This window comes from Melanotaenia boesemani, chromosome 17, assembly GCF_017639745.1.
Source record: "Melanotaenia boesemani isolate fMelBoe1 chromosome 17, fMelBoe1.pri, whole genome shotgun sequence".
Taxonomy (NCBI): domain Eukaryota; kingdom Metazoa; phylum Chordata; class Actinopteri; order Atheriniformes; family Melanotaeniidae; genus Melanotaenia; species Melanotaenia boesemani.
The window spans coordinates 34,485,283-34,596,584 of NC_055698.1; the positions used below are offsets into that span (position 1 = coordinate 34,485,283).

Genomic DNA, 111,302 nt, shown 5'->3' on the forward strand with positions numbered 1-111,302 from the left:
TAAAACTTGGATTTTCTGCACTGCTTTTCTTTAGTTTGAAATAAAGTTTAAAAAAAAAAAAAATCACGGTTCTGATGAATTGGTGGGCGATCAAAATGATCAATAAATGTGTTGGACGATATCGTTATCTGTGTATTGTCAGAGGTGACCGAGTCTTTTCTGTAGTTGTAGCTGGAGGCGACCAAGTCATTATTGTAGTTGTAGCTGGAGGTGACCGAGTCTTTTTGTAGTTGTAGCTGGAGGTGACTGAGACTTTTTTGTAGTTGTAGCTGGAGGTGACTGAGACTTTTTTGTAGTTGTAGCTGGAGGTGACCGAGTCATTATTGTAGTTGTAGCTGGAGGTGACCAAGTCATTATTGTAGTTGTAGCTGGAGGTGACCGGGACTTTTTTGTAGTTGTAGCTGGAGGTGACTGAGACTTTTTTGTAGTTGTAGCTGGAGGTGACCAAGTCATTATTGTAGTTGTAGCTGGAGGTGACCGAGTCTTTTTGTAGTTGTAGCTGGAGGTGACCAAGTCATTATTGTAGTTGTAGCTGGAGGTGACCGAGTCTTTTTGTAGTTGTAGCTGGAGGTGACCAAGTCATTATTGTAGTTGTAGCTGGAGGTGACCGAGTCTTTTTGTAGTTGTAGCTGGAGGTGACCAAGTCATTATTGTAGTTGTAGCTGGAGGTGACCGAGTCTTTTTGTAGTTGTAGCTGGAGGTGACCAAGTCATTATTGTAGTTGTAGCTGGAGGTGACCGAGTCTTTTCTGTAGTTGTAGATGGAGGTGACCGAGTCTTTTTGTAGTTGTAGCTGGAGGTGACTGAGACTTTTTTGTAGTTGTAGCTGGAGGTGACTGAGACTTTTTTGTAGTTGTAGCTGGAGGTGACCAAGTCATTATTGTAGTTGTAGCTGGAGGTGACTGAGAACTTTTTTGTAGTTGTAGCTGGAGGTGACCGAGTCTTTTCTGTAGTTGTAGCTGGAGGTGACCGAGCCTTTTCTGTAGTTGTAGATGGAGGTGACCGAGTCTTTTCTGTAGTTGTAGCTGGAGGTGACCGAGCCTTTTCTGTAGTTGTAGCTGGAGGTGACCGAGCCTTTTCTGTAGTTGTAGATGGAGGTGACCGAGCCTTTTCTGTAGTTGTAGATGGAGGTGACCGAGCCTTTTCTGTAGTTGTAGCTGGAGGTGACCGAGCCTTTTCTGTAGTTGTAGCTGGAGGTGACCGAGCCTTTTCTGTAGTTGTAGATGGAGGTGACCGAGCCTTTTCTGTAGTTGTAGCTGGAGGTGACCGAGTCTTTTCTGTAGTTGTAGCTGGAGGTGACCGAGCCTTTTCTGTAGTTGTAGCTGGAGGTGACCGAGCCTTTTCTGTAGTTGTAGATGGAGGTGACCAAGTCTTTTTTGTAGTTGTAGCTGGAGGTGACCGAGTCTTTTTTGTAGTTGTAGCTGGAGGTGACCGAGCCTTCTTTGTAGTTGTAGCTGGAGGTGACCGAGTCTTTTTTGTAGTTGTAGCTGGAGGTGACCGAGACTTTTTTGTAGTTGTAGCTGGAGGTGACCGAGCCTTTTTTGTAGTTGTAGCTGGAGGTGACCGAGACTTTTTTGTAGTTGTAGCTGGAGGTGACCGAGACTTTTTTGTAGTTGTAGCTGGAGGTGACCGAGACTTTTTTGTAGTTGTAGCTGGAGGTGACCGAGACTTTTTTGTAGTTGTAGCTGGAGGTGACTGAGACTTTTCAGTAGCTGGACCCAGACTGTGGAACCAGTTTCCTCCACGTATTCAGGAGGCCTTTTCACCTGCCTTTTTTTAATCATTGCCTTTTTCTTTTTTTCTTTTGCTTTTATTCTGTTGAAGGTCTTTGGTCAACTGTGTTGTTTTAAAAGTGAAGTTAGAAGTTAGAGATCATAGCGATGGGCGGTTAATGGAATTTTAATCTTAATTAAAGCTGCAAGCAGGGATGAAGGCCCTCGCACCTCTGGCGCCACTCCGGCCTATTGCACCGCCACATCAGCCGGTAACCTCCCTGCTACAGCTCCATTGATCTCGCTCCCGCAGCCGTATGCCCATTCTTCCAGAGGTTGTCTGCATAACGGGGTGATTTTCCTCATGAGAGGATCAAATTGCACCTCAGTCTGACCAGTAATGACTAACAAAGCATTAATGACCATGTTTCTTACCAACTGCTGAATTCTCATTAACCGGAGCATGATTTTATACAGAGGAAAATTCCACGTGGCCACTAGGTGGTGCTATACTCGTTTTTCATGTAGAACCATGTTCAGGTTGGAACTCTAATGAAAACAGGAAAATATTAGCTCAATTGGTCAACTGACAGCAGGGTTAGAGCCACTTCCTGTTTCATGGCAAATGATTTAACCATCACAGGAAGCCATTTTAATCATGATGATGCAAGAAGTCAGTCATATTTTCAACCATGAGTTCATGAAGAATGATATTAATGAGTTTGAATTGATTTTATAGGTATTAAAGGGTTAAAATGGTGAGACTTCCTGTTCCCAGGGGGCGGGGCTATGGCGTTGACAACATCAGGACATGAAGAGGCTTTTTTGTTTGTCCTGGCATGTTATATAAATATGCCACATTTTATCATGTCGTTCAAAGCAGTGGTTGGAGCTGATAGATTAAAAATTTATAGGGGGCGCTATAGAGCCATATTACCAGCATATGTCTATTTGAATTAGTTCCAGGCCTGACGACTGTCCTCCCTGCCGAGGTTGGTGGAGATGAGGAGCACATTGAGTCAGTTACAAGTACTTCCTGTTTCATGGTGGCGGACGCCATTCGCCATGGTTTTGCTTGAGGAAGGAACTTGAGGTTTTTTTTCTGTAATATCATGAAAGGGTTTGACCTGATCTAAAGCACTGTAGATTGTGTGAAGTTCATTCCTGGGACGAGGGACCCCGGTGTCTGGAAAAAGGCACTTCCTGTTTCAAGTGGGCGGGGCTTAGGCCAAGACCTGAAGTAGTTACATGTATCTGTTCATTAGCAGACCCTGATTAATCACTGTAAGTGTCATATTGATTGAATGAAAATTGAGGGATTTATACAGATTAATGATGTCACGGCGTATTATCCAACTTTGTCATGGCGCCACGGTCTCGCCATACAGAGTTGAGCAATGTCCAGATGACAACATCAGGACTTGTAGATGTGGTCGGTATGGAACTGAAGTGAAACGTGCAGTTTGGTGCAGAATGAGTGTTGTATGTCAGAAATAATGGATTCCGTGCTTGATGGCGAAACATCAAAACTTGATGAGGCGCCACCGCTGAATGCCACCTCCTATTAGAAAATTTTTAATAACATTTGACCACACATGCCTCTGGAGTGTTCAGACTGAGTTTGAGGTAAATACCATAAAATCTGTAGGAGTAGTTTGTTTAAATGCAGGGCAAAGAAACATGCAAAAATGACCCCAAAAATGACACTTTTTTCAAAATGGCCGACTTCCTGTTGAAGTTATCATATAGGTCCAAGAGGCTTTTTTGTACATCCTTCCAAGTTCTATCAATATACTGGATTTCAGCCATATCGCTCAATGTAGTGGGCAGATATGAGCAATTAAATATTTGTAGGGGGCGCTATAGAGCAATATTGTAATTTTTCCAGCATATGTCAATGTGGCTGAGTTCTTGGCCGGTCCACACTTGTCCCTGCCGAGTTTGGTGGAGATCAACGTTACAATGGGTCAGTTACAAGTACTTCCTGTTTGATGGCGTCGGACCACTATTCGCCATGGTTACGTTTGGCGAAGGAACGTGAGATTTTTATTGTGGTATCATGAAAGGGTTTGACCTGTTGTGAAGTACTTTCAAGTGTGTAAGTTTCATTCCTGAGAAGAAGGATCCCTGCGTCTGAAAAAAAGCACTTCCTGTTGAAAGTGGGCGGGGCTTATGGCTAGACCGGAATTGGTGAAATGGATCTGTTCAGGCCAGACCCTGATTAGTCCCTGCAAGTCTGATGAGGATCAGGTGAAAATTGAGGGATTTATAGTGATTTATGATGTCATGGCGTCTTATCAAAGATCTGAAGATGTATTCAGGATGGGACTGGCATCATACATGGCCATTTTCGTTCAGATATATTGTTTTATGTGAAAGTTATATCACTTTCATTTTTCACGGCGAGACATCAAACTTTGAGGCCCCGCCCCCTCCATGCCCTTTCTCCTATTAGAAAACTTTCAATAACTTTTAAAGACACATGCCTTCTGAACATCCTGAGCTTTTTTGGGAGCGGTACGATGAAATCTCTAGGAGGAGATAGATTTTGAACGATTACAGTAAAACGCCAAAATGGTCGACTTCCTGTTGGTTTTAGGCCGTTGCTCCAAGAGGATTTTTTGTTCGCCCGAGCATTTAGAATATGTGTAGCGAATTTCATAAAGATTGATGACGTGCGGTGGTGGGGCATCATAAATAGGGGGCGCTCTTGTTCAATTTTGCCCGAACAGTCCAGAGCACCCCAAAATACGTAGATTTACACATTCCCTTGGGGGGTACGCAAAATTTGGTGAGTTTTTGAGCATGTTCAGGTCCCCTCAAATGCAATTTACTTTTAAGAAGAATAGGGAAAAAACGGAGCAATTACAACAGGCCTTCGCACCGCCGTCGGTGCTCGGGCCTAATTACGCGTTAGAGCCGGATAAAAATCTCACGCTACATTTCTACAGTCATTTAGCAGACGCTTTTATCCAAAACATTTCATTGACACGGATTGCAACTTGAAAACAAAATGTCTCCAGACTCATTTTTTCCAGATCACACCAGGCAGAACATAGCTGCTGGTCTGAGACCAACTAGAGCTACTAGGACCTGGAGGAAAGATGCTGGTCTGGATTACTCTTATGATAGGGTAATAATTGTGTTAAATAACTGAGATTATCATTTTTGCCATAACTGAGCAGCCCTACATGACACCTGAATTATAACAGAGACGAACTTGACCCAGAACCAAAGGAAGGAGCATGGTGGACATACAGAACCAAAGGAAGGAGCATGGTGGACATACAGAACCAAAGGAAGGAGCATGGTGGACATACCACCAACTGTCCTGGGCCATACTTTGCCGAACAAGACCATACTGACCCCTACCATAGCTAGCCGTCCCTTACCAATCCGAATTGTCTAAGCTGTCTTATGTGGAGCTGTACAGTGCCGAGCCAGATCATACCAACACCTCCCAAGACGCTGCCGAACCAGACTTTGCTGAGCTGTCCCGTATGAAGTCGGACCGTACAGTGTCGAGTCTAACCCATGTCTCTCATGTGGACAGTAAAAACTTTGAGACCTTAGTTGAGTTCAGAAATCATTTTATTGGTGTTACACTTATAACATTTTCAGTAATATGATCCGGTTTCTCTGCTCAGAACCGGTGTGGAGAACCCGGTAACGATATGAGTCCTTCAGTTCTTGTGGTTCTCGCCTGCTTCTGTATCGACTCATGGACTCTGTGTGCTTCCGACCCATCTCCTGGTCTGTGTGGTCCAGATCAGACCACCAGGGTCTATCTAGCATTGGACTTCATCACACATGGACCAGTCTGAGCGGTCCTCAGCTGATTGGTCCATTTGTCCGCCCAATTGACCGGACTTCTCCATCTCTGTCCTGTTGGCCCATGTCAAGCCCGTTCTAAGTCTTTGTACTTTTTCCGAAAGACAGATACCTGATCTTTGAACAGGACCGGGTCCAGGCGGAACTGGGAGTGGACCAGTGGCATGTAGCCAAACCAGTTGGCGAAGGTGTTGACACAGTCCTGTCTCTGACTGAAGTGCTCTGGGTTAGCCCAGGGGATGCTCTTTGTAACCTGAAAGGGGTGGGACAGGACAGTATAAGGGTGAGACTACTTATGGGGGGTGGTTGTGTAGTTACAAGGTGTTAGCTACCTGTGGGGGGGGGGGGGGGGGGGGGGGGGTATATCCATCAAGAGTCACGGTAGTCAAAAGCAGAAGTACAAAGAGAGTCAGGAAAAACTGATCCAGTTTTATGGCCCCTCCCTCTCTATTTCTGTTTTTCTCTGTTACAGTAACCAGGTAATAACTAACCTGTTAGAACTAATAGACATCTATGACCTTAAATTCTACACTCTGTCCACTCATGGCCCATTTAAGAAACACCACCAGTTCTTCTGTCCTGCCATACTGAAGGTCATCTAACACTACCAGACACCAGCTCAGTCCACTCATGGCTCTGGAATCCCGTCCTAATCCTTTAAGGAGTTCCTACCTGCATACGTGTATGTGTGTGTGTGGGGGTCTTACCTGTGGGGCGGGCAGCTCCTTGTACTGCTTCCTTTGAGCCACTTTGATTGGTGGCAGGTGAGTAACAGCAGAGACCAGAAAGTTCATCAGGATGTCCTCACAGTTAGAAGTCTGGTCCACCAGCGTCCGCAGAGACTGGGGTAGGAAGTTGGAGAACAGGTGGTGGTAATACCTGGAAACACACACAATTCGTTGCAGTTTGTCCAGATTCAGACACATTTTCAGTGAAGTACCACAGGATTCTATTCTGGGATCCTCACTGTTTTATATTAATGATGTGGGACAAAATTAAAAATGCATTCATTCATTTATACGCAGATGACATGACTTTTTCTTGCTATGCTGCACACAGAGATTCCTCCGGATTCTCTGAATCTTCTGATCACATCATACACTGTAGATGGTGAGAGCTTCAAGAACGTTTTTCTGAAATTGTTCCACAACCTTTAGACCCAGTTTGTGTCAGATTGGTGAACCTCTGTCCATCTTTAGATGTAAGAGACTCCAGGTGTTTCATGAAATGGTTGTAAGAGAATAAATAAAATTACATGATAGTTTTTGTTTTATTTCCTCATCAGTGTGTTCTTTGTTTTAGACAAACAGATGTTGCTTGCGCAGGTGTTCCTTAGGTGTTTTTACCTGTGGTAGAAGGCAGCTCCTGTCAGGACGATGGAGTAGTCGTTGGTCCATTTGGAGGTGTAGCCCCAGGTGTGCTTCAGCGGGTCCCAGAAGTGGCTGCGGGGGGGGTATCCAACGATCCGGTCAGGGAAGCTCCTCCACACCAGAAAGGCAAAGTTCACCTGAGAACAGAGGGAACATTTTCCTCCACTGCTGGTTTGTGTGTGTGTTCGCATCATGTTGGTACCTCACACACCTCACTGGTGAGCAAGACCGTGTCCTCGTCCAGGCTCAGCACTGCTTCTGTTTCTATGGCAACGTGAGGCAGGAACCGGCTGGTGGTCTGAGAGAAAGACATGTTGGTTCTGGTTCTGATGAGGCTTTGTGGACAGGTCAGAATGAAAAGTTCTCACCTTCCTTCTGCCGTCTGTCACGGTGAGGGGGACAGGCATGGGGGGCCATTTGCTCCGAGTAGGGGGTGGCTTCTCGCTGTTCCACAGAATGATGATCTGGAAGTGGAGGAGGAGGACAGGGTGACTGCAGATCCATCAGACTGATCAGAAACCTCAATCAGTCCATCATCATACAGAGGTTGTATCTGCTGAAACCTTCAAGACCCCCAGGGAAGAACCTTCAGCCTGAAACAGTTCATTCACATCTTAAACTTGAGGACACGCCATCAAAACCAGATGCTGCAGGAAAATGGACCAGCTGGTGGTGTGAATAAATCTGAGCTCAGGTTCCTTCACCTACCTGCTCTGGTTTTAGACCACCAGAACAAATCATTCTGGTCTCGTTTTGTCTTCAGAGGACGTGGAATGAAAAATAATTTGTTCCATCAGCAACATGAAGTCAAAGTTCAGAAAACACGCTACAGGTGTGTAACAGTAGGTGTGCATCGAATAGTTCCAGCTTTTATGGATCTTCATTATGATTGGTCCTTTTACCTGCGAACAATACTTTGACTTGGAGACCACCTGAAGCAGCTTCATGATTGGCTGTGACTGGGAGACCAATGGGGAGACGGCATGGATGATGGCGGTGAACTCCTGACCTGGACTGACTCCTGAAAACAGAAGAAACGGATTATTTTCCATGACAATGTTTAAGGTGATAAATCTGAGAGGTAGAGACCCAGATCCAGACCTTGATCCAGGTCCAGATTAAGAGGTAACTGGTAGAAATGTTTTAGTGTTTTAGAACCAGGTCATATAAAGTTGTTCATTTAGAGAGGTAAAAGACGCTGATGCTGTAGGTGAAGTAGATCATGTGAGACCAGGCAGCTCAAAACTTCATGCAATTGTATTTTTTGCCAGTCTAATCTAAAAATTCTTGAAAGTAGGTTGTTAGGACAGAGTCGTCATGGGAAAACCAAACAACACGTCAACCCCCTCCGCCTCATCTAAGGCCAAGAGACAGAAACCAGGATTCACCTGGAGCTATTCCACCACCGGGGAACGACTCAACGGATATTCTGATCTCTATAGATAAGAAACTCAGTAGTTTTGATGCGCATTTGAGCCTGGTAGAAATTCTCCACAAGGAGTTCCAGGCGCTTTGTGAATCATTAGAATTCAGCCAGAAGCAGGTGGAAACTCTGGCTGTAGAAAATGCTGGTCTCAGAGAGTCGGTAAAATCCCTCACCAAGGTCTTGACCTGTCTCTCGGAGGAAAATAAGAAGATGAAGGAAACGGTGATCGATCTGCAGGATCGAACATGAGAGAGAACCTGGTATTTGCAGGGATTCCAGAGCAGACGGAGGAGGACCCCGAGACCACGGTGAAAAACTTCATCAAAACCACCTGAAGCTCCCAGAGGAAACGGTGAAAAACATCTCCTTTCACAGAGTCCATCGGCTCGGCGGGAGGAAACCCGGGTTCAGCAGACCAAGACCCATTGTAGTGAAGTTCGTCAGCTTCAAACAGAAGGAGCAGGTGAAGAACCAGGGCCACGAACTGAAGGGAACCAACTTTGGAGTAAACGACCAATATCCGAGAGAGATTCTGGACCGACGGAGAGTCCTGTTTCCCATCAGGAGGAAATTTATCGCTGAAGGTGCTCGCGCTGTCATCGCGGTGGATAAATTATTTATTAATGGACAGCTGTACCGCGACCTGGACATCACTCCGTGGCTCTACTGACTTGGTATGTGCTTTAATTTTCCTGTTTTCTCACAAGAAAATGTTATATCCATAAAACCACCATAAAAGATAATTTAGTTAACAATAAATCCACTGCCCGTCTCCACTACACTGTTCTCAGCACAGATGAGTTTTTAAATTACTTTTTTTCATTTGGCACTGTCGCTCTTTTCACTCTTTACACTTCTTCTCTCCGACCCTTTAACGGTTAACGGTAACACTTGTCATTGTATTAATACGAACCTTGGTCACTCAGATAATAAATTAATTGTGGGGGGTGACTTTAACATTATATTGGACAAACACAAAACCACAGGAAGTCATGGAGTCTGGTCCTTATATCTACAAAAACAACGACATGCCAGAAACTTCAGCGTGTGTTCTTTGGGAAGCAGGAAAAGCAGTAATGAGGGAAAATAATTTCCTTTTCTTCTCATAAGAAAAAGAAGGAAACTTTGAGAATCTCAGAGTTAAATCCTTAGAGGAGCTTACCATGTCTCCCCAGAAGAACACACTGAACCATATAAGGAAAGCTGAACCTGAACTTAATCAAATAATATAAAAAGATGCAATTCTTGGTGCAAAGACTTCACTTGGAGAACTTTTGAGCATGGCAACAAATCTGGAAGGTTCCTGGCTAATCAGTTAAAAACAAACAAGGAGAAAACAACCATCTCCTCTGTCAGAGATCCAGAAGGAAACATCAGCCACGACCCTAACAAGATAAATAACACTTTCAAAGAATTCTATTAAACATTATGTGGTAGGACAAGTTTGCTACCTTGTCCCCTCTTCTTCATTAATTGCACCTCCCAGGTGTAATCGATCAGCGCTGACTGTGGGGGCGGAGCGAATGCCAGTATATTTGACAGGAGCTCACAAGTCAGTGTGCATTTCCTCATTATAGGTGGCTCTGATAGACCTCATGGTGAAGGTTATTGAGCATTTCAGCTGAATATGAGTATGGCACCGTTTTGCTTCCCTGTCAAGTTTTGGTGTTGTTGGGGAAATTTCATATTATTCCCTTTATTATATTGTGTCTACTGATCACTCTCAGGGTAAACAGATTGTTTAAGTTCTTGGTAATTGAGTTTAATACTGAGTAGCCTGTTGATATCGTAAAAGTGGATGCGTTCTTTAGAACAGTTCGCTCTGACCTGTGTGACTTATCTGATACCAGCCAGATGCTCCAGGATGACCCAGCAGGGCATCCTGTCTTAATGTCACTGGGGTTGTTTATGTGCGTCAATAAATTTCAAAAACTCATTAGGTTTGCTGAAGTGTCTAATCCTGTGTGAGGAACAGACAATCTCTTTGTTTGTATTTCATGATGTGTTGTGACTGATCATTCTGCTTAAAAGATGCTGCATGTATGTTTCTTATCAGATTCTCTTCAGATCTCTGTGCTGTCAGACCTCTGAACAGTGTCTCGAATTGCAATTCTATTCTTTATATTTTAATCCTGTGTTCAATAAACTTGTAATCATTTTTCACTTCAGAACAGACTCCTCATCCTTGACAGAGTAACTTTTTGCCTCAACAGTGTCCTTGGACATTTACGCTAGCTTTAATCTTTTTGTAGTTGCTTGCTGCTACAGGTTGCCTTCATCTACAGCAGGGGGCTTCACCAGCTGTGGGTCAGTCGCTGAGCTATTCGGTGGCTGATGAAGCTGAGGACATGGGTTTGTAGAGGCTGTCTTTCTATTCTATTCTATTCTATTCTACAGTCATTTAGCAGACGCTTTTATCCAAAGCGACTTACATTTGAGAGGAAGAACAACACAAGCATGAATTCAAACAAGATGGATGTCATAATTAAGCGGTAGTCAGACTGCTGGAGTCCAGGTGGACCAGGTGCTGTCATGTAGTGCTAGAAGCAGTGCTAATTATTATTTTTTTGTTTAAGTTTTTTGTAGTTTTTTTATGTCATTTTGTTTAAATACAATATCACGATTTCATCCTACAATATCATCTTGGGTATAAGTGCAGCAGCTTATTCAGTACTTGGTTGAACCAAAGAGCTGGACAAATCTTTCTAACTCATTCTGAGTAGAAGAGTTAAGCTAAGTGTGGAAATGCTCCTTAAACAACTGAGTCTTTAGCTTGCTTTTAAAAGTGGATAAGGACTCTGCGGATCGGACGGAGTTTGGTAGATGCTTCCACCACCGGGGAACAACAGAGGAGAAGAGTCTAGCTACTGATGTGGCGCCACCTTGTGGTGGGAGCACTAGACGTCTTTCACTGGCAGAGCGTAACTGTGGAGAGGGAGTGTAGCTCTGGATTAAGGAGTGGAGGTAGACCGGAGCCGTTTGGGTTATTGTTTTGTAAGCCAGAAGCAGAGCTTTGAATCTGATGCGCTGCAACTGGAAGCCAGTGGAGAGCGATTAGCAGCGAAGTGACATGAGGTCTTTTGGGCTGGTTGAAGACCAGACGTGCTGCTGCGTTCTGGATCATCTGCAGAGGTTTAACTGAGCATGCAGGCAGGCCAGCCAGTAAGGAGTTGCAGTAGTCAATGCGTGAAAGGACCAGAGCCTGGACCAGGAGCTGGGTCGTGTGTTCAGTCAGGTAGGGTCTGATCCTCCTGATGTTGTAGAGAGCAAATCGGCAAGACCGGGAAACCGAGGCAACATGGTCCTTTAAGGTCAGCTGGTTGTCTACCATGACACCAACATTCCTGGTAGAAGACGTAGGCATAAGGGTGATGGAGTCAAGCTGCACACTTATCTGTGGCGGTAAGGAAGGATTGGCTGGAAAGACAATAAGCTCGGTCTTGGACAGATTTAGCTGAAGGTGGCGATCCTTCATCCATGCAGAGATATCAGCAACATGCTGATATTCACATTGAGACGTTGTGTCGTCAGGTGGGAAAGAAAGGAAAAGCTGAGTGTCATCTGCATAGCAGTGGTAGGAGAAACCACGAAAGCTAATGATGCACCGAGTGAGGAGGTGTATAGTGAAAAGAGAAGAGGACCAAGCACCGAGCCCTGAGGCACCCCTGTTGTCAGCCCATGTGATCTGGACATGCCCCCTCGCCAAGATACTTTGAAGGATCTTCCTGTGAGGTAGGACATGAACCACGAGAGGACAGATCCTTCATATTCATTTGCCTTCATCGCCAATGACGCTGGCTTACCTTCGTGCTTGATATGTGGTGAGAAGATAGCGAACAACAAAAAATGTAACGTTGAAAGACACTTCCAAAATAAGCACTCTGCATTTGCCGAAAAATACCCAACCGAAGATGAGCGAAAGAGAGCAATTTCGGAACTGCTACGAAAAGCTGAAGAGAGCAAACTATCTTTCAAGAAGTGGATTACCTCTCCACAGTCAACTAGCACAGCTAGTTTTGTGGCAGCTCTGGAGATCGTAAAGAGGGGGAAGCCGTTCACAGACGGGGAATATATGAAAGATTCATTCATAAAAATATCAGAGCATCTATTCTCTGATTTTAAAAACAAGCAGGAAATAGTTCGGAATATTAAAGAAATGCCTCTCTCCGCAAAGACCGTCAGGGACAGGACCATTAGAATGGCAGAAAACGTCACCAGTAAGCAAATTAAGGACATCAGTTTAGCTCAAGCATTTTCAATTGCTTGTGATGAGTCAAGTGACGTAAACGATGTTGAGCAAACAGCACTGTTATGCAGATATGTCAGCTCTGATGGGCTGCAGGAAGAACTGATTGAACTCATACCACTAAAGAGCCAAACACGGGGGCAGGACATTTGTGAAGCTGTTGTGAGTTGTCTAGAAGCGAAAGGAATAAAGACCACTCACCTGCTGTCAGTGTCTACTGATGGGGCACCCAGTATGAGAGGAGCACAGAAGGGCTTTGTGAATTTACTTCAAAAGTCACTGGATCGAGAGCTCATGACGTTTCACTGCATCCTCCACCAAGAAGCACTGTGCGCACAAACTTTCCCCCCTGAATGTATGGAAGTTATGAACCTCGTTATCAAGATAGTGAACAAAATAATTGTGAACAGGTTAAGCCACCGTCAGTTTTGTCCATTGTTAGAAGAAGTCGAAAACGAATATTCAGATCTCCTGCTGCACAACAGAGTCCGGTGGCTGTCCAGGGGAGAGGTGCTGAAACACTTCGCTGCCTGTCTGGAGCATGTGAAAACCTTCTTGGAAAGCAAAGGCCTCAGCTATCCTGAACTGGAAGACTACAGTTGGCTGGGAAAGTTTTACTTTATGGTAGACATGACAAGCCACTTGAACACGCTGAATAAAAATCTCCAAGGAAAGGGAAGCACGGCCCTGCAGATGCTGGAGGATATTTTAGCGTTTGAGCGCAAGATGACGGTGTTTGCAAGAGATGCGCAAAAGGGTACGCTCTTTCACTTCCCCTCCCTAAGAGAGTTCAAAGAAGCGAACAATCAAATAGATTGTGATTATTTTTACCGTGCCACCATTGCAATGCAAGCTGCATTTGGAGAAAGATTCAGTGATTTCAGAAAGGAGAAACCTACTCTTTCTTTCCCTGTCACACCGCTGGACATCGACCCATCCCTTCTGAACACGGCTGCATTCACCGGAGTAAGTAAGCCTGATCTAGAAATTGAACTGGCTGACATAGCGAATAAAGATATGTGGGTAAATAAGTTCAAATCACTGACGGCGGAGCTCGAAGAAATCGCCTGTCAGAAGGCTGTTCACGCTAAAGAGCACAAATGGAGTGATATGGAAAAACTCCCACACCCCGACAAACTTGTTTTTGAAACATGGAGTGCCATTCCTGACACGTATATTAACATGAAAAGATATGCCTTTGGAGTCCTGTCCATCTTTGGCTCAACATACTTGTGCGAGCAAGTTTTTTCAAGCATGAACTTCATAAAGTCCAAATACCGCTCCCGCCTCACAGATGAGAGCCTCCAGTCCTGTTTAAAGATTAAAGTCACATCTTACAGCCCTGACATAGGGAAGATCTGCAGCGAACTTCAGACACAGAAGTCACATTAACATGCAAGAACAATAGCATTTAAAAAGCTCATTTTTCCCCAAAAAACATACAAACATTTATTTCAGACTCTGATCAGATTATGTAGTTTTTTTTGTATGTTCAGATGCTTAGTTGATTGCAGGCTGAGCAAAAAACCCAAAGAGGACCAGAAAACACTGACATAGGCTTGTCAAAGATGCTCCTAATTTTATTTTTAAAGCTGCTATGCTGCAGCTAAATGTTTTATTTATATTAAAGTGGGGTAGTTTTTATTTTACTTTTACACAAATATAGGTAGGGCTTAAATAGGCCTACAGTTCACAGTTAATTCATTTCTAAGTATGCCTACAAATGCACACTGCACTTCTGTTGTTATATTCAGTGGTTGTAACAGGTAAAATAAATATAAGATGAAAAATTTTAAAAGTTTACAAGCTCTGTTATTTTTTCCGGCTCCCAATGATTTTTTTTGGTACAAGAGGGGGCAAAATGGCTCTTTTGATAATAAAGGTTGCAGACCCCTGGTCTAGATGATGTCAAGAATTGGTTAGCCCAAAATCTTTTAAAATAGAGCAAGGGAAAGACTGAGGTCATGTTGTTTGGAAATGCCCTCTTTGACCTGGGACCCCTCCAAAATTATGTTCGTCCCAAAGTCACCAGCCTTGGCATCACCATGGACGACAATTTTAAACTTGACAAGCAAGTCAATGACGCTTTAAAATCAGGTTTTCATCACCGAAAAGCGACATTTTATCTTTGAATCTTGTTGCAGAGGTTGTGCTTTTATTTCTCCTGGTCTGGACTACTGCAACGCTCTTTATTCAGGCATCGGTAATAATGCGCTTTCTTGTTTGGAGTTAGTCCAGGACTCCGCAGCATGACTTTTCACCAGGGCCAGGAAATACGACCACATCACCCTTCATGTAGCTTCTTGTGCTGGCTGCCTGTACATTTCAGAATGGATTTTCAGATCTTATTGTTTGCATTTAAAGCTTTAAATGAACTGGCCTCCAGTACATTACCGACTGCCTCCATATTTACACTCCAGCACCGCTCTGAAGTCCGAGGGCCAGTAGTCGGTCTACGACTCTGTAGTTGGTCCCAGCTCAAGGTACCTAAGACAAGACGTGAAACTAGAAGGGACAGGGTTCTCTGTAGATGGTCCAGACTCTGGAGCTGCCCCTCCAGCTCCAATCTGCCCCACAGTGGAGTCTGAAGACCCACTTTTATTCTCTGGCTTTTAACACCGCCTGAGTTGTGTGGTCCTCTGTGTCTTTTTATTTATTTATATTTGTTTCTTTATTTATTTTATTTCATTTTTTACTTTTTCATTGTTTGTAATTTGAAAAATCTTTTTATTTTACTTATTTTATCTTTTTATTTTATTTATATATATATATATTATATATTTATTTTGACTCAGTATTGTTGATTATCATTGATTGTTGATGTGCAGCACTTTGGAGGCTTTTCTTTGTTTTTAAAATGTGCTTTATAAAGAAAGTGGATTGGACTGGATGTTAGTTTGTGATTAATCCATGTATGTTAGTTGGTAATAACGGTTTTCATGTATTTCCATTGATTTCTTGTTATCAATTTATTTAATATTTAATTGTATTTTACTTCCTTATTTCTTTGATTTTCTTTATATATTTTTTAATATATATTTTTCCATTTCTGCATGTATTCTGCCTTCACTAAAATGTTTTTTAATTTTAAGTTGAGCTTTATATAAGTAGCCACCTAGTGGACATTTTTTGTAACTGCAGGTGTAGAATCATTGGGAGCTTGACAGTAATGTCAGCTGAGCACACGGTGTCTAAAGCTGCTTCTTGCAACTCTTGTGTTTTGGACATTATTTGTCCTTGTATTATTTAGTCAGAAATGACTTATTTTTTTCTTTTTTAAGAACTTTTGAGTTTTGTAATTACCTTGTGTGTAGATTTTATTTTACCATGCTACCTTGTGGGTAAACTGGTGTGTAACTCATCGTATAGTGTTTTTTTTATTAGAAATTACATATGTCATGCATTTGCTAATGCATATTTTTATTTCTGTTTTGTGTTGCTTGGGGGGAGGGGGGGGGGGGGTGCCTACCTAATCCCAGGTAGTAGAAAGGGAAGTGAGCCAGGTGGGTTGAGTATTCAGGAAGGACCAGAAGACCTCCTGGAAGGGAGTTCCACATGAACCTGTTTCTGGAGATGTGGGAGAAAACACGGTCCTTGATGATCTGAGGAGACACAGACATGACACGTCACAAGTGCACTTCCTGTTAAACACCAGCAGGTGTCGACCTCAGACATGTTGGCCCCTCCCTCCTGCTGGCTCCGCCTCTCTGCTGCTCCAAGGAGAAGAACCTAGAGAAATCTCACCTCCAGGGTGGTGAGGACAATCTTGTCCACTGAAGAGAAGTAGGCATCCCACAACATCTGGGTCCTCTGTCTGAGGGCCAGAACCCGCCCATTTCCCATCGCTCTGACAGTAGATGGAACCTGGAACCAGAACCAGGATGAGGATTAGAACCACGATATATGACTCTATGAGAGGTGCCTGTTAAAGCCAAAGGTGATGACTGAAGAGAGAACATGATAAGAACATAATGAGAATGTGGCGAGAACTTAAGAAGATGGTGACAATGTGGTAATAATAATAATAATACATTTTATTTAAAAGGTGCCTTTCAAAACACCCAAGGACACTGTACTGAAGAATGTTAAAACGGTTAAAAACAAGTAGAAAATAGAACAGAGGACATTAAGCTGGTGACTGTCTGAACAAGTGTGTTTTAAGTTGTGATTTGAAGAGTGGAAGAGAGTTTATGCTACGGATATCAGGGGAAGAGAGTCTATGGTACAGATATCAGGGGGAAGAGAGGCTGTAGGAGCCTTTTGTAGTTCCTATAACCTTTTCAGGAATCCGGCCGTTTTTTTGCCCATTTGAACATATAGGAACTAGGGGGAAAAGCCCTCAGTTCCTAGAACCATTTTAGCTCCTACTCTGAGGCAGGGTCTTTTCGGGGCATGCGATAAATGGACCGACGAGGAGGTCAAAGCTCTTCTGACTGTCTGCGCCACAGAGGATATTCAGAGAAATTTTAAAGGTTCGCAGCGGAATATAAAATATTCGTGACAATCCGTTTTCAGTCAGAGAACGCGGGGATTTATCAAAACGTAAAGCAGCGCATGTAGAAAAATCACACACAACTACAAATACATTAAGGACCACAACAACTGGAGTGGGATGAACTGGAAAACAAGAAAACTTGGCACCTTGGACCACCCTCCTGCCTACTCAGACAACACCGCAGCAAACAACCCCTGCATGTGGCTTCTGGAGGCGATCGTCCGCAGTGAAAACATCTTCAGAGTTTGAAGGTTAGTAAACAGGACATGAAGCATTAAAGCTTCTGTATAAACCTCAGAGTTGTTCTCAGGTACCACCCACATAGCTGAGCTGATCTACTTCACCTGTTTCCATCTTTTTTGTAAAAATATGGTTCTGATCCACGTTTACTTCATCAGAGACGGAACCTGAACACCACCCTGGATGCTCCTGCTTCCTTTAAATGGAAAAGGGGGAACTGATGGAGCCACACAGACCTGATTGTAACGGCAGACTCAGTCATTTCAATGGAACCTAAACTTAATTTTTTTGTTCCAGTTTAAATGACTGCTGTTAACTTGTGCACTCTTGGACATTTTACACTCCTGAGAATTTTACACTATATATTGTAATGAAAGGTTGGCTTTATTAGCATCCTTCTTGTTTATAACTTGTTTTTTTATTCTAAAATGTTTATCTATTCAGCAGCTACCAGAGCCAGCGTCAACCACCAGCCAGCTGCCAGGTAAAAACATCCTATTGCAGTGTACAGGCATCTTGTTGAGTTCCTATATGAGAATTAAAAGTATTTTATAATAGTTGCTGTGTGTTAAGTATCTGTCTCCACCCTATTTTTCCATGAAATGTGAAAAGGGCCGACACTCTTCTGGCTGCTGTGCAGGACCAGCTGTTAGATGCTGAACAGCAGAAGAAAAGCGATGCAGCTTCAACATCCTGAAGTCTTCCAGGAACAGAGCGAGCGGCTGGACGGGCGGAGGTGAAGCCAGCAGAGATCTGTGATGGAGGCTCTCTGGGTGTGTTGGACAGATCTGATCAGATAAGATCTTCATATACACACATGTAAATAGTTCTTTCTGCACGGCTGTGTTCACTATAAAAAAATAAACTTTGTAAAGAGTCTGAAGTTTTCAGTTTTTGTCAGATGTGGTTTGGCCACATCTCTGAAATGTTAGCTAATAAAATATTAAGTAGTTATTAACCATTAATAGCTATGAAATATTAAATAATCCATCTTTACTCACTACATTTTAAGTCTTATCCTGGGGTGTGTGTTACATTACAGTTATACTTTTAAAATGCACCATATCACAGGATGAAGTTCACCATGTTTAACGAAGGTCCAGCATCAAATACTTGTGGACAGAAAGTCCACACCTGTAAACATTTCACCCCCCCTTCCTACATTTTTACCTTCATATACTAATAATTCTGTGTGACTATGTCCTCATAATTCTAGACCATAAGTCAGTCAGAACCAGCCCTCCAGTGACGGATTCCTCCACCTTCTACTGATGATTCCATGAAGCACGCAAAGCTTAAAGCAGATGATGAGATCTTTATACTGAACACATGATGCATTTTCAATGGAACGTTTTCTCTTTAAATGTGTACATCATGTATACATGTATGTTCCGTCTGTTGAACTTCCAGAACATGATGCTTCTTATGAAGAGGTGTGTAGTGATTAGTTGGAAGGCAGGAGGTAAAGCATCTGGCTGCTGTTCTCCATCTCCTTCAGTATCTGCAGCAGGTGGTTGTGTCCATCTTCTCCAGTGCAGCTTCAGGCGACGACAGATGGACTGAAATGTCTTCCTGGACAAACAGAAATTCTCTATCTACTGCTCATCGGTAAAACTAGGAACAACCTTTTCCCACCATCACCAGATTTGCTCCGGACCAGCCGGACGGTGAGGAGTGTTGTTCAGTGAGCTGCAGCAACGTCTGAAACAGAACACGAGTTACAATAAACCCGCCATCTGAAATATTTACTTATTGTAACCTGCTCACCGCAGACAGTAGAAAACCGTCTGACATGTTTACTCATAAGTCACGTATATAATCAGTGCATGTTCAATTAGTTAAACTTACACGACTCCTCTGTCTGCAGCGTATCGCCTGCCGCTGGATTCTTCATCTCCTGACTTTAGGTGCCTTCCAGCCTCGATGTGAGATGCCTGATTTTATTGTCCATCAGTAGCATCTCGTCAAGCAGAGCATCAACATGGCGATCTCTTCATTCTCCATATTAGCTTGGTGGTGTTGTTTTGTGCTTTCCTTATTTTCGCAGGTTTTGTTTTGTTGTTGTGTGGCGCTAAAGTCTCACTCCTGTGCGAATGCAACATGAAACAGTTCCTCTGGGAAAGGTGGTTCCTAGAACTAGGACAGTTCTTGAAACTGCATTCTTAGAACCTCTCAGTCCCAATGCGCTTATTGGTTCCAGAAATGGGGAGCAGAGCAGCTGAATGCTAAGCTCCCCATGGTGACGAGGCGGGCAGGGGGGACAAGAAGCTGGAGAGAGGAGGAGGAGCCAACAGACAGGAGTAGCAATGTGCAGGAGATCAGATATATATGGAGGGGCCAGATTGTGGAGTGCTTTGAATGTAATGAGGAGAATTTTGAAGTTAATTCTTTGTTTTATGGGGAGCCAGTGAAGTTGTTGCAAGTTGGGGGTGATGTGGTGAGTAATAAGGGTCTGTGTAATGATTGGTGTTGCAGAGTTTTGGAGAAGCTGCAGTTTCTGGAGGAATTTGTTGGGGAGACCAAAGAGAAGTGAGTTGCAGTGGTCAATCCGGGAGGTAACAAGATGTGCACGAGGATAGCTGTGGTGTCGGGGGGGAGAGAGGGATGGAATGTAATGAGAATGTGGTTAGAACGTAATGAGAATGCAGTTAGAATGCAATGAGAATGCGGTTAGAATGCAATGAGAATGCGGTTAGAATGCAATGAGAATGTGGTTAGAATGCAATGAGAATGCGGTTAGAATGCAATGAGAATGCGGTTAGAATGCAATGAGAATGTGGTTAGAGCGAAATGAGAATGTGGTTAGAATGTAATGAGAATGCGGTTAGAATGAAATGAGAAGGCGGTTAGAATGCAATGAGAATGTGGTTAGAGCGTAATGAGAATGTGACTAGAACATGTTGAGAATGTGGTTAGAACATATTGAGAATGTGGTTAGAACGTAATGAGAATGTGGTTGGAACGTAATGAGAATGTGGTTAGAACATAATGAGAATGTGGTTAGAACGTAATGTGAATGTGATTAGAACATGTTGAGAATGTGGTTAAAACATATTGAGAATGTGGTTAGAATGTAATGAGAATATGGTTAGAATGTAATGAGAATGTGGTTAGAATGTAATGAGAATGTGGTTAGAATGTAATGAGAATGTGGTTAGAATGTAATCAGAATATGGTTAGAATGTAATCAGAATATGGTTAGAATGTAATCAGAATATGGTTAGAATGTAATGAGAATGTGGTTAGAATGTAATGAGAATGTGGTTAGAATGTAATCAGAATGTGATTAGAACGTATTGAGAATGTGGTTAGAACGTAATGTGAATGTGATTAGAACAGGTTGAGAATGTGGTTAGAACATGTTGAGAATGTGGTTAGAACATATTGAGAATGTGGTTAGAACGTAATGAGAATGTGGTTAGAACGTAATGAGAATGTGGTTAGAACATAATGAGAATGTGGTTAGAACGTAATGTGAATGTGATTAGAACATGTTGAGAATGTGGTTAGAACATGTTGAGAATGTGGTTAAAACATATCGAGAATGCGGTTAGAATGCAATGAGAATGTGGTTAGAATGCAATGAGAATGTGGTTAAAATGTAATGAGAATGTGGTTAGAATGCAATGAGAATGTGGTTAGAATGTAATCAGAATAAGGTTAGAATGTAATGAGAATGTGGTTAGAATGCAATGAGAATGTGGTTAGAAAGTAATCAGAATATGGTTAGAATGTAATGAGAATGGGGTTAGAATGCAATGAGAATGTGGTTAGAATGTAATGAGAATGTGATTAGAACGTATTGAGAATGTGGTTAGAACGTAATGAGAATGTGATTAGAACATGTTGAGAATGTGGTTAGAACATGTTGAGAATGTGGTTAGAACGTAATGAGAATGTGGTTAGAACGTAATGAGAATGTGGTTAGAACATAATGAGAATGTGGTTAGAACGTAATGTGAATGTGATTAGAACATGTTGAGAATGTGGTTAAAACATATTGAGAATATGGTTAGAATGTAATGAGAATGTGGTAGAATGTAATCAGAACATGGTTAGAATGTAATGAGAATGTGGTTAGAATGCAATGAGAATGTGGTTAGAATGTAATCAGAATATGGTTAGAATGTAATCAGAATATGGTTAGAACGTACTCAGAATATGGTTAGAATGTAATGAGAATGTGATTAGAACATGTTGAGAATGTGATTAGAACATGTTGAGAATGTGGTTAGACCATATTGAGAATGTGTTTAGAACATAATGAGAATGTGAATAGAACATGTTGAGAATGTGTTTAGAACATGTTGAGAATGTGTTTATAAAGTAATGAGAATGTGGTTAGAACATATTGAGAATGTGGTTAGAATGTAATTAGAATGTGGTTAGAATGTAATGAGAATGTGGTTAGAATGTAATGAGAATGTGATTAGAATGTAATGAGAATGTGATTAGAACATGTTGAGAATGTGTTTAGAACATGTTGAGAATGTGGTTAAAACATATTGAGAATGTGGTTAGAATGCAATGAGAATGTGGTTAGAATGTAATGAGAATGGGGTTAGAACATGTTGAGAATGTGGTTAAAACATATTGAGAATGTGGTTAGAATGCAATGAGAATGTGGTTAGAATGTAATGAGAATGTGGTTAGAATGTAATCAGAATATGGTTATAATGTAATCAGAATGTGATTAGAACGTATTGAGAATGTGGTTAGAACGTAATGAGAATGTGATTAGAACATGTTGAGAATGTGGTTAGAATGTAACCAGAATATGGTTAGAATGTAATGAGAATGTGGTTAGAATGCAATGAGAATGTGGTTACAATGTAATCAGAATATGGTTATAATGTAATCAGAATGTGATTAGAACGTATTGAGAATGTGGTTAGAACGTAATGAGAATGTGATTAGAACATGTTGAGAATGTGGTAAGAACATATTGAGAATGTGGTTAGAACGTAATGAGAATGTGGTTAGAACGTAATGAGAATGTGGTTAGAACATAATGAGAATGTGGTTAGAACGTAATGTGAATGTGATTAGAACATGTTGAGAATGTGGTTAGAATGCAATGAGAATATGGTTAGAATGTAATCAGAATATGGTTAGAATATAATGAGAATATGGTTAGAATGTAATGAGAATGTGGTTAGAATGTAATCAGAACATGGTTAGAATGTAATGAGAATGTGGTTAGAATGCAATGAGAATGTGGTTAGAATGTAATCAGAATATGGTTAGAATGTAATCAGAATATGGTTAGAACGTACTCAGAATATGGTTAGAATGTAATGAGAATGTGATTAGAACATGTTGAGAATGTGGTTAGACCATATTGAGAATGTGTTTAGAACGTAATGAAAATGTGAGTAGAACATATCGAGAATGTGGTGAGAACATAATGAGAATGTGAATAGAACATGTTGAGAATGTGTTTAGAATGTAATGAGAATGTATTAAAAACGTAATGAGAATGTGGTTAGAACGTAATGAAAATGTGATTAGAACATGTTGAGAATGTGTTTAGAATGTAATTAGAATGTGATTAGAAAATATAGAGAATGTGGTTAGAACATAATGAGAATGTGATTAGAACATATTGAGAATGTGTTTAGAACATGTTGAGAATGTGTTTAGAACGTAATGAGAATGTGGTTAGAACATATTGAGAATGTGATTAGAACGTAATGAGAATGTGATTAGAACATGTTGAGACTGTGTTTAGAACGTAATGAGAATGTGGTTAGAACGTAATGAGAATGTGGTTAGAACGTAATGAGAATGTGATTAGAACATGTTGAGAATGTGGTTAGAACATATTGAGAATGTGGTTAGAACGTAATGAGAACGTGGTTAGAACGTAATGAGAATGTGATTAGAACGTAATGAGAATGTGGTTAGAACGTAATGAGAATGTGGTTAGAACATAATGAGAATGTGGTTAGAACGTAATGTGAATGTGATTAGAACATGTTGAGAATGTGGTTAAAACATATTGAGAATGTGGTTAGAATGTAATGAGAATGTGGTTAGAATGTAATCAGAATATGATTAGAATGTAATGAGAATATGGTTAGAATGTAATCAGAACATGGTTAGAATGTAATCAGAATATGGTTAGAATGTAATGGGAATATGGTTAGAATGTAATGAGAATATGGTTAGAATGTAATGAGAATGTGGTTAGAATGTAATCAGAACATGGTTAGAATGTAATGAGAATGTGGTTAGAATGCAATGAGAATGTGGTTAGAATGTAATCAGAATATGGTTAGAATGTAAACAGAATATGGTTAGAACGTACTCAGAATATGGTTAGAATGTAATGAGATTGTGATTAGAACATGTTGAGAATGTGATTAGAACATGTTGAGAATGTGGTTAGACCATATTGAGAATGTGTTTAGAACGTAATGAAAATGTGATTAGAACATATCGAGAATGTGGTTAGAACATAATGAGAATGTTAATAGAACATGTTGAGAATGTGTTTAGAACATGTTGAGAATGTGTTTAGAACGTAATGAGAATGTGGTTAGAACATGTTGAGAATGCGGTTAGAACATATTGAGAATGTGGTTAGAATGTGGTTAGAATGTAATGAGCATGTGGTTAGAATGTAATGAGAATATGGTTAGAATGTAATCAGAATATGCTTAGAATGTAATCAGAATGTGATTAGAACATGTTGAGAATGTGATTAGAACATGTTGAGAATGTGTTTAGAACGTAATGAGAATGTGGTTAGAACATATTGAGAATGTGTTTAGAACGTAATGAGAATGTGATTAGAACATATCGAGAATGTGGTTAGAACATAATGAGAATGTGATTAGAACATGTTGAGAATGTGTTTAGAACATGTTGAGAATGTGCTTAGAACGTAATGAGAATGTAGTTAGAATGTAATGAAAATGTGGTTAGACCATATTGAGAATGTGTTTAGAACGTAATGAGAATGTGATTAGAACATATCGAGAATGTGGTTAGAACATAATGAGAATGTGATTAGAACATGTTGAGAATGTGTTTAGAACATGTTGAGAATGTGTTTAGAACGTAATGAGAATGTGGTTAGAACATGTTGAGAATGCGGTTAGAACATATTGAGAATGTCGTTAGAATGTAATGAGAATGTGGTTAGAACGTAATGAGAATGTGATTAGAACATGTTGAGAATGTGTTTAGAACGTAATGAGAATGTGATTAGAACATGTTGAGAATGTGTTTAGAATGTAATGAGAATGTGATCAGAACATGTTGAGAATGTGTTTAGAACTTAATGAGAATGTGATTAGAACATATTTAGAATGTGGTTAGAACATAATGAGAATGTGATTAGAACATGTTGAGAATGTGTTTAGAACGTAATGAGAATGTGATTAGAACATGTTGAGAATGTGTTTAGAACGTAATGAGAATGTGATTAGAACATGTTGAGAATGTGTTTAGAACATAATGAGAATGTGATTAGAACATATTTAGAATGTGGTTAGAACATAATGAGAATGTGATTAGAACATGTTGAGAATGTGTTTAGAACGTAATGAGAATGTGATTAGAACATGTTGAGAATGTGTTTAGAACGTAATGAGAATGTGATTAGAACATGTTGAGAATGTGTTTAGAACATAATGAGAATGTGATTAGAACATATTTAGAATGTGGTTAGAACATAATGAGAATGTGATTAGAACATGTTTAGAATGTGGTTAGAACGTAATGAGAATGTGGTCAGAACATATTGAGAATGTGTTTAGAACTTAATGAGAATGTGATTAGAACATGTTGAGAATGTGTTTAGAACGTAATGAGAATGTGGTTAGAACATGTTGAGAATGCGGTTAGAACATATTGAGAATGTGGTTAGAATGTAATGAGAATGTGGTTAGAATGTAATCAGAATATGGTTAGAATGTACTCAGAATATGGTTAGAATGTAATGAGAATGTGATTAGAACATGTTGAGAATGTGATTAGAACATGTTGAGAATGTGATTAGAACATGTTGATAATGTGGTTAGACCATATTGAGAATGTGGTTAGAACATAATGAGAATGTGAATAGAACATGTTGAGAATGTGATTAGAACATGTTGAGAATGTGTTTAGAACGTAATGAGAATGTGATTAGAACATATTTAGAATGTGGTTAGAACGTAATGAGAATGTGGTGTTTGTGTTACCTGGAGTAATAATCTCTCATCTCCCTCAATCACTGCCTGGTTCCACTGGATGACATCGGAAAACGGGAGTTCCCATCCGTTACTCAGCAACACTGGGATACACGCAGCCTGCAAACACACACACACACACATCTGTATGAGGTGCAGCTTCTACGTCCATGAACATCTGCTTTTGACGTTGGTATCAGCACCTGATCCCGTTGTTTGCAGGATTGCTGTTGGGAAGCTGGAGTGTGGAATTATTTCTGTCTTTAGATGTTTGGAAATCTGACCCCCGTTATCTGATCTCTGAACTCTGATCCCTCACCTCTGACCCCTGACCTCTCACCCCCTGACCTCTGATGTCAGACCTCTGATCCTTGATCGCTGACCACTGACCTCTGACCTACCCCTGCATGTTGACCTCAGGTGAATATTTCCAGTTATTTTACTGAAGTATAACTTCTATGTATTATAAGAGGTAAGTGTTGACAATGAATAAATATAATTGGTTAAAAAGGTTGGTTGAAATAAAGAAAACCATCTACATAAAGTGATCTAATGCATAAACGAGTAGGAAAAGATAGATTCTCCCTGAAGAACCTTTAGCACTACACTTCTCGTGCTCCTCTGTGAGGAACTGGCCAATCACTGAGATCCAAAGCCTCAGGTAATCAAGCCTTGTATTCATTTCCTGTCAGCTACGTCCTGATGGATAAAATGGTGTATGGCTACATTGTGCTAAGCTAACCCTGAACTGATTAAGATCCATAGGGTAAGAAACCTAAATATTCCCCCAAACAGAATTTCATTGATTATTATTGTCATGTTTACATCTTGTAGTGTGATCAGCTGACTGCCACTAACCAGGCCTGACATGCAACGAGAGACCCACCCATTGACTCAACGGCGAGTGAAACTCTGTGAGACCTGATAGGTTACCTGTAAAAAGAGGTGATGATTGACAGGCTGCTAAATAGCTGTAATAGCTGCCCAATGCTGTGCTATGATGCAAACGTTGCCAATCTGAGCCTAGCTACTTCCATGGCATAGGTAAATGCTGCTTCATGCACAACCTTGTTTTTGCAAAAATAGATTTGTTTCCAGTTGAGTTTACCAAAGATGCTATTTTTCCAAATCAATGTTTACAAAAAAGTAGTGTCTATTTGTTCATTGTGTATCTCTTGTCGTGGTGATATAAGGGGCCTTGGAGCAATGTTATTGGTGCAAGGAGGGGTGATAAAGCATGCTGAGCCTTTTTAGGACCTCTAAATCACGGCGAAGGACTGTAACTCATACCATATTTGTTGTTTTAGCACAATTTGTTGCTCCTTGTTTTATTTATAGCGTAAATTCATTACTAATTAGAGCAGTAATATCACTGAATACTTGAAACGGTCACTGTTGAAATGACTGCGTCAGGATATATTGTATTTATACTTCACTGCTATAAACACCTCAGATTAGACATTTGATATACTTTTGTTGTACAACTGAATCTTTTTGAGAATCTGATTTGAACCAATTGATATAAAGCGGACTGTTATTGACTGGAGAGAATGCACGAGATAGACAGAATATGAGTGTAATGAGCTTTTGGATTTCCTCGGGCCAGCCCATAGGTCCGTTTTTTTCCCCCAGGCTTTTACAACTGATGTTGATGAATCAGGAGTCACACCCGACCCGGAGGTAAAGCACTACCAACTGGATCTGCATTGGATCCTGAAACCCCAAAAGATTTCCAGTGTGAACTGCGTGGCGAGCCAACGGAACCACGAGCATGAGTGTGTATGCACAACCCCCCACCCCCCTACAGATACTGGAACTTATTCAAACACGACACAGGTTCAAACAAAAAGTGTCCAAACGAGCAATAAGACTGATCTGGGAAGTGGGTCTTTCTTTTTTTAATTTCTTTATCGTTTATTGTCCAACCAAAGCGTTAATTTGTGTGTCACTGTATTATTCTTATTGAAACAACTGACCACAACAAACTCCACTCGTCTATTAATATTGAGATCGAACCACCAGCTCGTAAAGATTCAGCATCTTCTGTTACTGGTCCAGTCACTATCACAGATCACTAATGGCCTGTCAAGGTGGATTTCTACTCGCGCGGCATCTGCATGTGGTCAGTCATGACGTAGCTGTCGCATGGCATCTGCACATGATCGGTTACGGCGTGCACTCTAAGAAAAGTCAGTAAAAATACGGGAGAATGTATCGTAAATATTTGACGAAATATTCCGTAATTACGTTTTAAAGGAGCTTGTTCTGTATTCCTCCACACTGTCTTCTTCTTGTGTGTCATTGGCGGACAACAAACAACATTGTAACAGTGTATTATTGCCACTAACCTGTAAGGACTGTCGATCAGAACAGGTAGGTCACAAAAAATATTGGAAAAAGAAAAAAAACAAACAAAAACTAGAAAAATGCTGTTGTGCAATAACAAAGAACACTGTAAGATTGAAAACATATGTACTCGCACCAGTGGCAACTTACTTAACCATCAGCCTACTAGGCAGAAACTGAAAGGTCTCTGACGTCGAGAAGCTAATACATTTTGGTATTATTACAATAGCACAAGTTGAATTCAAAAGTGTGAAAGTGCTCTAAAGCAGTTTAAGTGGTTTAAAATACTTTGCAGAGATATTATTAAGCTGGAGTCAAAAGTAGAAATATAGCATTTTACTGTGCTAAAATGGTGGAATGTCCAATAAATTACTGTTAAAAAAAACTGCTAATAAATTCCAATATTTCTCTTTTTTTCAAATTCTAACAATTTGACATTTTTTATTAAGCTTCAATCCCCTTTGATTCTGCAGCAAGGGAACTCTGCCAATTGCAGCACACAGCTGAGTGCAACAAGTTAATTCAGCTTGCAGCCGTTTAAATGATATCAACAGCAATAAGTGTCAGCAGGAGAAAAGTATCTAACTTGTAGGATTTGAACCTAAATCATAAGGGTTTGTTTGGACCAAAGAACATCTTTAAGTGCGCACGTGCAGCCAGAAACAGTGGCAACTGAATGCAGAATTACAGTAAAAGTTGTGTTTTGCTGGACACTGCTCAATGGTGCATCCTGCTGAAGCTGTTTTCAGCTCATTATGCATAAGACTGTCCAATTGATGGGCCGAAATCTGTATTGTCCAATCCGCATTTTACCTGAAGGGCTATTGTCCAATCAGAGAACCCACAAATTCACGCTGCATCGAGAAGATACAAATTCGCTGCACATCTTGGGACCAAGAACACAGAAACTGCGGACGACACAGACAAACCCGAAAGAATTTCACTAGTTGTGACTACACTTGTCAGCTGTGAAAGTGCCTTCAAGTCCACCAATGCTTTGCGGTGTGATGTCAATGTTCACGAGCTCTGTTTCATTTAGCATCTTGAGACCTCTGTGGTAAAATATCTAGCTAATCTAAAGACACTGAGCATATTATTTGTTGACTTAAAGGTTTTCTGTAGAAGACTACTATTAAGTTTGGGACAAGTGTTGACATATTACTGCCTTCAATATCTGGTGCTGATTTACGCTAAGATCTCTTTTCTTTGACAGCTTTGTTGAACATTTCATGTGCTGCCAATTAGCCACGTCTGCCAGTTAACAAGATCGCTCCTTTGGCTAAGTGACACAACAGTGGCTAATTACTGAAAACCGTGATCGGTGTTGTTTGTTGGTTTTAAGCAACGGTTTGTTGGCAATGTAGTGAGGCAGCTTGAAGCCTCTATGTTCTATTTGAATTACGTGTGGTCCTTTTTAACTGTTATTAGGTTGTTCAGATAGTATCCTTGTATTTCATAATGAATGTTTGTAATATTTGTGAATATAAATCTGTGACATTGTCTGAATACTTAAAGCACAGCAGATCCCACAGACATGTCAATAATGTATATTTCTCTTGTGGCCACCAAGACTTTGGTAAAAAGTTTCCCTCTTTCAGCCGCTTTGTTGTACTTATGGCAAGAATTCACAGAGATCAAAGAACTAGAGAAATTACTAACCGGAGCATTTCTGTGCAGTTAAAAAATTTAGTTTTTGTTTAAAAGAGTATCCAAATATAAAAGGGCTTGTGTCTCACTTGAGTAGCCACTTAGAAGAAGGGCTAACAGTAAATTGTCCTTTTAATGCAAGTCCCAAGACTTTTAATGTTAAGTCATCCTTCACGTCTCATATTTCCCTAACCCTACCCCTAGGTATCATAGGGGGTGGAGTCCGACCCAAATAACCCATCTTTGTGAAGTGACAGGGCAGTCTGTACCCAGAGAAGATTTTAGGCTGCTGCAGATAACTTGTTTTCAGGTGAGAGAGCCATTTTAGCAGAAGATGAACAAGAGGGAATTAATGTAGAACATCAAGGACCTGGAAATAATGAAGTGAATGATACATACACAAATAATTTAGCTCTCTTTTACTTGTGCTTGCAGGCAAAATATTTAGTTCCAGCCTCCACCGGTTACTCCATCCACTAAAGCATATGCCAAAATGGAGCAAGTGAAAAACTTAGTTGAAAAAGCTATGCCAACACTCAGAAATGATATGATGGATTCACTTATGGCTAGACTGGAGGTGATTGGGGTAAGCTGTGTTGATGACCTAAAACTTGTCAAGACAGAAGATGTTGAGGGAGTTCTCCCACCTATCCAGTGCAGACGAATGGTCCAAGCCTTCAGTGCGGGTAAGTTGCTGTCAAGTTTGATCAATGCAAAAACAAAAGGATTAGTGGTTATCAGTTTTTGCACACTCTGCACAAATAGTGCTTTTGGTATAGTCATTATTTCGTTTAAGGATCCTTTACTGTGGGTCGATAAGGAAGAATTTGCCATTAGAGCTTATAGCTAAAAAATAGATTCGATTAGATTAGATTAGGTTTTATTACCTCACAGTGGAGAAATTCACTTGTTACAGCATCTCTTGTTATAGAATAATGCCCACAATTGTTAACAAAATAAAACAGCAATCACAATAGCTTGGCAGAGGTCTGCACTCTAGTTATCAAAGTAATTAGAAATGTCTTGTAAACCTTTGAAAAAGGTATTGTTTCATTCATACTGAGTTGTCAATTATTCAAATAAAGTTCAATGTTCAGACATTTAATTATCCAATCAGCTGTGATATATATATATATATATATATATATATATATATATATATATATATATATATATATATATATATATTTCACACCATTTGTCAACGCATATTAGAAGTTTTGAATACGATTTAAATATTATTGACCCTAACCCAACTTTAGTGAAGTGACATAACAATGTAGATGTTGACAATTAAATTGATCCCTTTTTGGTAGTTAAACCTCAAGTGCAGAGCACAGACTATTTAACTGTGTTGATAAATTCTATACCAATTATATCTGTTCAGTGAGGACAGTCGTATATCCCCTCACTTTTCTTGTCTTGAAATATGTATTGTGGTAGCCTTTTGACACATGTTTTGGTTTAACATTTTGGATCAAGAACCTAAAGCTTATAGAATCTGAATTCATGTCTTCATAGTGATAATAGTCACGTCTGGCAAATGTAGGAAATAAAACCCACCAACTTTCCTCTTCACTTAGTTTGTGTGTTACGTTTCTAAATATTGTTTGTTCTGTTAATGTTCTGCTCTGTATGTTATTCAGATTCCCAAATTGTGTTTGGCCCTCCCTCTGCTTAACGGGATAAAGACTATTCTCCAGTATCGCCTCTTCCATCTGGTTCCAAAGAGTGTGCCCCCTCGTGTAAAGCATATGTGGTACCATAGCACAAAATGCCACCAAACCTTACAGCTGCATGACGTGAAAAGACCAAAACCTAAAGACAGGCAGGAATTGGTGCGTATCATTATTGATAATGTTCTTGAAAAGGAGCAGGGGAGGCCTAGAAGAGCCAAGCTAAGGCTCATTGCTAAGCAGATTGTTGAGAAATACCTGTGCTCGTTCCAGGACACAGCTCTAGATGGAACCATAGTAGTTGGAACAGGATATGACTCCATTTTTATTCAGCTTGAAAACCGACTTGACAATCTAAGGAGACCATTAACCATCTCTTTATGGGAGAGACCATCAAAAAGACCAGCAGAGGATGAGGTGACAGCAAGGACAAAATCCTCGCAGTCAGACAGTTATGGATGTGTGCAGTGGCAGCCTGATATTGGGAACTCAATGGAGCTAGAAACCAAGCAAGAAGAACTAAAAACCGCCTTCAAATCTGGTCAACTTCAGGAGTCTGATGTCCAAAAATTGATGGCTGACACATATTCCCTCCAGCATGCAGATATAAACAATGACAGCTCTGTAAACAGGTTGTTGGAGGAATGGCCCTTTCTCTTTAAGGCAGTCTTCCTTTTTAATCACACATGCACTCTTCTTGGCTTTCCAGTACATTTCAAACAGGCAGATGAATAGTCCAGGAAAGAAAAGACAATTTGAGACTTCTTCAATTCAAAGGGGATGACAAATGAAGGTGCTGACCATTTGGAGCTGATCTCTGGAATTGCAAAATACTTTGGGGGAATCTGCTGATCAAATGTTCCTCCATAATGAGGTATGTATATATATATATATATATATATATATATATATATATATATATATATATATATATATATATATATATAAATTGTCCCCTCGCCCTCCGTGGGCAGTCTCTCGTCCATCTAAGCTCGGGTCCTCTACCAGAGACCTGGGAGCTTGAGGGTTCTGTGCAGTATCTTTGCTGTTCCTAGGACTGCAGTCTTCTGGACCGAGATGCTGTAGCCACTCTTCCAGTTTGGGGGTTACTGCCCCGAGTGCTCCGATGACCACGGGCACCACTGTTGCCTTCACTTTCCAGACCTTCTCAAGTTCTTCTTTTAGACCTTGGTATTTCTCCAGTTCCTCATGTTCCTTTTTCCTGATGTTGCAATCGCTTGGTATTGCGATGTCAACCACAACGGCTTTCCTCTGCTGTGTGTCCATCACCAAATTTGTCCGGGCTGGTTATCTATTACCATTTTTTTGGTCTGGATCTGGAAGTCCCACAGGATTTTAGCTTGGTTATTCTCTACCACCTTCGGAGGGTGTTTCCCATCTTGACCCTCGGGGCTTCCAGTCTGTACTCCGCACAGATGTTCCTGTACACTATACCAGCCACTTGGTTATGACGCTCCTTGTAAGCTTTCCCTGCCAGCATCTTACACCCTGCAGTTATGTGCTTGGATTGTCTCAGGGGCCTCTTTGCACAGTCTACACCTGGGGGTCTTGTCTTGTTTGGTAGATCTGGGCCTCTATTGCTCTGGTGCTCAAGGTCTGCTCCTGTGCAGCTATGATCAGTGCCTCTGTGCTGTCTTTCAGTCCAGCCCTTCTAGGCCATTGGTAGGATTTCTCAATATCAGCCACTTCAATTATCTGTTGGTGGTACAACCCATGGAGGGGCTTCATCCGTTCAGGCCATCTCCCTGATGTATTTAAGGATGTTGGATGTTTCGTCCTGGATAGTGGTTCTGACCCTCACTAGTCCTCTGTCTCCTTCCTTGTGCTTAGTGTACAGTCTCAGGGTGCTGGATTTGGGGTGGAACCCTCCATGCATGGTCAGGAACTTTCATGTTTTCACATCTGTGGTCTGAATCTCTTCCTTTGGCCAGCTTATTATTCCCGCAGGGTATCTGATGACCGGCAGGGCATAGCTATTAATTGCTCGGACCTTGTTCTTGCCATAAAGCTGAATGCTGCGTTTTTAACCGTTTTATTTATATGTTTTGTAAGTGGACTTGTTCCCATGTTCTGATACAGGTGATTCCTGTGTCTGAAGGGGAATGAGGTTTCAAAGTTGCCATGGATGGAGAGACTGTAAATGACCACATCAACTCCCCCATTGTGGCGCTGAGCTATGCCTTTTGTTTGTTTTATGTTTTCAACATTAAATATCAAAAGGAGATGTTTCTCATGCTGGAATTCATTCAAAGGTGAGAAGAGCTTTGTTTATGCTGTGAAATATTGTGGTCAGGTTTCTGGTTCCAATGTTTATGCCCCAGCAGTTGCTGCAAAGCAGATTGAGCTCTCCACCAGAGACTGATGAAAGATGAGAAACATTAAATGCAGTGCAGACATTAAATGATTCAGCTTCCTTCAAAAGTTGGAGTCTCCTGTCTTTCTTCTAGATGCTTCTGTGTTACATTTCCAGTCCAGTCTGTTGTTCAGCTGAACTCTAAGGTACTTGTAATCATCCACTATCTCTTCTACCAGCATGTAAACAGTATGTTCTTTATTCCTGTTTCTCCTGAAGTTAACAATTATCTCTTTTGTTTGTCTTCATTATGAGGTGAGTGTTCACAACATCTCACAAACTGACTGATCAGTTATCTTTACTCAGCATCTCTTCAGTCATCAGAGTATTTCTGCAGATGACAGGTCTCAGATTTGTATTGGAAGTCTGAGGTGTACAGTGTGGAGAGAAATGGTGAGAGTGAGGTCCCTTGTGGTGCTTCAGTGCTGCTGACCACCATCTCAGACACACAACCTTTCAGTCTTTACAAATACTGGTGTGCTTGTTGATACACTGCTTAAGATTGTATTAGCATCAAAGGAGGAGGAATTGCAGTGCTCACGGTCAAGGAGACGATCTGCACGAGGGACTTATTCTTCCATATTATTCGTCAAGAGATTTTTACCTGTGTTATTCTGATAGAGGTTTCAATCATACCTGGTACCTCTGCAGACACAACTTATGACATCATCAGTGCTATTATCAATATGCTACAAACACAACATCCTAACCAGTTCATTGCAATACCTGGAGACTTTAACAGTGTCTCTCTCTCTGCAACATTACCCGTGTTCCAACAGTTTGTCAGCTGCTTCACCAGAGAAAATAAGTGGCTTGACATATTTTATCCAAATAATAGGAATAAACCTGGTTCTTCTCACCTCCGCCTACAACCCCATTGATCAGCAGCAAGCCATCATCACTTTTAAACTTGGTCAAATGAAGGTGAAGATGCTCTGAGAAGATGTTTTGAAGCACTTTGTGCTACACATTGTATGAAAAGTGCTATATAAATACTGAATGATTGATTGATTTAATAGATACTTTTTCCTTTAAATATTGTCTTGATTGTGGGTTGTCTTTAAGAAATAATGTCAACTATTGTATATATAACAATGAACAGATTTCAGAATGATCTGACTGCTGCTATCTGGAGCTTGCTATATTGCTAGCATATTCGAGAATGGAAGTAGTAAAATATATCAATAGTTTTTTTAAATATTGGAACCCTATGATTGAAACCCAGGACATTCTGCATTAGTAAATGGTACATCACTCACATTGTTTATGTGGAAGTTCCTTTGGAGGAGGTGTACAAGTCTGTCAAAACAGTTACAAAACAGGTGCAGTTCAGACAATGACTCAAGTATTTACTGCACTTTTAGTTAACTCTGTTAACCTATTTTTCAGTTGTTATATTGACACATCTACAGCATTGTCAAATCACCACAGTCTCCAAATGTAATCTGACTCCAAAATTCTCATTACTTTTAGCTGTCGCGATCTCCAACTCTACATGTGTGTAAATAACAAAATGTGATTCGGGTTAGCAGTCGTCATGAAGTGTCCATGTTCTGTTACTAATATAAATAATGCATTCTTTTTATTTATAGAGTCTTTCTGGGGATCAATCCTGAAAGAGGAACAAAAGCAGTGAAAAACGGGAGAAAGAGGCAGCATGTTCCAGCAAGACTGTAGACGTTCCTCTCTGAATTGAATGACTTAGAAAATCAGTGGAAACTTTAAGGACATAAATTATGTTTGAATTGTTTTTGTGATTAGTAGAATGAGTTGATATTTATTTGTTTTTTCCTTTCCTTGACCTCTTAAGTGGGAAAACACTTTTGCTTTTGTAATGTTTGAAGTGTTGTGGTTGGAAACTCTTTTCATCATTTGTTTGTAAAATACATTGTTTTTCCATGATTTTGTGGCCTGTCCCTTGTAGTGGACTTTTGGGTTTCTGTTGTAAAGAACGTAATTATGGAATGTCATGATACTGTTTATTTTTATGTGGCTACAATGTAATACTTTTTATTGATTGATTTATTAATTTTATGTTTTTGTTGTTGGTGTTTGTTGTTATTGTTTTGTTGTTTGTGAATTTTGTAATTAATTAAAAGGATGCATGACTTTTAGGTTTCAGACTTATGTCCTGCACAGGAGAGAGAAATGAATTGCGGGGTCACTGGACTCCAGAGAAAACATGAATAATAATAAATAATTACAAAATATATTTTACTGAGACATCTGTATGGCCCTCATTTGTTCTTAAAGCTAGACTTTTCTTACAACTAAAGGAAGTGTCTGTATATAAACGGTAGCATTTGCTATATAGGTACAGATTTCCCAGTTATTTGATTAACGGCAGTGTCCGTACAGTACCAGTACAGTTTACTGGTAATTTTCTGCCAGCAACTTCTCTGTTTTTCTTTGGATCTTTTTCTTAGAGTGTAGCTAATGCTGGTGAGTTTGCTCTCCACTCGAGCGTAGGGGGGAATGTGACGTTTTGTTTCATGTTGCAGTTTCTCCTCCTAACCTGAAGGTGGCAGAAGGGGTGGTATCCGCCAGTAAACTCACTAAGTCGGCGTTCTTTTGATGGTTCACTTCAGTTCGGTGGTATTTCCTGTTTTAAAACAACAAAGGCGTCCAGTATGGGTCAATGTCTTTATTAGCTTGTGGAAGAAAATGAAGAAATAATTTGATCAGTCTCTCATCAACTCGATCCACTAGTTATTGTTTTTAAAAACGGTGGTTACCACACACACAGATTGAATGAGAAGATCCAGATATCTGGCAACACGTGATCCCAAACTGACCAATCACAAGGGAGTACCTCTGCGTAACCGTCTGCGTAGCAGGGGTGCACGTCAGGTCCGGAAGAGGTGCGCATCGAGCCTCTGTGGAGCTACGCCGAGCCTACGGTGGCGATGCAGATGCTGTGTGAGCATAAATCCAACTTTACTCTGTTGTAACACTGTAAGACTCGGGCTCTTAAAATCACCAACCAAGTTCGTAACCTGGGAGTGTTGATAGACTCAGACCTGACTTTCAGCAGCCACATCAAAGCTTCACTGAGAAGCTTTTTACCATCAACAGGATTAAAAGTTTAGTCTCCCAGAAAGACCAAGAGAAACTCATCCATGCATTCATCTCCAGAAGGCTGGATTACTGTACTGGTCTTAAACAGTACTTCCCAGTAAGACCAGTTAACATCTGCAGCTCATCCAGATGCTGCTGCTGGAGTTTTAACCAGAACTATGAGATCTGAACACATCACACCAGTTTTAACATCTTTACACTGGTTTCTAGAATGGTTTAGGTCCTGAATCCATCTGATACGTTCAGAGAATATAAACCCAGCAGAGCTCTGAGATCCAAAGACTCTGGTCAACTGGTCCAGACCAGAGTCCAAACCAGAGTCCAGAGTAAACCTGGAGCAGCATGTAGCAGTTCTGCTGCAGTGGAGATGAAACTTTAAATCCAGTTGAACGTTTCAGTTGTAATCGTCTCTGCAGGAAATCTGCTGCTGACCTTTAATTGATTTTAATGTCGTTCATGGTTTTATTGTGATTTTTGCTGTTTGTTGCTGCTTCTACTACTTCTCAGTGCTTTCTTTGCTCCATCTGTAATGCTGTTAATGTTTTAGGTAAAGCACTTTGAATTCTCCTGTAGATGAAATGTCATGTAGAAATAAATTGCCGGGCCTAATGGAGGGTTACATCTGAGTCTAACTTCTGACCGTTGACCTCTGAGTCTGGGTTTTTGCTTCAGTTATTGTATTTCTGTCCTAGTTTGCTCCTATTCTCTGCCATCTTTGAATTTGGTTTCCTGTTTTATTTTGTAGAGTCCTCCTCCTGCATGTTGTTCCCTCATTCATCAATCGTTTGTAGAAACTGTAAATTCCATCCCAAATGATATGAAGAATGGTTGTAAGAACAAGGAAAATCCAGATTTATCAGCTGTGTGTAGTCTGTTAGTTGGTCAGTAACCAGCTGATGATAAATGCCACATGTTCTCGGTCACCTGATCGTACCCATTTATGGTAATTTCCATCCTCATTTAACCCGATACAACAATCTCGCCGTCTAAGTGCCAATATATTTCTACTGTCATTCATAATGAAAACAATCCAGCAGGTACCCTCCTTTAAATACCTCTGGGTCGCGTTTGACCCGCTTTTGTCTTGGAAGGGTCACATTGAAATGATCTGTAAAAAAAATAAAATATATTTTTCCTCCACTTTTTCTGCGGTTTTATGAATCAGCTGTCATGTCTGTCCTGCAGTACTGGAATTCTACCTGGCCTGAAGTTTACCTCAACTCCACTTATTTATGGAGCATTTTAACCCATTAGTTGAACAAAGTCCTGCTAAAGTAAAATAAAGTGCAAAGTTAAAACAAACCACAGCAGTAGCACTGCAGACTTATCATATTTATATTTATTTTCTATTTGTTTATCACCATTTTTGTTGTTAGTGGTAAATGGGTGTGCACAGCCTGGGATGCATGGACGACTGCATTTCACTGCTTGTGACAAACAACTTGAAGACAAGAGTCTCTTGTTAGAGCGAAGGCCAGATCATAACAATGGTTCTCCAGGCGGGTTTTAAAACTGGACCGTGATGAGACGTCTAACCTGGAGCAACGACTGCTCGATCCCCTTGAGCTTCCGTCGAGACCTCGACACCTCTAAAATCAGCTGATCTGTGGCACCGGGCTGGGAAAAGCAGCTCAGAGGGGTTAAGCGGGGTCAGACCATTAAAGGATTGAAAAACAAATAAAAGAATCTTAAAATGAACTTTAAAATGCAGGCAGCCAGTGAAGCGATGTTAACAGGCGTAACGTGACGAAGACGAATGGCAGCATTTTGGACGAGTTGGAGGCAAGAGAGATGATTGGCTGTCTCCAAGATAAGGTGTGTTACAGTAATCCAGCCAGGATGTGATGAAGGCAGGAAATAATAATAATCATTTTTATTTAAAGCGCCTTTCAGGAAACCCAAGGTCGCTTTACAAAATCAACAAATCAAAGTAAAACAAAGCAGTCTAGGTCCAATAAAACAAAACCAAAAAAAGGGTTAAAGGTTGAAGGCGGTTTTTAAAAGGGATGTAAAGAAAGTGATGGAGTCAACATTACAGGGGTGAAGAGGAAGGGACTCCTAGACTTAAATTGTGGTGGCCCAAGGACCTGAACTGTAAGTATAACACTCATACATTTTTTATATACGAGCATCTTGGAGATGGGCCTGAAGTTAGCCAGTACCGTGCAGTCAGGGTCAGATTTTTGAAGCCGGGGTTGTCCAACTGCCTGTTCAAAAGTCACCAGACTGCTGTTAATAATGGCCACGACCACCTGAGATGGAGTGGGAACGATGTCTTTATAAAGATGAGGAGGAATGGCATCAAGAGGAGAGCCAGATGCCTGATTCTGCTGGACGACCTCATCTAAGGATGAGCCACCAGCTCAAACCTTCCAAGGACGACCAAGCAAGAAGAGAGAGTTGACGGGTTCGAAGGTGAAGGAGTGAAGGTGGCCCCAATATTTGCCACCTTATTACTGAGGAAATACAGAGAAGTATTACACCTTTCAGAGGAGGCATCCTGCAGTCTCTCCAAGCTGATCAGGCCCTCATTAAACCAGGACTCACGTTTGGCTCTGGTCTTCAAAGTCCTTATCGGACCGCAGGGTCCAGAATGTTGCTACAGGAGGAATGAAACCAGAAGGTGAACTCCTCCACATCAGATAGGGAGGTGGCCGAGGGAACCAGGAACTGGTTAGAACAACGGAAGACAGGCTGGCAGTGGAGGGGTTAAAAATCCGCCTTGGGGGGATGCGAGATTTTACTGCTGCACCAGAGTCATAAATCGTAAATGGCCTGTACTTATATAGCGCTTTTATCCAAAGCGCTTTACATATACGTCACATTCACACACTGATGGCGGAAGCTACCATGCACGGCGCTCAACCATGACCCATCAGGAGCAATTAGGGGTTCAGTGTCTTGCTCAGGGACACCTCGACATGAGCTCTCTGGGCCGGGCTCGAACCGGCAACCCCTGGGCTGCAGGACGACCACTCTACCCACTGAGCCAAGCCCCCCCGCCCCCGAGTCCAGCATCAAACTCTGTCACGTGTGGTCTGAAATAGCGATGTTACAGATCTCTGTGTTAGATACAGACCAACCAAACAAAAGAATGAGTGTGTCTTTGTTCGGCTTCAGACATACAGTGTACGAAATGAAAAGAATCAATATTCTCTAAAAGGTCCTTCAGTGGAGCCTTATCAAGACAACACACATGAATACTGAATCACCTACAATAAGGACCCGGTCATGAGGCATAATTCCAGACAAGAAACCAGAGAAGTCATTCAGAAAGTTGTTGTGGTATTTAGGAGGTCTGTAGATGACCAGGCCAGATCCACCCACCATGAGGTCAGTTTAAAGCTGGAGTATGAGGATAACACCCAGTGCTGCTTGCAGTTGAAATCGTTTGTAAAAACACACCTTTCCTCTTTCACGCCCAGACATCCACGGAAAGCTAAAAAAAGAAAATTCAGCCGGCAAAAGTTCCACAAAAGTGCTGCAGTGGTGCAAAAACCAAAGACATGGTCATCAGTGCTAGAAGAGAGCCCAACATTCCCTGCCCTCCCTTACCAGCAGTAAATGGTGTAACGATCAGTAGAGTTTCTACATTCAAACTTCTGTGAGTTCAAATATCCTCTGATCTTACCTGGGATGCACATGTAAGGTACATGCTCTCCAAAACTCGCCCCAGACTCTACTACCTGAGTGTGGCCAGGCACGCTGGACTCCCACCTGAAGTCCTCAAACAGATCTACCTGAGCTTCATCAGACCTGTTCTGGAGCAAGCCAGCCCAGTGTGGGGAGGACTGACCAAAGGTCTGTCTGATGAACTGGAACATGTGCAAAAAAGATGCTGTAAGATCGTTGGCATCCCAGCCTCCTCCCGTCCAACACTAAGTGAGAGACGGGATGAGGCCTCACTGCGCACTCTCATCAACATCCTAAAGGGCGGTTCCTCTCCTCTACGCACCTTCATCACTCAGGCTCCCTCCACTGGATATGAGTTGAGACACCAAAGACAATTTTTAGCAAATATGAGCAAAACTAGGAAACATGAACTGTCTTTTATTCATCCAGCTCTTAGATTGTTTTACAGTTGACTTTTTGTCATGCTCTGTGGTACAGAGCCCGGTTTTCCCAGCTACCCTGAAGGCATCTTTCCCGCACTCTGGCTTAATTGCTGATGCGCTCCACCTGCGCTGAGCGCTTTATATACCTGCCAGTTTCATCTCTTAGTCGCCAGATCGTCTTGGTTTATCGCTGTACGTTTCCAGCCCTGATTTCTCTGCCTGTCTGTTGTTGACCCCGTCACCTGGATTTGGATTCTGCCTCTGCCTGCCCCCTGTCTGGTACTCTGCTAGTCTTTGTTTGGATCTCCTGGCTCTCGGACCTCTGGAATTTATTATTGGATTTAGATAACGGATCACGGACTATCTCCCTCACCCCCCCACGAGGATTCTCTGACCCACGATGTCATCCTGGTCGGCAGTCCGACCTGTGGGACATTATCCAGCTTCTAACCTCTTTTTGCTCAGCAGCTTCTCCCACTCCACGCAGCGGATTCCCCCCGGGATTCCCTCGGCTCAGATCCTGAGACAATCCTCCCTCACCCGCTGGACCTCATGCTGCTGGTACGTCAGCCACACTATTACGCACTGTCACCTGCTGCTCCCTGCCATCTAACACCTGTCTCCTATACCCACAGAAGCCAGACCTTAGAAGACCGGGATTGCACATTCTATCCATTGTACACCAATAAATGTTTGTAACCCATCCCTGGGATTCTGAGTCATCTTCTGAGTCCAAACCTGTCAGCCCCCTGACACTTTTATACAAATTTGTGATTTTAGTGTTCTATATAGTCTGTTTTCTTGTTTTTTTTGTTTTTTGTTATTTGTTTTTTTTGATGTTGTGATTGACACAATTCAGGTTTCACATGTTGTCTCCTGCCAGGTCAGTTTTAATAAACCTAACTCTTAACACTCGCCAGGAGATGCCCATGTCTGTTACGCAGAGAAAATCCAGACCACTGGAGGTGAGGAAATACTGCATAATAAAAGTTTTGTTTGCCAGGGATCTAGCGTCCACCAGGCCAAACTTGAAACAGACACAGACTGTTGGCCTAGGGAGGAAGGTGTCGGGGTAAACGTCCTCAGGTTCCCGAGATTCACCCCACACTGGTTAGGCCGACGAGAGCAGTCTCAGTGAGGCCGAGGATCCCCATCAGAGGCAACGACATGAGTGATGCAGGTATCAGGTGGATCCAGAAGACTCCGGGAAAGAAAAAAATTCAAATCCCAATTAGGAAAGGACAAAGAGTGGGCCAAGAAAGCCTTCAGCTTTACCAGGCAGCCACCACGCTTGTGGTGATGTTTCTGCCATGGGAGGAAGGCCGATGCCCTAAACAGGTGAGCAAGAATGCCGGATAGCAGCGGGAGCAATGTTTTCCGGGCATTAAAGCCAGGCAAAAATATATCTCGTATACTATTTGCAGATCCAGAAGAAACTGCAGATCATACACCTGCAGAGACTCCGATTCCAGAGGGCCGAAGCACAAAAACAGAGAAAGCACCACAGGGAGAGCAACAGATGGCAAGCCACACAGGCCGGAGCCATCTTGCTGAAAACTATTCAAATGCAGCAGTTTACTACAACAACAAATAAAAATATGCTCCAATGCCACAGGACCACATTTATATTCACTCTATGAAACATGCAACAGCTAAAGCCAGCCAAGAATATAACATCTGATCCAAACCATGTGCTGAGCACAGAATCCAAGATTCTACCATCTAGAATAAGATACCGGGTTCCAAAGATCAATAAAGACTGAGAAAATCAGTCAATTTTAAAACTAAACTCAGAAATTTGAGGAATCCTATGTGATTTCGGCCTGTATCTGCTGATGAGGGATGAGTCCAGGTTTTTCTTTTTCAGTAGTGGCTTGATGACGGCTGTTTTTAGGGTCTGAGGGAAGACGCCTGATAGCAGAGACGTGTTTACAACCTGGAAGATATCTAAGGCCATGCATCCTGAAACATTCTTAAAGGTCCCGTATTATGCAAAATTCATGTTTCTAAAGGTTTTCTAAGAGTCATATGTGTCCTCATAGCCTGTACGAGGCCCAAAACTGAGAGAATTCTGTCACCTTTCTCACATGCTTGCTCCACTTTTTAGCAAATGTGTGCTCAAACAGGTGAGTCTGAGATCTTTCCTTTTGTGACCTCACGAAGGGAAATAACCACTCTGGATACTCCGGATGTTGTCACTGACCCACCCCCACAGCTAGCTGAGCCTGCCCTCTAGAATCACAGAGTGGGCACCAGCGAAAGCCGGATCCTCCCCCAGAGAGGGGCGTGGCCAGGCTCCCCTCATGAACATTTAAAGGTTCAGACACAGAAACAGCCCGTTCTCTGTAGATTTCACTAGAGCCACATTTGGAATGGCTGAGATTAATGACCAAGGCTGAATTTGGGACAATAAACTTTGAAGACAATGTTGCTGGACCTTTGACACTCATATGAAATTGTTGAAAAAACTGTATAATATGGGACCTTACAAAACCTGGTTGGCAGGGCATCAATATGCAAAATATTGGTAGGCAATATTGCATACATATGCACTGGTATGTCATATGCAAAAAGGGCGAATCTACTGCTTTTTGGGGACCCAGACCACATTAGACCAGGTCATGCTGAAAGAACTACCTCTTAGGATGTTCAAATCTGGACTGAATTATTCTACAGAGCATGAAGCTTTATTAACACACTGTGTTTTTATATGTGAAACCTTTATTCAATCTTTGTATTGAATCTTTGTATGCACACATTACACACAGTTGATGCATGACTCCCTCAGTTTCAAGCCATTGGTTGTGGTTCCTGCTCCTTGTTTAGTCACGTTCTCGTCCCTTGTATTTCTTAGTCTGCCTCTTAGTTTTGGCTTTGTGCCTTTTCTAGACTAGAGTTTCTAGTCCTGCCTCTACATCCTCTAGTTATAAGTTCAAGTTTGTCATTATCGACACACCCTGACAGTTTTGGTTTGATCTGGATTCTCCTCACGTCATCCTGCTCTTCTGGTCTCATCCAGTCCTCCCTTGTCTGAAGCCTTCACGGGTCTGCCTCTTATTTTCCAGGTTTTCCTAATGAAACCACCAGAGAGTAGAAGCAGCTGTGATGGAGCCATCAAACGTTTCCTGGCCTGCTGGGAATAAAGGATGCCAGTGTGAATCAACCACAGGCTGCATCGTGGACAAATCAAGACTCCCAGAGTGAAAATCCAAGGCCTCCAATCTGAGAAGCAGCCTGTGGTTGGAGGCTCCGTGAGGAGAGTTTAAACATGTTTTCTGCCTCGAGGAGGGTCATCTGGAAGCCTCGGAGCCAGGAGCTGCTTCGGGTTTGTTTACTCTGGAGATGAAGAACAGGAGGCTGTTTGTGAGTGTGCATGTATACGTGCACGCGTATGCATGTGTGTGTGTTTGAAAGCTGGCGTTGGGCTCAGACCAGCGTGGTAACTGGCAGCTTCTTTGTGGGCTGTCTGGAACCAAAAATAACAAAAGTACACAACAAGGAAAAGGAGCAGTGTGTGATTGGTGTGTGTGGTGTGTGTAGTGTGTGTCCGTTGTGTGTCCAGTCAGTGGGGCAGCGTTGCAATCCAGTGGGATATTCCAGAAATTTTATTCACAAATACTCCACTATGTTTGTGCAGCTGAGACATTCTGTGTAGCAAAATCAGACCTTCAAACTGGTTTCTCATTGGCTGCCTGTAGCGCACGCGTATGTGTACAATTCACTAAAGGATATAAAGAAGTTGGAGTTGTTTGGTCGTAGCAATGTTCGGTGTTCGGTGGTAGCTTCTGTAGTGTTTCAATGGACCTGTGTTTAGTGTTTAATAGTAGCTAAGTTCAATTTTTGGGTGGAGCTACGTTCAGTATTTGATGGAGCTGCATTTATTGTTTAATAGTAGCTATATTAGTGTTTGGTTGGAGCTACGTTTAGTGTTTGGGTGGAGCTTTATATTGAGTGTTCATGCGCAGTTTTGTTAGTGTTTGAGTGGAGCTATGTTCAATGTTTGGGTGATACAGCGTTCAGTGTTTCGTCGTAGTTACATTCAGTGTTTGGTCATAGTTATGTTCAATGTGTGGTCGTAGCTAGGTGGAGCTACATTCAGTGTTTGGGTGGAGCTACGTTCAGCGTGTTCACCTGCAGAGACTCCAGGAAGCGGAAGGATCCCAGGCGGCGACCTCGAGGCACCAGACAGAAAGTGGAGTTGTGGAGCAGCTCCTGGTAATCAAACCTGAGAAAGACAGAAAGAGTTGAACGTTCATTTTGGGTTCGTTTGATTTTGTCTCATTGATTCAAAATGAAGGAGCAGAACACAGAAAACTATCTGAGACGTTCAGAGAAGATCAAAGTAGTTTAACCCTAACCCGATGATGAGTTGTAACCTGGTAAGTGTGTGCTGTCAACAATAAATGCTCTCTCTCCTCATTGACTCAATATGTCTATCTCTGTTTTTCGCTCTGCAGGAAAGTTTCCTAAGAACCAAAAAAGTCTTGGCGCCTCCTTCTGTCCACTGTCAGTGCTGGAACCTGGACTTTAACAGAATATAACGTAACACAAGTTAGAGTTTTGAGATTATGCCCAGTAATATGGGGGCAGGGCTTACCAAAATTATAGAGAACATTTCTGGTCAAGAATTCTAACTCAGTGTAAAGAGACCACTGAGTGTCACACAGAGACCCAAGTGTTCAACAGAGACCACGAGTGTCCAACAGAGAACACTTAGTGTCCAACAAAGACCACAGAGTATCCAACAGAAATCACGAAGTGTCCCAGAGTAACCACGAGTGTCCCACAGAGACGACCAAGTGTCCAGCAGAGACCACCGAGTGTCCAACATAGACCACTGAGTGTCCCATGGTAACATCGCGTGTCCTACAGAGATGCCCAAGTGTCACAGAAAGACCATGAGTATCCCACAGAGATCATTGAGTGTCCAACAAAGACCACTGAGTATCCAACAGAGACCACTGAGTGTCTAGCAGAGACCATGGCTGTCCAATAGAGACCACTTATTGTCGCACATAGACCACTGAGTGTTCCACAGAGATTAAAGTGTCCCTCAGACACCACCGAGTGTCCCACAGGGACCCGAGTGTCCAATAGAAACCACTGAGTGTCCAACAAAGACCACCGTGTGTCCAACAAAGACCACTGAGTATCCAACAGAGACCACTGAGTGTTCCCCCCTTTTCTGTAGGGAATCAGACAAGATTGTAGATGTCAAAGCCATTAGTAGAAGTTCTGTGTTCCAGGTAAAAGCAGGTGTGTTAACATTTCTGACTTCTCGGCTACGTAGCAGTAGCAGTCAAAAATTATGATCATCTAGACCTTTCTAGAGATTTAATCTAACTGTAATTTCAGTTTCATATTGCTGATCTACAGGACTGTTTTCTGAACAAAGTTGTTTCACAGCGACCAATCAGCAGCAAGCAGATTCACCATCAGCTGAGCAGGAAAAACCCGGATGTTTGAAGTCGACCCACAGCAGCATTTATTCTCTTCGTGTTCTGATGTCACCTACTTCCTGATTCCTGGTCACTGGTCCAGATTTCTCCAGTTTTGTGTTATTGGGTTAAACTTTTTGATGGAAACAAATCAGAACAAACCAGTTCTTCCACATAAATGGATGGACTCATGAAGACGAGCTTCCATATAAACGGATGAATTGGGAAAGTCTGCATTCCTGAACTCTGCTAAACTCACCACACCACTGTGCACACTGTCATCATGCACACAAATAACCTGACCACAGAGCAGTGTGTCATTACACAACCCCTCCTCTGGGTGGGAACGTGCATCTGTGCATACATGTATGTGTGCTGCTTTTCTTTGTCTTTATCTCTCATTATTTACTGAGAAACAGAAGGATTAAACTCTTATCTGAGTGGCTACGACCCTCCATCAGCTAAACCTCTGATACTGTCACTTAAGCGTCAACTACACATGCATGTGCGTACACGCACACACACAGACACACACACACAGAGCAACAGCTGGAACATTACCAGATAAAGCGGTAAAAAGAGGATTATTATCTCCACCATATTAAATAAACTGAGACAGAAAGATTTCATTTAGATCTTGAACTTTCAGGTGGATTCTGCAGAAATCGTCTCATGTTTCCTTCATGGTTCCTAAATGGTTTCTTCATATTTCCTACATGGTTTCTTCATATTTCCTACATGGTTCCTTCATGGTTCCTAAATGGTTCCTTTGTTTCCTTGCCAACATCCTTGCAGACATCCTTACAGATATCTGACGTCCTCGCCAACGTCCTGAGACATATGACACCAGCGTCTTTGCAAACATCCTTGCAGATGTCGGATGTTCTTGCCAATGTCCTTGCAGATGTCTTCACGGGTGTCTGTCGTCGTCGTCACAGACATCCTTGTAGAGATCACTGAAGATATCCTTATAGATGTCTGGCGTCCTCACCAGTGTCCTCGCAGACATCTGACATCCTCACCAACATCCTTGCAGATGTCGGATGCTCTCACCAACGTCCTTGCAGACACAGCTTTAGGTCTGACTCAAATATTCCCTGGATGGAGGCTCCATCTGCTGCAGGATCACAGGTTTTTTCTGAATCCTATCTTACTGCTGTGTTGGTAAATCTTCTAAGAACTCTGATGACACCTGTAACCTGAGCTCACACCTCCAACCCCATCCAACCTGTACATCCAACTTTCTTCCTGCTCCCAAGCTGAAATCTTATGCCTGATTATAACGTTTTTCTGTTTTCTCTCAGGTATGTTGGATGTTTCAGGAAATTTAGGATAAATTGAGCCGTGATTCCCTCATCCATCTCATTCTCTCTGGACTGTCACCATCAAACCTGTTTCCTCACATTTCCGGGTCTCTGACAAGAGCATGATGCTGGTTTCATGCCGGCCTGGAAATTTTAGAGCAGTTAATCCGTTAATTTAGCCTGTCCAAGTTTCCTCAGATTACCTGAGATATTCCGGGATAAAGGAGGACAAGGCCTATAAGGAGGAGGTCAGAGTGGGTTGAGCAGGGTTTTCACCCTCTGCAGATTCCCTGACATTGTTCAATCTGGCACAAACACGGACCACCACATGAGATTATCCGAGCTGTTTATGGAATGTTGGGAATCTCAGTCAGCTAATTTTATTCATGTTCAGAAACCTGAAGATGTTCTAAAAACTGCAAACCGGTCCAGTTCTGATAGAGAAAGCTGAGGGATGAAGGTGATGCAAGATGGAGATGGGAGAGTAGGAGGAGGATGAGGAGGAGAAAGAGGAGGAAGGTCTTTTCTTATTACTGGAATCATCCTACCATCTGAACGTGGTCGGTTCCTACAGAACATCAGCAGAGACATGTTCCTTTCTTCAGTGTAATATTATCCTGAGAACTAATTCTTATCATTTATAACCAGGATAAAAATAACTGTTTATTTATTTGTTTTTTACTGTGTCCTGTCCAGCATCATGACAGCAGGATGATGGTCTGGCTGCTGAGTTGTGCTGAACTAATTTACTCTGCCAGAGGAGACTTTTGGATCCGGAAATGGGGGTTTTCACGTTGGATGGTGTGTATTTGAAAAGCAGTTAAAATTGATAAAATTGAGGGGTGGCTCTGGTGGCAACTCCTTCCAGGAAGACTGCCCAAAGAGCCCCGCCCACCATATACCACACAGCTCGCCCCCAAAGTCTTGTGTGTGTGTTTTTGTAGTGTCATTGTTTTTATGCAAAGATGACTAAATGTGATTAAAACGGAGGAGCAAGCATCCCAGGATGCAGGGAAAGCAGCCACTGAGGCCTCCTCCATCAGCAATGTGCACGCTCCCCACAGCAAAGAGGGAGGGGTGTGAGGAGTGGCACGACTGGGGAAAAGGGAACCTCCCCCAGGAAGATGAGCCTGGGGGAGATAATAATAATAATAATAATAATAATAATGATGTACACATGTATATAAACACACATACACATGTACAAACACTCATATATATACATTCACCTTTCCAAACATACATCTAATGATCACCCATGCATCCCGCATTCAGACCCATGCAGTATAGTACAAGGGCACCATCCCTCCCCAGCCCACTCAGGCCATTCTCCACCTACCTAACAACCTCCCACCCCACTCCCACCACTCCCTCCTCCCACCCAACAACCCTACCCAACCACCCCAATCAGTCATCCGCCCTACACCCTCATCCATCCAATGCCTCCACCCAGACATTTCCATCCCACATCCCCAACCTACCCCCTCCCTACCCAAACCCCATCCATAGGCCCCCAAAGAACCTACCTGACACCAAGCTGCACAGACTCTGCAGCATGCCTAAATCAGCCCATCCACCTTAACCCCCAGCACAGTCCGCTCTTCGACAGCTCATCCAGCCAATCCACCCTTCCGTCCATCTATCCATCCACACTTCCTTCCTTTCCAGATATAAAGTGGTTGGACACGGAAAACTGTCCACGCTCACAGAGCCTGGAATGCATTACCAGAGATGCTTCCATAGATTGTAGCGTTTATCATTTTCCCTGGAGTTCACCAGGAGAGCAGGAAGCTGAGTATGGATCAATCATGCTGACGTCTGCAGAGCCGAACACAATTAGAGGCCATGATGGAGTTGTGTAATGTACACAGTAAGTGTGCAAGGCAGGCTGGACGAGTGAAGAATGTGGAAAATATTCCTCCTGCTTCCTCTTTATCTCCACCGTCTGAAAGCTTCAGGTCGAATTCTTCCTCCATAGCTGCTCAGTTAGAAGGTCTGGAGGATGAGATGTCTGTGTCATCACTGTGGGACAGAAACTCTGGAGCTAGCAGCCAGAACCAGAAACCATCTTACTGTTGCTGCTTTGTGGTGAAAAGATTGATTCCAGCTGTAAAAACTCTGCTAATGTGTTCGCCTATCAAATCAAATAATCAAATCATTTTTATTTATAAAGCACTTTTCCTGCCAAAGACAGCATGAAGTGCTTTACATGGTAAAACAGTTTATGTATATTAAAGTAAAAACAAGCCTTCACACACCGACGTAACATAGCAATAAAAAAAACCCACACATTTATTATCTCTCACACACACAGACGTTCACACACATGTAGAAACAGGCAACCTCCAATTCAACACAAACACGAACACTCTAATTTCTGTCTCTTAGAATAAAAATATTTAACAATATAAGTATCTATCTGGCTTGACTGTGAGGAAAAAATGTAGCGATGGAACCAGGATGGATGGATGGATGGATGGATGGATGGATGGATGGATGGATGGATGGATAGATAGATAGATAGATAGATAGATAGATAGATAGATAGATAGATAGATAGATAGATAGGACTTCATGAATTAATGTGATAAAAAATAACAAGTTATAAAAATAAAATAAAAATAAAATATGAACTACATCAACACCAAATAAACTTAAGTTAAAAGCTACCAGCCTGGTAATTATTTCTGGGTCACATCTTTCTGGGTCACCCTTTCTCTGGGTCAAGTCTCTATGGGTCATGTCTCTCTCTGGGTCACGTCTCTCTGAGTCATGTCTGTGGATCACATCTCTCTGGGTCACATCTTTCTGGGTCATGTCTCTCTGGGTCACGTCTCATTCTGGGTCAAGTCTCTATGGGTTATGTCTCTCTCTGGGTCACGTTTCTCTCCAGGTCATGTCTCTCTGGATAATGTCTCTCTCCGGGTCAATTCTCTCTCTGGGTCACGTCTCTCTCGGTCACCTGTGTCTCTGGGTCACGTCTCTCTCTAGTTTACTCTCTCGCTGGGTTACGTAACTCTGGGCCACATTTCTCTCTGGATCACGTCTCTGTCTCGGTCACTTTTCTCTCTGGGTCATGTCTCTCTCCGTCATGTCTCACTCTGGGTCACGTCTCTCTCTGGGTCATGTCTCGCTCTGGATCATGTCTCTCTCTGGGTCACGTCTCTCTCCGGGTCACGTTTCTCTCTGGATCATGTCTCTCTCTGGGTCACGTCTCTCTCTGGGTCACGTCTCTCTCTGGATCATGTCTCTCTCTGGGTCACGTCTCTCTCTGGGTCACGTCTCTCTCTGGGTCATGTCTCTCTCTGGGTTATGTCTCTGTCTCCCTCTGGATCATGTCTCCCTCTGGGTCACGTCTCTCTCTGGGTCACGTCTCCCTCTGGATCACATCTCTCTCTGGGTCACGTCTCTCTCTGGATCATGTCTCTCTCTGGGTCACGTCTCTCTCTGGGTCACGTCTCTCTCTGGATCATGTCTCTCTCTGGGTCATGTCTCTCTCGGTCAAGTTTCTCTCCGGGTCATGTTTCTCTCTGGGTCAGTTCTCTCTCTGGGTCACATCTCTCTCAGGGTCACATTTCTCTCCGGGTCATGTCTCTCTCCGTCATGTCTCTCTCTGGGTCACGTCTCTCTCCAGGTCACGTCTCTCTCTGGGTTATGTCTCTCTTTGGATCACGCCTCTCTCTCGGTCACGTTTCTCTCCGGGTCATGTCTCTCTCCGTCATGTCTCGTTCCGGGTCACGTCTCTCTTTGGGTCATGTCTGTCTCTGGGCCACATTTCTCTGGGTCACGTCTCTCTCCGGGTCACGTCTCTTGCCACATCTCTCCGGGTCACGTCTCTCTATGGATCATGTCTCTCTCCGGGTCACGTCTCTGTCTGGGTTACGTCTCTCTATGGGTCACGTCTCTCTCTCGATCACGTCTCTCTCCTGGTCATGTCTCTCTCCGGGTCACGTCTCTTTCCGGGTCTCTCTCTGGATCATGTCTCTCTCTCGGTCATGTCTCTCTTCGGGTCATGTCTCTCTCCGCCATGTCTCTCTCCGGATCATATCTCTCTCTGGGTCACGTCTCTATCTGGGTTACTTCTCTCTATGGGTCACGTCTCTCTCTCGATCACGTCTCTCTCCTGGTCACGTCTCTTTCCGGGTCACGTCTCTCTCTGGGTCACGTCTCTCTCTGGATCATGTCTCTCTCTCGGTCATGTCTCTCTTCGGGTCATGTCTCTCTCTGGGTCATGTCTCTCTCTGGATCACGTCTCTCTCCTGGTCATGTCTCTCTCTGGGTAACGTCTCTTTCTGGGTCACGTCTCTCTCTGGGTCACGTCTCTCTCTGGATCATGTCTCTCTCTCTGTCATGTCTCTCTTCGGGTCATGTCTCTCTCCGCCATGTCTCTCTCCGGGTCAATTCTCTCTCTGGGTCATGTCTCTCTCTAATTTACTCTCTCTCTAGGTCACGTCACTCTGGGCCACATTTCTTTCTGGATCACGTCTCTGTCTCGGTCACGTTTCTCTCTGTGTCATGTCTCTCTCCATCATGTCTCACTACGGGTCACGTCTCTCTTTGGGTCACGTCTCTCTCCGGGTCACGTCTCTCTCTGGATCACGTCTCTCTCTGGATCACGTCTCTCTCTCGGTCACTTTTCTCTCCGGGTCACGTCTCTCTCCGGGTCAATGCTCTCTCTGGGTTATGTCTCACTCTGTCACCTGTCTCTCTGGGTCACATCTTTTTCTAGTTTACTCTCTCTCTGGGTCACGTCACTCTGGGCCACATTTGTCTCTGGATCACGTCTCTGTCTAATGTTTCTCTCTGGGTCATGTCTCTCTCCGTCACGTCTCACTCCGGGTCTCGTCTCTCTTTGGGTCATGTCTCTCTCTGGATCATGTCTCTCTCTGGGTCATGGCTCTCTCGGTCACGTTTCTCTCCGGGTCACGTCTCTCTCTGGGTCACGGGGGGAGAGACATGACCCAGAGAGACGTGACCCAGAAAGATGTGACCCAAAGAGAGACATAATCCATAGAGACTTGACCCAGATTGAGACATGAGCCAGACAGAGACAGTAAGATGTAACCCAGAGAGACGTGACCCACAGATATGACTCAGAGACATGAAAAAGAGAGAGACATGACCCAGAAAGATGTAACTCAGGGAGACGTGACACAGAGAGAGACATGACCCAGAGAGGCGTGACCCAGAAAGATGTGACCCAGAGAGAGACATGACCCAGAAAGACGTAACCCAGAGAGAGGTGACCCACAGACATGACTCAGAGAGACATGACCCACAGACGTGACTCAGAGAGACATGACCAAGAGAGAGACATGACCCAGAGAGACGTGACCCAGAGAGAGACATGACCATGAGATATGTGACCCAGAGAGTTTTGACCAAGAAAGTTGTGCCCCAGAGAGATGTGACCCACAGACATGACCCAGAAAGATGTGACCCAGAGAGACGTGACCCAGAAAGAGACATGACCCCAAGAGATGTGACCCAGAGAGAGACATGACCCAGGGAGAGGCGACCCAGATAAATGTGACCCAGAGAGATGTGGCCCACAGACACGACCCAGCAAGATGTGACCCAGAAATAATTACCAGGCTGGTAGCTTTTAACTTAAGTATATATGACCTTTATGTAGTTCATATTTTATTTTTTTTATTTTATTTTTATTTTACCAAGAGAGAGACATGACCCAGAGAGACGTGACCCAGAAAGATGTGACCCAGAGAGTCGTGACCCAGAAAGATGTGACCCAGAGAGATGTGACCCACAAACATGACCCAGAGAGACGTGACCCAGAAAGATGTGACCCAGAATGAGACATGACCCAGAGAGACGTGACCCAGAAAGATGTGACCCAGAGAGTCATGACCCAGAGAGATGTGACCCAGAAAGATGTGACCCAGAGAGATGTGATCCACAGACGTGACTCAGAGAGACGTGACCGACAGACATGACTCAGAGAGACATGACCAAGAGAGAGACGTGACCCGGAAAGAGATGTGACCCGGAGAGAGACATGACCAGGAGAGAGACGTGATCGAGAGAGAGACGTGACCCATAGAGAGACGTAACCCAGACAGAGACGTGACCCGGAGAGAGACATGATCCATAGAGAGACGTGACCCGGAGAGATGTGGCAAGAGACGTGACCCGGAGAGAGACGTGACCCAGAGAGAAACGTGACCGAGAGAGGCGTGATCCAAAGAGAGACATAACCCAGAGAGAGACGTGACCTGGAGAGAGACGTGACCCGGAGAGAGACATGACCCAGAGAGACATGACCCGGAGAGAAACCTGACCCGGAGAGAGACATGACCCAGAGAGACATGACCCGGAGAGAAATGTGACCCTGAGAGAGATGTGACCCAGAGAGAGACATGATCCAGAGAGAAACGTGACCGAGAGAGAGGCGTGATCCAAAGAGAGACATAACCCAGAGAGAGACGTGACCTGGAGAGAGACGTGACCCAGAGAGAGACATGACCCAGTGAGACACGACCCGGAGAGAGATGTGACCCAGAAAGAGAGGTGATCTAGAGAGAGAGGTGACCGAGAGAAACATGACCCGGAGAGAAACATGACCCAGAGCGAGACGTGACCCACTATCTCATCCCATCATCTCCTTCATTTCTATCATCACAAGGTTTATTCTGCTCCACTCAGTTACCATCAGTTTTGCTTTACCATCAAACATCATCAGGGTCAAAAAATCCCAGAACTCTGAGCTTCCTCATCTGTTCTCACACTCTTCCTCATTTATATTCACTGTACAACACTTTGCTCTCCACAACTCTCCAAACTAGGCCATTAGGCTGCAGAGCTGCTTCTCCTTCACTAAGACCCCCTCAATCCGGTCTCATTCTGGCCTCTTCCTCAGCTGATTTTCAGTATCAGATACAGAAAACAATAATAATAATAATAATAATAATAATAATAATAATAAAGATTAAACAGAAAAAAAGAAATTCATTGAGAAAAAATTTTTAAAGAGGAAGTTCTAGGAATGAAAGCAGCTTTTGGCTGTAAGATGGATAATGGCACCCCTACCCCCATGGTTTAAGTTTGTTTTGATTTGTACATGTTCTGATTTCTTGGTTTGTTATTATTTAAAAAGAAAGTTTAAAACTAGGAACAAGGAGACATGAAGATAAGCAGTGGGTCAGAATAAATCCAGGTTCCTTCAGGTTAATCTTTCTGTGCAGCAGATGCAGACGCTTATTAACCTTAAGGCACCCTGTAAGAACCTCACAGCTCAGATTCACCACAGAGCCTCCTCTTCCCTCCTTTTAAGGGGCAGACAGAAACCAGCCTCCTCCTCCACCTCGACAGAAAGGACAAACTGCTCCAGATTTGTGTTTTCTGTCCAAACCTCCAACCACAAACCACCAGAAACACCCCACCCCCACCCCACAGCCTCCACCCAGAGCAGTGTGTAATAAGTGAGTTCATACATGGTGGGAAACCGCTCCCAAATCAGCTGGTCCAAAGCTCCCAGGTCAGAACCACCCGACACAACCAGAGGAGCCGGTACACAGCTCCAAGCTCAGAACCACCCAACACAACCAGAGGAGCCGGTCCACAGCTCCCAGGTCAAAACCACACAACAAAGTCAGGGAAAACCTGGGGCCGTGCTATAAACTGACTGAATTGATATCAACATGGCCTCAACAGACTGGCAGACTGGTCATGTGACCAGTCTTACCTCTCATATTCCAGGTTGTCACGGTCGCAGCGAGCGTCTTTGTGCTTCTCCCAGTCCTTCCCATGGCGACAAGTTGTCAGCGACACAATGTCCTTCCCGTTGTGGATGTGATGAAGAGCATTCCTGGTGTCAGAGCCGATCCCAGTCAGGTAACGCTTCCCCTTGAACATCAGCAGGTACTTCCTGCGTGGTGGCGTAGTATTCCTGATGAGCCAACCCCGCTCCCCGCCTTTCTGCCGGTGATCCTTGGAGAAGAGCGGGATGGAGACGTCAAAGCCGGGTCGGAAGTGTTCTGTGTTTAGGCTGGCTTTGGCCAACATGGCCTGGCCGATGTTGAAGCCCAGGTCTTCTGTGTAGTTGGGCCAGGTGCCAGAGTACAGGTTGAAGATCAGGTGGTTCTGCCCGTCATTCCACAGTGGGTAACCACGGATACGCTCATCCATGTTATGAACAAATTGTCCTGACAGCTGGTCCCGGTCTAAGGTGTCTATTCCTAGCACAAAAAGGCACGCCTCCCGGGGGTCCGCTGTGTAGTAGCGAGACTCAGCAATGGATGTCAGGATCTTCCGGTAGCTCTCCGACACACGGTCACTTTTCTCCAATGGGTAAACGTAGACCCGGAAGCCTTCCCGACCTCTTCGCTGGCACCGTGAGAAGTCAAAGCAGGTCTCCATGCGGCAATGGCTGTCTTTATAAATGGTGGACCATGCCTGGCGTCGCTGCCGGGGTGACTCGGACATCCCTAGGTCTGTCTGCAGCTCATCAAGGTGGGCATAAGGGGGCAGGAGGGTCCGGTCGGTCCAGTTTGGCCACAGACGCATCGCATCACCCCGCTGGTGTGTCAGCAGATGCAGCAGGCGGAGCTGAACGCCCCTGCACCAGGAGAACAGAACCAGCCAGCAGCACACACACAAGCCCAGCAGAACATACTTCTTCCGGGCCTGCATGGGGCCTGTCTCAGTTTGTCCAGGTTCTCTGAGTCTCTGATCCAAATGGGTTGGCTCAGACTGAGGCGTCCAAAAAGGACATGTCAGCCTCTGAGAGCAGCTCGGTCCACTTCATGAAGAACAAAGCTGTGTGAGTTCTGACTCTTTTCAGTCTGTTTGCATTGCGTCCATTGGGAGGATCAGCCTGTCTCTGCCACAGTCAGATGTCCACAATCACTGAGGACGATGAAGGCGGGTTCCTCGGCTCTCACAGGCCTGGATCTCTGCTTCATGGTTCTCCTGAGAAGAAAGAAACAAACCAGAACTCACATCATAACTCAGAACAGAACCAAGTGGAACCAACCAAACCAAGTGGGGTCGGGACCCCCAGTCCTGAGATTGGGAGGATTCTCTAGGAGACTGGGAGGTTTCTGTATTAGAACATTAGGGTTTTCTTGGAGACTGGGAGGTTTCTCTAGGAGAGTATGTTTCTGTGTCACATCTGCAAACTTTCTGCCTCATGTTTCCTACAAACATCCACCGTCACAGAGCAGGACGTTTTCTTCCTGCCAGCTGTTGCACAAAGACATCTTTCAGACTTCACCTGGCTGTTCTCTCTCCATGTTCATCACATACCTGCCTGCTGTCATGCCAGCAGCCCCCCCTTTCCCCCCCCCCACACACACACCACACACACACACACACACACATTTCTGAGGCTCCTGATGTCATCCTTCATCCGCTCCCGGTTAAATCCAAAATAGAATTTAAAAATTTCCTCACAAATCAAGCTCTTAGTGACCAAGCTCCATGGATCTTAAATATGTCAGAATTCCAGTTTTTCCTGTCAGAACACTTCGCTCTCAGACTGCAGGTTTACTGGTGGTTCCTAGAGGTTCTAAAAGTAGAATAGGAGGCAGAATAATGTGTGAAAGTGTGAAAGTAAAAGGTGAAGAGGACATGCATGGTACTTCGGTACCACAGCAGTTCAGTGGGAGCAAGCCAACCAGCGATGAGATGCTTGTGGAAAGTATGGTGGAGGAGAGTGTTAACACAGCAGCTACATAGTCTACCTGGACCACTGTAGCTAAGCGGGGGAGCCACCGGCTACTGGCTGTTCCAGTGTCCGAGAGATCCAAGCCCAGGCTTCCTCAGCCGGATAAGAAAAACAGTGAAGTCAGAACTGGCCCTGGTAGCAGCATTTGGACCAAGATGGTGGGTTTGTCACAAAGTTTACACCTGAGCTAGACGCAGACACACTGGCAAACTGTTTGCAAGATAAACTTGGCTGTGAAGTTAACATGCACGAAGATGGATTCTGCACAGAGTCAATACAGTTCATGTAATTACAGCAGAGTGTGATGAGATGAAGGAAATCTAGGACCCTGATTAAGGTCACAAGGTGCTTTTGAACGGCACTTTTATGAAGTGCGGAAACCCAAGGCTGCCGTGGTCCTAGAAGAAGTGAAGCCAAATGTGTCAGGGAAACATACCGCATAAACAAATAAAATGAGGGTTAACCCTTATAACACATGACACTCTATGTTTACAAGAAACTTTCCTTCCTAAGCAAGACCTGGACAAGCTAGACTGTGGCTTCCAGGAGAGTCTACAACGGATCTGAGTTTGGGGATAGTGCATGGCAGAATCTCTGGCGGAGTGGCGATAATGTGGAAAAAAAAAAAAACACGACCCCAATATCAGTGTGATCAGATTGTGGGTCGATTGGTGCCTAGCTATTAAGGTTGCTTATAATAATAATGATTTTGTCATTGTTAATGTATACCATGTGAATTGCAGGAAATGAGAATGATAATCTTGAAAAACTTGCTTTTATTGAAGAAAGTGAACATACTTTTATGTAATGGGTTATTTTAATGCAGATATTTCTGGTGTGAAGTCCTTACATTTGTCTCGGTTTTGTCAAGACAACAATTTAATCCTGTCTAGTGAGGTTCTGCTGCCAACTGATAGCTTTACATATGTTAGTGAGGCCTGGAATACAACATCTTGGCTTGATCAATGTGTATGTAAGGCAGATGCCCATGGAAGTATAGAGGATATTGAGATTTTGTATGAGATGGTAACAACAGATCACGTATCTGTCTCTGTGATGTTAAATGTAGAGTCCCTGCCTGAGCCGACCATGAAGAATACTCACCTTTATGTACAGTAGGTAAAGTAAAATGGTCAAAGCTCAGAGTTTAATCTGCAGCATTATCATAGACTGACTGAAACTGATCTAGGGAATATTCTAATTCCAAATGATGCTTTATTGTGTGGCTATATCAACTGTTTTAATCCGGACCATAACAACGGTTTATGTGTGATAAAACTGTGAATGGGTTAAACAATGCAAGCAAAACATTTTATAACAAAAGGGCTAAATGTCCAAATCTTAGACCAGGATGGACCCTAACCCACCAGCAAGCTAGAGAGGCCTTCAGACACTGGGTCGCCTTAGGCCAGAGGTCACTAACAAGTGGACCACGGTCTGGATCCAGATCCAGAACCTGTCCTATATGAACCCAAAAATAAAATATAAATATGACGTGGTGCTTTTATTTTAACTGGCACAACTTTTGCAGTCTTCACAGTAACGGAAAGGAAACACGCGGACCAATCACATGTGAGCTAAGCCATCCCACCTGATGCACTCAGCCAATCAGTGTGTGAGGCTCCCGGCGGTAAACTGCCAGCTAGATAAAACAAAGCAGACGACCGCAGCAAAAAAAGGCAGCAGTTGCTAAATCTGCCTGTTATCAGCAACTTTGGGCTTGTTTTTCTGTTAATGCAAATATCATCAGTGTAGCTGCTTCTCAGGCTGGTCCTGTTAAGAAGCGTCCTGGTTCTCTCACAGCTGTCCACAGTAAAGTAGTAACTCCATGTGAAACGCGAAGTCTTTTTTTCATGAGTCAACAGCTGCTTCCTTGGTTACCGTGGTCATCCGAACCGGCACGCCCCTACACACACACACACACACGTTCAACTTCACGTGACAAAGCAACAGTGACAATGCCAGCAAATAAATAGGAGATGTGTTAAATATATATAATAGAGTAGAAAAGAAGAGTGTATTGGAGGGCTCATCATGCAGCGCCTCTTAAAACCTTCTTATCCGTGAGGCTGGTGGATCAGTTTCACTGTCACAACCACATGAGGAGAAAGATTTTCTTTGTTCCAGGTTTTAGTCCAGGTCTTTTTGAGACGAATCGCGTATTTCCTGTTAAAGTTTTAAAGTTCAATTTATTCAGCGTTTCCATTGTACACACAGACTGTATATATATGTATATGCATATAAATTCATTATGAGATTGGAGGATTCTAAAAATGAGATTATGGTGTTAACGATCGGATTTAACTCTGGACTCTGGAGAAAGTTTATAGATGTAGTTTATATTTTGCCTTTGTGTGTGTGTGTGTTTTATCATCTTTTTCTTGTTATATAGACCAAATTGCGAGTCTAAAATAAAGATTGAATTGAAAATTTAGCCAGTCCAGAGGATCCTTCCTGGTCCTGGTTCTGATGGAGGTTTTCCTTCTTCATGTGGACGCTTTTTAACTGGAACGTGTCTGGAAGTTTTGTGCTGTTTAAAGAAAGATCAACTGAATTTAATTCTGATGATGAGTCAGTTTGTGTCAGTCAATGTGCGGAGAGGCGACCAAAAAACCGGTTCTGACCCGGATGAAAGCTGGACATCCACAACGATCCTCTGTTAGCAGCATGACCAGAAGCAGCTGGTTCTGTTTCAGGTTCTACAGCCACAGTGTTTCATGTGGAGAAGACGTCTCCCAGCAGACCGTCTCAGAACCTGACCCAGACAGAACCTGACAGAACCTGACCCAGACAGAACCTGACCCAGACAGAACCTGAAAGTGGGTCAGAACTGGTTAAAGTTCTGTACCTCAGCAGAATCCTGTCCACCTCTACAGCCCACCTGACAGGGAAAAACTGGACTCTTTCGTTCTGCTGAAACCCAGTTGCTCCAGTCCCGCTCCGATCCATGAATAGAACCGAACTTACCGGCCGAACGGATCAGAACCTCTTTTCATCTCTCCTGATTTACAGGTCTGAGAACATGGATCTGATCCGGAACCAGAACTGACCCCAAAACCGTGATCCGTTTCCGCTCACACTACTAGTTTGATGGTGCATGGGGGCGTGCACGCTCTCTACATCACCAGTGACAAAGGTGGGCTGAGCGCGTGCATGCAATAGAGAGCTGTTGTTTTAGCCAGTAAGCACGGGCGCGGATGTCCCCTCGATGGTGAACCAGTAGAACCAGTAGAAACGGACCCACCTGCTTCCTCGTCATTAACAAAGAGCCGGAACCAGACGGAGGTCCTCGCGCTCCGCTCCGTCCCTGGCAGACAGCTCCTCCTTCCCGGCTGCTGGTCCTCTTCACGCGGCCGCACATCTGCGGATCTGAGAGGCGTGCACGCGCAGTCGTCCCGGTCCGGACGTGACTGATGAACGTGCGAAATAAACGGTCTGTTTTTTAGAACCAGCTCAGTTCGGCTCGACCCTCCCCGGAGGAATCTGATTGGTTCTCAGGTTCCGTGAGGAAAGGCGCACATCTGGATGCGCCCGCGCGCAGCTGGAGTCACGCACCGGAGCGGGGCGACGTCACGGCTCCTGAAAATGTAATCCGGTGTCTTGAAGGCGTTGGAATGATGTCACCGGTTATATTCCGGTTCCAGGTGAGCAGGTGAGTCAGAACCCGACCCAGAACCGCAGGTCCTGCGCGTGGACGCCTTTTTTTTTATTTATTTATTTAACAATAAAATCACATTCAGCCGCGACCGGATGTTCTTCAGAGATTCAATAAAAATAAAAATATCAGTTTTCTGCAGGAACTCCGGATCTGTGACCCAACAGCGACGCTCCGCGACCGGATCTGAGTCCTGCACGCGCTGCAGCCTCCACAATGACAACAAATATCCACCGTCATCATTAAAAACACGTCAACGTGCAGAAATACGTATTATTAGTGTACCATCACCATTACTATAGTAGCCTAATAACTGGAGCTCGCGCTGCTGCCTTTTTGTTGGTGATAAACGTTTTTCCACAGTTTGGGGAGCCAGGAGTACACCTGCACAGGTAAAAACCTCTCCTGAGGAAGAAAAGTCCATCATCTGCTGGTGGCAGATCGGAGGTGTGAGAACACGTTTCTAAGGAGAAGAAGAAGAAGAAGAAGAAGAATAAACTTTCATGCGCCAGAGAAGAAGCTCTGTGATGGAATCATAACAGTAAATATTTCAAACAGGTGGAAGAAAAGGTCTCAGTGACCCTCCGGTTCTGTTCAGAGACTTCAGGGTGTTTGTGAAGTCCTGAGACTGGATCCATCTGTTTGTCCTGTGGGAGACATGTCCAGACTGAGTCTAAAGATGGACATACTTCTGATTTGCAAATATAATGTTTTATTTTGATAAAATTCCACTGGAAACGGGAACATGATGATTTTACCAGGGAAAAATATCGTCCACAGAAGACCAGATTCCTTCATTTGCTGGTTTCACAAGTTCATTTAAAATTTATTCCTCCTTGAAATTTCTTGCTCATACTCGCCTGTTAATTAATAAAAAACGTGATTCTGTGAAAAATAGAATTCTGGATTACATTTGTCTTTGCTCCATTTTTGGGTTTTTGTATAAATTTGTAAATTATTGTGCTGTAATGTTCATGTAGCCCCATCGAGTTTGTTGTGCTGTTGGCATGAAAAAAAAAAGAATACATAACTAACTAACTAACTAACTAACTAAATAAATAAATAAATAAAAATGGAAGCTGAGCTGAAGAAAATGATTATTTTTCCCAGTTTACATGAACGCAGCACTCTTTAAGCCCTGGCTTTAGACTGTCGTGCGTCCAGTCTGCACGCGAGCGGAAGAAGGTGGTATAATCTGAAGTGGGCGTGGTTTAAGGCGGAAGACAGATCTTCGGTTTGCTGTGCAAGGTGAGGAGGACTTGGGAGAAGGCGGTAGCCGGTGGCCGGCAGACTGGACCCAGGACAAAGTGATCGAACCGGTTCTGGGATCAGACGTCCGTCTTCACGTCTCAAAGGTCAGAACCAGCTCAGACAGACGGGTTCTGTGCGGGGTTCTGCTTGGTTCTTTGTTGGGTCCCTGCTGTCAGGTAAAACTGGATTTATACTCGTTTGGGTTCCGCGTGCGGGGCGTGGTGTTCTGCTACCTCATCAGAACAGACAGACCTTCTGACTTCGTGGGTCGGTGGGCTGCCGCGTGGGACGTTCGTCGCCTCAGGGGCGCTGCCAGGGATTTTGGGACCCACAAAAAGAAAAGTGCCCCCCCCCTCCCCCGAAAACGTTGATACTGTAAATAAAATAATGAGCCATTTTAATGCTATTTTGACCATCATACCTTTATCTGCGAAGAGAAAAACATGACGGTAGGAGAAGCACTAAAAATACAATAAAGTTCATTTAGTTGTTTGCTGCAAGACAGAAACTTTATTTTTTAAAAACCATCTCTTTTAAAAAATAGTTAAACAATGAATTATCTCAAGATTAATTATTTGGTTGATTATTAAATGGTAAAATAAATGAGTATTGAGTATTAGATCATGTTGTTAGTATTACAATTGCATTGAGGACCCTTCTGGGCTCCCATCAATCATGGGATCTGGTCCAGTTCCCACTGGAACAAGGAGGTTTTCCTGGTCCTTGTTACGAAAATTTCGATATTCCAAGGTCCACATACACTTCAATGCAAAAGTGGCTCAACAGCGCCACCTAGACACAAAAAAATCCCAAAATGAATGGGGTCCTGAAAATCTACTTCGACGTATGAAGACGAAACTCGGCACGCACGTTAGTGATGCCCGGGTTGGGTTTTTTTCCGACCCGCGGGTCCCGCTCTTTTAAAAAAAAAATTGGACCGCACCAAACCGCCCCGCACCTCCGCTTCTATTTTTTTAACCCGACCCGACCCGACCTGCCCCATTAAAACACATGTTATGATATTGACGAATGCTTTTATTTAGTCTGAGAAAGGTGCATATGGTCTCCTAAATTGGCACTGGAAACTGGCAACACAAAATGTATTTTCATTTGAACGTTAAGCCTATAAACATAAATAGGCAAATAAATAAAGTGTTATAAAGCCAATGCTGCTGTTGTTGTCTGCACTGATTACCTCGTTGAACCTGTCCCAAACCTGTGATTTAGCCATTTGACCCTCTTTCTTCTTTTTAAGGACGTAAACTCCCAAACGAATGTTATTCAACACTTCTTCTTCCATCTTTTGTTGCTTGTCTGCTTGGCGCTTTCCGCACCTGCGTAGCCTACTACGCGCCTACGTGGACATTACATTATAAAACGTGACCTGTGTTTAAATAACTGATAAATATTTTGTCTTACATATTATAGTAACAAAATGTAGACACTGATTAAGGTCTTTATTTTCAGTTTGACAAAAAATAAAATTAATAGATAGAACTAGATATTTCAGAATAGTAAACCACACCAACCCGCCGCGCAGTGAAGCGAAAATTCTTTGACCCGCCCCAACCCGAACCGCGGGTAACCCGCGGGTTAGGGGGCGGCCCGCGCATCACTAACGGACGTGTAACACCCTAAGTCGAGCAAAAAAGTCAGTCGAACACCTGTTACCATGGCAACGGGGTGCCCGCCATCTTGGTGTTTACAGCCATTTGTTTCCCATTTTTTTCACTTTATAAGCATCTTATTTGAACAAACTAGTCTGAGGGGATTCGTGCGAGTGACTCCAAACTTTGTGTGAAGCATCCTTTTTTTTTTTTTTTTTTTTTTTTTTTTTTTTTTTTTTTTTTAACTTGTCTTGTCCAGCATCGTTGCAAACAGAATGATTGTCTGGCTGCTGTCTGGTGCTGGGCAATTTTACTCTATCAAGCAGGGATTTATACTACATGTATAAAGTCCCTCTTGATGACATGAAAAACTTTATTAAATCAGACTCTTAATGCTGGACTCGACCGGAGGGGACAGAGAGAGAGAGAGATAGAAAAGAAAGTAGAGAGAAGAGGGAGGGGAGAGAGAGGGACAGAAAGGGTGTGGGGAGTGCGGGTGGGGACTTAAAACATTATACAGAAAACCATGTAATCCATACTACTTGCAACATATATAGCTAAGATCATCCTGGCCAGTAGGTCATTACACAACTAGTTGATAATAGTAACAATAATAATAATCACAATAATAGTAATAATAATAATAGTAGTAGTAATAATAATAAGAGTAAGAGTAATAATAATAATAAGAACAGAAATAATAAAAAAAAAGAAAAAAAAATATGATAATAGATATAAGTGAAACTGCTGTATTCAAGAACACGCGCAGAGAAACCTGTGTGGATATGCTGGAGAACTCGGCCACATGGCGACGCAAAGACTGTGTGGAGACGTTCAGGAAGGAGTGACCATGCAGAGTGATCATGCAGATGCCACCTCACTTGAACAGAGGCCAGAGTCAGGCCAGCGGTCCCGAGACCCAGGCCACCAGCCCCCCCGTAGGCTACAGATCCCGACCGGTCCACAGAGACGACCACTCGCCCGCCCAGGAAGGCAGCAGCAGGAGACCCCAGCAGGAGCCGCCCCGCGGACACAGGGCACCGGCCCCGGCAGGCCGAGGCCAGCAGTCCCCGACCCCCCCGGGCACCGGCCGCCCGGGACAGACGGGGCAGAGGGCCCGGGCCCAGGAGCGCAGGGACACCCCCCACCCCCACAGGCCAAGGGCCAGCACGCCACCCGGGGGGACCCGGCCCGCCCAGACGGCCACCGCCAGAGGCCAGCCCCACACCCCAGCGCCCAGCCGCACACCCCGAGAACCAGTCCTGCCCCCCCCCCCCCCCCCCCCCCAGACCAACACACACAAACACACACACTCTCCTTCCACTCCTCCATTCATCCTCCCACACATACACCATCCAACCCTTACATACTCTGTCCTCCCACACACACACACCATCCTTCCACCATCCATCCTTCCACACACACACCATCCTTCCACCATCCATCCTCCCACACACTCACCATCCTTCCACCATACACTCTCCCACACCTACCCCATCCTCCCACACACACATCATCCCTCCACCACTCATCCTCCCACACATACACCATCCTCCACCTTCACACCTCCCACACACACACACACACACACCATCCTTCCACTACCCATCCTCCCACACATACATCATTCTCCTACACATACACCGTCCTCCCTCTCCTACACCAAACATCCACCTTCACGTACCCCATCCTCCCACACACACACACACCACCCCTCCATCACCCACTCTCCCAAACATACACCACTCCCCCACACACACACCATCCTCCCTCCCATACACCATCCATCCTCCTGCACACACACCATTCTTCCACCATCCATCCTCCCACACACTCCCCCTCCCTGCACCATACATTCTCCCACACATACCCCATCCTCCCCCACATACATCATCCCTCCACCATTCATCCTCCCACACCCACACCACCCCCCCTCCCACACACCACACATCCACCTCCACACACCCCACCCTCCCACACACACACACCATCCCTCCACCACCCATCCCCCCACACACACACCACTCTCCCCCCCCCCCCACATACACACACACACACAAACAAACACCATCCCCCCACCACCATCCTCCCGCCACCCCACGCCGCGGGGGGACAGCCCCAGCCAGGAGGCGAGGAGACACGAGCCAGGCCCCCACCCCCCCCACCCCGCCCCAGTCCCCCACTCCCCACCCCCAAAACAGCACCTTCCCCCCAGGGCCAGCAGCCAAACCCCCCGGGACAGCCCGCCCACGCCCCGGGCCAACGCGACAGGCCACCCGGCCCACCCCGCCCCCGGGCCATCCATGGAGACAGGGGCGCTTGAAGACCCCATCGCCCCTCCCTCCCCCACTAGTGAGGGAATATATTATGTGCTGTTTGCAATTAAAAAAAGAGGGTTAAAATTGGGGGGCAGTAACTGCATTGAGGAGGGGGTGGGGCCACCTGAGCAGTCCCACCCACCTGACCTCGCATGTTCCACCCCCCAAAACGTGTTTGTATGTTGCAAATGTTATTTGTGCTCAGTGACTAAGTGGAATTAAAAGCTGGGAGGCATGCTGCCGCTCGGCGAAGCAACGGGGCCACTATGATGACCCCCCCTGCCCCGCCCAGCGCAACAAGCACACCCCCCACGGCCCTACCTGTGTATGTAGTGAAGAGTGGGGAGGGGAGGGGTCAGGAGATGTAGGTCCAGAGGGGGGTAAGCCTCCCCCCTGGAAGACGACCCGCCAGTGGCTTAGGGCGCCCCCGTCCCCCGCCGGCCCCGAAGGGCGTCACAGGCCCAGAGCAGGCACCCCAACCCAGGCACGCCACGAACCCCCCCAGGGGCCAGCCACCAGCCCAAGGGGCCACTTTCCTCTTTCTGAGTGGGAGGGGGGCGAGGCGAAGGAAGGGAACCCCAGGCCCCCGCCCCCAACACCCAGCCAGGGCGCCCCCCAGAGGACACGTCCTAACCCCCTGCAAACGCACACACTCCCTTTTTTTTTTTTTTTTTTTTTTTCTCCCCAGCCACTCACACACACTCTCACACACCTCTATATACCAACACCTCAATACGTGCACATACCTCCACACACACACGTCACGCACATACCTATAAACACACACACCGGTGCCCACATACACACACACTCTCATACCCCTCCATACACATACACCACTACACACACACTCACATACATACCTGCATATACACACAAGCACCTCCATACATACTCACGCCTCCACCCACTCCTTCACTCCTCCACACACACCTCGACCTCCACGTGCACACACTCATATATACATACCTTCACACACACCCACATCCCACATAGACCTCCACACACACACCCGCACACTACTCACACACACACATACACGCACACACCCAGACCTTCATACACACCCACACACACATACGGCACACACGTCCCTCTACACCCACCCACACACCAGCATACCCACAGACACACACACACACACACTCACACACAAACACACCCCCACCCAGGTTCCGGGGCTGCGACCAAGCACCAGGGCACGGACCAACCCCCGGCACGGCACATCCGGACGGGCCCAGCCCCCCCCAGCAGCGGCAGACCCCCCACCCCCAGGAGCGGGGGGAGACCCGACGCCCCAGAGCCCGGGGCCCCCACCCGGCCCACCCCGGGCCCGACCGGCCACCCGGCCAGGGGCCGACGGACACCGACCCAGGCACCCCGGCAGCCACCCCCCACCGCCACGAGGCAGCCCCACCCCGGGGCCCACCCAATGCCGCCCGCCCAGACCGGAACCCCCAGCCGACCCAGCAGCGGAGCAGCCTAGATCCCCACCCAGGAGACAACCGGAGACCTGAAGCCACCAGGGACCCCCCACCCACATCCGCCCCCATCCCAGCGAAGCCGCAATCCTCCACCTACATTAAGTGATGTAGCCAGTCACAGGGGACCAGAGGGAATGAAAGTCATCTGACTGGTTCCTGGAGGAGGCAGACATTGTCTCAATGCTGATGTGATCTAACAGGAGATTTCTAAACTGCTGGATAGACAAATTATTCTTATCTTTCCAGTTCACAAGAATAGTTTTCTTTGCGATGCATAAGACTGCGAGGACCAAGTTTATGGAGTGTATTCCTATGTTGGTGTCACCCAGGTCGCCCAGTAGGCAAAGTGTGGGGTTTGCAGGAAAACTAGTTTTAAACCATTTTGAGAGATCTTCACACACCTTAATCCAGAACCTTTGGACAGGTGTGCAGGACCACAGCGCATGGATGTAGCTATCAGAGGTGTTCTCAGAGCAGTGTGGGCAGATATCTGATGGTGAAAGGCCCATCCTGAACATCCTGTGTCCTGTATAATGAGTTCTATGGAGAATTTTGAATTGTATTAGTTGTATATTTGAATTCTGAGTCATTTTAAACGTGTTTAAACATATTTGCGACCATCTTTTCTGATCAAAGTTATTAGATAAATCATCTTCCCATTTTGAAGTCGGGAGAGATATCCTGTCTTTTAGCTTTGCAAGTAATCTATATATTTTTGATAATAATTTTGGAGTATTATGATTCAGGAATTCTGCTATTCTGACAGGAAGCTGCAAGTCTAACTGTACAGGGGTATACTTCTTACATATAATTGATTTTAGTTGGTGGTACTCTAAGAATTTATTGCTGTTGATTCCATACTGTGAGACAATTGTGTTGAAAGATACAAAGTTTCCATTTTCTATTATCTGTCCTAACTGTTGTATTCCTTTAGTCTTCCATTGAGTGAAGTTTATCATCTTTTTGTTCTGCAGGATGTCAGGGTTGTTCCAGATGGGTGTAAGTCTACATGGAAAGAGGGAAGATCTGGTTATCTTACAGAATTCCCACCAAGCCATTAAGGAAAAACGGATGTTAAGGCTTTTAAAGCACTTATATGGTTTAATGGTTGAGCTGATGAACGGCAGGTCAGAGATGACTAAGTCCTCACACAAAGCCTGCTCCACATCTAGCCACGGCTCATCCAGATAACTGGGTTTGAGCCACTTGGAGATGTACTGCAGCCTGTTAGCTATAAAGTAGTTATTAAAGTTTGGTAGGTCCAGTCCTCCTCTATCTTTAGTCTGCTGTAAGGTTTTAAGACTGATACGTGACGGCTTGTTTTTCCAAAGAAACTTGGATATGAAAGAGTCCAGAGATTTAAACCAACTGGTGGAGGGTTTAGTGGGTATCATTGAAAATAAATAATTAACTTTAGGTAGGATCATCATCTTAATGGTGGCAACTCTCCCCATTATTGAGATGGGTAAGCGCCTCCACCGTAAGAGATCATCTTCTATTGTTTTTAGTAGCTGAACATAGTTTAATTTTGTTAAATCTGATAATCTGGGGGAAATATTTATACCTAAATATCTAATGTTTCCTGTCTGTATTTTGATATTAGGGATGTTTTGTAGGTCACAGTTGATGGACATGGCTGTAGTCTTAGACCAGTTAATAGAATAATCAGATATTGATGAGAACTTATTAATAACCGTGATTGTCTGAGAGAGTGATGTTTGTGAGTTCTGAAGGAAGAGTAATACATCATCTGCATAAAGACTTATTTTATGTTCTATATTTTTGCCCTGGATTCCTTTAATTTCTATATTTTGTCTAATAGCAGCTGCTAACGGCTCTATGAAAATGGCAAAAAGTGAGGGGGAGAGTGGACAGCCCTGTCTGGTGCCTCTCTGTAAGCGGAAGCTTGGAGAAGTTTGATCGTTGGTTTTCACACATGCATTTGGGTTATTATATAATATTTTAATCCACTCTATGAAAGAAGGTCCAAACCCAAATTTGTCTAGTGTTGCAAATAGAAACTTCCAGTTTACCCTGTCGAAGGCTTTTTCTGCATCTAGAGAAATGATTGTGGATTCTAGATTATGTAAAGTAGAGTAATCAATGAGGTTAATTAGTCTACGTGTGTTAGTAGATGAATGTCGACCTTTTATAAAACCTGTCTGGTCCGGATGTATTATAAGAGGGGTTATTTTTTCTATCCTTCTGGCAAGAGCTTTACTAATTATTTTCAGGTCTACATTTATTAAAGATATGGGACGGTAACTGGATGGAAGTGTGGGGTCTTTGCCTGGTTTTAGCAATAGTGTTATATTAGCTAAGTTCATATTTTGCGGTATTTTTTGTTTTTCCTGTATTTCTAACAACATATTATAAAATGTAGGAGTTAGCGTTGTCCAGAATTCCTTGTAAAATTCTGCTGAGTAACCATCTGGACCCGGGGCTTTATTGTTGGGCATATGTTGGAGAGCTTCGTGGAGTTCATCTACAGTAATAGGTGCATCTAAATTTATTTTATTTTCATTTTTTAGTTTTGGTAGATTAATGTTGTTTAAAAATTGTTCAATATGTTCATCTGTTGGATTAATCTGTGATTCATATAATGTTTTATAGAAGCTTCTAAACGTGTCATTTAACTTGTCTGGGTCATGGCTGATGTTTCCGTCTTGATCTTTAACAGAGGAGATTGTTGTTTTCTCCTTGTTTGTTTTTAGTTGATTTGCTAAAAACTTTCCAGATTTGTTACTGTGTTCAAAGTTCTCCAAGCGAAGTCTTTGCACTAAAAACTGTGTTTTTTTATCTATAATTTCTTTAAGCTGCAATTTAGTTTTCCTTATATTATTCATTGTGTGCTCTTTGGGGGAAATGCGGTAAGCCTCCTCCAATGATTTAATCCTGAGTTCTAATTCTAAAACTCTTGCTGTTTCCTTCTTCTTCTTATGTGAGGAGAAGGAAATTATTTTCCCTCGCATTACTGCTTTTCCTGCTTCCCATAGGAGACACGCTGAAGTTTCAGGCATGTCATTTTTTTCTATATAAATTGACCATTCTTTTTTAAAATAATCAATGAACTCAGGATCTTTCAATAAAGAGGTGTTGAATCTCCAGCTTTTACCAATCGGTTTATTATTTTTGTTTCTCAGAGTGAATGAAACTGGTGCGTGATCGCTAATGCTGATTGGATGTATCTGAGTCTCTGAAATGTCGCCCATTAGTGAGTTACTATTTAATATATAATCTATTCTAGAGAAGGAGTGGTGAACTGAAGAGAAGAAGGTGTATTCTCTTAGTTTAGGATGGTGAGAGCGCCAAGCATCGCAAAGACCAAAATCCTTCATGTACTGTTTGATAGTTTCTGACGACTGCCAGACTCGATGACTACCTGATGTGCTGCAGCGATCTTGTTCAGTCAAGACTACATTAAAATCACCAGCTAGCACTATTCTGTTATCTGAATAATTCTGGAGTGTAGCAAACAGGGAGTGGAAAAAGGAGGGATCATCTGCATTGGGGCCGTACACATTGGTAATACATAATTTGATATTACAAATAGATAATAAAGTTATCAGAAATCTGCCTTCCGGATCCGCTACTGTGCTATCTATGTCAAAATTTAGTCTCTTATTAATAAGAGTAGCTACTCCTCTTTGCCTAGAATTGTAACAAGCTGAGTAAACATGAGGAAACTGAGCTGTTTTAAGAAGATCTATGGTTGAGTTTGTTAAATGAGTCTCTTGTAGTAAGACAATGTCAGCCTGCAGCTCCTGTAATTTATTAAAGATCTTCAACCTCTTCTCCCTGGAACCGGCTCCATGTACATTCCAACAGACGATTTTTAACATGGTTATTGTGAACGGTTTAATGCTTCATGCGTGTTACTGACGCGTGTGTCTTTGTGCGCCCCTCTTGCGTGTTCGCGCGTGTTTGCATGCAGCCTGATTGCGCGCGTTTGTCCGTATGTTAAATGTCCGTATATGTACCTTAATGCGTGTTCTCTCATACATAAAACGCGAGTGTTTATATTTATCATGTATGGTGCGGCTGTGCGTCCTGACGGTTTTTCGACCGGCCGCGTGCGCTGCTGATATTACGAGCTGGATTACAATTAACAGTGAAAGCGTGAAAGATAGTGAAAAGTGAGAAAAGTATTTGTGTGAAATATAAAAACAAAACAGAAAAAAATACATCGATCTAGGTGTAGAGGCTGTGGTGAGACGAGCAGTGTGTTCTACTGTCAGTGATCTATAATGGCGAGTTAAGAGTGATCATTTGGAGAGATTGACATACAGCACCTGGGATCAGAAGAGCCACGGAGTGACGTCCGGGTCGCGGTACAGTTGTCCATTAATAAACAGTTTATCCACCGCGATGACAGCGCGAGCGCCATTAGCCATAGATTTCCTTCTGATGGGAAACAGGACTCTCCGTCGGTCCAGAATCTCTCTCGGATATTGGTCGTTTACTCCGAAGTTGGTCCCCTTCAGTTCGCGGCCCTGGTTCTTCACCTGCTCCTTCTGTTTGAAGCTGACGAACTTCGCTACGATGGGTCTTGGTCTGCTGGACCCGGGTTTCCTCCCGCCGAGCCGATGGACTCTGTGAAAGGAGATGTTTTTCACCGTTTCCTCCGGGAGCTTCAGGTGGGTTTTGATGAAGTTTTTCACCGTGGTCTCGGGGTCCTCCTCCGTCTGCTCTGGAATCCCTGCAAATACCAGGTTCTCTCTCATGCTCCGCGCCTGCAGATCGATCACCGTTTCCTTAATCTTCTTATTTTCATCTGAGAGACGGGTCAAGCCCTCGGTGAGGGATTTTACTGTCTCTCTGAGACCGGCATTTTCTGCAGCCAGACTTTCCACCTGCTTCTGGCTGAATTCTAATGATTCACGTAGCGCCTGGAACTCTTTGTGGAGAATTTCTACCAGACTCAAACGCGCATCAAAACTACTGAGTTTCTTATCTATGGAGATCAGAACATCTGTTGAGTCGTTCCCCGGTGGTGAAATAGCTCCAGGTGAATCCTCATTTCGCTGTCTCTTGGATTTAGATGAGGTGGAGGGGGTGGAGGTGTTGTTTGGTTTCCCCATGACGATTCTGTCGTAACAACGATCTATAAAATCTGTCAGGCTGGCCAAATCCTCCCCGCTGTGCTCCAGAGTGTACCTTTTAAAGACACTATAGTCCTACTTTAAAGAATATTTTTTGATTAAGTTGGCACAAAATACAATCGAATGAAAGTAGAAATGTTTGGGCGCGCCTAGTTTGAATCTGCCGTCTCCCCCGGAACTACGTCACCTACAGCATTAGCGTCACTTACCTGCCACCAGCGACACCTACCTGCCCTTGTGTGAAGCATCCTAACAAGTTGTGGACCAAACACTATTCAAATCTTTCTAATAGTACAAAGCGTGTTACCGTGGCAACCGACGGAAAAAAGCCTTCTCTCTATGAAACACGGTTTGCTTTAATCTGCATAGGAATACATGGAAACGGCACCAAAGTTGACAGTATTCATACTTGTTGGGTCCCTAACACATTACAACACCTGTTGCCATGGCAACATAGCATGTTCGCTAACATATTAGCATGCTAGCAAAAATGCTAACTAGGTATATCAACATTTCAGATTCTCAACTGGACATTTTACCATGTTACGTAGCATTTTAGCAGGTTAGCTAACATGGTAGGAAAAGGTGTATGAGACAGGTGGTGGGGGCCACAAGGCTCTGACCCGATGGATGCCGCTTGCTGCTTTAATTATTATTATTATTATTATTCAGGTTTAGGATGGCCGTGGATGACATGAGGAACAGCGGGAACACACCAGTAAGTCCTGGTATTGTGGGTCTTTAAATGAAACAAATCTGGATCATAGAGGATGGGAAAATGATTGCATGTGTTATGAGCTCCAGTTCTGCTTCATATTTATCTCGGTGTGATAACTCGGAGGCTGCTCTGCTGAAGCAGCCAAACATCAGCCTGTCCAGGTTTTAGTAAAGATGAGCTGCAACATGAAACACCAAGACTGTTAGAAACCATGCTGGAGCCTGTTAATAACACACAAACAGATTTATTACTGGGAGTGTTACATGGAAGTCCCAGCAGAAAACGCAGAGGTTGAACCAATCAGGACCAAGTTCTGTCGTCATCGGAGGCGGGTCCACAAGCTGCAGTCGGTGGCTCCCGCCATATTTTATGGTCCTGTGGTATGGTCACGTTTTCCAGTGCAGTCCAAGTGCAGCCTGAAGCCGGACAGTTTCTAACTGGCAGCAGAACTCCAGGACCACAGTCCCTGGTTCCAGACGGGTTGCTGCATATGGGCCAAAGTCCACCGAGCCTCAAGTTTTGTGCGATTAAAAAAAAAAAAAAAAAAAAAAAAAAGGTAGTTTAAAGATCAATATTCAAATATTTTTGGACAGATGTAACCTTTAGTTATGATCTTAGGAAATAACGTCATTGTTGTTAAAGAATGAAACTTCAAATAAATGAATGAAGGTCGGATGTCTCGACAGAATTAATTACCCTATAAAAGGGTGCTACCTTACCAATGCAGGTGGAATGATTTGACAGTGTAGCTTAGGGAATGTAGATATTTACGTATATGGGATTAGATTTGTGCCAAAACGATCGAGAAAGACTCAGAATATCAAACAAAAATAAAGGACCTGAGAGAAAAAAAACAGTGAACTGTGTAAAGTCTTTGTCTTTGTGTGACAGTAGATATTCTGTTTCCTGTTTCTTTCTGGATGGTCAGTTCTGCTCTTGCTGCCATCTTTCTTTCACACTTCCTGTGCTTCTGGCCCAAACCTCCCAGGTGGGAGGGTCTTCTGAGATGTAATTTCCCATTGAACAGTGATTTTGTTTGATTGACAGTTCAGTGACTCGGAACTTGTGCCGCCTTAGCTAGCGGAGTCTCCAGGGCTAGTGGTTAGATTGAGACCTTTTGTTTACTATGGAGGATTCCCACAAGATCTAATCCAGTTGATCCTATAAGCTATCAGGAAGCTACCTGGAATAGCTTGAAGGAAACATGGCCACGACCACCACCGAACATTCATTCACATTCATACACCAGCAATGCCGGCACTGGAGGAAGATGAAGCGTCTTCCACAAGGACAGACTCACAACACGGAGGAACAGTTGTGACACTTCAACAGTTTAAATTAACCCATGAAAGTGGCTTCCTATATATTTATGAAGGTAGGATGACCCAACAGTAAATTACCAAATAAAAATGGGCTACCTTCCACAGCAGCCTGTATTTGTGTAGGTAGGATGCCTCAACAGTAGAAATCAATTAAAGTTTCTATTATTAGGCTTTTATAATAATACAGTTTTTATGAAAATACATAAAATAAATATGTGAAATTAAAGTTATTAGTTTATTTCACAGCTGTTAGACCTGAACTTGAGTGTAGCATGGATTTATGGCGTGTCCTTACTGCATGTTGAAATGATGTTTTTATGTTTTGTGCATGTGCAGAAGGCACAGGTAACAGGTCTCGATGGGTAAGATGAAATGTTAGAACACCGGCACAGCTGACGCCGGTGAAATGTGCTCTCCCACTCGAGCCTAGTGACACCGTCGTGTTGCAGTTTCTCTTTACAAACTAACCATTCAGAGGGAAGTACTTCTGCGTAACTGCACTGCAAGCAGGGGTGCACGTCGAGTCTGGAAGAGGTGCGCATCGAGCCTCCACGGATCCCGGTTTGGTGCCAGTTTTTGTCATTGTGGTGTTTACACAGTTGCTCTGGTCCCAATGTGGTCCCAGTTCAACATCATGGTGGTGACAATGGGTTTGATCCAATGTGATGCTAAGCTTGATGCTAACATACAGACGTGAACAAAACTGTTGGTACCCTTTGGTTAATGAAAGAAAAACTCACAACGGTCACAGAAATAACTTGAATCTGACAAAAGTAATAATAAATAAAAATTCTATGAAATTTAACCAATGAAAGTCAGACGTTGCTTTTCAACCATGTTTCAACAGAATTATTTAAAAAAATAAACTCATGAAACAGGCCTGGACATAAATGATGGACCCTTAACTTAATATTTAGTTGCACAACCTTTTGAGGCAACCACTGCAATCCAACGATTTCTGTAACTGTCAATGAGACTTCTGCACCTCTCAGCAGGTATTTTGATCCACTCCTCATAAGCAAACTGCTCCAGTTGTCTCAGGTTTGAAGGTAGCCTTTTCCAGACGCCATGTTCTCACTCTCTCTGACAGCTGTGCTCAGGAGAACTTCAGCACCATGTTGGGTCAGCAGGTGAATCGGGTAATGGCTCTTGGAGAATGGGAGGAACGCTGGCAGGAGGACAAGATAGGCTTCCATCAACCAACCATACACAAGTAAACATCTGGTTTTATTTACTCTCACTCACAGGGGTAAACAACAACAGCTGATAACAGGTTATCTCTGAAAATCTGTTAGCAAATAAATGTTTCCCGTATCGTGCGAACATCAGATCATCCACAGTGGCTTGGTTCTGATCTGTTGGACTGAAATTAGTCTGAAAGCAGTTACAGGTGTTTACATTATATATGACAGATGTTTACGACATGAATGACAGATGTTTACGACATGAATGACAGAAGTTTACGACATGAATGACAGATGTTTACAACATGAATGACAGAAGTTTACGACATGAATGACAGAAGTTTACGACATGAATGACAGAAGTTTACGACATGAATGACATGTTTACGACATGAATGACAGATGTTTACGACATGAATGACATATTATGACATGAATGACAGATGTTTACGACATGAATGACAGAAGTTTACGACATGAATGACAGATGTTAACGACATGAATGACAGATGTTTACGACATGAATGACAGATGTTGATGACATGAATGACAGATGTTTACGACATGAATGACAGATGTTGATGACGTGAATGACAGATGTTTACGACATGAATGACATGTTTACGACATGAATGACAGATGTTCACAACATGAATGAAAAATGTATACGACATGAATGACAAATGTTTACGACATAAATGACAAATGTTCACATCATGAATGACAGATATTTACGACATAAATGACATGTTTACGACATGAATGACAGATATTTATGACATTAATAACAGATGTTTACATAATGAATAACATGTTTGTATTATTAACAAATGTTTCTGACATGAATGGCATGTCTACCACACAAACAGATGTTTATGACATAAAACACAGATGTTTACGAAATGAATGAGAGATGTTTACGATATAAATGACAGGTGTTTGACATGAATGACAAATGTTTATGAAATGAATGACAACTGTTTACAACATGAATGGCATGTGTAGGACATTAATGACAGATGTTTACAACATGAATTAGAGATGTCCTCGACATGATTGATGTTTTTTCGACATGAATAACCGTTACAACATAAATGACAGATATTTACATGAATGACAGATGTTAAGACATGAATGACATATATTTACAAAATTAAAGATATATGTTTACATCATGAAAGACATTTTACTTCCTAATTGACCAATCTTGTACTCCTATAACAATGGTTCTGTATTCCAAACAGGATGCTGGAGATCCACCTGGATAAAGTTTTGAGTGGACGGGTGGCAGTCCGGTTCCTCCTCCCTCTGTGTGGAAAAGCTGTGGACATGAAGTGGTAGGACGGTCTAGCTGGTTTTCAACCCATTCGCCATTTGCCTGTTCATGGAGGTCAGCCTCTTCCTGTCCTCAGGTTGGCAGATCTCGGTCACTTTGTGGTCGGCGTAGAGATCTCTGAGAAGGCCATCCGACAGTTCTTTGAGGAGAACAACATGATGTACAGTGAGGAGCTGGGTCCTTCCATACCTGGAGGAAAGGTGTTCAAGGTGAGCAAACTGGATGTGTGATCACATGTCAGGTGATTAGATCTGATGTCTGGTTCTAAGGCCTCATGTCTAAACCTGAGCATAGCAAAGCAGACCATAGGAGACGTACGTAGGGAAAACAGGAAATGCGGCGTGCAAAAACCTCCAGATTTATAAAAGCATGAGTGCGCATGCACACCCCACACCTGTTTCTGTTTATAAATCAGAACCAACCCTAAAGTTGGTGCACGTGAGGGAGCGCCTTGCCCCGCCCACATGGTGGCTGTAAAATGTCAGGTGGACGCCTGTAATAAATGTTCATCACATCATTTCCATGATGGCTCAAGAGGGAAAAGGCTGAAGAAGAGGATTTCTTCAGAATGTGAGACTGAGATCCTGGTGGACCACGTTGGAAAACTAGAACAGGTTTTATCTGGTGGGGATGGCGTGGTCATCACCAGGTCAGAAAGGTGGAGGAGGGCAGCAGGTGAAGATGCTGCCAACGCCATTTCAGAGAGGAGGATCAGCTCTTTTAATCCTTTGCTTTCACCTAGAAAATGAACACCTGAGACTAAATAATATTTATTTCTAGATCCTGGGTGTTCAGCTGGGTGGGTGGGGCTGCAGCTGTGGGTGGAGAGGGTGAGGCCAGAGACTCCACCCAGCATCGCAGCACCGTGTCTTCAGAGAAAGTCCTGCAGGTGTAGAGGGAACCATCACCGCTAATAACCAGGTGGACAAGGAGCTGCAGGAGATAAAGTCTGGAGGGAAACTGGGACAACAATAAAAAGCTTTGTGGAGAAATAAAAACTCCTTTATGTGTTTTCTTAGTGTTGCATCACTTCTAGACCTCCAGCCTCCTGTCTGGTCCCGCTCTGCTGGGTCTAGAATGAAGGACTGGAGCTACTTACCACCTGTTCTTTTACTGGCTGCTACATGCTGGGACAACTTCTTCAGAAAGACTTCTGCAGACACCAGAACATAGAGCGCTTCCCTTACTTCCATTCACCGCCTGAAGCCTCGTTTCCAACAATGAATACGGAGCAAATCCTGCAGATGAAGCCTCAGTTAGTGGACTCGGGCTGATAAGCCACATGTTGAACCACATATGATCTGGATGTTTACAGAATGAAAAGACTTCGGTTAACGACAGATTTCATGTCCAACTTGCATTTTCCTCTCTTGGATTATTATTATTATTTTTCATTTCCTTTCTCCTGGTTCTTCCTGCAGCTTTAGAGCATCACCAGCAGCGATTCCATCGAGGAAACCAGACTTTGCTGCAAACTGCATCGTTGTGTTTCCTGTTCTCCCCCAGTGTTAAAGTTAATGTAACGTTGGGCCAAACTGATGATGCCATCTAACATGGCTGAAGGTCGGCTGTGAGTTCCTGACCTGGCAGCCGGTTCCTCTGGAAGGTGCTGATGGCCAGAAAATCCAGTTAGCACCTGCAGAGGGACTGGCACGGCTTCGCTCCTCCTGTTGGTCTCTGGAACGCCGGGCCCAGACCATCACAGAGGTCTAAGACCTGACTGAGCAAGTTTCCATGACAACAATGTTATTGTAATAGTAATGATTACTAATGTGTCTGGACCCTGCTGGCTGCAGACCGTTGCCTTATGCAGCCTGAATGGAAGTTTGTTCCACAATGACAGAAAATGTTTTACTGGTTGAGCTTCTGGTTAAACATCTGCTTCTCTGCTCATCCTGATGTGAGTGTGAGCAGCGCTCCCAGGAGTATTAACATGGAATGGGCCTCATTAGTAATGTTTGCAAACAGCTTTAATATCCATTATATATGGTGTGAAAGTTAATAGCTGATTGTGAACAAAAGTCTCACATTTCACATCATCTCTGGTTTTGTTCTTTTCTTTTTTCCGTTTTTTGCCATGGTTTCCTCTTTGATCAGCAGCTTCTTTACATGCATCGACCTTCATGTCCTGCTTTGCATGGACTGCATGTGGCTGGTCTGGGTGTGTTCAGGGCGGGATATTCGGCCGGCTCAGGTGTTCACATTTCTGGATAGTCTGTGACCTATGAGGGGAAACTGCCTGCAGGTGTGCGTGCGCACGGTTTTATAACTCTGGATTTTTCTTGCTGTACGTACACTCAGTGTCCGAAATTCACTTTTTGACTCACCGGCCAAGTTGGCCGGTAGGTGAAAAAATCCACCGGCCAAACATATTTTTTACTGGCCAAATTATTAAATTATTTTACACACACATACCTCTACGCATGTTATTTTCTATAATACTGTGTTGTATCCAAACTGAAAGTGGAACTCACAGCAACATCAAACAAAGGCAATAAGAAAATGTCTGAATTCATGAACTAAAACCTGATCAGACTCGTTCCTCTCTGCTCTTCGTCTGGCCTCCTGTTTCTAAGAGTCCTCGTGCCCCAGCATTACAGCCTTGGTGGGATCATACACCCTGATTCTTGCTTTTTATTTTAATGTTTAAAAAATACACTTAACAAAAATTGATAATAAATTTAAAGCTAACCCTAACCCTTATCTGATTCATGCCATATCAGTAATATTGAATATAAATAGCTTATCAATGATCATAAAAGCTGATTTTTAATAATAATAAACTTAATAATAATTATAATAATACAATAATAATAAGTTAAACGGTTGACAGCTGTTCGTAGTCTCGCAAAGTCACGTCCCGTTATGCAGCTGTCGTCACCCTTCAGGTTGAAAACAGCTAAGCTAACAGGCTAACATTATGTCCAGAGTGCTGCTCTGCTGTGTGTTATCTCCTACCGTCGCCACGCGCAGGTGTGTTATCTCCTATAGTCGGGGCGCGCAGGAGTGTTACCGCCTATGGTCAGCACACGCAGGAGTGTTACCGCCTACGGTCGGCGCACGCAGGTGTGTTACCGCCTACGGTCAGCACACGCAGGAGTGTTACCGCCTACGGTCGGCGCACGCAGGTGTGTTACCGCCTACGGTCAGCGCGCGCAGGAGTGTTACCGCCTACAGTCGGCGCGCGCAGGTATGTTACCGCCAATGGCAGGCGCGCACAGGTGTGTTACCGCCTACGGTCAGCGCGCGCAGGAGTGTTACCGCCTACAGTTGGCGCGCGCAGGTATGTTACCGCCAATGGCAGGCGCGCACAGGTGTGTTACCGCCTACAGTCGGCGCACGCAGGTGTGTTACCGCCTACAGTCGGTGCGTGAGAAGCGACCGGAACCAGGCCTTGAAGCAGACTAAAGGCGCCGCTTCACTTTTCACTAACTTTCTGGTTGGGGTTGTAAGCTGCTGATTTGTCCTCCAGTTCTCTCTGTTTTCTTTTGGAAAGCTGGCCTGCTGCTGCTAAAAATCTCCACATATTTACCTGCTTCATTAGCCTGAGCTAAACGGTAAACAGAAATGAAACAGTGCAACGTGTTCTCGTGTCACGTGCGAGTGTTTGTGTATGTGCACGTCATTCATACATGCAGACAGCAGAGCAACATGAAGAAGAAATCCACCAAAAGGAAAAACATGGCTAATTCGGTACAAACATTTACTCGCCATTTGGCGGATACCCTCTGAGATTTACTCGCCAATTAAAAAAAATTTACTCACATTTGGCGCCTGGCAAGTGTTAATTTCGGACCCTGCGTAAACTGTTAGTTTAGATCCTATGCAATGAGAACCAGGTTTTATCCTGAACCCGGTCTGATCTGAGTGTGTTTGCTCCTCAGAACTCTGAGAAGAACATCTCGTTGTACCAGTGCAACCTGTTCGACTTCTCCAGGTGAGAAAACCTCATGTTCTGGATGTTTTGGGATCGGATCGGGTCTGACTCTGTTCCTCCATCACAGTTCTGTCGGCGGCAGGTTCGGAGCCATCTGGGACCGAGGATCTCTGGTGGCCATAAACCCGAAGGACCGAGAGAAGTGAGACCAAGTGGATATTTTGTAGACTGACTGGACGTGGAGCATTTGATTGTTTCCTGGTTCTAATGCAGGTACGCGGATCTAATGGTCTCTCTGATGGACGGAGACTGCAGGTACCTGCTGGACACCTTCCTCTACAACCCCGACTCGTATTCAGGTGAGTTTCACCACACATGTAAAACCTGGAGTTTCTCTTCCCACTGAAGTCTGTTTGCCTCGTAGGTCCTCCGTTCTTTGTTCCTGATGAGCAGATCCACAGTCTGTTTGGTCAGTACCTTGGTCCGGTTTGCAGAGTAAACACATGAACCAGAACAGAAGCAGACAGTGAAGTAAAGCAAAACTTTCTGTTTCCTGTCAGGGAGGAGCTGCAACGTGGAGATGCTGCAGTCGGTGGACGCGCTGACGGACAAGCAGCGAGCGTGGGGATTGGACTTCTTCACCGAAAGCGTCCACCTCATCACCCCCAAGACCGGCTAAGAGGATGGCAGAACCCACTGACAGGTTCTAGAGAGCCGGTCCAGTCCGAGAATCTAGACCTGCTTCCAGACCAGCTGTGAAGGACCAGTTCAGATGCTTCTGGCATGGATCAGATCTGCAGATTCAATCAGAACAAGCTGGAATGAAATGATTTTTTATTATTTCTTGAGATGTTTCAGATTTTTTCTGAAATTTTAAATAAAAAAAGAAAAATCGAAATAAAATCTAATTTCTGAAATAAATTTAAATTAAATCTGAAATCTAAAAGTAAATGTCAAATAATTTTAAATTAATTTGAAATAAAAAATAAGGGGACTTCTGGTTTGGCAGCATAGGAGAAGGAGGACGTACAAACGGCCCATAGGGACTCGGGCTGGTTCAGGTTTCTTCTGTTATTAGAATAGTAAGAAATGTGAGGGTTCCAAGATGCCAAGAGGAAAGAACGGTAAGAGGTCTATGCTCTCCGAACTGCATGAAGGAGACGACGTAACATCAGCTGCTAGCAGCGCCACTGAAATTAACGATATGCTAACGGAACCCCAAAAAGCTAGCTCTGCTAGCCCGGACCTCAGAGAGCTGAAGAATTCAGAAAAGACAGGTACAGCTGAAGGAAATCAGACAAGAAATAACATGAACCAGAGGAGGTGGAAGAAAGCGTTGTAGAGCTTGAAACTCAAATGCAGAATGAAATGGATGCTGACAGATCTGGAAGGGACAGTATCAGAATACATGGTAGCAAAGAGGGATTGAAGACGAGTCTGCATCCACGGAGTGATGCCGACCGTGCTGAGCTCCGGGTGCCAAACTGGCCTTGTCTGGAACACAGCAGGGAACAGGATTAACATGGATCAGCTCTACTGTTGTGCTAGTTACTGGGAAAAAAGTAACTAGTTACAGTTACTAGTTACTTCATTCAGAAAGTAACCTTTAGAGAGTTTCATCCAGTTTCACACAGAGCAATCAAACAGGCTTCGTCCAAGAGCTCCAAACACACGACAGATGTTAACCATGTTCAAAAGAGTCACGTAGCAGCATCCATGATTAATACTGATGTAGGGAAGGCTTCAGTGTATAGGAGTTTCCTTCGAGTTTTATTTCACGTCAGCGACCTGGTCATCTAGACTCCGTGGTGAGAAACATTAGGAACAGGTACCTGTAACCCGTTTTCCAGTCGCTAAAGTCCCCGACCTTCTGATTCTACTTCCTGACCAGGATGTGGCCATCCACGTTCTCAGCCAGACATCAGAGATTTTAAAGCATGACTGTAAAATCCTTCTAAGACTTCTTTAATTCAGCGACAGAAATGTTTTTATATCCGGACCGATTGCTCCATTCAGCAGAGGCAGTGATGGTTTTAGCCTCGATGCCTGGATCCAGTCTGCATGTCCAACTTTTAGCACAGTTTTTATCCATCATCTTAGTTTGTTCTGGAAGCGTTTATCACTCCTCAGGACAGACAGCCTTCGCCCAAACAGGCTGCAGCCACACTTTAAAAAATAACATGTTTACTTTATGCAGAGCTTCAGTGTAACTGACTGAACCACCGCTGGTCCTGCTGCCTCCTGATAGTGACGAGTGGACCGATACCCAAACATCGATACTGCCGATACCAGCGGTTTGTCTTCTAGCGTCGATTTTCACGTTAGGATATCCACAAAATATCTGATAGTACCTGTAAAAATACAGGTACTGTCAGATACTGACAGGAACTAATGGCTACTAACAGATACTATCAATTACTATCAGCTACTAACAGGTACTGTCAGATGCTTCTACGTACTAACAGGTACTGTCACATAATATCAGTTACTGTGAGGTACTAATAGGTACTGTCAGGCACTGTCAGATAATTCCATGTATAATTAGCTACTAACAGGCACTGTCAGATACTATCAGTTACTAAGAGGTACTATCAAATGCTAACAGAAACTATCAGGTAATATCAGCTACTAACAAGTACTATCAGCCACTGACAGGTACTGTCAGCTACTAACAGGTACTATCAGATATTAACAGCTGTTCTGATAAAAGGCAGCAAATAGAAAAGGTTTAACCCTTATGTAAAACTGCTGAGTCAGCAGACCTGCAGGTTTCTGGGAGTTTGTTCCACATGTGAGGAGCATAAAAGCTGAACGCTGCCTCTCCACGTTTAGTTCTGACTCTGGGAACAGAAAGTAGACCTGACCCTGATGACCTGAGGGATCTGGTTGCTTCATAAAAAACCAGAAGATCCTGAATGGATTCTGGTCCTAAACCACTCAGGTCTTTGTCAGCTAACAGCAGGAAGCCAGTGTAAAGATCTGAGGACTGGAGGTCTAGGATCTACTTTCCTGATCTTAGTGAGGACTGGAGTTCTAGGATCTACTTGTCTGGTCCTAGGGAGAACTGGAGTTCTAGGATCTACTTTCCTGGTCTTAGGGAGAACTGGAGTTCTAGGATCTACTTTGCTGGACTTAGTGAAGACTGGAGTGCAGGGATCTACTTTCCTGGTCTTAGTGAAGACTGGAGTGCAGGGATCTACTTCCATGGTCTTAGTGAGGACTGGAGTTCTAGCATCTACTTTCCTGGTCTTAGTGAGGACTGGAGTTCTAGGATCTACTTTTCTGGTCCTAGGGAGAACTGGAGTTCTAAGATCCACTTTCCTGGTCGTGGTGAGGACTGGAGTTCTAGGATCAACTGTTCTGGTCTCGGTGGGGACTGGAGTTCCAGGATCTACTTTCCTGGTCTTAGTGAGGACTGGAGTTCTAGGATCTACTTTTCTGGTCCTAGGGAGAACTGTAGTTCTAAGATCTACTTTCCTGGTCTTAGTAAGGGCTGGAGTTCTAGGATCTACTTTCCTGGTCTTAGTAAAGGCTGGAGGAGTAGGATCTACTTTCCTGATCTTAGTGAGGACTTGAGTTCGAGGATCTACTTTCCCGGTCTTAGTAAGGGCTGGAGTTCTAGGATCTACTTTCCTGGTCTTAGTAAAGGCTGGAGGAGTATGATCTACTTTCCTGGTCTTAATGAGGACTGGAGGTCTAGGATCTACTTTTCTGGTCTTAATGAGGACTAGAGTTCTAGGATCTACTTTTCTGGTCCTAGGGAAAACTGGAGTTCTAGTATCTACTTTTCTGGTCTTAGATAAGACTGGAGTTCTAGGATCAAATTTCCTTTGACTTAGTGAGGACTGGAGTTGGAGGATCTACTTTTCTGGTCTTAATGAGGACTAGAGTTCTAGGATCTACTTTTCTGGTCCTAGGGAGAACTGGAGTTCTAGTATCTACTTTCCTGGTCTTAATGAGGACTGGAAATCTAAGATCTACTTTTCTGGTCTTAGTGAGGACTGCAGTTCGAGGATCTACTTTCCTTGTCTTAGTGAGGAGTTTAGTTCTAGGATCTACTTTCCTGGTCTTAGTGAGAACTGAAGTTCTTGGATCTACTTTCCCAGTCTTAGTGAGGACTGGAGTTCGAGGATCTACTTTCCTTGTCTTAGTGAGGAGTTGAGTTCTAGGATCTACTTTCCTGGTTTTAGTTAGAACTGGAGTTCTAGGATCTACTTTCCTGATCTTTTTGTAGATTCAATTTCTAGGATCTACTTTCCTGGTCTTAATGAAGACTGGAGTTCTAAGATCTACTTTCCTGGTTTTAGTTAGGACTGGAGTCCTAAAATCTGTTTTCCTCGTCTTAGTGAAGACTGGAGTTCTAGGATCTACTTTGATTTATTGAGGACTGGAGTTCGAGGATATACTTTCCTGGTCTTAGTGAGGAATGGAGGTCTAGGATCTACATTCCTTGTCTTAGTGTCGATGGGAGGTCTAGGATCTACTTTTCTGGTCTTAGTGATAGCTGGTGTGCGAGGATCTACTTTCCCGGTCTTAGGGAGGACTGGAGTTCTAGGATCTACTTTTCTGGTCTTAGATAGGACTGGAGTTCTAGGATCAAATTTCCTTTGACTTGGTGAGGACTGGAGTTCGAGGATCTACTTTTCTGGTCTTAGTGACGACTGGAGTGCAGGGATCTACTTTCCTGGTCTTAGTAAAGACTGGAGTGCAGGGATCTACTTTCCTGGTCTTAGTGAAGACTGGAGTTCTAGGGTCTACTTCCTTGGTCTTAGTGAGGACTGGAGTTCTAGGATCTCCTTTCCTGGTCTTAGTGAGGACTGAAGTCATAGGATCTACTTTCCTTGTTTTAATGAGGACTGGAGTTCTAGTATCTACTGTCCTGGTCTCAGTGAGGACTAGCGTTCCAGGATCTACTTCCCTGGTCTTTTTGTAGATTCAATTTCTAGGATCTACTTTCCTGGTCTTAATGAGGACTGGAGTTCTAAGATCTACTTTCCTGGATTTAGTGAGGACTGGCGTCCTAAAATCTATTTTCCTCATCTTAGGGATGGCTGGAGTTCTAGGATCTACTTTGATTTATTGGGGACTGGAGTTCGGGGCTCTTCTTTCCTGGTCGTAGTGAGGACTGGAGTTCTAGGATCTACTTTTCTGGTCGTAGGGAGAACTGGAGTTCTAGGATCTACTTTTTTGGTCTTTGTGAGGACTGGAGTTTTAGGATCTACTTTCCTGGTCTTAGCGAAGACTGAAGTTCGAGTATCTACTTTCCTGGTCTTGGTGAGGACTGGAGTTCCAGGATCTACTTTCCTGGTCTTATTGTTGATTCGAGATCTAGGATATACTTTCCTGGTCTTGGTGAGGACTGGAGTTCTAGGATCTACTTTCCTGATCTTAGTGAAGACTGGAGTGCAGGGATCTACTTTCCTGGTCTTAATGAGGACTGGAGTTCTAGGATCTACTTTTCTGGTCTTGGTGAGGACTGGAGTTTGAGGATCTACTTTCCTGGTCTTGGTGAGGACTGGAGTTCTAGGATCTACTTTCCTGATCTTAGTGAAGACTGGAGTGCAGGGATCTACTTTCCTGGTCTTAGTGATGACTGGAGTTCTAGGATCTACTTTCCTGTTCATAGTGAGGACTGGAGTTCCCAGGATCTACTTTTCTGGTCTGAGGAAGAACTGGAGTTCTAGGATCTACTTTACTGGTATTAGTGAAGACTGGAGTGCAGGGATCTACTTTCCTGGTCTTAGTGAAGACTGGAGTTCTAGGATCTGCTTCCTTGGTCTTAGTGAGGACTGGAGTTCTAAGATCTACTTTTCTAGTCATAGTGAGGACTTGAATTCTATGATCTCCTTTCCTGGTCTTAGTGAGGACTGAAGTTTTAGGATCTACTTTCCTGGTCTTAGTGAAGACTGGAGGTCTGCAATCGACTTTCCAGGTCTTAATGAAGACTGGAGTCATAGGATCTACTTTCCTGGTCTTAGTGAGGACTGGAGTTCAAGGATCTACTTTCCTGGTCATAGTGAGGACTGGAGTTCCAGGATCTATTTTCCTGGTCTTATTGTTGATTCGAGTTCTAGGATATACTTTCCTGGTCTTGGTGAGGACTGGAGTTCTAGGATCTACTTTCCTGGTCTTAGTGAAGGCTGGAGTGCAGGGATCTACTTTCCTGGTCTTAGTCAAGGCTGGAGTGCAGGGATCTACTTTCCTGGTCTTAGTGAGGACTGGAGTTCTAGGATCTACTTTTCTGGTCTTAGTGAGGACTGGAGTTTGAGGATATACTTTCCTGGTCTTGGTGAGGACTGGAGTTCTAGGATCTACTTTCCTGGTCTTATTGAAGGCTGGAGTGCAGGGATCTACTTTCCAGGTCTTAGTGAGGACTGGAGTTCTAGGATCTACTTTTCTAGTCTTAGTGAGGACTGGTGTTCTAGGATCTCCTTTCCTGGTCTTAGTGAGGACTTGACTTTTAGGATCTACTTTCCTGGTCTTAGTGAGGACTGGAGTTCTAGGATCTACTTTTTTGGTCTTAGTGAGCACTGGAGTTTTAGAATCTACTTTCCTGGTCTTAGCGAAGACTGAAGTTCGAGGGTCTACTTTCCTGGTCTTAGAGAGAACTGGAGTGCGAGGATCTACTTTCCTGGTCTTAGTGGGGACTGGAGTTCGAGGACCTGCTTTCCTGGTCATAGTGAGGACTGGAGTTCCAGGATCTACTTTCCTGGTCTTATTGTTGATTCGAGTTCTAGGATATACTTTCCTGGTCGTGGTGTGGACTGGAGTTCTAGGATCTACTTTCCTGGTCTTAGTGCGGACTGGAGTTCGAGGATCTACTTTCCTGGTCATAGTGAAGACTGGAGTTCCAGGATCTACTTTCCTGGTCTTATTGTTGATTTGAGTTCTAGGATATACTTTCCTGGTCTTGGTGAGGACTGGAGTTCTAGGATCTACTTTCCTAGTCTTAGTGAAGGCTGGAGTGCAGGGATCTACTTTCCTGGTCTTAGTGAGGACTGGAGTTCTAGGATCTACTTCCTTGGTCTTAGTGAGGACTGGACTTCTAGGATCTACTTTCTAGTCTTAGTGAGGACTGGTGTTCTAGGATCTCCTTTCCTGGTCTTAGTGAGGACTTGAGTTTTAGGATCTACTTTCCTGGTCTTAGTGAGGACTGGAGTTCAAGGATCTGCTTTCCTGGTCTTAGTAAGGACTGGAGTTCCAGGATCTACTTTCCTGGTCTTATTGTTGATTCGAGTTCTAGGATATACTTTCCTGGTCTCGGTGAGGACTGGAGTTCTAGGATCTAATTTTTGGTCTTAGTGATGACTGGAGTTCAAGGATCTACTTTCCTGGTCATAGTGACGACTGGAGTTCCAGGATCTACTTTCCTGGTCTTATTGTTGATTTGGGTTCTAGGACATACTTTCCTGGTCTTGGTGAGGACTGGAGTTCTAGGATCTACTTTCCTGGTCTTATTGAGGGCTGGAGTGCAGGGATCTACTTTCCTGGTCTTAGTGAGGACTGGAGTTCTAGGATCTACTTTTCTGGTCTTAGTGAGGACTGAAGTTTGAGGATCTACTTTCCTGGTCTTGGTGAGGACTGGAGTTCTAGGATCTACTTTTCTGATCTTAGTAAAAACTGGAGTGCAGGGATCTACTTTCCTGGTCTTAGTGAGGACTGGAGTTCTAGGATCTACTTTTCTAGTCTTAGTGAGGACTGGTGTTCTAGGATCTCCTTTCCTGGTCTTAGTGAGGACATGAATTTTAGGATCTACTTTCCTGGTCTTAGTGAAGACTGGAGTGCAGGGACCTACTTTCCTGGTCTTAGTGAGGACTGGAGTTCTAGGATCTACTTACTTGGTCTTAGTGAGGACTGGAGTTCTAGGATCTACGTTTCTAGTCTTAGTGTGGACTGAAGTTCTAGGATCTCCTATCCTGGTCTTAGTGAGGACTCGAGTCTTAGGATCCACTTTCCTGGTCTTAGTGAGGAGTTGAGTTCTAGGATCTACTTTCCTGGTTTTAGTTAGAACTGGAGTTCTAGGATCTCCTCTCCTGGTCTTAGTAAGGAGTGGAGGACTAGGATCTACTTTTCTGGTCTTATTGTTGATTCGACTTATTTCTAAAATCTACTTTTCTGGTCTTAGTCAGGACTGGAGTTCGAGGATCTACTTTCCTGGTCTTAGTGAGGACTGGAGTTTTAGGATCTACTTTTCTGGTCTTAGTCAAGACTGGAGTGCAGGGATTTACTTCCCTGGTCTTAGTGAGGACTTGAGTTCGAGGATCTATTTTCTTGGTCTTAGTGACGACGGGAGGTCTGAAATCGACTTTCCAGGTTTTAGTGAGGACTGGAGTCTAGGATCTACTTTCCTGGTCTTAGTGAGGACTGGACGTTTAGGATCTACTTTCCTGGTCTTAGTGAGGACTGGATATCAAGGATCTATGTTCCCAGTCTTAGTGAGGACTGCAGTTCGAGGATCTACTTTCCTTGTCTTAGTGAGGAGTTTAGTTCTAGGATCTACTTTCCTGGTCTTAGTGAGAACTGAAGTTCTTGGATCTACTTTCCTGGTCTTAGTGAGGACTGGAGTTTGAGGATCTACTTTCCTTGTCTTAGTGAGGAGTTGAGTTCTAGGATCTACTTTCCTGGTTTTAGTTAGAACTGGAGTTCTAGGATCTACTTTCCTGGTCTTAGTAAGGAGTGGAGGACTAGGATCTACTTTCTTGGTCTTAATGAGAAGTGGAGATCAAGGATCTACTTTCCTGGTCTTAGTGAGGACTGGAGGTCTGAAATCGACTTTCCAGGTCTTAGTGAGGACTGGAGTCTGGGATCTACTTTCCTGGTCTTAGTGAGGACTGGAGGTCTAGGATCTACTTTCCTGGTCTTATTGAGAACTGGATATCAAGGATCTATGTTCCCAGTCTTAGTGAGGACTGCAGTTCGAGGATCTACTTTCCTTGTCTTAGTGAGGAGTTTAGTTCTAGGATCTACTTTCCTGGTCTTAGTAAGGACTGGAGTTCTAGGATCTACTTTTCTGGTCTCAGGGAGAACTGGAGTTTTAGGATCTACTTTCCTGGTCTTAGTCAAGACTAGAGTGCAGGGATTTACTTCCCTGGTCTTAGTGAGGACTGGAGTTTGAGGATCTACTTTCCTTGTCTTAGTGAGGAGTTGAGTTCTAGGATCTACTTTCCTGGTCTTAGTTAGAACTGGAGTTCTAGGATCTACTTTCCTGGTCTTAGTAAGGAGTGGAGGACTAGGATCTACTTTCTTGGTCTTAATGAGAAGTGGAGATCAAGGATCTACTTTCCTGGTCTTAGTGAGGACTAGAGTTCTAGGATCTACTTTCCTAGTCTTAGTAAGGAGTGGGGTTCCAGGATCTACTTTTCTGGTCTTATTGTTGATTCGAGTTATTTCTAAAATCTACTTTTCTGGTCTTAGTCAGGACTGGAGTTCGAGGATCTACTTTCCTGGTCTTAGTGAGGACTGGAGTTCGAGGATCTATTTTCTTGGTCTTACTGACGACGGGAGGTCTGAAATCGACTTTCCAGGTCTTAGTGACGACTGCAGGTCTGAAATCGACTTTCCAGGTCTTAGTGAGGACTGGAGTCTAGGATCTACTTTCCTGGTCTTAGTAAGGAGTGGAGGACTAGGATCTACTTTCTTGGTCTTAATGAGAAGTGGAGATCAAGGATCTACTTTCCTGGTCTTAGTGAGGACTATAGTTCTAGGATCTACTTTCCTAGTCTTAGTAAGGAGTGGAGTTCCAGGATCTACTTTTCTGGTCTTATTGTTGATTCGAGTTATTTCTAAAATCTACTCTCCTGGTCTTAGTGAGGACTGGAGTTCTAGGATCTACTTTTCTAGTCTTAGTGAGGACTGGTGTTCTAGGATCTCCTTTCCTGGTCTTAGTGAGGACATGAGTTTTAGGATCTACTTTCCTGGTCTTAGTGAAGACTGGAGTGCAGGGACCTACTTTCCTGGTCTTAGTGAGGACTGGAGTTCTAGGATCTACTTACTTGGTCTTAGTGAGGACTGGAGTTCTAGGATCTACTTTTCTAGTCTTAGTGTGGACTGAAGTTCTAGGATCTCCTATCCTGGTCTTAGTGAGGACTCGAGTTTTAGGATCCACTTTCCTGGTCTTAGTAAGGAGTTGATTTCTAGGATCTACTTTCCTGGTTTTAGTTAGAACTGGAGTTCTAGGATCTACTCTCCTGGTCTTAGTAAGGAGTGGAGGACTAGGATCTACTTTTCTGGTCTTATTGTTGATTCGAGTTATTTCTAAAATCTACTTTTCTGGTCTTAGTCAGGACTGGAGTTCGAGGATCTACTTTCCTGGTCTTAGTGAGGACTGGAGTTTTAGGATCTACTTTTCTGGTCTTAGGGAGAACTGGAGTTCTAGGATCTACTTTCCTGGTCTTAGTCAAGACTGGAGTGCAGGGATTTACTTCCCTGGTCTTAGTGAGGACTTGAGTTCGAGGATCTATTTTCTTGGTCTTAGTGACGACGGGAGGTCTGAAATCGACTTTCCAGGTCTTAGTGAGGACTGGAGTCTAGGATCTACTTTCCTGGTCTTAGTGAGGACTGGACGTTTAGGATCTACTTTCCTGGTCTTAGTGAGAACTGAAGTTCTTGGATCTACTTTCCTGGTCTTAGTGAGGACTGGAGTTCGAGGATCTACTTTCTTTGTCTTAGTGAGGAGTTGAGTTCTAGGATCTACTTTCCTGGTTTTAGTTAGAACTGGAGTTCTAGGATCTACTTTCCTGGTCTTAGTAAGGAGTGGAGGACTAGGATCTACTTTCTTGGTCTTAATGAGAAGTGGAGATCAAGGATCTACTTTCCTGGTCTTAGTGAGGACTGGAGGTCTGAAATCGACTTTCCAGGTCTTAGTGAGGACTGGAGTCTAGGATCTACTTTCCTGGTCTTAGTGAGGACTGGAGGTCTAGGATCTACTTTCCTGGTCTTAGTGAGGACTGGATATCAAGGATCTATGTTCCCAGTCTTAGTGAGGACTTGAGTTCGAGGATGTATTTTCTTGGTCTTAGTGACGACGGGAGGTCTGAAATCGACTTTCCAGGTCTTAGTGAGGACTGGAGGTCTGAAATCGACTTTCCAGGTCTTAGTGAGGACTGGAGTCTAGGATCTACTTTCCTGGTCTTAGTGAGGACTGGAGGTCTAGGATCTACTTTCCTGGTCTTAGTGAGGACTGGATATCAAGGATCTATGTTCCCAGTCTTAGTGAGGACTGCAGTTCGAGGATCTACTTTCCTTGTCTTAGTGAGGAGTTTAGTTCTAGGATCTACTTTCCTGGTCTTAGTGAGAACTGAAGTTCTTGGATCTACTTTCCTGGTCTTAGTGAGGACTGGAGTTCGAGGATCTACTTTCCTTGTCTTAGTGAGGAGTTGAGTTCTAGGATCTACTTTCCTGGTTTTAGTTAGAACTGGAGTTCTAGGATCTTCTTTCCTGGTCTTAGTAAGGAGTGGAGGACTAGGATCTACTTTTCTGGTCTTAGTAAGGAGTGGAGGACTAGGATCTACTTTCTTGTCTTAATGAGAAGTGGAGATCAAGGATCTACTTTCCTGGTCTTAGTGAGGACTGGAGGTCTGAAATCGACTTTCCAGGTTTTAGTGAGGACTGGAGTCTAGGATCTACTTTCCTGGTTTTAGTTAGAACTGGAGTTCTAGGATCTTCTTTCCTGGTCTTAGTAAGGAGTGGAGGACTAGGATCTACTTTCTTGGTCTTAATGAGAAGTGGAGATCAAGGATCTACTTTCCTGGTCTTAGTGAGGACTGGAGGTCTGAAATCGACTTTCCAGGTCTTAGTGAGGACTGGAGTCTAGGATCTACTTTCCTGGTCTTAGTGAGGACTGGAGGTCTGAAATCGACTTTCCAGGTTTTAGTGAGGACTGGAGTCTAGGATCTACTTTCCTGGTCTTAGTGAGGACTGGAGGTCTAGGATCTACTTTCCTGGTCTTAGTGAGGACTGGAGGTCTGAAATCGACTTTCCAGGTTTTAGTGAGGACTGGAGTCTAGGATCTACTTTCCTGGTCTTAGTGAGGACTGGAGGTCTAGGATCTACTTCCCTGGTCTTAGTGAGGACTGGAGTTCGAGGATCTACTTTCCTTGTCTTGGTGAGGAGTTGAGTTCTAGGATCTACTTTCCTGGTTTTAGTAAGGAGTGGTTGACTAGGATCTACTTTCTTGGTCTTAATGAGAAGTGGAGATCAAGGATCTCCTTTCCTGGTCTTAGTGAGGACTATAGTTCTAGGATCTACTTTCCTAGTCTTAGTAAAGAGTGGAGTTCCAGGATCTACCTTTCTGGTCTTATTGTTGATTCGAGTTATTTCTAAAATCTACTTTTCTGGTCTTAGTCAGGACTGGAGTTCGAGGATCTACTTTCCTGGTCTTAGTGAGGACTGGAGTTCTAGGATCTACTTTTCTGGTCTCAGGGAGAACTGGAGTTCTAGGATCTACTTTCCTGGTCTTAGTCAAGACTGGAGTGCAGGGATTTACTTCCCTGGTCTTAGTGAGGACTGGAGTTCTAGGATCTACGTTTCTAGTCTTAGTGTGGACTGAAGTTCTAGGATCTCCTATCCTGGTCTTAGTGAGGACTCGAGTCTTAGGATCCACTTTCCTGGTCTTAGTGAGCAGTTGAGTTCTAGGATCTACTTTCCTGGTTTTAGTTAGAACTGGAGTTCTAGGATCTACTCTCCTGGTCTTAGTAAGGAGTGGAGGACTAGGATCTACTTTTCTGGTCTTATTGTTGATTCGAGTTATTTCTAAAATCTACTTTTCTGGTCTTAGTCAGGACTGGAGTTCGAGGATCTACTTTCCTGGTCTTAGTGAGGACTGGAGTTTTAGGATCTACTTTTCTGGTCTTAGGGAGAACTGGAGTTCTAGGATCTACTTTCCTGGTCTTAGTCAAGACTGGAGTGCAGGGATTTACTTCCCTGGTCTTAGTGAGGACTTGAGTTCGAGGATCTATTTTCTTGGTCTTAGTGACGACGGGAGGTCTGAAATCGACTTTACAGGTCTTAGTGAGGACTGGAGTTTAGGATCTACTTTCCTGGTCTTAGTGAGGACTGGACGTTTAGGATCTACTTTCCTGGTCTTAGTGAGGACTGGATATAAAGGATCTATGTTCCCAGTCTTAGTGAGGACTGCAGTTCGAGGATCTACTTTCCTTGTCTTAGTGAGGAGTTTAGTTCTAGGATCTACTTTCCTGGTCTTAGTGAGAACTGAAGTTCTTGGATCTACTTTCCTGGTCTTAGTGAGGACTGGAGTTCGAGGATCTACTTTCCTTGTCTTAGTGAGGAGTTGAGTTCTAGGATCTACTTTCCTGGTTTTAGTTAGAACTGGAGTTCTAGGATCTACTTTCCTGGTCTTAGTACGGAGTGGAGGACTAGGATCTACTTTCTTGGTCTTAATGAGAAGTGGAGATCAAGGATCTACTTTCCTGGTCTTAGTGAGGACTGGAGGTCTGAAATCGACTTTCCAGGTCTTAGTGAGGACTGGAGTCTGGGATCTACTTTCCTGGTCTTAGTGAGGACTGGAGGTCTAGGATCTACTTTCCTGGTCTTATTGAGAACTGGATATCAAGGATCTATGTTCCCAGTCTTAGTGAGGACTGCAGTTCGAGGATCTACTTTCCTTGTCTTAGTGAGGAGTTTAGTTCTAGGATCTACTTTCCTGGTCTTAGTGAGGACTGGAGTTCTAGGATCTACTTTTCTGGTCTCAGGGAGAACTGGAGTTCTAGGATCTACTTTCCTGGTCTTAGTCAAGACTAGAGTGCAGGGATTTACTTCCCTGGTCTTAGTGAGGACTGGAGTTCGAGGATCTACTTTCCTTGTCTTAGTGAGGAGTTGAGTTCTAGGATCTACTTTCCTGGTCTTAGTTAGAACTGGAGTTGTAGGATCTACTTTCCTGGTCTTAGTAAGGAGTGGAGGACTAGGATCTACTTTCTTGGTCTTAATGAGAAGTGGAGATCAAGGATCTACTTTCCTGGTCTTAGTGAGGACTAGAGTTCTAGGATCTACTTTCCTAGTCTTAGTAAGGAGTGGGGTTCCAGGATCTACTTTTCTGGTCTTATTGTTGATTCGAGTTATTTCTAAAATCTACTTTTCTGGTCTTAGTCAGGACTGGAGTTCGAGGATCTACTTTCCTGGTCTTAGTGAGGACTGGAGTTCGAGGATCTATTTTCTTGGTCTTAGTGATGACGGGAGGTCTGAAATCGACTTTCCAGGTCTTAGTGACGACTGGAGGTCTGAAATCGACTTTCCATGTCTTAGTGAGGACTGGAGTCTAGGATCTACTTTCCTGGTCTTAGTAAGGAGTGGAGGACTAGGATCTACTTTCTTGGTCTTAATGAGAAGTGGAGATCAAGGATCTACTTTCCTGGTCTTAGTGAGGACTATAGTTCTAGGATCTACTTTCCTAGTCTTAGTAAGGAGTGGAGTTCCAGGATCTACTTTTCTGGTCTTATTGTTGATTCGAGTTATTTCTAAAATCTACTTTTCTGGTCTTAGTCAGGACTGGAGTTCGAGGATCTACTTTCCTGGTCTTAGTGAGGACTGGAGTTCTAGGATCTACTTTTCTGGTCTCAGGGAGAACTGGAGTTCTAGGATCTACTTTCCTGGTCTTAGTCAAGACTGGGGTGCAGGGTTTTACTTCCCTGGTCTTAGTGAGGACTTGAGTTCGAGGATCTATTTTATTGGTCTTAGTGACGACGGGAGGTCTGAAATCGACTTTCCAGGTCTTAGTGACGACTGGACGTCTGAAATCGACTTTCCAGGTCTTAGTGAGGACTGGAGTCTAGGATCTACTTTCCTGGTCTTAGTGAGGACTGGAGGTCTAGGATCTACTCTTTGGTCTTAGTGATGACTGGAGTTCGAGGATCTACTTTCCTTGTCATAGTGAAGACTGGAGTTCCAGGATCTACTTTCCTGGTCTTATAGTTGATTTGGGTTCTAGGACATACTTTCCTGGTCTTGGTGAGGACTGGAGTTCTAGGATCTACTTTCCTGGTCTTATTGAAGGCTGGAGTGCAGGGATCTACTTTCCTGGTCTTAGTGAGGACTGGAGTTCTAGGATCTACTTTTCTGGTCTTAGTGAGGACTGAAGTTTGAGGATCTACTTTCCTGGTCTTGGTGAGGACTGGAGTTCTAGGATCTACTTTTCTGGTCTTAGTGAGGACTGAAGTTTGAGGATCTACTTTCCTGGTCTTGGTGAGGACTGGAGTTCTAGGATCTACTTTCCTGATCTTAGTAAAGACTGGAGTGCAGGGATCTACTTTCCTGGTCTTAGTGAGGACTGGAGTTCTAGGATCTACTTTTCTAGTCTTAGTGAGGACTGGTGTTCTAGGATCTCCTTTCCTGGTCTTAGTGAGGACATGAGTTTTAGGATCTACTTTCCTGGTCTTAGTGAAGACTGGAGTGCAGGGACCTACTTTCCTGGTCTTAGTGAGGACTGGAGTTCTAGGATCTACTTACTTGGTCTTAGTGAGGACTGGAGTTCTAGGATCTACTTTTCTAGTCTTAGTGTGGACTGAAGTTCTAGGATCTCCTTTCCTGGTCTTAGTGAGGACTCGAGTCTTAGGATCCACTTTCCTGGTCTTAGTGAGGAGTTGAGTTCTAGGATCTACTTTCCTGGTCTTAGTCAGGACTGGAGTTCGAGGATCTACTTTCCTGGTCTTAGTGAGGACTGGAGTTTTAGGATCTACTTTTCTGGTCTTAGGGAGAACTGGAGTTCTAGGATCTACTTTCCTGGTCTTAGTCAAGACTGGAGTGCAGGGATTTACTTCCCTGGTCTTAGTGAGGACTTGAGTTCGAGGATCTATTTTCTTGGTCTTAGTGACGACGGGAGGTCTGAAATCGACTTTCCAGGTCTTAGTGAGGACTGGAGTCTAGGATCTACTTTCCTGGTCTTCGTGAGGACTGGATGTTTAGGATCTACTTTCCTGGTCTTAGTGAGGACTGGATATCAAGGATCTATGTTCCCAGTCTTAGTGAGGACTGCAGTTCGAGGATCTATTTTCCTTGTCTTAGTGAGGAGTTTAGTTCTAGGATCTACTTTCCTGGTCTTAGTGAGAACTGAAGTTCTTGGATCTACTTTCCTGGTCTTAGTGAGGACTGGAGTTCGAGGATCTACTTTCCTTGTCTTAGTGAGGAGTTGAGTTCTAGGATCTACTTTCCTGGTTTTAGTTAGAACTGGAGTTCTAGGATCTACTTTCCTGGTCTTAGTAAGGAGTGGAGGACTAGGATCTACTTTCTTGGTCTTAATGAGAAGTGGAGATCAAGGATCTACTTTCCTGGTCTTAGTGAGGACTGGAGGTCTGAAATCGACTTTCCAGGTCTTAGTGAGGACTGGAGTCTGGGATCTACTTTCCTGGTCTTAGTGAGGACTGGAGGTCTAGGATCTACTTTCATGGTCTTAGTGAGGACTGGATATCAAGGATCTATGTTCCCAGTCTTAGTGAGGACTGCAGTTCGAGGATCTACTTTCCTTGTCTTAGTGAGGAGTTTAGTTCTAGGATCTACTTTCCTGGTCTTTGTGAGAACTGAAGTTCTTGGATCTACTTTCCTGGTCTTAGTGAGGACTGGAGTTCGAGGATCTACTTTCCTTGTCTTAGTGAGGAGTTGAGTTCTAGGATCTACTTTCCTGGTTTTAGTTAGAACTGGAGTTCTAGGATCTACTTTCCTGGTCTTAGTAAGGAGTGGAGGACTAGGATCTACTTTCTTGGTCTTAATGAGAAGTGGAGATCAAGGATCTCCTTTCCTGGTCTTAGTGAGGACTATAGTTCTAGGATCTACTTTCCTAGTCTTAGTAAGGAGTGGAGTTCCAGGATCTACTTTTCTGGTGTTATTGTGGATTCGAGTTATTTCTAAAATCTACTTTTCTGGTCTTAGTCAGGACTGGAGTTCGAGGATCTACTTTCCTGGTCTTAGTGAGGACTGGAGTTCTAGGATCTACTTTTCTGGTCTCAGGGAGAACTGGAGTTCTAGGATCTACTTTCCTGGTCTTAGTCAAGACTGGAGTGCAGGGATTTACTTCCCTGGTCTTAGTGAGGACTGGAGTTCGAGGATCTACTTTCCTTGTCTTAGTGAGGAGTTGAGTTCTAGGATCTACTTTCCTGGTTTTAGTTAGAACTGGAGTTCTAGGATCTACTTTCCTGGTCTTAGTAAGGAGTGGAGGACTAGGATCTACTTTCTTGGTCTTAATGAGAAGGGGAGATCAAGGATCTACTTTCCTGGTCTTAGTGAGGACTAGAGTTCTAGGATCTACTTTCCTAGTCTTAGTAAGGAGTGGGGTTCCAGGATCTACTTTTCTGGTCTTATTGTTGATTCGAGTTATTTCTAAAATCTACTTTTCTGGTCTTAGTCAGGACTGGAGTTCGAGGATCTTCTTTCCTGGTCTTAGTGAGGACTGGAGTTCGAGGATCTATTTTCTTGGTCTTAGTGACGACGGGAGGTCTGAAATCGACTTTCCAGGTCTTAGTGACGACTGGAGGTCTGAAATCGACTTTCCAGGTCTTAGTGAGGACTGGAGTCTAGGATCTACTTTCCTGGTCTTAGTAAGGAGTGGAGGACTAGGATTTACTTTCTTGGTCTTAATGAGAAGTGGAGATCAAGGATCTACTTTCCTGGTCTTAGTGAGGACTATAGTTCTAGGATCTACTTTCCTAGTCTTAGTAAGGAGTGGGGTTCCAGGATCTACTTTTCTGGTGTTATTGTTGATTCGAGTTATTTCTAAAATCTACTTTTCTGGTCTTAGTCAGGACTGGAGTTCGAGGATCTACTTTCCTGGTCTTAGTGAGGACTGGAGTTCTAGGATCTACTTTTCTGGTCTCAGGGAGAACTGGAGTTCTAGGATCTACTTTCCTGGTCTTAGTTAAGACTGGAGTGCAGGGTTTTACTTCCCTGGTCTTAGTGAGGACTTGAGTTCGAGGATCTATTTTCTTGGTCTTAGTGACGACGGGAGGTCTGAAATCGACTTTCCAGGTCTTAGTGACGACTGGAGGTCTGAAATCGACTTTCCAGGTCTTAGTGAGGACTGGAGTCTAGGATCTACTTTCCTGGTCTTAGTGAGGACTGGAGGTCTAGGATCTACTTTCCTGGTCTTAGTGAGGACTGGATATCAAGGATCTATGTTCCCAGTCTTAGTGAGGACTGCAGTTCGAGGATCTACTTTCCTTGTCTTAGTGAGGAGTTTAGTTCTAGGATCTACTTTCCTGGTCTTAGTGAGAACTGAAGTTCTTGGATCTACTTTCCTGGTCTTAGTGAGGACTGGAGTTCGTGGATCTACTTTCCTTGTCTTAGTGAGGAGTTGAGTTCCAGGATCTACTTTCCTGGTCTTAGTAAGGAGTGGAGGACTAGGATCTACTTTCTTGGTGTTAATGAGAAGTGGAGATCAAGGATCTACTTTCCTGGTCTTAGTGAGGAGTGGAGGACTAGGATCTACTTTCTTGGTCTTAATGAGAAGTGGAGATCAAGGATCTACTTTCCTGGTCTTAGTGAGGACTAGAATTCTAGGATCTACTTTCCTAGTCTTAGTAAGGAGTGGAGGACTAGGATCTACTTTCTTGGTCTTAATGAGAAGTGGAGTTCTAGGATCAACTTTCCTGGTCTTAATGAGGACTCGAGGTTTAGGCTCTCCTTTCTGGTCTTAGCGAGGACTGCCGTTCTAGGATTTACTTTCCTGGTCTTAGTGAGGACTGGAGCAGCAGCTTTCTGGACTCACTGCAGGTGTCTGATTGACTTTTTAGGGAGACCTGTGAGGACAGCATTACAGTAGTCCAGTCTCCTAAATCCTGCTGAGTCATCAGTCCTTTAATCCTCCAGATGTTCTTTAAGTGATAACAGGCCGACTTCACAGCTGTCTTAATATAACTGCTAAAATCCATGTCTGAGTCCAGGACTACTCTCATGTCTGAGTCCATGACTACTCCCTGTACTGAGTCCAGGACTACTTCCAGGTCTGAGTCCAGGACTATTCCCAGGTTTCTGGCTTGGTTGGTAGTTTTGAACTTTGCTGTTTGAGCTGAGAACTGACTTTTACTCTTGTTTCGTTTGGCTCCAAAAACTATTATTTCAGTTTAGTCTTCATGTAACTGAAGGAAGTTCTGGCCCATCCGATCTTTAATCTGATCCATGCAGATGATCAGAGTCTGGACCGAACTGTAGTCTCCTGGTGAGATGGTTATGTAGATGTGTGTGTTATCAGCGTAACTGCGGTAAAATGTTTAGTTGTTTTACATAATGTGAGCAAGTGGCAGCATGTAGATGTTGAACAGCAGTAGCTCCAGGATGGAGCAATTGGGGAACTCCACAGGTCATTTTGGTTCGCTCAGATTTATAGTTACCTATAGACACAAAATAGTCCCTGTCTTTTAAACAGGACTCAAACCAGTTAATTGCAGTACCAGAAAGTCCGACCCAGTTTTCCAGCCGGTCTAGTGAGATGTCCTGGTCGACCGTGTCAAATGCAGCACTGAGATGCAGCAGTACCAGGACTGAAATGTTTACGCTATCTATGCTCAGGCGGATGTCATTAAAGACCTGAACTAGAGCATCTCAGTGCTGTGGTGTGGCTGAAAACCTGAGTGGTCGTCATCAGAACAGGTATTTAGTGTCAGGAAGTTGTGTAGCTGCTGGAAGACAGCTTTTTCTAGAATCTGACTAAGAAAGGGGAGGTTTGATGTCAGCCTGTAGCTGCTCATGAGGGACGAGTCCAGGTTTTTCTTTTTCAGTAGTGGCTTGATGACGGCTGTTTTTAGGGTCTGAGGGAAGATGCCTGAAAACAGAGACGTGTTTACAACCTGGAAGATATCTAAGGCCATGCATCCTGAAACATTCTTAAAAACCTGGCAGGGCGTCAAGACAGGAAGTGATGGTTTTCAGATGGACAAGGATCTCATCCAGGTTTTTAGAACTGACTGGAGAAAAGTGTGTCCTGGTGTTCATGTCTCTGAGTGGACACAGGGACATATGTCCTCCCCTGGCATGGAAGCACTGACTGACTGCCTGGTTTTCTGGATGTAGTCAGTAAAGAAAGAAGCAAACTCATTCCAGGCCCGGTTGGATAGAAGTTCTGGGTTACTGACCCAGGAGGATCAGTTAGCCTGTCAACAGTAACGAACACGGCTCGAGCTTTATTGCTGTTCTTAGCAATGATGTCAGAAAGAAAGATGGTCTGCTTTTCTCAGCTCCAGATTAGAAATCCTCAGTCTCTCTTTATAGAGCTCATAGTGAACCTGCAGCTTTGTTTTTCACCACCTGCGTTCAGCTTTTCCACATTCTGGTTTTCTAGCTCTTACCAGCGTGTCATTTTTCCAGGGAGCTCTCTTTTTGGCAGCGATCACTTCCTCCTTGGTGCGAGCAATGGCATTGAGGGGTGGAGAGAAAGCTGGTAGAAACATTTCAGTGGGATTTTCATCAATGTACCGTTTCTTGATAACCTCTGTTTGGGCTTTTTGTTGACAATAACAGCATCTCAAAGAAAACACAGGAATGATCTGACAAAACAACATCCATCACCACAACCTGGGAAATATTCAGACCTTTAGAGACGGCCAGATCCAGACAGGGTCCTCTGGTCCACATGCTGAGTTAGCCCAAAGTTATCAAGAACACAACACAGTTCTTTGGTCCCTCTGTCCTCTGGGTTCTCAGCATGAATGTTGGAATCACCAAAACAATAACTACACAGTCAGAGTCGACATGGAGCAGCCCTCCCTCGATCAATTGAATCAGTGCTGTAAAGATGAGTTGGATCAAATTGCGGCCCATGTATCCATATCTTTCCCCAAAGCAAATCCTAAAGAAAGAGCTTAAAGATCTGGCTGTGAGGAGGTTGGTAGAGTTGGATCTGCTGATATTACCATCCCTGTCTGAGGTCGAGGTTGCTGGTATATCTGCTGTGTTGCCTGCTGCTAGCCCAACCAGTGTGAAGGTGGTAGCCACAAGACTTGAGTCCTCTGAGAAAGTGGCTCAGCCTGGGTCGGTGGAACCTGGGGTGGAGGATGAGGTCGCTTGTGGGAATAAGACTACTTTCACGCTTCCTCGGTTCAAACTCCTCTTGGATGGTGGCTCTGGTGGGTCAAGAATTGATGCCCGGTTGAAACTCAGACTGGCTTGGTTGCATTTAAAGGCCCAGGAAAAGGCAGAGATAAGGCAGTTCCAACTTGAAATCAAGAAGTTGGAAATTGAAGCTAACAAAGCTGTTCATATTTACCGGCTTGAGTCTTAGTCCAGGGTTGGTACTGCACAGGTGCCAAAGGCCCCTAGTGGTCCATCGCCAGAAAGTGCCTTTGATGTCACCACATATGTTGCCTTGGTGCCTGAGTTCAGATAGATTGAGATGCACTGCTATTTTGCCGCTTTCAAACGTATAGTGTTACACTTTTAAGAATGACTCCATTGCCGATTCTTGTGTAGCACAATTAATATTTATTCCTGTCGGAACATAACAAAAAGCACTTAGTGACTGTGTCTCGTGTGCTGCTGCGTTACATGCATCTGCTTCACAACTACTGATGACATTGTGTCAGCTCACAGCATCACCAGCCCACAGTTCCCTCTGTTGGCCAAATGTTACACTGCTCTTCCAACATAAATTAAATCACACAGACAATAAGGTTAATTAGCAATATGGTCCTCTACAAGTTTAAATTAGGGGGGTAAGATTTTTAAGATCTTTAACAGATCACTCTGCTCAATCTCTATAAACATGTCACCACAATAGCACAGGTGTTTAAAAGGCCTACAGACATTATGTCTTTACTGCTGCAATGCAAAACCCATGGCAAGGCACAAGCAGTTGTAGCAGCGCTCCCACTTCGTGACAGTCTAGACTATGACACAGTCAAAGCAACCATTTTGAAAGCCTACCAACTGAAGCTTATCGCCAGAAGTTCAGGTCTCATAAAAAGAACCCCAAACAAACCTACACAGAGTTCGTCAGAGAAAAGGGGAGTTTGTTTGACAGATGGTGTGCAACATGTAAAGTGACTGACTTTGAATGTCTGTGGGAATTAATCCTATTAGAGGAATTTAAGAAATGTTTACCAGATCGGATTGTTGTGCATAGAACGAACAGAAAGTAAAATGGTGCAGTTGCTGTATTAGCTGATGAGTATGTGCTCACACAACTACCTACCATGTTGGGACTACAAACCTTCTGGTAGTAGCTCAGTTGAGATGCCACCATTGAAAAAGTCTGACAGAAAATGTTTTTACTGTCATAAACTCGGTCATGTAATTGTTAACTGTTTAGCTTTGAAACACAAAACTCAATGTTCCTTACAGGACCCGACAATTGCATCTGGCATCTTTCCCATTGCTGTAAGTTCAGCATTGCCAATGAAAGGGGTTACTCTGTTGTTGTGCAATGACCTAGCTGGTGGAAAAGTCACTCCAACCTTGGAAATCTTGGAACGTTCCCAAGAGTACCCAACCCGAAGATGAGAATCCCTCTATAGTTAAGTCTTCACCTAGTTTTTTCTCACTCGTGCCCAGAAACTTAGTTAAAAGAATGAGAACTTTGACTCTGGCTTATCTAACAGTATGTTTGTGCCAAATCTAGCTGGTGGAGCGGAACCAGAGGTGGCAGTGGAGAGAGCTGCAGTGTTTGAAAGAAAAGCTCAGGATACTCTGCAGCCCTCCATTGTCCTTTCCATGTCCAGTGATTGTATGGGTGCAGTGCAAAAGGCAGACTGAACGTTACGTAATCAAATCAAATTTTATTTATAGAGCACTTTTCGTGCACGAAGCAAGACAGTGTTTTACATAATAGAAACAAATTCCGCATATTAAAAACAAAGTTTAAAAGCCTTCACACAGCTGAGTATATAACAGAAAATTAAATTACACCTCATAGTGTCTCTTTCACAAACACACACACTCACATACATGCAAACAAAGGACATGTACATGTACATGTAAATAAATAAAGACATTTATAAAAACTGTACTTGGGTAAAAAAAAAACAGTAAAATATAACAAAGCCATATAAATAGGTGGTAAAAATAATAGGAAATATACAACTAGATAAATGAAAAGCTAAACAAAATTAAATAAAATTCAGCTATAAGCTGAACTGAAAAGACAGGTCTTCAGCCTGTTTTTAAATCAGCAACAGTCTCTGCAGCCCTGAGTTCTGCTGCTGCTGAGTTGTGGAGTAATTCTAGGTTTGAAATTGACTTTTTGGAAGACCAGAGAGCAGAGCATTACAGTAATCTATTCTACTAGAAATAAAAGCATCAGCACCTGCTGGCAAGAGAGAGGAATGGGCGACTCTGGCAATGTTTTTAAGATGATAAAATCCTGTCTTTGTGACATTTCTAATGTGTGGAATAAAATTCAGCTCAGAGTCAAAAAGAATACTCAGATTTTTCACATACTGAGAATATTTAAAGTTTAGTAATTTTGATAAAATTATCTCTCTCTTGCTTTCAGGACCGATAATTAAAATTTCAGTTTTGTCCTGGTTGAGCTGTAAGAAGTTCTCTGCCATCCATGACTTTATATCTAAAATCCAGTTTAAAAGGACATTAACTAGCGATGTAAAGCTGTGTATTATCACCCACACTGGATTTTATGGGTGCTTTGAGAAGCATGTATCCATACTTAGATAAAACTGTCGATCTGTGAAACAGGAGTAAAACCATTTAAGAACAGTACCTGAGAGGCCCACCAGACTTCTGAGTCTGTCTAATAAAATCTGGTGATCTGCTGTATCAGCGGCGATGCTTAGACCCAGTAGAACCAGGACAGAAAGTTTCTGTAAGCCCAATTTACACCTGAGGTCATTAACAATCTTTAAAAGGATGTCTCAGTGCTGTAGCTTGTCCTAAAACCAGATTGATATTTTCCAAGATATTATTTTTAGCTAAAAACTTATTTAATTGAATAAAAACAACTTTTTTGGTGGTTTTACTTAAAAATGGTGAGTTGGATACAGGTTGGTAATTATCAAGAATATCAAGCTTTTGCACCTTTTATAGGCAAATAGAAACAGCACAGACCCTGTAGCAGCAATATCGCTTGATGCCCAGAAAACTTTTGACAGGGTTGAGTGGAGCTTTATATTTAATGCTTTGTCAAAATTTGGAGTGGGTGACAATTTTTGCAGGTGGGTTAAGACATACTTGGGATGGCGTGGCTCAGTGGGTAGAGTGGTCGTCTTGTAGCCTGAAGGTTGCCGGTTTAATCCCCGGCCAGAGCTCATGTCGAGGTGTCCCTGAGCAAGACACCGAACCTGATGCTAAAAACCTACTTGCTCCTGATGGGTCGTGGTTAGCGCCTTGCATTGTAGCTTCCACTATCAGTGTGTGAATTTTTGTGTGAATGGTGAATAGGACGTATAATTTAAAGTGCTTTGGGTAAAAGCGCTATATAAATACAGACCATTTACCATTATACTCGGAACCCAAGGATACTAGTGGAGTATTATCTCCTTTTTCAGTATCTCTAGGTCTCCACGTTAGGGTTGCAATCTTAGCCGTCTTTTGTTTGCTATTGTTTGGAACCTCTGGCTATTAAAATAAGAGAAGAATCTAAAATCAAGGGTGTGAACTAAGTTATTATTGGCTTTCAATTTTAAATGGCCACAGAATGGGATTAAATATTTGGGAATAGTACTTAATTCAAATGTTGATGAAGTCATGGCAGATAATATAGAAAAAGCTTCTCACTAAGATTAGGACTAATTTGGATAATTGGAGTTGCGTTTGACACTATGGGGCAAGGTGAATACAATTAAGATGGTTGTAGCTACCTTGATTATTTATTATACAGGAATGATACCAATCTGAATTCCATCACAAATTCTTTTAAAATACAATAAAATGATAAAATATTTTCTTTGGGATGGTCGTGAACCTCGAATTAATTAAAAAAGGAGGTTTGTCATTACCTAATATAGAATATTATAGAATCTCGTTTGAAATGTCTAAGCTGTGTAAACACCAGACAGGACCTGAATCAGACCTGGACTTGGTTTTGATTGAACAAGAACTCATCGCATCATTCACCCCAATAAAGGCGTTAACTCAAAAGCCACTGCTGTAGAAAAGAAATTGCCAAGAGTCTGGAATGAGTAAAGGTATAAAAAAGTTTATTACAGGAGAAATATTGAATACAGAATTACTTGCAAGTAATTGAGTGTGGTCGTCTCGACTCGCGTAAAGTCGAGAGAGACTCTTGGGGAGGCAAGAGGAAAAACAATAGTTCTACATTTCTATAAAAGGAATCCTCCTTCCTGAAGACCTTGGGTGGACACACAACTCCAAGAGCTGTCATCAAAACAACCTCACATAGGTGTGTCTCCACCGGAACCAGTCTAAGGGTCTGAGGCAGGATGAGATAAAGGTCATCTTACCCTCGTAGTGAACTTTTAACAGAGCATGTCTATAACGTGAATAAACCTTAAAAGTGAATTAAAGCATGATGAGTCAAAATGTATAATGCAAAAAAAAAAAAAAAAAAGACAATGAAGGGAACAAGTTGGATAACCCTAAGAGGTTCACAAAAAATGCAACATTTCCCCATATTTCCAAAAGTATGCATCCTCGTGGCACAATTCCAAAATCAGGATAGGGAAGCAGAGAATTTATTGGCTGCTGTCACACCCGCACAAACTTCTGGCACACTCTGTCCAGTCAGGCTCCACAGCAATCACTCTCCTGATTGTTCACACCTGTTCCTGCCTGTCAGTCTCTGGATCAGCCACACCATACTCAATCACCTGAACCGGACATATGTACACCAGCTCCATAGTCACTCCTGGGTAGACCTCGTTCTAGTACGGACCGACTCCCCTTCTCTCCCATTCCCAGCCCTGACTCACCTGGTTACAGTGAAACTCCAGTGTTTTGTCTCCAATCATAAGAAAATTGAGTGATACCAGTTCTTTCATTAAAATACATAATACTCCAATCTGTCCGTGTGAGGTCCTTCCTAACAGAAGGTCTGACCATAAAACAAAATGAGCAGAACAACCAGGAAACATATAGATGAGGAGCCAGAGCTGGACCCGGTGGACCTCCTATCTCCTGAGAACGTCCAGGTCGTACAGAGAGTAGTTAAAGCCTATTTGGACACTCTCGCTGTGTACTCTGGGCCCGAGGATAGGATGCATGTGGCTGTAGACCTGGACACACAGCTTGATGCTAGGCCTAATTTTCTCCCTTCTCTGTACATGGCTGAACTGATGGAAGAGGCATGGGTGGTGCACCACGTGGCTTTTGCAGAGATTCGGTGCCTGGTTTCATGCCTCTAGTGTCATCCAGCTTCACAGCCTTCGTCTCCAGCTCCCGGGCTCACGTCTCAAGTATCACCTCCTGCTCCAGAGCCTCAGCATCCCACGCCGGCTCCCAGGCCTCTTCCCTTGCTTCAGCCTCCAAAGTCAGCTCCCAGGTCTGCTCCCGTGTTTCAGCTTCCGACGCCTGTGCCCAGGTCTATGTGGTTTTCCAAGGGGGTCTCTGGTCGAGACGCTCCTCATCCACTTCTGGTCCCTGGCTCCGAGGGGGTTGCTGGTTGAGACGCTCCTCACACGCTCCTGGTACCCGTCGTGGTGGAGATTGCTCCTCCTCCGTGGCCTGTGGCCTACGACGCTGCCAGTGGTCTCTGAGGTCACTCCTCTTCTGCCTCTGGCACCTGGGCTTGCCATGATGTGGCTGCTACAGAGCCCCGCAGAGATTAAGCTCCAGTCTGCACGGCCTTCTGGCTGCCCTCCAGAGATCCTACACCTGACTCTGCGGCCTCCCAGCTGCGTTCCCTACACCTGACCCTGCGGCCTCCCAGCTGCGTTCCAGAGGTTCTGCTCCTGTCGGCTCGGACTCCAGGCTGACCTACAAATATCCTGCTCCAGTCTGTGTGCCTTCCAGAGATCCAGCTCCGGTCTGTGCAGCCCTCTGGCCATCTGCTAGAGATCCAGTCTGCATGACCTCCAGAGATCCTACTCTTTTCTGTTCGGCCTCCAGGTCCAGATGGTCCAGGTTCAGATGGTTACCCAGCAGAATTCTACAAAGAGTTCTGGACAACCCTGGCACCCACTTTCTACAATATGATATTAGAAATAAAGGAAAAACTAAAAAATACCTTCAAAAATTAATTTAGCTAATATTACTCTACTATTAAAACCTGGAAAAGACCCGACACTTCCATCCAGTTACCGTCCAGTTTCATTAATAAAAGTAGACCTAAAAATAATCAGCAAAGTTCTGGCCAGAAGGATAGAAAAAATAACTCCTCTAATAATACATCCTGACCAAACAGGCTTTATTAAAGGTAGACATTCCTCTACAATACGCAGATTAATTAACATCATAGATTATTCTACTCTACGTAATCTGGAATCCACAGTCATTTCTTTAGACGCAGAAAAAGCATTTGACCAAGTAAACTGGAAATTTTTATTTGCAACATTAAACAAATTTGGGTTTGGGTCATCTTTCATAGACTGGACAAAAATATTATATAACAACCCAAATGCATGTGTGAAGACCAATGATCAAACTTCTTCAAGCTTCTGTTTGCAGAGAGGCACCAGACAGGGCTGCCCGCTTTCTCCATCACTCTTTGCTATTTTTATTGAACCCCTAGCTACTGCCATAAGACAAAATAAAGAGATTAAAAGAATCCATGCTCACAATATAGAACACAAGATAAGTCTTTATGCTGATGATGTATTACTTTTCCTCCAGAACTCACCAACATCTCTCCCCCAGACAGTCACACTTATTAACACATTCTCATCAATATCTGACTACTCTATTAACTGGTCTAAGACTATAGTTATGCCCATTAACTGTGACCTACAAAACACACCCAATACTACAATACATTTGTAGATTTGGTGCTGTATTTGGTGATAAACATGCTATCTGATAAGGCTAACTGTGATATGTGAAAGTTAACTTTGTGTTTGTTTTAAGACTGACGTGAGGTGCTTGGCAAATATCTTTTTATGCTTGGTATCATATAAAATTTTTGCTTTTCTAGTTTCATTTGATACCCAATATGTTGGGGTGGAGTGAACGGATCACGCGTTGTGTTGCATTTTGTTTGGGGTGTTACTCGTTATGGTGGCACTGTTGTTTGTGGCATACATATTTTAAAGTTGTTATTAAACAAATAATTTGTTGACTAAATGCACTTGGAGAGTTGATTTAGTGGCATTAGGTATTCTTCTTTGAGACACATAAATAAAATATCCTTACATCACTAAAGTAACTTTTTTACACACATGAACTTGTGTTTACAGCTGTTGGACCCACCAGTCGGTCCGACCGGGCTTAAGGGGTTAAAATTACAGCTGCCTATTAGGGTGGCAGAAATCATGAATCTCGATGCCCCAAAACTATCATAAACATATAGACTATTATCTAAACTAGAAGACTCAGTCTGTCTTCCAATTTTAAAATCAAAGGCTGACTTATCTGGTAACTTTAAAAAAGATGAATGGTCACAAATGTAGAATAGAATAGAATAGAAATATCTTTAAACACCTTTAAAATTACTAAGAACTCAAATATGCAACTAATACAATTCAAAATTCTGCATAGAACTCATTAAACAGGACAAAGGATGTTCAGGATGGGTCTGTCACAATCAAACATCTGCTCCCACTGCAATGAAAACACACCTGACAACTATCTCCATGCCTTGTGGTCCTGCACACCTGTCCGCAGGTTCTGGCTTCAGGTATGTGAGGACATGTCAACATGGTTTAAATGTAATATTCCTGCAAACCCCGCACTATGTCTACTGACTTGGGTGACATTAATATGGTAATTAACTCTGCACACATGATACACACAGCATTATGCATCGCAAAGAAAACTATCCTTGTAAACTGGAAAACCAAAAATAATCTGTGTATTCAGCAGTTTAGGAATCTCTTAGTAGACCACATCAGTAGTGAGACAATGTCTGCCTCCTCAAAGAACTATTTAGCTGAATCTCATTCCCTCTGGTCCCCTGTGATTGGCTCCATCACTTTGTGTAGGTGGAGGACTGTGACCTTATTGTTTTGGAGGTTGGATATTGGTGGGGTCTTCCTTCTGGCTGTTAGTCCTTGGTGGTTTCCCGTGGTGCGGGGCCGGGCCGCTCTGCAGTGGGGGCGGCTCTGGGTCTGGCCCTGTGGGGCTGTGGGGGCCAGTGGTTGGGGTCACCTCATGGCGGTCGGTGAGGCCACTGGTGGTGCTTGGGTTGGTGAGTGTTTGCCCTGGGCCGGGTGGCTGGGCTATTCTGGGGCGGGCTGGGTGGGGGTTCTGGGCTCTGGTGACTTGGGGTGGCCTTGCCTCCCTCCGGGGTGGTGGGGTCCATATGTACCGGGGGTCTGGGCCTGTCCTGAGTGCTGCCACGGTGTGGGTTAGTGCATGCCCTGGTGTCTGGTTGCCACCCTAAGACCCAAGATATGGCCTGGGGGCAGGAGGGGTATACAGTTTTGAAGGGGGAGGTGCGGGGGTATGAGACAGGGACATTTGTATGTTGTGTGTGTTTTTATGCTGAGGATGATGCATGAATGGGTGTGAGTGTATGTGTGTGTGTGTGTGCGTATGCATGTGCTAGGATGAGTGAGAATGTGCAAGATCACAGGTAAGTAGGTGGGGTGGGGAGGGATGACATGACCCTGTGAGGGGGGCCTGGGTGGGTCTGGGGGTGGTGCGCCGTGGATCTAGACTCTCCCGCACCGTCCACAAGACTTATTTAGGAGCTGAGATGTCATCCAGTTTTTCAACTCCAAGTGAACCAGTAAGTAACTGTTAAAACAAGTTCTGCCTCACGCTGAAAATTTATTTTCTAATTATTACTATGTTGTTTTGCGAAGTAAGAAGTACATGTTAAAATTGTAATGTAGCATATGAAATAAATTATGTTAGTAGATGAGGCAAAGCTATGTGATTAGCTATCTGGTTGCTAGGTTAATTGTAACGTTATAAATATGTTTGCAAATATTCAGCTAATATTAGACCAACTTAGACTAACAGAGAGTGACACGACAACATGATGCAGAATTTGCAGGTTTGAATGTTATAGATATGTCAGTCTGTGCACTTGTGTTTTCAGAGTGACAAGGATGATGTGTCACAAAGTTTGCAGTGTTTGAGCCAAGGCAGGATCGGTGGATGGTCGAGAGGACGAGCGAGAGGGGTCAGGGTAGTCTGACAACATCCTTATACAGAGGGAGGATTGGTGTTGAATTCTGAACCTGATGTAGAAAACAGTTTAACAAAGTTTAGCAAAGCAGTGTATTAGACGCACTGTGAATTGAGTCTTGAGTGCAGTAGTTCCAAAAAGTTAACACCATTTTGAAATAATGTCTATGTAAATTCACAATTTGGTGTTGAAAAGGTTTGGTGGGGGATTATTGTA

At 43.6% G+C, this 111,302-nt stretch overlaps 3 protein-coding genes and 1 long non-coding RNA gene across 7 annotated transcripts in view; 2 read left to right on the forward strand and 2 right to left on the reverse strand.

Annotated features, from left to right (window-relative positions):
- Positions 1–107, forward strand: part of zgc:114119 (uncharacterized protein LOC619273 homolog) — a 30,104-nt gene extending 29,997 nt beyond the window's left edge. Inside the window, exon 6 of one of the 2 annotated variants that reach the window (XM_042011560.1) lies at positions 1–103. This exon is cut by the window's left edge and continues 424 nt beyond it. The gene's annotated coding sequence lies outside the window, so the exon portion shown is untranslated. The other variant, XM_042011562.1, reaches the window with a different exon arrangement.
- A 5,177-nt stretch (positions 108–5,284) lies between these two features.
- Positions 5,285–61,071, reverse strand: ext1c (exostoses (multiple) 1c). Its single transcript, XM_042011548.1, has 12 exons — positions 60,347–61,071; positions 55,120–56,345; positions 44,807–44,900; positions 25,512–25,619; positions 16,329–16,448; positions 16,054–16,186; positions 7,815–7,933; positions 7,281–7,376; positions 7,124–7,210; positions 6,889–7,049; positions 6,250–6,421; positions 5,285–5,795 (listed from the first exon to the last, which is right to left on the reverse strand). Exons 2-12 carry the CDS (start codon positions 56,064–56,066, stop codon positions 5,610–5,612), a joined length of 2,223 nt encoding a protein of 740 aa, XP_041867482.1. The 5' UTR covers positions 56,067–56,345; positions 60,347–61,071; the 3' UTR covers positions 5,285–5,609.
- Positions 61,072–61,937: 866 nt separating this feature from the next.
- Positions 61,938–81,864, forward strand: LOC121656520 (probable thiopurine S-methyltransferase). Of its 3 annotated transcripts, none has more exons than XM_042011556.1 (9): positions 61,940–62,184; positions 75,650–75,772; positions 76,988–77,080; positions 77,156–77,288; positions 80,964–81,016; positions 81,084–81,158; positions 81,230–81,315; positions 81,381–81,425; positions 81,517–81,864. In XM_042011556.1, the coding sequence occupies exons 2-9, from the start codon at positions 75,675–75,677 to the stop codon at positions 81,633–81,635; spliced, it is 702 nt and encodes a 233-aa protein (XP_041867490.1). In that variant the 5' UTR covers positions 61,940–62,184; positions 75,650–75,674; the 3' UTR covers positions 81,636–81,864. The 3 variants fall into 3 exon arrangements, with proteins under 3 accessions (XP_041867491.1, XP_041867490.1, XP_041867492.1); XM_042011558.1 differs by having other exon boundaries at positions 62,095–62,112; XM_042011557.1 differs by lacking the exon at positions 75,650–75,772 and having other exon boundaries at positions 61,938–62,112.
- Positions 63,749–72,867, reverse strand: LOC121656529. The gene is made up of 3 exons (XR_006013415.1): positions 72,774–72,867; positions 66,076–66,080; positions 63,749–63,815 (listed from the first exon to the last, which is right to left on the reverse strand). It is a non-coding gene; the product is annotated as an uncharacterized LOC121656529 (long non-coding RNA).
- Positions 81,865–111,302: the final 29,438 nt, after the last annotated feature.

Excerpts from the sequence above, each read along its gene's own strand:
- ext1c (XM_042011548.1), bottom strand. The coding sequence starts at position 56,066 with ATGCAGGCCCGGAAGAAGTATGTTCTGCTGGGCTTGTGTGTGTGCTGC. Across the intron at positions 7,377-7,814 it reads AGTCAAAGTATTGTTCGCAG|ATCATCATTCTGTGGAACAG; the intron begins GTAAAAGGACCA and ends CTCCACTTCCAG. Across the intron at positions 7,050-7,123 it reads CGGTCTTGCTCACCAGTGAG|GTGAACTTTGCCTTTCTGGT; the intron begins GTGTGTGAGGTA and ends CTCTGTTCTCAG.
- LOC121656520 (XM_042011556.1), top strand. The coding sequence starts at position 75,675 with ATGTTGGGTCAGCAGGTGAATCGGGTAATGGCTCTTGGAGAATGGGAG. Across the intron at positions 75,773-76,987 it reads CATCAACCAACCATACACAA|GATGCTGGAGATCCACCTGG; the intron begins GTAAACATCTGG and ends TATTCCAAACAG. Across the intron at positions 81,017-81,083 it reads AACCTGTTCGACTTCTCCAG|TTCTGTCGGCGGCAGGTTCG; the intron begins GTGAGAAAACCT and ends CCTCCATCACAG.